This window comes from Trichoplusia ni, chromosome 18 (genome assembly GCF_003590095.1).
Source record: "Trichoplusia ni isolate ovarian cell line Hi5 chromosome 18, tn1, whole genome shotgun sequence".
NCBI classification, from domain to species: Eukaryota; Metazoa; Arthropoda; class Insecta; order Lepidoptera; family Noctuidae; genus Trichoplusia; species Trichoplusia ni.
This window is the reverse complement of record NC_039495.1, coordinates 8,269,584-8,372,200: the sequence shown is the minus strand read 5'-3', so window position 1 is coordinate 8,372,200 and position 102,617 is coordinate 8,269,584. Positions and strand designations below refer to the sequence as shown.

The window sequence follows — 102,617 nt, the reverse complement described above, 5'->3', positions numbered from 1 at the left end:
GTGTGTATTATTTAAATTACGATCCTAGTAGCTCGATAGGTTATTTTACCGCCCGGGAGAATGGCAACATGCTAATGTGTTATGGCGAAGCACGTGGCAATGCAAGTCTCGCGATGAAGATTTACTGGACGCGGTACTTTTTGCCCCGGGTTCAGCAGCAGATTTTTCGCCGCGCCAAAATTTGTGTGCACGTAGATGGCGGACATTTCGAAATTTTGAACCTTATCTGGTTAGAAGTGAGCGAGATTAAGGTAAGAGTAGGTTTGATTTAATAATACACAAGACACAGATTGAAGTCAGAATAATGTAAATTGATTGGTATTTTTTTGTGATTGTTTTTCGTTACATCACAACATTTTTATAAAATGCGCGCGCGTTTCGAATGTTTCGATCGTGTCGCCGAGTGTCGCCCTTCTACTACATTACAGTTCGTGTAAGTACGTACGCTGAGCGTAAGGATCGCGCGGTAACCAATTCATTGCGTGCTCAAAAATGACTAAATCTATAAATATTAATCTCCGACGGTAGCGACTTCTTTAATATTAATTAACACGTTATTTTAAAGTCATTATGCGACTTTGGTGGTACGGTGTTCCTTACACCCTGTATTAGATAGTGCTTAGTAGATAGCAAGTTTTGTCTAACATTCAAGTATGTTTACATTATTAGACTGGGATTATGGACTATTATAAGTATTATATTAACATTTTTATATAGTGTACTTAGTTTTCTTTTCAGCCTTTTCCACTTTACTAAAACATTTAGTTGTGCGACTATTTTTCAATGCTAATAATCATTCTTCCGCGTTGTTTTTTAGCAAATAATAAGTTCATTTAACATTTAAGTATTGATTTTAATATGAAACATGTATGCCACGCCGGTGCCTCCACCTTAGTTAGCTGCCAAATGCTGTTATCCCATTTATATTTTCAATAAATCATTGGATCGTATTTTTGGGTTTAATTTACTAAATATTTTATTGGTTTTACTCCTGCAACATTCACGATGATGCCGAATCGAACTAAGAGCACATGTTCGATTTTGATATACTTTGTCCGTTTTAAGTTGGACTTTTTGATAGGTCTCAAATTTATATGCCGTAATGGGTATATTTTACTAAAACAGTGATATCTAAGACCAGTACAGTCTCTATGCCAATCACATATAATTGTGTAGATCATCTCTTGATTTAACTCAAAGCAGGCTAATTCCGTGTCGTTTAATTACAAACACCAACTAATGCATGATTACACTTTTAAATAGTCTTAATTACTAAAACTAGAGAGTTGGTCATTAAGTTGTAGAAAGCTAGTGACGTGTGTTACGTTATAGTGTAGTGCAACGAACGGTCCCGGGGGTGTCAAGCGATGCCATGAGAAACTTGTCTCGAAGGACCTAACAGGTTGTAGAGATAGCAGGGAAAATAACATATACCTTATTGTATGTCAAACAAGTTCAGTGCGATGCAGAAGATTACCTGCGGGTAGATGTCGGCTTTAAAAAATCAGATCTTGTGCAAGTCGTACTCACGACATGCAGGGTTCCGTACAAAGTGACTGAAGGTAACAAATCAAAAATAATAATGGTGACCATTAATTTGTAGGTACTCAGCTTCAAAGGTTGTATTCTCCAACATACTATGACTGTGTGTCGTGAAAAAAACATCGATCTATTCATGAGATGCAGCCTGGTGACTGATGGGCAGACAACAGAGCCTTAGTAATTCCCTTTGGGTAAGGATCCCCAAAATAAAACAATTTAACTTTTCTGCCTGAGTTTATAAGTTTTTATAAGGACTCATGACGTAGAATTCATTATATCTCATAACACTAGCACTTTGATCAACTAAATTAGAAAGTAAGTCAATAATTCTAGCATTTGTTAAATGTATAGTTACTTCTACATATTCAGAGTGTACTTATATGGCAAGTATCGATTTTATTTCTATAAAATTGCCGACTTAAATCAATTAATCGTTTGGTAGGGCGGTGGAAGTAATTACGTGTAAATATACCCTCCTCGTTCCTAACTACTAAGTTCCTAATCAGATGGTTTCTAAACTATCGAGATATTACAATTTATTACATGGTATGATGGTAGACAGCTTATTTTTTTTATATTGTGCCTTATGGTCCGGAATTTTCTTTACCTACTTATCGTAGGCAACTTTAAGTACGTTTTCGCAATTTCTTTTTTTATGATGTTTTGCTTTTTGTTCTCTTTCGTACTGTATATATAACAACTTACCAAAAATAGTATCTAATTGCGAAAATATGCCTTAACTATATAAATTAAATTATCTTTATCTACCTATATGAAATCTTCATTTACTTAAGTAGTCCGTCATACAGAGAGCAAACAGCCTTAAAACTGATTGATATTCCAGTATTCAGTCACATCATTTGTAAGTCTAATAAATTCTACTCAAATTTGATTAACTTTCTTATTTCTATTTATCACCAGTTAAATAAAGAACTGACTTAATCCAGCTTAGCTCATAATATCTAAAACCTTTTACGGGTCCGTAACCTAAGGGTAAAAACGGAACCCTACATATAACTGAACTATCACTAGGCTGGAGAGAGGCTATATCATGAATAGTGATAGCTAGACAGTTAAAATTTTCGCAGATTATGAATTTCGGTTGCCGCAGTAACAAAAAAATCGCGGTCACCCAACGATTCAATTGTCATTCACTGATTTCCCGCCAAATATTCTCATATTTATCGGAACCTTCAATATCGCGAGTCCGACTCGCACTTGAATGATTTTTAGTTTTTTTTAGAAGTAAAAGTATAGACAAACTTGACTTTAATTCCATAAATATGGGTAGACGTGTCCAAAATGGTAAACTAAGTGGTCCCGAGTATAGTTCTGAGCAAACACGATTGTTTCCTTGAATGTTGACACTGGAACGATCAACATGCATCATTTCATCAATACTTACCTAGAACACATAGTAGACAAAAACAGAAGGGAAATTCGTAAAAAACATTTAATCGTTATGGTAATAATGAAACCTCACGTGACTGTTAGCTAAAGGTCGTCTGTGTATAGCTTATTTCAATTTACTGAAGGACTTTTGCTATAAAGTATCTCTGTAAACGCACCGTAGCCAGGCTCATATTCAGCTCAATGGCGAACCATTAGTGACTTTGAGAGAGACTTCGGAATTTCAGAGACTGGTCGTTTTGTAAGAGTTATATTATCTGGTATTAAACCTTCTGTGATCCATCCTACCGTTGTGGATGCCGCTGTTTTCATTAGACGTTCGCGGTACTGAAAACCGTGTAAGCATATCGTAACTACCTACCAGCGGTTCCCCTCAAACGTTTTCTTTGACACACTAACGGGTACCTAGCGACGGAGTTAAATAAACCTAGTTTAATTTAAAAATATTGTACAGACTTAGCCCAGATTAAAATGGTTTGGAACGCAGATTCTAATTAGTGGCTCTACATTATCTGTCCCTTCTGATTAGATTATTGTACTGTAAATACCTACCCTACCTACCTACCCAAACTATAATCGATTGCAAACATTTGGTGGACTAAAAAAACACCTCAGCGTTGTCCCTAAAATGCCACTTTTGTCGAAAATTGAAAGTGGTCAAGGATATTTTGCTAACAAAAAAAAATAACTTGAAATAAATTGTTGGTAAGACTACGGCATTTGGGTTTGATTTCCTTGAAAACACATTAAATGATTTAAAAACGATTATGACTTTTAGAAAAACACAATAAGTATTTTACTGTTGTTTAAGTTGCCAATTAATTCAGTACCTAGGAACTAAAGCCTAGAGCTGGAACTTTACAAGACGTAGATGTACTTACTTTATCACAAATAAGTTGTACTGCCAAGTTAAAAATGCAAAAATAATGATGTAAGTACCTAGGCTTCAACAACTGTACCTAACAGTCTAAAACCAACCAATAGGCGGGCTAAAATCGCGGTCGTTTGAGAAAGTTATGTTTTTTTTAACCGACGCGCGGCAGTCTCCGTTCCGCAGCTACGCAGCGCGCATGCGCGTCGACTATCAAACCACAATACCGGTTCCGTAATTATTAACCTAGTACTAAAATTCTTTTGAAGAAAGTCTGTGTTTAGTGATTTATGTTAATGTAACACTGAGGGATATTGGAAAAATATAACAATGAACGTAAGTTGATTATTTTATTTTTTTACTTTCAGATTTTCACTATTGTTAATTCGGAATGTTTTATCTGGCTGTTATTGTTATACCTTTGCTTGAATGAGTTTAATTTTCATCAAATCTTTGTGTTATAGTTATTTTGTATAATCTGCATTTTAAAATTAATTTTAGAAATATTTTGGGATGTTATTGCCGGTATTTAATGTCTTAAAGTCAATGCATACAAAAACTAGTTTATCGACGAGCTACCTATTATCTTGGTCAATAAAAAGAAAAAGAAGTGCATTGAGGCCGTTGTCCTTTGGAACCGTTTACTCTGAACGAACTCTACAAAATGTTTTAACGAATAAATAGATAATTTTGTTACCTACGTTTCGAATCGTGACTTATTTGAAAAAAGTTAAGCATTGAAAGATTTCCTGAGCTAAAGTGCTTTTAACATAGTACTTCATACATAATTAAAAAAATATTTCCCGCTTTTAATGGTTAGGTAGTTTTTCCAGTTAAAATCAGTTAAATTAATGACAGACATAAAACAGTTTATTATAATAGTTTATTTACTATTGTAAGGTTTATTATACGACTTCAACAATAAACGTGTTTAGCAAAAAACAAGTGAAAGTATCGTTGGAAAATCATAAACAACTTTTACCTACTTTTATTTTTATTCAACAGTCTTGAATTAAACAAGTTCTTGAATAAGCAAATAAGTTTCAAACATATTATGATAATTTCAGAGATCAATTAAAACTCTATAAAATTAAATTATCGACCATTACCTAACCATAATTGTTATCCAATGGGATCGTCTAACTAAAGCAATTGGCTTCCTGTTGATAAGGCTGCGTAAAACATACCTAAACTTTATTATATTATTTATTGCCCTTGTGAATTATTCCGCAACTCTAATTGTGCGATACGCGCCAGCTTCTAAATCACTATGCATTGTACTCTAACGTTTTAATCAAATCAATCAATCAATCAATCAGCCAATCATAGTCCACTGCTGGACATAGGCCTCTCCCAATTTACGCCACAACACCCGGTCCTCCGCCTTCCGCATCCAGTCCCCTCCAACGTTTTAATACTATACAAAAAATATTCATTCTTGAAATATCTTAATAAAAGGCCAGGAAAAATTACAACTCTTGATAGTACACCATATGCATACATAAAGCCACGAAAACCGCCTGTTTAGACCACATTATAACGATCTAAATTATCATTTAAAATTCTACAAGTTGTATAGTTCCTAATACCGATATTAATATCTATTTTGTCCAAAGTATGCTTATACAACCAGTTCTGCGCTATTCATGTCAGGTGCCCGGTACACTAAGGCTATTCAGCTCATAAGTGATAAAAAACTAGATCATCTCAGTTTAAGATGAGTTTTTGTTGTCAGGGTGTTTCATGAGAGGCAGCGTATATGAGGTACAGACTTACTGACATATCTTATTAATGTGAACAGCTAATTCGAGTTGTTGAACTTGAAAAATCTAAAAGAAATGTTTTTATGAAACAATATTCTAATCGAATCTAATCTATTATTTTAACCATCCTGCTTTACGTATTGGGCCGTTCGCACCTGCTACATGAAAACATGACATAATGCCACATAAAACTTAATTTGGTCTCAATTGTTATGTAGGTAAACTGTAAAAGGAGCGTAATTAAACCACACCTTAATTGATTTCATCGGTAACACTTAAAAAAAGCAACCGAACTTTTTCGTTACGTTATTGACTTTCACATGTCATAAACTGGCTTTATCAGCTGTTGTGTTTCGGCCATTTTGTTTTACTGCCCATCAATCAATGCTATTGTAGAATACTCGCAAATCATACAATGTTTTTGAACGATTATCATTTTATGTGGCTTTGCAAGGGATTCTATTTCAATGAAGCACCAGGATTCTTGTCAATCTTTATTTTAATTATAACTTAATAAACAACAAAAAATAATCCTTACTTATATGACATGTAGGTATTCTTTCTTGGGATCCAAACTAATTTTGCGTGTGATCTGCCTGAATGAAAGTGGCAAGTCTTAACAAAATAATTGTTTCAGCAGTTTAGGTGCTATAAGAGACAAAGCTTGCGTTTTTAATATCATGTAACGCCGCTTTTGAAAAAAGGAGAGTAGGCTGTTCGTGTTATACTGAGTTCATAATATGTGCTCTATCGACACATATTCAGGAAATTGATAAAACTTGTAGCTAATCTGTTTATCATCACGTAAAACTTAACAAAAGTAAATATGTACGTAGTATTGTAATATAATATCTAGATCTAATTGACTGACACGTTTAGAACGTGTCAGTAAAAATCTGACGCTTAAAGTCGGTAAACTTAACATTAAAACAACAGGAAAAACACACACGGAACTATTTTTAATACGGATTTTTGCCAAAAAACATTGGTCTAAATATCTACGAATAGACGAACTCGCGTGACCTGTCTAGTTTTTTTTAGAAAAATATTGACATTTGAATAGAACATTTCAAGTCAATGATGAATCATTGATTTGAAGAGCCTTGAGCTTTTCAACCATTTCCGGAAATGTATTCGTTAAGATACTTAAGCTAGTCCACTTCATATCCTCGTCACAACCTCTTGAAACCAGGATTAAAATCAAAATCAATCAAATTTTTATTTTATACACTTATATAGGTATTTTTCCCGGTACTTTTAAAACTATACAGTAATGACTCTTGGTCCACAGTTTGAAAATGTTATTCCTAAGGAAAAGATCAGTTCTTTTACGGTATACTCTATGATGATAACAAATAATTAATAAGTAAATAGTATTGTTACCTTCACATAGTTGCCATTATAAAGAAAGCATATCTAATAGATACTAATAAATAAATTTATTTATAAGAAAGTAATGGCAAAAGTGCGTCAAATGATTCTGCATTAAAAGACACACTTAGCAATACTTTTTCTTTACCTTTGCCCTATAAGTTTATTAACATTATTTCACCAATTAAATTGTAAACTTTTGTGTCAACGAAAGTCTCCATAATAATGGACTTACGCTTAAAACTTTCTGCAAAACCAGTCAGGTTAGTAATAACGTTAAAATTAACAGAGAAACCGTTATGTTGGACCATTAACAGTTGAAAACTTGCAATTATGAACAGCATTAAAAGCTTGTTAACATTAAAACTGCGTGCAAATTGAACTTGACAAATTAAATGCGTAGTAAATAGTTGTATTTATATTAAAAGAGAAGGAAACGCATTTAAAACAATATTAATAAAGATAAGAGTTTTTTGTATCTTTATAGTACTTTTTGGACCTTCGGTAGGTATCAGAGTTTAACCCTTAGTTTTCGGTCCTGGATAAAAACCTCCTTGGAATATTGTCAGGTGAGCTTATTTCAGACGACTTTCCCATTAACCGTTTCTTAGCAACTGATGTTGAACTCTGTAACATGCAAGTAAAATCGAAAAAACATTTGTAGGGTTCGACTCCACGGATTTTTTAACTCGGCAGTCCAACGGTCCGACCACTAGCCTATCAATGCTAAAAACAGGAAGATTTACTTATGTTTCAACAAAAGAGTATTTAATAAAACGCCGTAAACCACCTGTCTATCCATCTGTGTGCATCAGTTACGCTGGTCGGGCTGAGCCGTGAAAGCTAATAAAAACAATTACCATTGAAGGATTAATTACAGGCCTTTCATAGAAGTGGCACAATTACATGTGTAACAAACAAACGTAACATTTTGTAACACACACAAAAACTGGGATTAACTCATTGTAGGTACTTCCTCGTACAAACAACCCCACAGCTTTGGGCAACGATAACTCCTTATTTCGATCACGATAAAGTCGGATTTCGTGTTTAATTGAGAATTTGGATTCGTGGTCGACTGTATTACAACAAGTAAGCCTTATTTCTAAAGCTGTAGAGTCGAGTTTCGTATCTCTCTATCTTTGACTTTACACCTTATACCCTAAATCGATGAGTTATACAATACAGATGTAATAGGATAAAAACTCAGTACTTTGGGAAGTGAATGCTTACGCGATAGACTGTGAACCGAACGATTATACCGTAATGTTAAACGATTATCGATTACCATCAAGTTTTTATCGATTTATTACGCGCTTTAGTATTGAGACATTAGCGTAGTTATCGATATGGGTATATACTGAAGCACTAGTATCGATAAATAAAGTTTATGCCCCTATTAGCGACGTGATGTTATAGCCTTCGAGTAGATGCAGAAGTAAATATATCTGCTATCCAAAACCTTGTTATACATATAGAGGATTAGTATATGTATAATATTACACGTACTTATTTTATCACTAACTTATATTTTCCCCGCACAGAAACAATTATGATGATTCAGAAAGTTGCAATCTCGTATGACGTCACTTATCAGTACACTGTTAGACCTGTTAGTGTTTACCGACAAGTGACGTTATAAGCTCCCACTTCCATACTTTTCACCATCTAGAGTACTACAACCAGCATCTCGTCACAATAGTCAGTCTTAGCTTCGTCCCCGTGGGTAGAAGATATAAGTTATGATTTATACCTGCCCGGTTTTTTTTCATATTTTCCATTGTATCTTAGCTCCTATTAGTCGCAGCGTGATGGTTTATAGCCTAAAGCCTTCCTCGACGAATGGTCTATTCAACACTAAAATATTTTTTCAATATGGACCAGTAGTTTCTGAGATTAGCGCGTTCAAACAAACAAACAAACTCTTCAGCTTTATATATTAGTATAGATAACAGCTGTCCTAAAATTTCAGCTACCGAAAAAGATTTAATATATTCTTGCGAAAGTGTTTACTTGTACAAATAATACAGTGTGTTGCTATGTCAAGAGCACGTACGGCCTAAATGGAACTCTGTATTATACAGCCTTACAAATAGTTTTAAATAGCCTTGTCACAAGTCGAAGTTTCTGTAGGGACATTCAATGCATCAATGATTTTATCGATTTTATACTCGATAAACGTCAACTGTCAATACAATGTTATTGCAGATTTTAGTTTTCAATTTGTTTTGTAGCATTTGATATGAAATATGTCCCTTTAAAATACTTTAAACGTCCCATTTCTGGCGTGTGACCTTTTTTTAAGAATGAACCAGCATTTATCATCACTTTTGATTGCTAACCAGTTCGATATTGAAGATTCCTTTTCGATTCCTACTCAATACTTTATTTACTATCATAATAAGTTTCTAAATAATACTCTTGCAACTATGAAGAAATGTACCTATTGTTTGCCATCTTGCTTCCGCAACTACAATAGACTTAGCTACTCTATTAGGGTCCCGAATTATTTGTATCCCCTCTGACCCTGATAAGATGTAGAATTTAGTTCTGGTTCTAATATTTCTATAAGCTAAGCACGCCTCAGTACAATCTTCAGCTTGTGTTAAGCTATCGTCGTAAACTTCTTACATGATAATAGACCACAAGGCTGAATCGATCGTGACCCGCTTACTTCACAGATTTCTTTGTAGTGGTCTGTGACGTCACTTTGCACGAATATCCTCATGTCACGATTAGAATACCAAGTTATATTATGATACTAAGAGACAATTTAATTGGGAAGTTTTGGATCGAACTTCCTAAAAATTTAAACAAGACTGTTTTTATTGAATGATGAGACTACATTGTAATAAAAAAATTATTTTATAATTATTCTTCGACCAATAAACTCTATATATATAGAACTATATCTCTATAACAACAGATATCGCTTTTAGCGATAAGACCGCCATTGTACCCTAACACTGTATGTATTAAGAATCACTGCTGTAATTCCATGGTGTACAATAAAGAATATTCTAATCTAATCTAACTCTATACTTAATCACATTCTTTGACTTAAATATGTATTAGTCATCGAAATTTCAAGTAGGTATTTATTAAATATTTTCCAGATCAAAACTTTTCAAAGTTGATCTAAAGTCTAATTTTGTCCAGTTAGTATGTTGATAATATTATATGAAGGGAATACTACAATCAACTTAAGATACATAATTATTATTAATTTATATCTATATCATATTATATCTTAATGAACAATAGTTCATTCTTAAAATTACCTAACATTCTCAGCCCACGGTAGATGAAACAGACATAATGCCATATTTACATTAATAAAGAGAAAATGGTCGTTTGATACAATGACATTCCTAATGTATTATATTTTCTCTTTATTTTTATAATTTCCCGCTGTAAATTTATAAATAGAATAGCTTCGAGTTGTTTTTGTTTTTAAATCTAATGTCATCATAGACGACATGTTTTGTGACCATAGAGGTCAATAGAAAGTTTTGTTATAAAACCTTTTTTGTCTTAGCGCCATTCAAACGAAACTGGGTTATTAATCGTTTTACCCAAATAAGGTTCAAGATAAAAAAAAATTGCCCACAGGGTCCGTTAAATTACACTACTGTACCTACTATGAATTTATTTAGCTTATCTTCTAAATAAATTCATAGTATAAACATAAAGATATCTTTAAATAATCTGCAAAGATGCCTTCCTGTCAAGTAGGCAGAAAGGTACTTAGGAACAATTGATTTTTACATCCTTAGCCTGACGAGTAAATAGTTCTTAAATACCTGGTACCAGTCCCATAAAACCGAACACAACTTCAAATTGTCTGAGAAGAAACACTCGTACCAGCTACGAACATTACAATTAGCGCGTGCAAAGGTCGCTCACTCCTTCATCGCTTCCGAATCCAAACGTGATCCGCATCCGACATCCGATTTCTATTGTTAAATGAACGAACCATTGTTTATTTCAAGTCTTAAACAATATTGATGGCTAAAGTATGGCTTAAAACAATTAAAACAAGGCTACAAAGTACACCTATAGGAAGTTTATGAAATATTTAAATGAAATATGGAATTAAATGGAAGTTTAATTAATTATTAAATTTCACATTCCTTTTTGTGCGGAATTCGGAAGGTTTTTGTGGTTTTTAAGTAATAATTTTAACAAAACATTGTTTCTTTTTAAAGATGGAATGCAAAACATTTTAATATGGCAATATGCATTAAAACAATATGAGTTTACATTCAAGAACAAAATCTATATTTTTTACGAAATATTCAGTGTTGCCATCATTATCTCCGAAAAGTTATTCGTGGGAAAAATCGCCAGGAATGAATTAATCTAGATTTTAATCTTTCTGGTCTAAAAACTAGTGTGAAATACAAACATTGCGTAACTCTTCTCATACATTGTTACGCCCTAATAATCAATCTGATAATTACTAAATTGTTTGTCACCAAAATAGCTATTATACTGTTCGTTTATTTTACTCACTCAAAATCACTACTCGCTGTTCAATAGATAAATGCTTTTTAAGTACATTGCAATAGTAAAAGGTATAAAAAGTAGAGATTTAATTTGAGTCTTATATGTAGAGTCTCGTACTCTACATATAAGAATTAAATTAAATCTCAAAAACAAAAAGCAAAGCTTCGCAATTTTCACATATTTTCTTATTTTTTGTACCTACTCCTGCCTCTCATATATTTTATGATTGCAGAAACTGTTTACTATAATACATACTTTAAAATATTTCCGATTACAGTGTGACATCTGTTATTATATGACGAAATTCTTCCTTTCCTTGTTTCCACATTACAGTGAGAGTGTACACACAAGGAAATCGCGAATATCGTATTAGTCTGCAATGCCGTGACTGGCAGTCAACGATAGTCACCGATTAATTGTGCAACCGATGTAGGTCTAATATTAACCAGTATAGGACCTATAATCGATTGCATAAAGTGAATGTGCAACATTGTCAAACCTTTCAACCGTGTAGTTGACAGTTAGCCGTTTCTCTTTTCAAATGACGGACAAAGGACTTTTGGGCTGCACCTGTGCCTTGTTTTAAAAATAGTATCAGTTTTTGTCTATGAAGGCGGCCATTTTGGTTGGACGGAGATTTACTTGAATAGATTCGAACGAAAGTTAGAGAAAAAAAAACAATTAAACATAAAAAGTACTGAAACAAGAACGCACCATTTCATTTACGCAATTTCTTGAGATAAAGAAAAGACTAGCTTATCGTTCTACATAAAAGAGAAAATTGTTTTCAGTCATCCATCAGTCAACCATTGAAACGCGGTCTTTGGTGTGCTGTGTCCAAGATAAGTATTTAGCACGTCAAAGTAGATCACTAATTGTGGATATCTCTGCCATTTTTGTATGAAGTCCAATACAAACACTCGATAAAAACTAAACTTCCCAACTTACTCCATTACTTCTATTTACACATCCTAGTAATCTGAGGGAATCTAATTATTACATAAATAAAGTCATTGCAGAACACAAGTCATAACATTCTGTTAAAGATTTCGCAATAACTTCTAAACTATTCAAGATATAAACTGGTCTGATATTACTTAACCAAAACAGATTTATGTAGCAATATGAATCGGACCCGTTCCTCGGTCCACGGAAGCCAATGAAGGCAAACTAGTGAAGGGCCAAACGCCTAGTGTTACCAACGCTCAAATACTATTTATTTAGTACCTACCTGCATATTTTATTAGCTAATAAATAATGCCAGCTTTTATGTCCTACTGGGTAAACATATAATATTATCACGGATTAAATTGATGTAGATTCATCACCACGATTGCTTGAAACGGTTTTGAGGTAGATTCAGTTGGCCCAGTGGACTGTGGAGTCTAAATAATTCGATAGATAGTACGTATAACTTTGAAAAAGTCACACTAAATAATTGAATCGGAACCTGCAACCTCGTAAATAAATCTGATAATTGTACCACAAGGCCATCACGAGGTTTGACGCAATAGACAGCGTGCAAATTCGAGCAACAACTTTTAAATAATCATTTAATGTCTGTTTAAAAAAAATCCAAAGAAAGAAGTTAATTAAACAAATACTCTTTCTAGCTCATAACGAAACACCTTTCATATTTCTCATAATTCTAGACCATCATCTCAGGAAGTTGAATAATCTGTGCAAACAATAACATATCTTAAATTACGCCTGAGTTTTTTTCCCACATTTTATACGTAATTTCCGTAAGACAATTGGGGTGAACTGTAAGAATTTTACTTTCTATTATTAGGGCTATCTAATCTCCATCGTGCTGTGTGAATTACGTCTTCACCTGTAGGAGTGTGAACCGAAGAATAAGACAGCGCACATCAGAGCTTAGACCATCATTTTGCTTTCTCAAGCGCTACATTCTTACAGTAAGCGGTAACTGTACGGTGTCGTATTTCTTACTTTTAGAAATAACTGGCAGTATACCGGAACTTTCATAGAGACCTGGTGCTCTATTTTGCCTGAGCCTTCCGACCCCTAACCTCCTTGAACCGCTGTCGTGTTTTTTAACGACTCCCTCACACATTTTAACCCTTATTTCGCAGAGGTTTCATTAACATTCAACTCCCACACAAGCGCCGATCAAATGCGTCCTATGCGTCGATCAAAGTCGCGTCACATCGCATACATTGGGTTTATCTAGGCCGTCCGTGCATTTCCACAAGTTCCAGTTTCATAATCGATAATTAAGGCGGGAGTGCATAAAAATTGAAGGCCTTCAAGTATGTTATAATTATTATCTCAATCATAAACCTTAACAGTCGCATTAGTATCGGGTACTTTTGAGTACATTTAGAAACTCCATGTGTATTCATTAATCCCATTCATTTCTGAATACTTAGGTCATTGTTTCTATCGAAATGAAAGATTGAATTGTTGAATTCTACATAAGTCGAAGAAACATTGACATTTCTTCATGAATCTCTTTCTCAAGGAACTAAAAATAGTTGGTAGTTGATCAACATTGCTTGCAGTTTCAGTTACATGTTTCAACAAATTCAAGCAATTATTCCAGTCACAAAAAACAGCTGTAAATTGTCAACTCAATTAAAGAATTCTAAGCAAGTGTTTTTGTCAAGTAAAAATCTAACAACATTACTCATTAATTACCTGTCACTTGTCAACTAACACGTGAACTAAAACAAAAGTGACAGTTACATGTTTAAATCAATTTAATATAAGTGACAAATTGGTTTTACCAAAATTAATGGATTTTCTTGCCGGTTCTTTTCATTGGGAAGGAATTTTTTAACCGTGTATCTAGAGTTATTGTTGTAACGTTCTAAAATTGCCTGTACAACAGCCTACTTAAAATAAAACCTTTAGATTTGATTGTTTGTGGCTTCGTAATGTGGCTTAGATGGTGGGCCACCATTATTCTCACAATAAGATGTCTAATTACTGCACATTAAGATTAAAAAATGAATAACAATATTGCTTCGAAGCGTATTACAAGTTTTACCACCTCTTAAAGTGTGCAAAAATTACAGTTGATTAAAAAGAGTCCCACTTTAAATAAAAGACCCTTCTCTCTAAACCTGTTGAAAGAGTTAGCTTTGTTTACACTGTAGGTACCGTAGCAAAATTACTGTTATTGTAATGAATAAATAATGGAGCTTTGCAATGTCAACATAGATTGAACCTTAGTACTTATGTCAAGCCATTCTCCTTAAAAGGTCAGAGACAACGCCCTTGCGAACTGTGTCGCCATTCACAAGAAAGTATTAACTGAACTCGGAAATGTTAGTACCACTTGTTCAAATAAATGCATAAACAATATGAAGAAAAAAAACTGCAGTCCCCTTCTACTACGAAGACTTACGTACTAAATTAACCTCAAAAAGCAGTGCCCAATATTGCAAACCAATCGAAAAGAAAAGTACCAAATTTGACATAAATACATAAAATATACATTCTATTTAAGATAGATGCCTGTCATTTTACATAGCCACTAATTATCAGTTGTCTACCAAGCACCTACATTTCTAACATCGTGAGGCAATGGTATTGCGAAGAGAAATCCTAAGTACTAGGTTTCTCATAAAACCTGCCAAGACACATCTAAAACATTCAAGACTTAGACGCTAATAGGCTGTAATCATTTAGAAATTAAATGAGGGTCGTTTATTCTCTAATAAATATCTTTAAATTAAACCGTTTTTTTTATTTCAAATTTTAAAAGTATATTACAAATAAATAAAATAATTTTAACAATATTAAGACACTTAATCGGACACTAGAAAATATGAATTCTATTTTTAAAAGTTAAAAAACAAAACTTTCACTCTCGAAAATTACTTTCGATTTGATTTCGTTGTCAAGAATATAAAAAAAAAAACAACTTTTGGTCACGACTGTCGAGCGCATTCGATTTTGTTTTGAAATCAGATTTTTGGTGCTTTGCTTCCAAATACAATAAAACAAAATGGCAGCCATGTTTTTGACCTCTAGAAGTTACAAAAACTAAATCTGAGGAAAGTAAAGAAAGTTGTAAACAATTTAATGAGGTTGGTTTATGTCATTATAAAACTAACCGGTATTTTTATAATCCACAGTTATTAGCATATTTGACATTTTGTAGGAGGCACTGTAGTTGTCAACAATCTGCTTACTATATTTTTTTTAAACTCAAAAGTCTAGCACTGATTTGCGATGTGACAGTTGGTACCGAAGAATAATAATAGCTCGTACAGATTCCTACTTATTTATTATAGTAGCTTTATTTAGGTAGATATAAGGTGTCGGTTCACGCACACCTATATTTAAAGGTATCGCTCGACTTATTTTGGACCGAATCAGAGTCCTTACAATTTAATGAGCTGACGCGAATCATGAGTCGAAGTACCTTATTTGTTTTAGTTGAATAAAAAAGCAAAGTGAGTAGGTATAAGAATATAATTAGTGTAACACCAGACGGATTAAATAACCTCGTCATTTGAGCATTGAAATGTATTTCCATTTATTATACGCATTACACAGAGCTGGAATCAATATATAAATATTCAGGAACGGCTATGAGACGAACACCCTTTAAGAATCATCCTGTAAGTTGTATACAGCCATAAGGAACCCGAGTTTTTTTTTTAATGTATCGTGTCATTCGGTAAAATTGTTTTTCGAACCTGCCAAAGATATTATTAAATATTTAAAAACAAACCTTTCTAAAAAAAAAATACAATGTATTCATTTTTTATTTTTATCAGCATATCTAATAAATTAAATCCGATTGATTAGTCAACTCATTACTTAGTTTACATTTTACCTATTTGGAAAAATATAACTCAAAGATTACTTATTATTAGACTAAAGAAGTGCGTATTACAAAAGCAATAAGTATTTAATTTTTCCGTGCCTTGAAGTACCGTGGAGGTAGTAATTACATAATTAAAACAACGATTGATTTAACAATTTATTCAGCCGCAGGAAGTCGAAATTCAAGTGCGTGGTGAACAGCGAAGCGCAATTTATCATGTTCAATGCATGTAACCTCTTTTATAACTTAAAAGTAACAATGTATCATTTTTTCCACATTCGAATAGGGATGATCCCTATTCGAATGTGGAAAATGTACTGAACTGGGTATAAAAAGAAAAAATCTCATTAGTCCCTCAGTTAGATAATTGAAAAGTATGAGACACGTATTTTTTCCGTTTTCAGAAAAACTAGAATTGACAAAGATTAACTGCTTTAAAGTTTAGGAGAGGGGGCTTGTGACTTAACGATAGAGTATAATTTATACTCAATCGTGACGTCACGCGTAAGTTTCATTCACTGTAATTTGGTAAATTTATGTTTGCGGGACAAATAAAAAAATACGTATCCATTATTATACAAAATACTACAAGACGGACACTGCAAAAAAAAATTGTCGTCATCCCTATTATGGACTACCAATTTATACAACGGTGGGCTTATTTTATTGGGAACCGCGTAAAATAAGGTTTTTTAAAACCGTCCCCAATTCAACCAAAATATTTTTCGTTTTAAAAATAACCGGCCTTTACGTATACAATTTCGTTATCTAAATCATTAACCTCCTTAGCAAACGGTTTTAATTAGTTGACAGATAAGAATCCTGTGATTTACTTTTGTCCTTTGCATAGTTTAACTAAAAATTACTTAGCAGTAAGGACTGCGTTCGTGCCGAAAAATTTTAGGAATAGTTGGAACAACTATCGGATGTTGTGGCTTAACGAGGATACCGCTTAACTTTAATAAGCAAATGCCATTTTTTTTTTGGTTAAGTTAGTCCTCACCTCATGGACAACCTCCTTTGCTAAAGCGCCTAGACAAGAAGAACCTGTTAAAAAATTCAACTGCATAGCTGCTGTATTGGATGGAAGGAAAGAGAGCGACGTCTTAGTAATCTGGTCCCGTTTTTACCCTTTGGGTACGGAACCCTAAAACAGTGTGGTATAGGCCACGTAGTAGCAGTCTTTCAGCTAATTTATTTAAATACAACTTTCATCGGATCAGTTTTACGTCACGGACGAAAATTTCCTCAAACGATTAATGCTAGTGTTTATAGCCATAAACTTTCACTTAGTTGTCAGATAGCATTCTTATGGCTCGTAGGACCCGTTACACAAGTACCCTTTACTTTCGCTCCTATTTTGTTTAATTCAATAATTAACACTCTGAGTGAACGACACGATGTTGTGTCACTTAAGGGAAGGGACTGTTGCCTATATTCTTATCGATGAAATATCGATTTCGCATTTCTTTACGTTTTTTTTTGCCAAATTGTACACTGTATTTTGCCGAAATTTATGTTTTTTTTCTTAATTCAATTAAAACTATTTTTTTGATGTTACTCATTTTTAATTAAAATCACCTCTTTATTCAACAGCATTATGATAGCTTGAATAACTTATCTATTGTTAATTGTTTATCGTAACAACTGACAATTCCTAAGTTTCAGTAGCAGAATGTATAATGATAACAGATTAGCATTAAATTGTTCGAATAAATAGTGTCAGTAGGAAATCAGGAAGGATAGCACAGAACACGCATGTCACATTATGCCGGCGACAACAAAATTGTTAACAATTTTGTATAAATACATGAAATACTTGATACTTCAAGTGTAACGAATGAAAATATGGTAAGACATAACGTATAAAGACTTTGCAAACTGTATTACTGAAATAAATATAAGCATCAACATGTAACAGCTGTATCTTACTAATATATTATTATAAATGTGAAATTTGTTTGCTACTCTTTCACGTAAACTACTTGACGGATTTAGACGAAGTTTAAAACTCAGATAATTTATAACCTGGATTAACACCTAGGAGTTTTTCAGTTTTCGTTCCCGTGGGGACAGTTATACATTCGTATATACTGGAATAATGACTTGGTAATTTTTTAAATGTTTATTAATCTTTACATACCATTTGACAGTCATATATGTAGCATAATACTTAAGGGTTACTTTTTGTATGTGAAAGTAAAACAATGTTATCGATTTCGTTGACTATTAAAGGCGTTACGCCTTTTTCCTGAGTATCCGAATACTGGCGAATACCGACAACCTTTGTTTCCAACAACGCGTCTCTACGAAAAAATTCGTAGAGACGCCATTTAAATAAAAATATTTAAATGGCGGTTATTATTTACAAACATAATAGTCGATTACGAATAATTTAAGAAGACAGACCCTAAGTGGTACATGTTACTAAATACAGAGAAAGTGTCATCACGTATTAACATTGTCAATTGTGTGACACACGATTTGATTAGAGCTTAAGAGAGAATGGGTGACGCAAAAACGCGTGCCTTAAAAGCTATTAGCACAAGTACATTGTGATGAGACTTAAAATCGACTATTTCGACATTATCCTGTGCTAAATAGTATGCAATCTTGTCTAATGGTTTCGGCGAGACTCTTAATAGTTCTAAGAGTAACTAGTTCATTTAAAAGAACCTTAATACCGTAAATGAACTGCAATTCCAAGATAATTGGAACCTTATATTAAAAATAAATTCTATTGCTGAGTGCCGTTTTTATTTCGTCATTTAGTGCACTCGCACACGGGAAGAAACAATTTTTATATCTAATTAAGTAGCACAAGTTTTATCAACTTTAGCAGCTTAGCAAATCTTATAAATTCAAAATCAAAACTTTTTATTTCAGTTTTCAGGCACTAAACGTTACAATAATGACTCTAGTCTCACTAATTCTGCGGTTCTAAAACATCATTCCTATGTAAAAGACCAGCAGGAAACTCAACAGACGTTGAAATCAAACTTTTATATCGTGCGTTTATTTATATTATTGTAAATAGCTTCCAACAGGTAAAGAGATAAAGCATTATGAGCTACATTACAGTAATGTCTTCCTATTCTACATACACACAACTCTCCATATTTACATTATTGCTAACCACCATCATTGAGGCAAATCTCTCATACTCAGCCAAATGGCCTTCCCTATTACATGCCGGTTAAACATAATGGCGAATATCGCTTAATAACATAACAATAGACCGAAAGTTCCGTTGCGCATCTCCCAAGGCAGTTTCACTTTCATTTGCGATTCTTTTCACGAAATCGAAAAACGCTCGCGTGCATACTAATCGACTACCGATGGCGATCGTTGAGTCCAGCGGTAGACTGTACAGCACTATTTCCCAGCGGCCATTAAGTTCCTTGTTTCGAAATTTGAAAATGTTTCGAGAGTGTTCGAACTCACGAATTGGTGACATTTTTTTATTTTTTTTTATGATTAAAGCAACAATTTAAGCATGGCAAGTAATGCACGTTAGCGTATTTGGTTTTGGCAAAGATTACACCAACGAAGTTAATGATATCACGACTTGGTTGATTACGAAAGTAGTCATATTTTTATTCTTAAATTGAATAATGCTATAATCCGTCCTGTTATGCTAAAGCATGACTTACTATAATTTTAGGCAATGTCCATTTCTCTTCACAACACGTATTTCTACAATTACTCATATGTTTTATTGCTAATGAATCACGCGCACAATAATTCACACGAAAGTACCGACACATCTATTGTTACCAAATTAAATATTGTCTGTCTCCTTGACTCACGGTTTAACTTGCACCTCACGTTCACGACCTGTCGTTGCTAAACAAACAATTGACTGTGGCAACACTGGAAAATTGGTTCGGTTAGTTTCGGCAATATTCATTAATTATTCCCGCCATTCGTTGTAATTTTTGAGGTTAAGAATTAAGAACAGTATGCATGCAACAGTTTCAGGTCCGAGAAAAAAGGAACCCTATTGCCAAGGCACCGTTGTCTGTCTGTGATCAGGTGGATTGTCATGAATCGTGATAGCTAGACAGGTGAACAAACTATACAAGAAATGGGTGTTGAGCAACGGTTTGTAAGGTCATAATCTTGATAAGTGACCAATTTTTATTTATTATATATGAGCGAAACCTTCTACGCTGCGAGTTTGACTAACGCTAAAACCTTTTAAAACAGTACCTACTAACATCAATAATTATAATGTAACAACCATGGTTATTTGCTTAACTCTCGCTTTAGCGTCGTTTGCTCTCTTATCAACAACACTTTGTTCTATTTTGAAATGCATTTGTAATTTTAAGCATTATTCTTGCATGTTGATGGAGTAAATTCGTATGCATGTAATGCATTTGATTCTTGTTTGTTTAGGTTAATGAGGAGATATAGGGCATAGGAAATTTATTTAAAATAGTTAAATGGATTATCATTACCGATTACCGATATGGTATGGAACTATCAGTGATCCAGTCCAACTCGTCATCATCATCATCATCATCAGCCATCAGCCCATATTCGTCCACTGCTGGACAAAGGCCTCCCCAATCGCACGCCATCGAGATCTATCTTGGGCTAGTCGCATCCAGTTTTTTTTTGTGTCGGGGGATCCTCATGGACACCCGCTCTCTCGGGAGAGGACGGGTAGTGTCAGACTCTACACTAAACCTAACCGCCTTGTGACATCTGCCGCGTTTGGCACCGACACGTGAAGTTGCATTGCATTTCTACTTACTGACCATCTTGCGCAGATCATCACTGTACCGTGCTGCGTCTAACTCAACTCGTATTCGCAACAAATCGCTCTAGATTATTCATAGCATAACGAAAGAACGTGAACGTTATTCACAATTCTTTGGTTGCTTTGACCATTAAATTATGTAACCAGTAAATAAACAAATCAGCGGGCGTATCAGCTCTATACAATATAACAACCATTGCAGGTACGAATTGAAATCAAATGTGTAATAACAAATTTAATCATGTTTTGCAACGTCAATAAACCATAATTCAGTATTCGGAATCCATTTCAATCGCTTATTGTTCCCTTTAACTCGACTCGTTGAATGCGATGTCACCTGATTTACAAAATGGCGGTCAACGCTGTAAGGGTCGTTGCGCACGCGCTACCGGTCACAACCTTAAAACTCTGCCGCACATTTGCTGTATTTTTATCCATTTTAATGAGAGAAGTTCAATATTACGGATAGTCCACGCAGTACCTAGTATGCAAGAGCTGTCTGCAAAAAGAAGAATCAGCTACAGAATTGTTCCTGGAACCGGGAAGGAATTTTCGGCAAACTGGATTCTCTTTAAGAAGTCTGCGATCATCACAGCAGATTTGGGATATCTGGGCTGACCGCCTCATAAAATCACCCTATACGCAATTTGAAAATTCGGAGCCTAAGTGCAGAATAGGGAGCTCATCACTAAATATCAGGGAGAACCGAGCAGCGTCGTTTTATCAGCTCCTGCTGTGCGGGAGAGCCCATTCAGATTACATGAAAGCTACAATAAATATTCCGGAGGCCGTGTTTTGTATTTGTGACCGGTGCACGGTGCAGCGGTGGCTTATGTGTGGCGACCCTAAAGAGGACGCATTACATTCATTAATTCAGGACCGCATACAGTTTCATAAAGTAGGTTTATGTAACGCATTGTGACATATTAGGCAATAGCTGTGTGCTGTAAAATAATTGATCCTGATATGGAATAATCAACCTTATGTACCTCAATTTGTTCAATGTTACAATTTTAATGGAAAGCTTCAATGTTACTGTAGCTTTCCTTATAATGTATGGACTTAAACAAAAGATAACAGCGACTCCTTAGTTTCGACATTTTTCTCAGGGTCAGATAGGAAATGTCGGCTTAAAACGTTCTCAAAAGTAGACATGTAAAAATGATGAGGAAGGCTGAGATATCCCTTGTTTACCGTCTTTGCTTTCCAGTGATTTAGATTTATTATTCCTATTTACAGTCCCTGTGGCCTGTATGAAACCCCGTTTACGTTAATATTTCCCACAAAAGTATAAAAAATACTTTCATTTTATGAGTTTACATAAAGCATTATTCTAGTAATACTTTAACACACAAACTATTATTTCTTAAACCTGTGAAAATCAGCGATCGTTTAACAACAAACCTGCGTTCTCAACATCCTTGAAAAGTCTACAAAAACTACAAAGTAATCATGGCTATTTATAAAATCACACATGATAGAAACTTGGGTGATAAAACATGCGATTGTAGACAATACTGAGTCTCAAGTTCCCACAAAAATTTCGATACAATAGTCTGTATTAAAACACGGGAGATCAGCGATTATGGACCACAGACAGTCCCAAGCCGTGTAATAATTGTGTAAATATTTTTAGTTGTTTTATTGAGAGCGAAGGAGGTTATGCAATTGATTCGAGTTGGCTGTTACAAAGTTGTACCAAGCATCTTGTTGTTTACTATTGATTTATTCCTTGAGGTTTAATCCTTGAGGTACCTACCAACCTTAAACTAAAAGTCTTTCTTATACAACTAATTCTGATTTAGATCTATAAACCAGGTCTCAAATAAGTTCTCTAAACCCATTTGAAATGGGAGCGGCAGAACCATTAATCATTATATCCTTTTGGGTAAAACTTGAGACTACTGTCTCTCTCTCTGTCACCAGGCAGTATCTCATGAACCGTGATAACTAGACAGCTGTAATTTTTACAGGTGGTGTATTTTTGTTACTACTGTAAAAAAAACTAGATTATGCTTAAAAGAAAGGTCGAGATTAAGTGAGTAAGTGACTAATTCAGTTTGTAAATTAGTTTTCCTTTGTCCTCTTTTTACGGAACCCTTCACGGCGCAAATCTGGTTCGAACTTTTAATCACCAACGACAACTTCAAAAAATTCACACCGTACTGATTGTATTTCATCAAAATATGTGACAACAACAGCAAATTACTTCACACCAGCTACAGAACTTACATAACCGCATTCATCTTTAATCTTAAAGCTAAGACAAGAAGCAATTAATACTTTCTCAAGTAAGTACTTAGACGTTGCGTCACCAATAATAATGGCGGCAAAACATTGCTCTACTAAATCACGTGTTTTTAGGTCACGGTTTAAACTGACTATGGGAAGATTCTGACAAAGGCCTATAAAAAGAAACAATGTATTATCTGCATACTTAATGAGTCGTGATAGATTTGCTGTGAGTACCTTTGAGATGAGAACACGTTCTTTTAGACATAAATTTCGATGGAACAGAGTGCTGAGGTAAGCGGTTTTTTTAGTAATTAAAGTACGATTGGGTTCTGTACAAGATGATTTTGATAATTACTAGAGCGAAAGCTCAATATACATGAATCATTTCATCTTCGTCTAATTTTATAAGGCTTTTATTAAATCCCTTGCATGTGTCTTGTCCCTTATGTCTTATACTTCTGACTTTTATAATTTCTAACGCGTTAACTTGAGGGAAAAGGGAGGAGTCTTTGAAAGTTATTTTACAGATTAAGGAAATTCTTCAGTAATTTAACCTATGATTACTTTTATTAAAAGTTTGGCTTGTGGAATTTACAACCAACGTTAATAGAAGTCTTTGAAGCAAGAACATAATTTTGGAGCCGTCTGTAGATTGATGCATTTCAATGACTACTGAGTTATGACGTAGGTATGAGCCAGTATTAGAAGCGGTTTTGTTAATGGCTGGTACAGATACTTGACTAATATACTGATATTGACCCCAATGTGTGTATAACAATATTTATGAGGGCATTAGGTTATTTTTAGATAATTAATTGGATGACCTAGTGGTTTACATTATACACGGACTCATTCACAGTTCCCACCAGAAACCAGCTTCCCCTTGATACATCCTTCATATTCTGCCTTTCCGCGGTACGGACTCATAAAGGAAAATAAAAATGGAACTATATGGTTTGAAGCTGAAGGGAACAATTATGCACATAGATTTTAAATGCTTTCTGCATTTCAATACGATCTTTAATAACTAGACCTACACTTACACACTTTCTTATAACGACCAAAAGATAAGAGAAAAACAAATCCACGAAAAAGGCGTCAATTTAAATCAAGATCCAAAACACGCACAAAATAAAACTCGTGAATTTAAAAAAGTAGGAAAGATGTTCTATGCAAATGATCTACCGGTATTGTACGATCGAACTTGCGATTTGTAATCCGGTATTCGCACGAATCCTGTGTTTTCATTACATTACTATTCAACTGATTCAATGTCACGAGTTCACGACCGTAGGCACTGTCGTAGCCAAAAGTCTTAAGAAAAATGGTGATCAAAATTACTAATCGAAAAAAAAAGTAGATAGAATGTTTAAAGTAGTTTAAACGTGTTTAAGTTCTGCTTAAGTCAGGCTAGTGGTAAGACTACAGAAATGTCGAGTCTAAGGCACATACCGACTTCTAGTTGGTACATTGTGTGCGTTTCGAAAATAAATTGCACAGCTTCTTCATCATGTGGCTAGTTTGTTATGGAGATAGCTGGTATTTTTGATTAACATATACACCGTGATTTTTTAGTCGTCTTACAAAAGCAGTTCAGTTCATGTATCCAATAACTAGAACACGTTCATGATAAAAAAAATAGGTATTTATGAGATTTGAATGAATTTAAAATGCAATTTTTATTCAATATTATGATGCAATTCGTATTTTTTTTAAAACACAGAGCCTGTTGCGGGCGCGGTCCAAGCTTTGTAACAATGGTGAGGGGGCGGGCGGCGGCGTTTTTATCATTTTTAAGAGTATATTTCAGATTTCTCTTGTTTATTTTTTCTTCGTACTCATTATCTAAGTTGATGATAAAAAAAAAATCGCGCCTACGGGTATTTTACCTCGGATACATGAACTGGGCTGGTTTTGTAAGACGACTAAAAAATCACTGTGTATATAAGCTACTTTTTATCCGACTGTGTTATAGGAGGGTAATGTATTTGCAGCTATAACTGACATCACAGCGAGTGAAGCACAGACCATGAGCTAATGGACCATAAATTAACTAAATAATAAAAAAGAAAACAGATAACTCAAGTTTAGGTCCTAGGATTTAGTCAACCATTTTGTTTCTCACTGTACTACGTAATGAAAGATGCAATCTCATTAGGAATGTGTTTGATAGAGTGTTGATGTAATTCATATTTAATTATAGCTAGTGATGCCATTGCCCGGTATCGACATCGGAAACCGAATAAGGATTAGTCTAGACTATGTTCCAAGTTTTTAAAGGCTTCTAATTAAGAAAGTTTCATGATGACTTATGAATTTACTTATATACTTTATTGCTGTAATTTATCAAAATATATTTAAGAAAAAATAATTCACAATTATGTACAACATTTTAAATATTCAACCTGAACCCACATTCTTAATTTTCAACCACAGGACCAAGTCCCAAAAATCTATATGTCGCATGTAATTCAAATCGATTACGAACTGAAGTAAACGTAACTCAGAGATATCTAATAAAAGTGTCTTTACAACCTCATTACAATATGATTCACATCACTATCGTACGGTTAGGTGCATGTTTACTGTTTATTTATATCATAATTCATAAGCTATTAAAATGTCGTTAACCCAGCCCGAGATTTGCACTGTAAACGGTTTTAAAATAAGAACATTGACCATGATTTATTCAAGTAGGCCATCTTTGTTTTGTTTCGTTTTAATTTAATTTAGGTGTTTTTTAATACTTGGTTTTGGATTCATTTAAATTGATTATGACATTGTGTTCGATATCGAATCGCGAATTATTTTCCTTAGATGGGTAAAGTATCTATTATCTGTACATAATTTTATTTTTTGTCATTTGGTATGAATAAAACATTGAAGCAGTGTTAATTATACATATTGATACATGTATTCCACTTTTTTCTTAAATTATGACAGTCTGCAACGTAGCCGCTTAGTTCCGTTAGGTACTTATTCACAGATGCTTTAAGCTTCCGTCGCAATAATTAAATACAATTGCATGCACATTTTCATACAATAGGCCGATGTTAGATAATAACCATTAAGTACATAGTTAATACAGCGATTACTCTGTGAATAATTGTATAATTAAAACGTTTATTGGGATAAAACACACCATCCATGTTCAATAACTGAATTAACCTCATTTTTAAGCAGCTTTAAAGGAAAGCGAATTGTACAATAGCTCGTAATTAAGTACGGATATTAATAATAGTGGATGCCGGAACTAATCTAGTTTATTCATAAATCACAATATAAATCGTTATTTGGGTACCTGTATAAGTGCCTTATTGCATAAACTTTTTTTTCCGGCTGTTTGCGATTTGTTATTGCCAATGTTATAAGCTGGGAAAAAGTTTGAAAATAAATGCAGTATTTAAATTTAAAATTAGAAAATAGAACAATGTTTGTAGACAATATTCCTAAGTATTGTCTATAAATGTAATATTGTACTAAAAATAATTTCTGTCGTGACTTCGTGAGTAGGTATTAATGTCACAAAAATGCTTTTGACATTCAGTTTTATGTAAGGAATGCAAGAAATGAAAACACGCGTCAAAAATATCAAGCTTAAATTAACATGCATTCATTTATTAACTTCACCATTAGAACAGAAGTCCAGTAAGTTAAAATACAATTCGCTCCGTTAACTTTCTTACAAATAGGTTGCTACCAACTGCCAACCTATTTTTTAGATAAAAAAAAACATCCAAAAATTAATCATCCAATTTGATCGCCAGCGACCGTAAACAAAACAGATTATGGATAGCGAAAGTAATCCATTATTTAGGTAAATGATCTATATCGTGACGTAAATTTGTGTAATAAATAAATAGCGTAAATAATGGCGACCGAGACGATGTCTTAAGCATTTTAAGTTGGTTTCCGTCGTCTGTGGTTTTCCGCGTCAATTTTCTCGCGGATTTTCAAAGTTGTCTATGATACTAACTAGGTCTTTGCTTTTTAATCGAAATTTTATAAAAAAACATTTAACAACTTGATAACTAATTGTTTAGTTGTTAAACAACATTTTGAGCTTAAAACTGCCTTTGCCCAAGAATGCCCAAGATTATATTAGGTTCGGATTCTAGTGTTATCGGATTTAATTGATACCCCCTTTAACATGGAGACACTACAATCGACCGCGCAACCCATTTCACTATTCTTAGATACTAGCCCAGTAGCTCATTATAAGACTTTCATAAAATTGATGATTTAAATCTATCAAACCGGATGGCTACTTGCCGACGATTCTTCATCACTTCATTCATTATAATTATTTAATTAAACACCCATTATGTCTTAAACCGAACGGCTTATAAAATATTTGACGTAAGATTTGAAGTAAGATTAAAAAAAAACCACTGCATTCCAGGCAAAGGTATGAAATTGTCGGTTCAATTACTTTTACTGCATTATTACACAAAGACCATGCAAACAGCGATCATTAGCTTGATAAGTGCAACTCTACACGAGTTCTTACGACAGAGAAATTTAAATACAGGTATTGTTCACTTAAATATTGTATTATTAATCATTATTATGGTTCAATTAGCGATAATATCGTAAAGTTTTTATCATTGGCAAAAATCACTGAAAATAGTTTCTAATATAACTATAATTTAGAAGAGATAATTCGTCATGCCCAAACTAATTGAAGTTTGGTCTTCACAATAATGTTTTTCTTTTTTTAACCTAGGAATAACGGAACTAGGGCCCCACTGCCCGTCTGTAGTTTATCCGTCTGAATCTCATAAACCATGATACCTAGTCAAACCGTTAAAATTTGAATGTATAATCATAAAATATCCAGTTTACCTAAGAAATTGTTGGTTTATTTTTAATTTGATTTTCTTTAACCTCTTTCTCTTTGTACCGAACACAGTGTCACTAGTACATCTGACCTTTTTTGTTTGAGAGTTGAACTATATTTAGTGCTTGCTTCAAAAAATGTACGTGATTGTGTGTGATCTGCAACTGTGATGACATATCACGACTCAGGGCCATAGTTCAGCCGTGACAGAAAATATTCATTTAACAATCCACACATATAAACGTGATAATCTGGTAACATTGTTTGATAAAGTCGTCCGCATGAAGCGGTAAATGCTGACAACAGCGAAACTTTCACGAAGTGTTAGCACGGATGATTTTCTACGAGTTTATGTCAACGACCACTTACAAGATGATGTTATTATTTTGTAATGGCGGACCCGCACTCACTTTTTAGGTTGGTAAAGAATTTTACTTAAGTTTAAGATTAAAACATGCACAAAATAATAGCTCGCTTTCAGTAAGTTAATTTTCAAAACTAGTGCAATAAGTTCGGAGACCCAAACCTTAGAGAGTATGTAATTATTATACCAGCCCATATTCCATAGCTGGGAATAGGCCTCTTCTCATATAAGGAAGGCTTGAGCATTGATCACCAGCTGCGGCTTTAAAATACCATTATTTGAAATTTCCAACGATTCTTTATTTCACACTTTTGTCAGTGGTGTCGAAGGATTTTTGAGAACGTCCAAATAAACTTAAAAAAATGCTCAAAAGTTTTTTGCCGCTTTTGGGATCGTCTGCACCTCGTACATACAAATTTGATGCATAGCATAGATCCGCAAAGCCATCACCATAACCTCAGAAACTACCGCCTTTTGATAGCTGTAAAGCTAAAAGCCCTTCTGCTAGATGTTAGAAATGTTTTAAAACATCAACTACACGTCAAACTACTTATTTCTCAGTAACTACTCACTACTCAGTAACGTGTAGTTACGACTTTTCTTTTAGACCGCTCTTACACCGTCTATTGTTATAATTGGCTCATTTCTACTTGCAGTTGCAATGCATGTTCTAAAAATAAACCTAGTTTAACCGCTTGTGGCGTAACGTAACGGAATATTTAATTCGAAATAGCATTTTTTTATGTCCTTACTCTGAAAGAAACAAAGAGATCTTTATGTGAAGTTTTGATTATGGTATCAAACGATATTAAGCTCTCCGTAATTTAAGATTTCAGGATTATAATGTTCACATTGTCGCCAGAAAGCTTTTTTATTGGTGCCATATTGTTTACAGTTTGCAAACGAGAGACGTAGCTCTGTGGAATGCTTTTTTTAAAGGCACATCCTCACAAAAAGGCATTAATTAAGAATATTGTAATTACCACGCAGGTTTTTATCTATAATAGAGTTACTGCTGTAATCAAAGGCAGTTACTACAATAAACACATTACGAAAGTCTTTCATTATCTCCCAGGCTGTCAAATTATACAAGTCACATGTAAAGAAAAATAACCGATTTCATTTTCGATACTTGGGCGTCAAATGTGAACAATACAAATGCTCTGTATACACTCATTAGGAAACACATTTTAACAAGAAAGTGCGATATCGCTAACTGTTTGCAATCAGTTTCGTTGGAAAATGCCGCAACACATTAGCAAAAGTTGCGATTAGGTATTATGTGTAAAACTGTTTTTACTGTATGTCGTAAAAGTACTGCACGCACTAAGCAACGTGAAAGACGTAAATTGTGAAACATACCTTTATACATCGCCCTAATATGAGTATTTTCCGTTTCAGATCATCTGGTGCTTCACAGTACTAGCGATCACTTGGCGCACAGCGAGCGGTCACGGGAGACTCATCGAGCCTCCATCGCGCGCCTCCGCCTGGCGCTACGGCTTCGACACGCCCCACAACTACAACGACCATGAGCTCTACTGCGGGGGCTTCTCCAGGCAGTGGAACAAGAATGACGGCAAGTGCGGCGTCTGCGGCGACGCCTGGGACGCCCCCACCCCCAGGGCCCACGAGCTCGGAGGCCGCTTCGGCAAAGGCGTCATCGTCCGGAAATACGCGCCAAAGGACAGCATCGTCATCAAAGTAGAGCTCACCGCAAACCACAACGGATTCTTCGAGTTCAGAGTCTGCGAGGAACCAAAATCAACTACCCAAGACTGCTTAGATAAATACGTTCTGAAATTAGATGGAAGAGACGGAACCAAATTCTATCCGAAAGATGGCAATAAGATCTACGAAATGAAGTACAAGCTGCCCGAGGGCTTGGAATGCTCCCATTGTGTGATGCAATGGAGATACATCGCTGGAAACAACTGGGGTTCGTGTGGAAATGGAACGGAGGCCGTGGGCTGTGGGCCGCAGGAGGAATTCAGAGCATGCGCAGACATAGCCATAGGAGAGCGCTTCGCCACCACCACCAGGCGCCCCAGACCGCCATACGTGCCGCCCAGCAGGAGGCCCACTGTGCCGACCCCGGAGGAGTCTACTGGAAGCTCATGGTACGGCTTCGTGGTCGCTATCGTCACGTTGCTCGTTGCCGTTGGCGTTCTAGCAGCAATATACCTGTATTACTACAGAGGAGGCATGAGGATCAAGAACCTTCTGAAGTCGAAGGTCCCCCCACCTGCGCCCGTACCCCCACCAAGACACAAGAGGGCGTCCCTCTCAAGAGAACAGCCGCCAGAACTGACGACGCCTAAAGTGGGATGGAACGTAGACGGGCGTCCGTCAGAGTCAGGCTTTGAAACTGTAGATTTAAGGGCTAAGTGATAGACGTAAAGAGGCTATAGAATGTAAGCTGGAAACCTAAGCTGCCTTTACCTAGTGATATGAAGTCTTTTGACTGATTTACGTAGAAAACAATGTCGACGCTCAGTCGAATGTTAGGTAATTATCGTACTGCTTATTTAGGTTATTATTAATTTTGTAAAATAAAGTTATTTATGTTAAATTAAATGTTACGATTGATGTTTTGATTTTATTTACCCTTAAAACGAAAACAATATCATAAAGCTACAATCTTCTTATAAACGTTCCTTAAGGGAGTTGAATAAATAAAAAAAAAAAGGAAGAATCATGCAAGTCAGGCCGTAAGGGTTCGATCCCCGAATAACTAGACAAAGATAGAAAATAGTAGGTGACCTACTGATACCTCGATCTTCTGTAATAGGTACTAGTGGAGTCATTTTTATGTATTGTAGACTGAACATTAAATGCTGACTAATGTTATTCGGAATGGTCAATGAGTCATGATGATCATCAAATATTATTAGGAACTCATTGAAGAATTTATAAAGGTCACGAGTGCAATACGGTGGTTGGAATTTATTTTTATTACTTAAAGTGACCTTATAAACAGAAAGTTGTGCTACAAAAACAAATAATATATTATAAAACAAACAACACGTAGACTAAAATCTACTTCGATAGATCACTCTACTGTTCTAAATTCCTATTTAAGGGGTATTGCAAGTGTAGATCAAGATAAAGAATTAGATTAGATACCATTTAATGGTAGAAAATAAGTCCAGAGCACATTCAGCAAAATCACAAAACAAATAAAATGTTTGTTCTATTGTTTTTGGTAAGTATTTTATCGAGATGGCAACGTTTTCCTAACGTCACTGTCAAATGACAGCGACCACAGACAAAAATCGCAAAACAAACGTGCTGTGAAAAAGCCAAAAAAGTACCGAAAGGCAATTTATTTTGCGAAAAGACTTTTTAAATGAAAAATGGCGGTGCGGCCACAGCACATGCACGACGGCGGTATTGTGGAGCGTCGGCTGAGACCGATTTACGGTAATAAGTCCACTTGACCAAGAGTTTTACATTTTCTACAACCTCTACCAATAAAGAGTTGATTTTCAGTGAAGTTATGTCGTTTTGTGAATTTTTCAGACTGGTTAGACAATGGGAATAATAAGAAGGCACTGCAGGAGGCAGAGAAAGTGCTCAAGAAGAGTCCTTCGCTGCAAGCTGCTCGAGCTTTGAAAGCTTTAGCACTTTTTAGGTTAGGAAAGGGAACTGAGGCCCATCAGGTGCTGGACGCCTTGGCTGAGGAGAAGCCGAGCGATGACAACACGCTGCAGGCGATGACGATATCCTACAGAGAATCTCAGCAGTGTAAGTACACACTCCAAACATTTAAGTGGCATAATCACTCAAAGAAATATAAGTAACTAAAATAATCTATTACAAGTACATGACTAGGAATGTTCCCGAATACATATTGACGTAGTTCAAAAATATTTTAACAATTCTGTATGTTACCACAGTTAACTTTAATACTTGTATGCAATATGCTTAATTCTGTTTAAAGTGTTCTTCTTAATAAAATAATATCTCAAAAATTGTTATGCCCTTAAAAAAATCAATACTGTAAGTTTGTTTCATGTAAAGTTTTTGTTTCAACTACAACCAGATAGAGACTATTATGTAACTTTCTGGGGTAAGAAGTACTGATACAAAAAGCAAGGAAATAACTTATTGACATAAAAAAGGAAAATACATCTAAAAACATTAGCTAGTTTGTCTACTGCTAGCCTAATAATAAATAGCTTTAAAAATTAACTATTTTTTTCCCAAGCCAACCAGTTTTGGTTTTTATTTTCATTATTTTGCAAATTTAATATTTCATAATGTTATCAAAAATGGACTGAAGCAGATTTTTATTTTGAAAAGTAAAGATACAAAAAGGTTTTGATTGGTTTCCAAATCACTGACATTCATTGTTTATTTATCAACTTAAAACTATCACTATCATAACAGTTTTAATATAAGAAAAGCATAATAAAAACATAAAATGGAACATAAATAAAATAAATACAAACTCACACCTATACAAACCATGTACAATCCATTTGATAATATAATCTATAAAATCTAATCTATTCATAAATTCTTCTACAGTACACAAAGTATGTGCCCTCTACGAAAATGCAGTGAAATCAGAACCAGCAAGTGAAGAGCTGCATTCTCACCTCTTCATGTCCTATGTGAGGGTCGGAGACTACCGGGCACAGCAGCGGGCGGCCATGGCTCTGTTCAAGTTTGCACCCAAGAACCCTTACTACTTCTGGGCTGTTATGAGTATTATTTTGCAGGTATTGTTTATATATTTTTTTGTATATAATTGATACTGATACGTGCATTTGTAAATAATGTAAAGAGTATATGAATGAATAAGTCTAATCTGTTACAAAAAATCTAATTGACAGTCCATACTAGTCTATGAGAATTTATGTAACAAAATTATCGATTTAGACTTTTACTAAAGTTAGGGTTATTAATATGTAAGTTTTGTTAAAAGCAAATAAGTAACTTAACATAGGTTTAGGCATTGTAGCTTGCCAAAAAACTTACACCATAATCAAACTACTTTACTTGTCTAAAACATCAGGGTCAGTTCAATTATGATATTTTTTGTGTAGATCATTTACAGTGTCTTTCCTCACTACCAAGTCGTTATAACCAGTGAGTCATTCATTTCACATGCATAAATCTGCATAGCTTACAATAAGTTTTTGCAAGTTAACAGTTCTATTTATATTCATGGTCAAAACAAGTAACTGTTATCAGTCTAGTGTAACTCAATACATAAATAGATTCGCTTAGTAACACGGTGCTTATTAGAAACCTGCCAATGCATGATCAACATAAGTTTATTCAGTGCTTAGATACACATTATTGTTATAAAGATATGGAATTAATTACATGCATTTGAAGTGACTATAAAATGTCACATATATAGTCTTGTGACTGCATGGATAGCCAATCTTTGTGCGCGACGTATCACGGGTTCGATTCCCGCGTAGGACAAGTATTTGTGTGATCCACAAATGCTTGTCCCGAGCCTCGAACCTCCCGCGACTCAAGAGTTAGATTCCTTAGAGCGGAAAGTCCATTCACGAAGCAAACCCAGTACACACTGCGAAGTTTTGTCCGTCGTATTATTGAAAAGTCTTATTTTAGTATGATTGGTATTCGACAGGCCAAAACATCGGAAGACAACACGAAACGGGGCATCCTTCTATCACTAGCCCAAAGAATGGTAGACAACTTCATTAGCGAAAACAAAATGGAGGCCGAACAGGAAGCACGTCTTTACATCATGATTCTAGAGCTTCAAGAGAAATGGGAGGACATCCTAAAGTTCATTGAAGGCCCGTTATACTCCCAACTGGTACCAGGATCGACAGCCCAGGCAAGCATACCGTACCTGAAGAAGCTGGGCCAATGGAAACGGCTCAACTTGGTCTGCAAAGAGCTCCTATGGGACAACCAAGACCGCTGGGACTACTACGTCCCATACTTCGACTCTGTCTTTCAATTGATGAAGGATAACGACGATTCATCCGAAAACTCTGTTGACAATACAGCTGAGAAATGTCATGAGTTCATTTGTCAGTTGGTTGAGAGTATGACGTCAGGTAGAACTTTGAGGGGTCCGTATTTAGCTAGGCTAGAGTTGTGGAAACGTCTGTCTGTTGATGGAGACCCGACGTCCATATTGGGCAGCGGGCTGGCCCTCTGCGTGCAGTATTTGCGGGTGTTTGCCAATAAGCCCTGTGCGGTACCGGACTTGAGGCCCTATTTGGGTATGATACCTCAGAAGGAGAGAGAGGAGAACTGCCGAGATTTCTTGACGTGCCTCGGTTTCGATGAAAAGAGTGAACCGGATTTGGTAAGTGTTATCCATCCTCTTTTTTTTTATTGTTTGTAATATAATAAGAAATATTTTTTTAACAGTGTAATTCTCTCTTTGTTCTGCCGCATTTAATCAGTTTCATTTATTTATTTATTTATTATTTATTTATTCTTAGGAAAGCTTACAGACTAATGACAATTATAATAACTCACTATATTTCTATTTTGCTAACAACAAGCTTCCGCCAATAAAAGACATAATATAGTACTTATAACTATCGTAGACCACACATAACAACAGTTTTGAAAAATAAAATTAAAAAAAAAAAAGAGCGTAAACATTAACAATTAAGTGAAACAAATTTTATGTAAAAATTAAAGTATATATAATATGTAGGTATAGTTTTAGATAACGAATTATAGTATATTAAAGATCAAAATTTAGAGACGCGAGTCAATCTTTAAAAAAAAAAGTTATTCGCTAACAAACGTTTCACTGTGAGAGCTTTTGTGCAAAAGAGATCTACATCCAAGTCTTCTGGCATATTATTGAATGCATGTGCTGCACGCAAGAGAAAGCTATTTCTTCTATAGTTGGTAGAAACAGAAGCAATCTGCATAAGTGGCCTACGCCTGAGCCCTAGAAGGTTAGTACGCAAGTATAACTTGGATAATAGTTCAGGACAATCGATCGACCCATTGGCTATATTAATGAAAAATGAAATGTCGTTAATATCACGCCTGTAGTGTAACGGTAGAAAGTGATATCTTTTGCAACGGTGGTTGTAATCATCGGAATATTGCCGTGCCTTGTAATCCAAGTATCTAAGGAATTTCTTCTGTACAGCTTCAATACGAGACTTATATATTTCGTACTGAGGGTCCAGACTTGTGACGCGTATTCCAAGTGACTACGCACGAAAGCGCAATAAAGAATTTTTGTAGTTTTTAAGGAACGGAAATCCGCTGAAACTCTTATAACAAATCCTAACGCCTTGGATGCTCGATTAATAATGTAATCAATGTGTTGATCAAACAAAAGCTTACAGTCCATTTTTACCCCTAGATCTTTAATTGTAGTGACTTTTTTGAGTATTTCATCATTTAATTTATATTCAAAGTTAATAGTAGTTTTTTGTCGGGAGTACGTGATTTGGAGACATTTGGCAACATTTAGCTGGAGTTTGTTAAGTACACAATATTCTTCGAACCTCGTTAAATCGTTTTGAAGTAGCTTAGCATCTGATATATTTTTAATAACCTTGTGTATCTTCATATCATCTGCGTAAAGTAGGATGTAACTATGTTCGAAACAGTCTTTTATGTCAGAGATAAACAATGTAAATAACAGAGGTCCTAAGATTGAGCCTTGAGGTACACCAGAAGGAACATAACTCCAGCCCGATACGTACCCTTTCAATACTACCGCCTGTGTGCGATTCTCAATATATGACGAAAACCATCGGTAAAGGTCTCCATGAATACCTATCGACAATAATTTATCCAGAAGCACTGAATGATTTATTCGGTCAAAACATTTAGAATAATCTGTATATATAACATCCACTTGCGCACCATGGTCCATGCCTTCAGATACAAATTCATGGGAGAGTATGAGATTCGAAGTTGTAGAACGGTTTCTTAAGAAACCATGTTGTTCTTCACCGAAATTACATATCACTGCTTCATAAACTTGTTTATATATTATTCTTTCCAGAATTTTAGAAAATAGACATATTTTAGAAATAGGGCGGAAATCCTCTACATTTGAACGATCCCCCTTTTTAAATACAGGAGTAATAAATGCAGACTTCCATATCCTTGGCACAGTCCCCTCAGTAATTGATCTCTTAAATAAGATACAAACGGGATCTAGCAGGCCAGCGGCACATTTTACTATAAAAATGGGTGGTATTGAATCAGGACCACCAGCCTTGCTCAAATCCAGAGATTTCATTAACTTTAACACTTCGTCTTGACTAATTTCAATACTGCTTATGTTGGTTACGGAATTATTATTTCCTATGGAAGGTAATACGACAGCGTCAGGGTTTTGGAAAGTGGAATGAAAATAATTTGAGAATAAATTACTTATCTCTTCACCTGTTTCAGCGATCATGCCACGATAATGCATTACATTAGGGAATGTATTAATAGTCCTTTTGCTTTTCACGTATGACCAAAATGATCTTGGATTGTTCATAATAGCAGATTCTACTTTAGCCATATACGTATTGAAGCAGTTTTTCTCTACTTCAGTAGCTCTGGTCCGTAGCAAAGAAAAAGAATGATAGTCGGATAAGTTATGATAAGTTTTATATTTAATTTTCAAGTGTGATAGATATTACACCACTTAAGATTGTGTAGCAATAGTGATTCTACCTCACCCAAATCGTTCAAAAAGTGAACGTTATTTACCGCAAAAAGAGAAATGTGACTTATCATGTTAACCCATTCCAAAGTCTGCTTACAGTGTTATAAAAAAAAAAACTACGAAAGCCCATAATATAAAATTATTTTATCATAACAGGCGGATGACATTCAGCGCCACATCTCGTGTCTCTCCATCTGGCGGATGGTAGCAGCTCCCCTGCCGGCAGACGGAGCCCTGGCCCTCGCCGCGACCCTCAAGGGCCACTATCTCCGTTGTCTACACCGAGGTCTCGTCACCTCCAACATTACAGAGTTCTGCGCTGTGGATTCCTACGGGATATTGGCGGCGCATCATTATTTTTATGCTGGTAATTTCCTTATTTGATTATGTTAAACGTAAATAGTTAAACCCTGATGTATTGTAAATTCTGCTTGTATGTGTGAAATTAACATCTTTCTTAAACATATCATAGAGCTAATTAAAAATTAAAACAAGTGGTCTCGGACAGGTCTTGTGTGAAAAGAACAACTTTTTAAAGGAAATCAATAGGCTAATAAAAATAAAGCAGTCGTAGTTTATCTCGAATCTAGCTCCCACTTGACCGGTTTTTTTTCAATTTCGATTTTGACGACAATAGTGTACCCAAAATGGTATTCCAAATATGAATGAGCTTAGCCCAAGTGAGTTCAACAAAAAAAACTAAAACTTCAATAGTTTACCTAATGCCCAATGTGGTATGTCAAATACGAATGGCCGAAATAAGTTCAACAGAATACTAAAACTACAGCTATTTCCTTCCATCATAGGCATGCTGCAACAGAGTTCAGCGCCTGCGGTGGAAGCCCTGTGCCTGCTGGAGCTGGTTCTGCATCACTCGCCGGCTAACTTCCACGCCAAGCTGCTGCTAGTCAAACTATATCATGTACTAGGTAAGAACTGAATTCACTTGTGTTTTAAAGTTGTAATTTTGGGAAAGAAAATAGACTTTGTGATAACATTTCAGATAAAAAACACATCAAAAAAGGGGAAAAGGATGAGAATAATCAGATACTTACAGATTTTTAGTTAGTGTTTTTGGCTGATCATAATAAACGAGTGCTTTGGACTACTATAGAAATAGATGAGATCGACCTTATCAACGATATACATCTTATCAGAAAGAAGAACAAGCATCATTTGCTCTTTCAATAGGGATGAAAACAATTTCTTCTTTCAGTTTCCTCGTTGTTTTTAATGCATAATAATGGATACGTATTTTTTCTTTAACCCGCAAACATAAGGACTACATAGATTTTTACTTTTTATACCCAATCGTCTACCCTTTTTATGATGTTTAGTAAATCTTGTTTCTTGACGGTTTCCCAGGCAACGCCCTCGCTGCTGACAGTATATACCAGCGCTTGGAGGTGAAGCACATTCAGCTGGTGTCTATCGGTTGGCTGCACTGCGCGAGGCTGGCCCCCGCCTGTGCGGCCAGCCGCGCGCTGCAGCTGCTGGCCGACACTAGAGCCTTCTTGAAACATCACGGGAAAGATGTGAGTATATTGTATCACTGTTTGATGTATACAGGTGTTACGTAGTTTTGTTAAAGTGTAAAATAAGTACTGTCCTAAAAAAAAAGTAACATACAGAAGCGTCTTTTATAATGAGGTTGTAATTACGAACGAATTTTACGCAAATTCAGATCTTAATATAATCTTAATAAAGCTTTAAATTTCAATAAAGCTACAGTTACAATGCGATGTGTGGTTAGATTCAATATGCTTTTTTGAAACTTTCTTTGTGCACCTTGATTCTTCGTATATCCATGCCATTAATTAGTGATGTACATTTGTCCAGAGCGTGGAACACTTAACGTACGCGTACAAGTACGGTACGTTCGAGAAGCTGGTGGAGCTGGGCGCGTGGGGGGCGCGGCTGGAGGCCTGCGGCTGGGGGGCGGCGGCCGCCCGCGACCAGGCCCTGCTGCACCAGCTGGCCGGCCCGCCCGCCCTGCTGCACCAGCCCAGCAGGCTGCCCGCACAGCCCGCGTACGTAATCTTACAGGTTTTATTGCATTAACTAGTCGGGGCCTCCGCTTTATCCTTGACACATAAAAAAGACTGAAACATCTGTGTCGTTTACCTCGATTTGAGTTGTCAAGATCCTCAATAAGACTTGAATTAATATGGTTTAATGTATTTTAACTTCAAAATCCATTAATAATAATAATCCATTTCAAAATTCAAAACCCATTAACAAATATGATAAATTATTTTCAATCTCCACAGTGACAACCGCGACCTCAACGTGATAGTAAACTTCGAGCCGCCACAGTTTCAAGACGAGCAATTAAAATCACGTACTTTTGACCAAGAGGTCTCGTACCTAAGACTCAAAGACGCTTTAGTGTCTGCCATCGCGTTGTGTATAGAGCTGGCGGACAGTAGGCCGGTGGAGGAGAAGAAACAGCACTATGAGCAGCTGAACGCTTGTGTGGACGCGTTCAGCGCGGCCATGGACAAGTGCCGGCAGATGTACGCGGAGAAAGAGAGGATTAGCATATCTGCGCCGTTCCCTTCAAGGATTATTGGTGAGTGTTGTAGAAAATTTAGATTCCCATGATTTGATGTTTGAAATGGAGTTATTTGTCAGATGCTTTGGAAAAAAATATATTCTAGTCTCAAGAAATCGTTAAGAAAATGGTACTGGAATTTTACGTGATACAAACTTAAAACTTGCAAAAATTTGCCTATGCACATTTCTCATTCTGTACATCATAAAATTGATCTAGGTGATTTAAGTTTGCATCATAAAACTTTTCTACGCCTTTTCTTCGGATGGGAAATCATCAAATGACTCCTACCGCTTTTTGTTGAGCGGAAGGGAGTGTGAGACCTCCAACTAATTGAAACCCACCCACGTTCCTTCCATGGACCTTTACTCTTTCAGGCAATCCGGCTACGCCTTTTTTACTCTCATAGTTCGCACATCTTGAGGTGATATAATTTTCATATCAATTCTAATTTCCTCTTCCAGCCTTCGTGAACTCACCCGTCCCTTACCGGGAGTTGTACGGCACAGCTCTCCGGTTGGTGGGCGAGCTGGCGGCAGGCCACACGCGCGCCGCGCAGGACCTCAGTACTGCGGCCGCGAGGATGTTGCCTCGAGCTCTGATAGAGCTGAGCGCGGAGCTGGCCGTGAAGGGAGACCCCGTATGGTGCATGAGGGACAGGCTTGAGACGCTGTCTAATTATTTAGAGGTAGGTTTTGAAGACTTAAGATAAAGTATGCACTTGTCAAATTGTTCTGGTCGTATGCCTATGACTATTGATCAATGTTGAATAAGTACTTAGGCAGTGAACTACCTCAAACTGCTGCTGATTTATATGTGTATGTTTCATTTACAACCACTGTGGTCAGACTAGTCTCAATTTTTACTTTTAGTTGGAAGCAGTTTTCGCTCTCAATGTATCCAAAGGCTTGATCTATTTATTTGTGACACTACTAATTCCTTCTACAGTTTGTCGGCATCATAACGTTCCTCCTCGGCGTATGCAACGAGTTATTCGCGCCGACGAACACAAAAAAATCCAAGAAAAAAACAAACCAATCGCCTGACGAACTCAAGACATCCGAGCTGTTGAACAAACTGAACGAGACCGTTCAGGACTCCATCAGCTTCCTGGAGAACATCCTGGACGGCTGGCCGCAGTACGAGCTCCCCAACGACCTAGAACAAACCCTCGCCAACCTCTCCATAGACAACAAATACCAAAGCCCAGTAGAAAGTAAACTCAAAAACGGACGCGATGACATGATAAACGACGTTAGAAATATATTAAAAAGAAAGTCTAAATACCTGAAGAGTCTGCTACAATGATGCCTTCTGCGTGCCGCTTGTACGAAATAATTAAGTTATGTTTTTATAATAAATATACATATCTTGTAAATACTTTTGTCTTTGCTGTTCGCGATTGTTGTTGAGGTCGGCCGAACTGATGTGGTGTCAGGCGAGTGTCTTGTTATATTCGCGTGTCGTTTGACCATAATGTTGTAAACACACTTCCGGACCCGTCTTGTCAACTGCGACCTGGTGGTGGTGCTAAAGCGAACAGAACAAATCTTTGAAAAAAAAACATATTCCCGTTGCGCACTCATCAGTGTTAACGTTTGTTGACACAACCCAATTGATATTTAGCTCGGTAGTCATATTATATTTGGACGTCCGTCTGATGATCTCCGCGTCTAAGTCCGTGTTTCACTTGCGCCCAGACTCACGCATGAATCACAATCAAAATAAAAGATTTTATTTCAGGCCGTTTTCTAGGCCTTTTCAAAACGTTACAATATTGGCTCTAGATGCACGATTTGTAGCTGACAGCCGCGTCCGATAGTGTGTTCACAACTAAAGAAGCCGCGGCTTCATGTTTTTATTGATATTGTTGTTACTGTCAATAAATAAAATAAAGACGTCCCTGTTTTAACAAAGATATAATAGAACAACTAGAGGACTATAGGATTACAGAATTTTGCCTTATTATGGATGTTAAGACATACGAAATAGCATAATGTTGTAAAGACAATAGTCATTTAGTAATAATTTTAGTTCATAACCAACCAGCTTGAAGCTAACCCTTTTTGATGGTATACCTGACCTTAGGGGCATTTCACACTAGCGTATTTTGCGTAGCTTTGCGTATAGAACGTTAGTGTGAAAAGCAAATCTCTAGACAAATGACAATAGACTCGTTAAGATGTATAGAAATGGAAAATCTAACAGCCTAAACGAGACCTCAAAATGTCTCTGTCTTCGATGCCGGCAAGTGCAACGATAAAGACGGCATGACAGAGTGGTCCTCAACAGGCGCAAGTTACTTGACTAATCTGAGATATATGTTTATTTCTAATATTTGATTTCTAATGTCATTTGTCTCGCGGTTCTGCCTACAAATCTTGAATTCTTCGCACTTCCATTTTCATTGAGTATGTATTACACTAGTCTTCCTATATCTTCGAAACGCTAATAATAAAAATAGTATAAAGCAACCTACTCTGTAAGTTTTATTTCAATACATTATTTTGTTTATGTGTATTGGATGTGTGGTTATTGAGAAATGAGTGTATAGATTTAATTACATACTAAATACTCGGGAGCCGCAGAAATTATATATTTTTGAAGTATTTGTCTTCACTTGCCGATTTGTAAATGTAAAACAAATATTTATAGATTTGAAGAATATATTTTTTAAATCATAATAAACGTACCTCCTCAATAGTTATAAAGTAAAATGACTTTAATCGTTTGTTTTAAATAATAACATAATTATAATGATTTTACCTATAATTTTAGATCTTACAAGTTTCGATTTCCTAATTTATTTACCTTGCTCAACACTAAATGTAGTCTTTAAACTTGAAACAGGCTCAGTAGAACAAATTCTTGTACTTATAACAGAAGTAGAATTTCTATAAAATATAAATAACAATGTGATAAATATAATTGATTTGCATACAAAATTAACAACTGGTGCTCAATTTTCATGCGAAAATAGTGTTGTTTTAAGGTATTATTTAATGACTGTCTTCTGCCTAACAAATAGTATGTAATTAGTTTATATGGCGTATAGTTTGTACCTAAGAGTGAATATTACGATTTTGTATTTAATTATAATTTATACAGCCACTTCATGTTTTATTTCATCTTATCATTTCGAGTACACTTTAGGTTGATTTCACAACATGAGTGCCTGCATAAGCCGATCGCACCTTGTTGAATTGGACTCGCTTAAACACTTTTTCATTAGGTATTTCACGGCCAGATTAAGCCCGTTAGCGTAAATCGTACCTATTCCAAATAAACTCCAGTTCATGAGTCTCCTAGTACGGCGGACCCGTTGTGAAACCAGCCTTATACTTTATTCAATGAACGCATTTAATTTTATCATCTTCATTTCAGAAGTTTGTTCTTTTTGTCATGAATGTGAGAGACACCTGCACTCTGCTTTTGAAACCTTTACAAAATTACACGAAAATAGACTTTATGAAATAAATATTAAAAAGAATGAATATTTTGTTTGTTAGTTCAACTTTACCTGATATTTGTTGACTACCCTTTTCACGTGAAACTCCATTCAAAGGAATTAAAAAATATATTTGTACCCGTAGTGCCAGAATCCTATGAAGAATACTCAGAGCTGACATCAGTTAACTCGTGACCACGGCTTCTGTACGTCGAAAAACTAGGTGCTTCTACCTTTTCCGCGTCCGTAGTGTAGTGTTCTGTATACTGTACGTTTAAATTTCCTTGGGTTTAAATATGAAAACTGTCATGTGATCGAAACCGGGCAAGTGAAATGTCCGGAGCAGTGTGTCGTTTTGTGTTCTTCGTGTTATGGTTGTGGAAATTCAACATAGTTATCCGGTAAGTATTTTTTTTTTGTCAGTTAAACTTGACGACCTCATATTATATTTTGTGGTATACATAAACTCTCATTCAACGTCCCGAGTTGTGCGTCGCCTTAGTATTCCTTGATTTTATTGTAGATCCAGACTTACAAAAGTTAAATAAAAGACACATGTATTTTATATTAAATATTTATTTACATTTCGAATATTGCAGCGATATGAAACTCTCAGATGCTGTACAAAAATACTCGCGCCACACAAATAACTAACAGTCTGAAACGGAATGTGGAGGTTGGAACAGTCGCGAACAAACGTGAAACAATCATAGCATTGTGTTGTGCAAACCATATGCGTTCGTATGAACATTACATAAGTAGAAAAGAGACAGATATATTCTGCCAACACGACACATATATTTGTATTGTCTTACAATGTACATTTATTATATTTTGACGGTAAGAAGAAAACTGATTTCGAGCCTTAACTGCAAGCTAATGACCGTACAAATAGAGAAATTGTCAGTGAATATGTCTGTTTTGCATACGAAATATCATTCCAAGTTTATTTAAAAGTAGAAGATACTGGGCCTACATGATAAGTAGGTACAGGAAGAATATAATTACAGAATGAAAAGTAGGTACAAGTTATAATATTTTGCATGCAAGACATGAAGCATATTTGACTAATCTTTGTGGCGTGTACAATACAAAATAAATAATAGGTAAATTAAGCATACGCAATAAGCAATAACTTTACATGTATCTGTCTTCCAATTTTCTGTACAATCTAAATAACTCTAAATGTTCACAAAACTAGCGATAACAACAAATAAAATAATAATAATTACGATCTACGCAAATAACGGCGAATAAAACATTTTTTTATTGACAAAATAAACAAAAACGTCACACACACAACACGCAAGTCACTTTACTTTCGATATATTAGCATTACAGTGTAAATACTTTGAAGAAAATTATAGGATATTTCTTGATAATTCTTATTGGTAGGCAAATCCAAGGAATGATTTACTGCTTGTAAAAAAGAGGAATATTTTTTTTTTAGCAGTATCGGTAATTTAAAAAATTTAAAGATAGAGAAACGCAAGTTTCCTTTTCGTTCATGAAAGTTTTACGCTGTTCATGAATAACACAAGACTTCCATATTGCAGCTCTCAGCAGCTATCTCCTATATTTATAGTCCACCTTACTCCGAAGATTCAAGTCATAATACTAAACAATACTTGTAATAGACACGACTTAGTAACCAATTATTAAATTATACACCTGAGGTCTAAGTTCTAGGATCTACCAGATGTAGAGTCAATCCCCACCCCTTATTCCACCGAGTCGTAGATTCAAATAAATTTGGAATACCACCATAGGGAGCTACAATCTCATAAATTTATTACTATCACTTGATATTATAACTGTATTATAAACAATTCTACATATTTTCACAGTTGAACCAAACCAAGCGACATTTTGACAACGTTAATAGTTGATAAAAAAAAACGCTTGAATGCATGAAAATGACAGATGGTCACGTGACTTAACAAACCGAACTGTAATTTTCATACATTAATATGCTGAAGGAACAGGTTTCAAAGTGACAAAAGTACTAGTTTACCTGTACAATATTCCTCTAAACCTCAGTAATGACTAATCAGTTACTAAGCCGTCATAATATAAATTAAAAACGATTGGAAATAAAACATTATGCACCATATGACGCACGCGCGCAACCTTACAGCTAAGTCATAGCCTAGATTCGATATTTGTTAACTTATTTATAAATTACAGTGGTAACAGGCAGTTTAGTTCAAATTACCAGCCTCAGGTTAACAAGTGACATAACTCCACAATATATCTATGTTACGAGGCTTCTCGTAGCTTGCCGGAGGCCTCTTTACGGGAAATGCATTATTTTTTAGCCTATTTGTAAGGAAACTTTAATGTCGCAAGTCTGACTTCCACTTGACCGGGTTTTTGGATCAAGCGAGAGAATCGTCATGGTCATCTACCCCCTAGGAGTAGGAAGTGGGGAGTTTCGAGACTTACTGGCTAAGCCACCGGCAGCGTCTCCTGCGTTTGTTCAATGCGTGGCAATGCATAGAAATTCAACACGTATACCTTGTAGGACGACTAAATCCGCTTCTTGAAATAAGAGTTCGTTGTAAAAGCGGGATAGAGTACTACGCGGCGTAGTACTGGCGTCTCGCTTCCACAAGTGCACCAGTGTGTGATAGAGAAATGTCACTTGTTTACTGAGGCTATATCTTCATAAGTAGGTACAGATAGTATTATAAATTAAATATACCGAGGTTCAGTAAAATTTGTTGAAATAATTTCATATTTTCCAGTCGTATTAAATTTGGTTTTGTGCAAATCAGCACTAGCATTAAAACAGTTTGAATTTTAAAGTATAATCTCTTCACTAGAATTTGTAACTGATAGTCTGATATTATTTTAACAAAATTCACCAATAAACTTTCATTTATGTGTAAGAACCATCTAAAAAATAATTTCTGAATAGATTTTTTTATAATGTTTTAATCTGAGAGTGAAACAGAATGAATAGTAAAATATGCTGAGCTTTATAAATATAAGTATATCGTAGGATATAAAATGTTACAAAATACAGATCTCTTACTATAGCCATTGTACCGGAGAGGGGAAGACTAATGGGAATGTAGGGGGTGATCGATACAGAAAGGTCGCAACAACTTTAATGCTTGAAAACATAATAGGGCTTTAAATTGAGAGGTTTAAAGTTCATTTTTGTAGAGTTGAAATAGTAGTACAAATTGATGGTGTTTTAAGGTTTATTTTACAACATTTTTATTATTTTGATGTCACTTCATTTTTTTTTTAATTTATGATTGATTCACGCGACCTCTATTGTATCAATTTCTAATATTTTAGATAGGTTTTGGCTTCTAGTAGACTAAGACTGGTACAGAGGCACGGTGCGATACTAACGCCATCTATACATGATTTCAGTCACTTAGGATCCCAGTCCTGCCATTTAGCCTGAAGGATAAATCTACTAAAAAGAACATTATAATACATTATAATGACTATAGAAACATCCTTTAAACAATCTTCTGAAGAAAATATTTTAATCTGTGGAATGGAAAATTGACTATTGCATTTCAGAGTCCAATTTAAAGAAATTAAATTGTACTTTAAGAACAATTTGTTTGTTTTCTAGATTTTATTAATTAGATATGTAATTGTAATAATTACGAATCCTATCACAATGTATTATGAATTATTTTTTGTATTATTTTTACAATTTATTTATATTATACAGTCTCCTCTTACACTAATTTACAATACAACTAATTTGCATCTAGGGTCGAAAAGAATTTTATATCAATTAGAATGAAATTAGTTAAGAAAAACAAATGCCAACTGTATATGAATTAATTTACGCCAAACTTAAAAGTAAAGACTCGTTTCAACAGAATTAGACTAGAGACAATAAAATCATCGAAAAAATCCATCGAAAATTGCCCATTTCTCAGTCTTGGCAAAACACATATCTTCGAAAAACTATTGAAATAGTCACACCCCAGATGCGAACAAAAGCTAATAGAAATCAATAAATAAGTGATAAGTTTGAATATATAAACTATGACTACCACGCGAAGACCCTTTGCCCCTGGTCATTGAGGCAGATACAAATACTGTGTGTGAAAACTAACTATTAGGATATACCATAAGGGACTCTAAGGCTATACGAAGTCGGGAAAACGCTTACAATCGAATAGATAAAAGGTGTTTGTGAATATTGAAAACAGCGCCATCTATTGACAACTAAAGACTTCACACAAAGGAGATAGTGTTATAAAATAGGTTTGATAAGTAGAATTCGAGAACGAAATTAATTATATATTTTTATAAAGTACTATAAATGTACGAAATAGGAAAGTAAAGTATATTTAATTTATTTGGCTAAGTGAACATGCTCAGGAAAATATAAGCAATAAGTTATAAATCTTAATCATAACTTCACAATAAACAAGATTTAAACAAAGATACTACAGAAGTCCTAATATTATAATCGATTATCAAATCGATAATCGGATAGAATCAAGAAATTAAAACATCTGTAGGCACTTATATACAAGAAAATATATCGAAAAAGGAATCGTTTATTATACAACTTACACGACAGCTACCGTTTAAACTAAAGTATATAAAATTGATACTTGGTACTGAATTTACAAAATCCATTTTGGATTCAACTGTACTTACGTACAGTCAGATGGAACAATTATTATTCCAAAACTCCAAAGTTGTATTAAAAAGAAAATAACACACCGTGATTGGTCGATAACGAATTGGTAGGCGTGGCAATGACCCATACACCTACACCAACGAATCAGCGATCGTCATCTTATCACAAAATCTGTTCCACCATACTCTTACCAAAACGATACTTAATTAAATTCAGTACCAACATCACTATCAACATATACAGCCTTATTGCAACCTCGTCAGTAACCTAAATCAGCAATCCTTTTAAAAAAATCGTCGTTCATTTCCACCAACACCGTATTATGACGTCACTTTTCACTGTTTCGTTCGAATCGATTGTTTTTTCTCGATTATTATCGATTTCGTCACTTATCGAGTCTTATTTCGAGAATTGCTGCACAATATTGCTTGTCCGACGAGTTTTGCTTATAATAAAGGTACACTACACACTCAGTCGCGATTGGTCGTGCGTCGTTCGAACGCTCACTAGATCACAGCACTAGTACTCGTACGTACCTACTGTCTTAGTTGCACTCACTTTACAGAGTATTGAACAGATCCCTGGCGTTATTCTTTGAATAACGCTTGTAGGAACAGTCGCTGAATCAGCTGCCACTGGAATATTGAAACAGTTTATTTAGGAACACAGTGGCTTGGTTAAGATTTGGATTAAGCTTTATAAAGTGTGTGAGGTAATAATACTGGCAACAAATTAATGACAAATCAAGAAACAAAAAAAATGAGATATTTAACCACAATTTCAACAAGCATTCAGAACTATCATCTGTTATGTTTGGTGAAATGCCTCTATTTACCAAAAAGGTTATTTCTAAGCAGCATTGCAAATCAAATCAAAAGCATTTATTGGTTAACAGCCGCATTAGTAACCAAATATTTTCCTTACACCGTAGTTTATATATAAAAGTTATGTAGGTACCTTCTGTTGGCCAACCCTCGCCGCCTGGCGGTCTGGCGCTGGTGCTCGAACTCGAAGTCCTCCTCGGTGAGGTTGAGCCTGGTCATGTGGTACACCAGGTAGTCCTCGGCCAGCACGCCGGCCGGCGGGTGGCGCAGCGTCTCCAGCGTCTCGCACAGACCGCACGCGCGCTTGCGGACCTTGGCGGGGCCCAGCGCGCCCGCTAGGATTACTAGGGATGCTTTGAAGAGGACCTGCAATCATAATGGGCGATTTAAGATTAATAGTTTTTCATAGACCAGGTAAATATTGTCATGAACCAAACATTTTCATGAGAGAAATAAACAGCGTGTTCTTCATTCTAAAAAATCTTTTTACAACATCTCGATGCTATGTAGCGATGGTTGTTTCTAATTTTACCTAGGCGGTATAGCGCCTACTGTCATAAAGGAAAGACACAGCTTCCAATTTCTTCGACTTTAGAAATGGCAGAAGCAGTTTGTGTTTACCTTGACCCCCTCGCAGAGGAAGCAGTCCCAGACCCGCAGCAGGCTGTCCCAGGGCAGGGTGCGTGTGAGCGCGCACAGGAACCACTCGGTCGCGTACAGTACGGGCTCCACCTTGTGCTTCACCAGGTGCCGGTGGACGGCGGGCGCCGTGCGGCGGAGGAGAGCGTGCAGGATGTCGCCGTCGCGTTGGAGAACCTGGAGATAACATGGTGGTGGTGAGTATTATAAATAAAGGCATATGCACTAACATGTCATCACCAGACTGGTCTACCACGAAGGTAGGGAAGATTTTACTGCAATTGCGTTAGTATATGCTGTATAAGAGAATACTACAGGAAGTGGTGTGACATTTCTTCTTCCAGATACATAACAGTGTTACTTTAAGAGGGGAGCCTTTAGATCACTGTCATTGCACAAATTGTCATATTTCGTCGACTAAGTACCGTCCACTTTTAATGTTGGATGAGTTTAAGGAAGAAATTCATGCCGTACCATGTCAAAAGCCCTTAGAAGAGGAAGAATTCACGCTTAGTACGCTATCAGTTTCTGCAAGCACATGGCAACTTCTTAAATGACTTTCGCCTTGGACACGAAAAGATCCTAACCTCAAGTCCAGGGTTATAGTATCCACTGAGGTACTTGTCGCTGATGCTAACGAGGCACCAGAAGGCCTGCACGGCGGGCATATGCATCAAAAGGAAGGCGGCCACCGGCGCCTGCGCCTGGAAGTAGCCCACTTTCGGGTTCAGCACCGAGTACGCCTTCAGCACTGAGAACAGCTCCTGTTGTCTGGAAAAGAAGAAGAAATTGTTAATCATATAATTTGAAACCAGAATACATAATAACTTTTGACAGCAGTAATAGAGAACAGCAAGGTATTTTTGGATTATTTCGCAGTCATGTTGTATTTCATGTCATTAAAGTTGTGACAGACTATTATTAATAATTGACAGCATTTTGATTTCGGGATCCCTATATCGAAGCATTCCCACAATTTAAGCATTAACTTTCTGCTTAGTCTGTTAACGAGTTCTTAAAGTCGAAAATGGCAAAGCTCAGAATTAGTCGTCCTAAACATTTGAAGTGATTTATAATAATTACCCAGTTTTATAAGGATGGTAGCAAGGTTGAGTGGTTAGATTTCGCCGGATGCACTAAGCATCGTCAGTCAGGGAGACTTTCTAACCACTAATGTTATTTCAATTATGTCGGTCTTGGGTTAAACAACAAAATATGGTTAAAGTACACAAATAATGCAGTAGATGGTAAGCATGTCAACTGGGAAGTATTAGACGAATAGTCTTTTTCACCAGAAAGTATAAGGACGACAAATTTTCTAAAAATGGATGACAAAGAAATCTTTTTGATAAAAATATTTTTGATTAAAGGCAAGAAACGTAGATAATTTAATCAAATATGGTCCAAAAGTTTCAGACTGAGGATAAGGCTAACGATCTAAAATCTGCAGACAAAAACCTCCAAGACACCTCACCAAACCTGCGATCGCCTAAAAGACCTCCAACCCTCCTCCAATTATAAGCACATAAATTCTAGTGAAATATCAAAGGTAATTGACAAAACTAAAAAATAACGAATTATATTTGTCCTCATTATGTTTCAGTGTATCCGTAATAAGGATTCCAAAATGGCTCTCAATAAATATGTTACCAAATTCATCGAAAATACCTAGACACTGGTTACGTATATAGAACGTCATTCGAATGACGTCACTACAAAGATATGGGCTAGTTACTCATAACATAGCTGTGGACAGTCCCCAACCGCAGGAGCGAACAATGTGATAATGATTATTAAAATACAACATTATTAGTAGCTTCAGTGTAAAATACCCGGAGGATTTCGGAAAGTTTGAATTTTAATTATTATGATTAATGATATTACGAAAACAGTAATTATTTTATGAATAGGTCATTCACATGTGCTACTTGCAAAGTTGGTTATGGCCAAGATGCATGCTATTCACAAAACTGGTTATGGTCAAGATATTAACAATTACAGTGAAGAATGGAACACCATCAATTTAAAAAAAAACTTGTCTGTAAAATTAATTAAACGAAACCGCTTATATGGTAAACCATCAACCAGTTAGAGTTAGGAGTTAGAGTTAAAGAAATATATAACCCATCTTTCGAAGTATCGCAATTATGATTAAGATCGGATCTGTGTCATGCAGAATGAAAGCAAAAACAATATGTGTTTCAACCCGCTATTATTACAGATATTTGATAATCCTATCACAATATTATTGTTTACTGAAGAATGGGCAGGCATCCAATTCGATAATGACTCGATGCAGTTGGCAACTAAATGAAATAAGAGAAATTGTAAACACGATTCACGTCATGTTAAATTAATTATAACCAGTGTCATAGAAACAAATTGTATGTGATTATTTAACGCGAGCAATAATTAAATATTGATGTGATATATTCTCATAGGTTGTCAGCTTTCGATTTCAAACGGAAGGAAAAATATTTACTTTTTCAATATAGTTATGAGTCAGGGACTGAGTGATGACCTTAATAGATCATTGACAAAGGTTTTATTATTAAAGAAAGAGTAAATGTTTTTGTCATCATTGCGCTCTTCAGCAATATGAACGTCATAGAATCGACTAGGAGAATCCGGAAAGTGATAAATACCATGAAAGCAGTGAGAGGGATTTTGTGGCATTCTGAAGTAAGACTACCCGAAACAATTGTCGAAAACTACTCGGATATGAAGCAAAAATTAGAAAGGAAAAAAAAACAGCGTTAGAACGGACAAAATACAGAACGTTAAACCAGAAAGTGTTGAGTACAACTTTTGTGAGACGATGTTACGATGATGCCAAAATACTGAAAGAAAGGACTGACAGATTAGGCCTTGTCCTTTGATGTTATAACTACACATTTACGAGAAAGAATAACCAATGAATATGTTTAATACTGTATACTTTATTTGAACTCCTCAATGTTTAAATGTCTTATAAATATGGAACCTGTTGGTATCGTTATCAATAAGAAAGAAATCTCTCCCGTCACTTACCCGAGTCCTTCCTCCCGGATAAACATCTCGTGGTAGGGGAACTGTCGGTGCAGGTCCTTCCTGATGTCCTCCATGCACTTGGGGTCGCCCGGCGCCTGCAGCAGCTCCTCGTACTCGTTGGGGTGCTTCTCTAGTAACAGCTGGCCCCCGCATAAGTATAGCCAGGCTTTAGGCCGGACAGATGCGGGTATACCTGGATAAAAAATGTTTTGATATATATAGGCTATTCGACTTTTTGCGTTAGCACGTTGCAGTTTACTGGTAGACATAGGGCCATATTTGGCTACCCTGTGCCTAATGGTTAGAAAGACTCCTGTAAGGCGAAATCTGTAGCATTTTACAGTGACTATATGGCAAAAGTCGCTGCTAACGTAAGGATGGTGGCCGCGATAGAAAAGAGAAGGTTTAGTTTATGTAGGTATACTCCGAATATTAGATGATTCCGATTATATTTAGCAGTGAACTAGTGATGTTTTTTTTTTCTTTTGGTTCTGCTTCGCCCATAATTCGATTCTGAAAGTACTACCAAAATACCATTGAAAATTCCGATTCAATAACCCAATCAAACCGATGAGTTAGACCTTATATTCGAGACAGACCATATTTATCGAGTTGACAAACATAAAGCACGTAGCGGCAAGGGTAACAACCTCACTCGATTTATCCAGAACCGTGATCTCTGACCTAACACGGAGCTGTTCGTGAACTACGTGACTCCCAATTGGATCGATTCCAAACTGATGGATTTGACACGTCAAGATCGAACTTGTCTTAGTACTTGACCATGATTTGTTTATTTATTTGGAGAGCTGACTATTTTCTCTCGAGGTTTTTTTTTTGTTTTAACTATATTTTCCCGCAGTAAGGAATTTAATCATTGTGTTGCGGGTTTTCACATACATTCAAGTCACATGCACCACTCACAACAAACATTTGTGAATTACACAAACGATTATCCTACGCGGGATCGACCCCGTCATGTCGCGTACCGTGGTGTCCTCAACCACTCAGCTATTCGTTCAGCTAAATGTGATCAGCTAGTCCTTAAATGTGATCATATATATCCTAATTCTTCTAAACTCAATCCCTTACTTTTCTTTCGGCAAACATAATCTGAATATACACCTATTACATTGTCTTCATGCTTACAATCATCAACATTCGATTAACCTTGTAGAGTGACAATACACGTTTCATTTGCTATTTCATTTCCTTCTTCAATTTTTATGGAACCGAGTACTAGGTGACCACGGAAAACCTTTTTAATGTAATTAATTTTTAAGTTTAATAATGTTTTCTACCTTTCCGACACCTCTCCCTGACTTTCTTGTAGTTCTTGTTCATGAAGGCCTCCCAGTTGTTCAGCATTCGCAGCCATTTTTGTTCTCGCTTCAGTATTGTGCTCGGCGAAACAGTCCTTTTTCTGTAACAACATAAAGGTGGTATTAATAAAATACATATAAAACAAATAATTTATGTCGTAGTTTTGTAAAAGTTTAATGCATTTCTTTTAATAGATCTGCAATGCAGATGCAACAAGGTGCAATATTATTTTAACAAAGTAAAGGACACTGTTTTTGAGCCTTAGGCTCATTCTTACTTATAGAAGATTATACTGTAGTCTGTTCTATTTAAGACCGCTATTATTAATTTTAAATTATCTACGTAAAATCAATTAAACCCTTCGGTCTAATGGGTTATTGGGATAGTCCTAAGACCTAGGTATAAGTAACGAAGTTATTTATACAATGTATATACTTTGACATTTCGAGGTATTTTATGGACCCACCTAAACCGGTCTTGTATGTCCATATTTGAACAATATTATTCTTTATAAAAATATCTGGAATTTTCTAATCGTATATCGCATGATATTAATAGAAATGATAATAAACCTATGAATACTGCGACCGGAAACTCTTAGTTATAAAATTATCAATATATTAAGGAATAACATGTAGTAATAAATGACACAACATCCTGTTTCAATAACAGTAAATAAATAAATATGTTTGTATCATCTTATAGTTGAAAATAACGAGGACTGCGGTTGTCGCGTAAAATTCTAAAGTTTTTTTAATCGATATGAAAAATGGATCTATTAAGAGACCCAAGATTTTGGCAAAATCCAACAGAAATCAAGGAAGATACATATATAGGGGCATACAATTTAAGTTCAATATTAGTTGAGTAGCTAAGCCAACAAGAGTAACCAAAATCATCGCAATTCGAATAATAAAGCTTAGGTTAGTTTGCTTAGCCTTTAGAAGCCGGGACTAAGGTAAAAACAAAATTATCGGTGTTAACTTAAAAAAAAAGTATAGTAGTAAAATCATACTTAAAACAATAAACTATTATACGATTCGTGCTATAGTATAGGTATCGTATCTTATAACTAAAGACAGTAAAAAGTAATTACACACTGATATATAGAATATATCCTGAAACTGCTTCCCCGTGAATGAGACCCATTTCTTACGAATACAACAATGCTTATACACATAAGTTATGTATGTGATATAATTTACAATTGTTCGAACTGTTACTTAATAAAGTCGTAACTTGGAACATTGAACAATAAGTTCAATGTTCCTACTCTGAAGTCTGAAATCAAGTTGTCGTTGTGGAAGGGAGATGCCGCTATACAAGGCGTATAGTGACGTCCTATTCACAACTGCTATAAGGACTGTTTTTTGGACAAATGACCGTGCCCATCAGACAAACATTTGTCCTGAATCGACGAAATTTGTTAAAAGGAGAGGTTATAGAAAAAATAGGGTTATTCCTCCTTTTGAGGACATGGGTAATACAAGCAAAAATTATCCTCAATAATAATATCATCAAACTGTTTTATGCATTAGGAGGTTGGCAGTAGTGGCTTTGTACTGTTACGTACAAAACAATAGGTCCCATGAGGACTATTCATTGGCAACTAATTGACCGCATATTTAGGTTCCATTCCTTCATTTCTAGACTTTAATTTACATAGAGCTATTTTCCTTTCAACATTTTAGTAAGAAACCTGGATTCTATCCATTCATCCTATCGAGGCTCACTGCTTGACATAGGCTTCCCCTAAGTTGGACCACCACACATAACCTGGATTGCTAACCAAGAATTAATTTATCACGTCAAAAGTATCTGTTCTTTAAGACAGACTTTTAAAGCATGAGCTCGACTTATCCCAAAAAGTAAAAAAAAACCCGTTCTCTATAAAAATATGAGTTTTAACTTGGTTTCAACTCATCCAGAAACCGAAGCAAAGTTCCATATGTAACGATAGTCCGCTAACCACGCTGACCCGTTATGCTATGATAAATGCTATATTTATACTATGATAGAACAACCTCGCAATTATTAGTTATGATTTGAATGCTTTGGTCTAGTGCTAATTATAAACATGAGGAATTATGTCAATTACAAGTCTATCTTTATATGAATAATGTGGAATGTTAATGTAGCCGGTTCGAAACTTTGTAGGTATAAGGGGCAAATGAGACTGGATGGGTAGGAAATAGACGGATTTTTGATAACTTATTACTACCTTTCCTCTTGTCTGTAGTAATTATTTTTATATAAAACAGCTTTCTCAACAACAGGATGGATCGTCGAGTCGAATGGGTCACCATGGCACGGTTGTTGAGTCTGGGTGTCTTGTGAGTTGTGCGTGTGATTCATATGTTTGTGGAACCCCCACGATACAAGTATGTAATCGCTAGCAGGGAGTGTTGATTTGTCAAAAAAAAAAATAAGTTATGCAGGCGTCTCCCGAATAGAATGAAAAATAAAATGTTTTTATTACATCATATCAAAGATACATACGATAATTCTTAAACAGTACAAATATTATTTAATTCTATCTACAAATATTCGCAAAGTATTTTCAGTTTTAACAGATATCAACCATTTTGAAAACAGCTGAAACGCCCGAGCTTGATAGCAAAGGGGCCTGAAACAGATACTTCCATTTACATTTTTATAAAACAAACAACTAACGGCAATTTAATTTACATTGAAATTAAAAAGCGTCACGGTATCTTTACTGCTTTTTTATCAACAGACAGATGTTAACACGCCATATCAACTGGGTCGCTAGCATACACACGTAAAAACATACGCAAATTAGCTTAATGAATTGGTCACCGTCAAAGAAAATTTTACATCAAATAACATAATGTCCCAACGGAAGGTAACATGCTGATGTGGTAAATTCAGACAGCAAACAAAATGACGCGTCATGCAGCAAGAGACGTTAACAAATTAATCTGACTATGAGAACTTAGTTTCGGCGGATCGCAATTCGCGGGGCTATGATTCATAGTAATTAATTTACCTTCTTTTAATTTTCTTAGGTTTACGAGATTTGTTCATGTAACGATAAACCTAAAGTAATATTCTTATTAATTCAGGATGAACGATGTAACCTATTTTTTTAACAATTTGATGATATTTACATATACTTTGCCGCATAAACCTCGACCCGAATGAACTAGCATCAAATTCACAATAGAGGCTCGTGAGAAAATATTAAGACAATCACAGTAGGTACGAGCGGTAAACATTTCCAATAGCTTGACCGAATAACCTTTATACATACACCAAATAAATTTAAACAAACAATTATCATCAGCATCAGCCTTAAATAACCCTCTGCTAGGCATCACCATAGGCCGGTCTTTCTTCATGCCATTCTTCTGTCTTTCACCCTTCGCATTCATCCTATTCCTGCATATACTTTATAAGATCTACCCGTGGTCATATCTAATTAAGTGTCAGGCATAGCAGCATTTAAGTTGCGTTACCCTTTAAGAAATAAACAATTTTTTACTTAATTTAAGGTTGATTTAAGTAGTAAATCGAGGTATCGCGGATAAGGAACTTATGGAAGGATTTGGGAGTGGCCTTAGTCCAACAGAAAAAACTAGGAAAAGAAATAGTCTAAAACGAATTTTCGGAGACGGTTCATAACATTCTCAGCCTGCAATTAATCAATAAAGCATTGAACTGGTCACAGAACCCATTCAGAACTTTGATCAGCAAATGCAAATTACGAACGACTGTAAATTAAAACAAATATATTAAATTGATAAAAATAATAACAGTAATAAATCAGAATCTCATACAGTATTAGTGATTAATGTTATTAGTCAGTCAGAAATCTAATGCGACTGATGTCTGTCGAGATGATTGTGACTAATATCTTGTTATGAACCGCCATCATAATTCAGTATTGAAGCTAACGTATCGTATTCATTTATAATTTATTCAAAAGAGAATGTTAATCCCTTTCATCTTTTTATATTTTTGAAATATAAAATTGAGCTGAAAAATATCCATGTCGAATAATTTTTAGCCAGCATTTCCAAAAAAATAAGTACCTAACACAATTATGGAAAAAAAATGAGAACTACTTTTTATCGCGTAGTTCACATTCACGTTAAAATATCGGGAAAAAATCTGATTATTTTCATTTATCGGTGATATCGGAGAAATCAATACTGTAGTTTTGCTTCCAAGAGTAACAAACATCGTAAAATAATTAAACTAATCTCAAAAACTTATAAAACACCAGTCAAGAATGTTAGTACCAATAAAAACAGTTCTTTTATAACCGATGTAAATATTATAAAGCATGACAAATCGGATTGTAGGTACGTTCCAGAAAATCGATTGAAACCAAAAAATAGCGCATTGTTCGTGATAAAAAACTTATCATAGTATCAAAAGCGAACGGTTTGATAAACGGATAACGTAACTAGGTCTTTTAGCGGCGTCGTTCAAACTTGTTCACAGGTTTATAAAACTGGTATATATTCCAGGTGGCAAAAAGTGTTGGTTTCCGGGGGAGGACTGTGGAGTTATCATCAAAAGAGCCTTTATTTGATAAGTATAAGTACTGAGATATTTATATACATTTCTACTAAGGAAGTGGTGAAGTTTGGATAGTTAAGATGGCTGCCTACTTCGTCTATTGTAAAGTGCTTAAGAGTGCAAGTAGCCCAAATTCAATTTAAGAATTTTGTTTTGAAAACATTAATCCTTACTTCGATACAAAGAAAACACTAACATGCCTTTGAAGTCAACTTTTTGCTAATCAACCCAAAAACGAAAAATTTCCTACAATTTCTAAATCATTAATGTAATCTAACTGTAATCTTAGTACTTATGCGTTGATTTTGTTGTTAATGATCGCTTTCTCTTATCGCTAAAGTGATTACATCTATTTGCTCTATGCTGCAATTTTAAATAAAAAATTGCATGGCAGACACTTATATTGTGCCCGAGCCGCCACGGGCCCTCTGAATTCGTCTAAACATATTGTATGCCTTGAAAATGGTTAAGCAAATCTTTCTTCAAAATACAAAAACCTCTAAAAACCTGAATGGACTAGCAAGACTTTTAAATATAATTCTGATGTCCTACAACTATGCAGTATAATATATATATAAAACCTACCAATACCATCCAAAAACCAAGAACAATATCATACATCATCATTAAAATTTAACAGGTTACCAGCTTTTTTTTGCGGAGAGATCCTCCTTCGAGCTCTCTATAGACTGATATATATTATTTCAAGAACTACTACTTATACATATAACTTTAAGAACAGACTAAACAAACAGCCTTATCATTATGTTACGGCTTAATTTATGAGACGTTTTTACTAACACCATGTAGTAATACTGGGCTTGCAAAGGCCTAATTAAACGCTTGCCTTGCTGGCTGAGGTCGGTAAACTAAATGGTATTTGACCTCTCAATTGCTTGTGAAATTGCATTCGTTTAGCTGTAGCATAACCAAGTCTCGTAGTGATGATTAAATCGTTCACGGTCAGGGAAACTGAAGCGGAACGCGAAAGGGTTATTAAAAATGTGGTAGTTATCTGGCTATCTGAGTATGATATCGACCTTAGTTGGTTGAAGTTGTTTGTTGGGATACTGATGGTTGTATTGTGTATAAATCTAATCGCAGAAGAATATTAAAACCTTGTTCGTAATGTTAATAAACTGCTGATTTCATTTTTTAAATAAACCAAATCCCTTGCAAATGAGATAAGTTCAGTGAGATAAATTATGGACAGAATTTTCCCCATCTGCAAGCATTTTCAGTTTCGATCACATCATTTATTCAATCCATCTTGAAAGCTAGGTATAAAATTTTCAGGTCGCTTCCAGCATTGAAGGTCTAGACATTTTACGACACGTAAAGGGCAGAACGCCCTACGGTTCAATAAACAATATACGTTTTCTTAGTACCGTCTGATATGAGCATCAATACCCAATGCCTTTATCACAGAAAAAAGCATGATGTCATATCGTTACGCGATACGTGCAATGCGCGAACTGGGGATTGTTAAACGATGACTAACGAACACTAAAAACAAATTATTTGCACTAAGAAACTCAAATACAGAAAATTCTATAGAGATTGATAATTTACGGTTTTAGGAAGTAGGTATTTATGACTTTGATTGATGGTTCCTTTATAATTTTTCATAAATATGAGGTCAATATTTGTTATAATATATTCACGTGACTTAGAAAAGTCTTACTACGATATTTGCATCTTTTTTTTTAAAGACGTGTTAAGGTAGCTTTTCAATCGTTCAATTTTTGTCTCTTTCGTTTAGAAAAGGGAATGGTCCATCGAAGCCAAATCTGATCCAAAAAATAATTTTAAACAATGACATGAAAAGGAGTCAAGTAAAATATAACTCCTAGTCGATTGTTTTGTTGGTCGACACAAGAATAGCGGCGGCATGATTCAGTTATGCAGTGTAATCGAAGGCCGGAACGCGGTTACGACACACTGGTGTTTCAAGCTCAATCAACTCGGCGGACGGAGTAACACGTTAACAGACATTACGTATAGAATGCGGTTTCTTTTGCAAAATGGTTACAATTGTTGTTCATCTTCTTTGTTTTGGTCAATTTTGTTCGGGACTTCCTTTGCTACTTAAAACTATTTGTTGCTTGGTTTTCTCACTTGAGTTAATTATAATAGGAGGGTTATTTGAAATAAACAATTAATTACAGTAATCAGGAAAGTAGTAATTAACACCACAACAATTATAACAGTTATGACATGTTTAATTATGTTTTCTGTTTTGATATTTTCATATAATAAAGTTGCCTTGTAGCATTCAACTCAATTGACATCCTATCTCTGTATTTATTTTCACTCCAGGATGGTAAAATTTCAACTTCAAAATGCTCAGGGTTTCATCTCAACTGGACAATCTTGCTACTTTTTAAAAATATTTAAGGCTTAGTTTCTCATAAGCTGATCAATTTAATCCATTGTTAAACCTGCAGGTCACGTCTGCGATTGGTTCATCACCCACAACCAAATCTCAGGCTTAACGAGTTTTGAAAAGCGATCAACTAATATTTATGACAGCCGGTTTCCCGAACGCTGATCGAACAAATGTTGATGAGCGTTTAAGAAACCAGCTATAACTAAGACTATTGGAATAATGATACCAATACCGTAATACATGATTGTAAAACCATATAAAATGAGGAAACAAGTCCACATGGTGTATGTAACATTCTGGGGAAATTACTCCCCGTATCGTGCCGTAATCAGCGTAATGGGGTTCATTACTCTTATTGTTTTATGGAGCCTGTGGTACCTACAGACAGTTCGTATTGTTTTGCCTCATTTCATTAATGCATTTTGAAACCACACAATTTCCAGAGTACTATGCGGAGTGGTCTGCATGTTAAGCTATCGGACTTAAGAAAAACACGAATTGTTTTTATTGAAACATCATTTGGTAACTAATGGCATCTATAAAAAGAAGTCTTCTCCAATTCTTGTGGACAAGGCAGCATCGGCATTAATTCCCATGGTATTTCGAGTAAACTTATTGCCATAAATACGATATCTTCCATTTAATGCCTCACCAAATTAATTATTCCTGACTTCCAGTTCAAGATATAACTATGAAATTTCGTCGAATTCAATCAATGGATGGGTTTTGGAGAGGAATTCATTGGAAAACCGATTCTTTTAAATCCTTCTTTTCTAAATACGAGTGATGTGACTATTTTCGGCAAACTGTTCAACCGTTAAATGAATTTTTCGTAGAACCGACCGTTGATGAAGGATTAATTCGGTAAACCATACATCCGGGGAAGGGGACTTCGTTTTAAACTGAATATAACTCGATTAGTGACGAAAACATTTATTATTTACTTCCTATTTGGACCGGTTATCTTTGTCACTTTGTTTGTTACGACGCCCAAGGATGTTTTAGGTCGAAAAGGCATATTAATATCATATTGATGAATAATAAGATACAGATACAACTGCTTTGATATACACCGCAGTACCGAACAGTAGATCTGAATAGGTGATTTATTAAAAAATGCGAGTATTTTAAGTAGAATCAGTTAATTGCGAGGACAGAGGGGTACAAATACAAAATACATTCATCATATAAAGTAATAAAAATCGGTTAGGCAAAAAATTACTTTTGAGAGGTGCTCCTAGTTAGTAGTGCTTCAGTAATAGGGTTCTGTTCTACCCCTTGAGTACGGAACCCTAACATTTCGTATTTCTGGTGAGCTCATAAAACGCTCAGTGACATACAGTCTACATTAATAATGCGTGTAAACGTTGTAGGTAATATATCTAGACACGCACGCAATATGAATGACATTCGCAACACATTCCCATTTGGATTTGCATTTTCTTCATCAATATTCACAGTACAAACAAAAGAGGATTAATGTCTATGATATTTGACTTCGAGGCAGTTTAAGTAGTAGGAGCAGTCGTAATAAAATACTCAGGAGTTCTGTAGACGTTGTACAGTACTGGACAGTTGGTAATAACATGAAAAAGGTTTTAATTATCCCCATACTAGGATAAGATAATAAAAATCATTTTCCTCTTTCCAAAATTTTGCGTGCCCGACAAGGTCCATATAGTATTTTTAGCTTGTTTTTTACCATCCTTGTATTTAACATAGTATTATGGAATGCAATAAGTATTCCATAATACTAATACTACTAATAAATGGAGTGGAGGATCAAAAAGCATGCAGCCCAAATATACTATCTATTATTCTCTTAAAATTAGCTCAGAAACCCGAATATATCCTATATATACCACACTTCACAACTAAAATGCATGCATAAGGGATCATATTTGAATGTTCAGCTCAGTTATACCGCAGAACCTAACCAGAACAACAGGGCAATCAATTTAGTAGCTATTTTACATATGAAGCGAGCAAATATTCAGGTGTCTCGTAATCAAACAGCTGGTGTAATGAGGTTCATTACACCAGCTATTTGGCTGCTACGGTCCCCGACCACGTAGGTCGATCTGATTGTATGCGTCCGTGTTATAAAAGCTTTTATAGCTATGATATGTACGTGAAAAAAAAGATGTCGGGTACAATAAGAAATATTTTTGCAGAGGAATATTGTTCCTGTGAACATATTCGTAGTAGATGGTACAGAATTTTTAATGGTTCTTTTTTTCCCTGTCATTATGAATACAAGAACCTTCTGACGTAATGACTGATTTCGCTTGGATTATCCCAAATCCCACTGGAAAAAGTTTAATAAGGGGTTACAAAGGCCTGAAAAAGCATGGGATACTATAGTTCTGCAGGACCTTAGTCAAAATAAAGGCACGAATAAATTTAAAATTCTCTAAAGAAAAATTACGACATTCGCATCATATTTGTCAATTCAAGTCCATCATTTTATTTGCACTAACGACCGCCAGCACAGCCTATTCACAAATAGTAAAACTACGTTATTTTCACATGACGTTCAAATTCAATGTCACGTGATTCACGTAACATTTGCGGCCACAGCACCCGGCCTCGCTGGATCAAATCTGATTGTGAACATCCGCCGCACACTTCAATTTTATTTATAACAACGTCTGGATTTTGGCGTTCAATGCTTCGGTAACATGGCTAGGTTTGGTTGTGAAATTCAATTGGAGACCAAGGTTTTGCTTTTTCCCTTAAAACTTCGATTTCGCCCATAGATATAAAGGTAAAAATACAAAATAATGCATTCGTACCTTTAGCATGATTATAACCCATTCTGACGCGAGTTTATCGTCAGCAAATAAAATCTTTTAGATAACATTACTTTACGTGCTAACTGTTCTTGTAATTCTAAGTCAAGATTCTTAGCTTCCGTTAGTCACGTTTTCAGATTATGGCGGACTTTGAATAGAAGTTTATTTACGTATATATGATAATTTTTATTATATTATGTTAGCAGGTACAAAATAATAAGATTTATATTTAAGTACTTTTATGATAAAAAGAATCACTTCATGTACGTTTACAAATAGAAGTACATAATAGGAGTGAAGGTAGATGCCAAATAACATTTAAGTTCTCAATAAGGCTTCTGCATGCTGGACATGTGTCCCCGCAACTTTAAAAAGGACCGAGTTAATCCCGGAAATGAAAAAAAATAAAATTATACCCATAAGAAAATCATAAAACAGAAAAGATCTAATAGAAATAAACCAATACAGAAATATGACTAGCTAAGAAACGTAGTATACTTATAGATCATAATATTGAGGAACTATACACTACTAATACAAAAATCAATCATGGCAACTCCAAGTTCCGAAGACAACATAGTAACAATATCCACATTCCCTATACCACAACAGCGGCTAATTAATTTCAAATTGGTAAATCAATTACCAGCATTCCTCATGATTAGGGACTTAAATAATTAAGAGTTGCTAAACAGACACTGCTTTAATTAAAACTTCACATGTCAGTGTTAGATTCTCATGGCCGAAATGTAGACAATACTGAGATTATTTACTTGTGTAGACTAAGTATGTTTATTTCGAGAACATTCTAGAATCTGACGTAGAAATAACTGAAAATGAAAAACAAACAAGTGATGAAGATAATGGCAATGCAGTTTACTGATGTCAGCAATTGAAAAATGCTTTTTAATAGACAATAGAATTCAGTATTGTTAAAAGGCAGTTTGACGAATATTTTTAAGTTAAAGATTTTAAAGAGACTCCTGCATGCCGTATAAATCTTGGTGCAACAACAGTCACAAACTAATCTTAAGGAAGAGTACTGCAGTGTGGTATAGGTCACCACGCCAAAGTTACGATGCGCGACGTGTCGCGGGTGATGAGCCAGCGAAGGACAAGCGATCCACAAATTCTTGTTTTGATAGTTTGGGTGTACTGCGCATGTGACTTGAATGTTCGTGAAAAGCCCCGCGACGCATCTACTGTGAACTTAGTGCAAAAGACGATTTGTCAAAAAACGCGTATAAAACATACCCATATGTTGTTTTATATTTTTTCACATCTAGGATATGCCATTGTGATAACGAAAGATGGACAGGTATTTCCAGTGGCGAAAAAACAATTACTATAACGTTTTGTTTTCAAAATGATAACGTCTTGAAAAGACAAACAATAATAGAAAGGGGAAGGCGCTATTGACGAAACGCATACATCGGCGTGGATTCTTTTGTCTACCTCCTTCATCTTGCCGCTCACATACATCAGGCACTGACTAGCACGTAGCAAATGCAGAGGACCTACAAAACATACATGAGATTAGAATGAAAACAATAAAAAACATCAAGTCTTTCTTCCATTAATTTTCGACGAAGTGAGGCGCCTTTTTCGTCGATACGTAGCGTTTGAAAAATATAGCTTGTCTACAAGCCCAGGTATCAAATTTAGACTCACCTCTTTTAAGTCTAAGTGTATTGTATAATATTATTCATTACATTGTGTTAATCGGTAAGTAAAAGTATTACAAGCGTCCCAGTCCATTAGCCACAATCAGTTTACGTCAGAATCGAGTTTTTTGGTAAAACACTGAATATTACATAAGCGTTTTAAAATCATCGGAATAATTACGTGATCCGACTAAAGACCGAGTTTGAATTTCATTCTTGATTATTTGCCTCATACTTGTTAATATTTGATGATTTCATGAGTATTTAACAAATATAGCCTGCGTATCTCCCGATTGTGAGAGAAAAGATGGACAAAATAATGTAAATTTTGCTTTCTTGTAAAGAGTTCCTTATCTCAGTAAATGTTTATCTTGATAAAGCCCGCGTGAGAGAGTTGTTAGTCTGTGTTTTTAATCTAAATATGTTGTTATATTTATTCAATCTTTCAAACAATCTGATCTTATCAAAGCAGACAACACAGAAGAAAGTGTAAAACTGAATATAAAGAAAAACATTCAATTTACGTAACAACTACTTACTCTCATTGTCACAACTAATGACTGTACTGACTAACATAAAAAACCTCAACGTTTCGTTGCTACACCACAAAAAGGTTTAAAACTTAAGTAACCGAGAAAACAGGTGCCATGCAATCATGTAATGTCTTGTTTCAACGCTGAATATGTAAGATATTCTATGGCTATACGAGATATAACTCATAAAAAAAACGTGAAGAAATCTGTTTAATGAGAAATTCCAACGCATACAGCCTCCATATCGACTCGTAAATTATTTTCAAGTTGCTAGGCCTAGATATTACTGGGTGAGAGATTTCCTTGATATACTTTTTTCTTTGACCATTGCCTATTTCGATTATATCGCGAACAAGTAGCATTATGTGAGTGCACGTAGTCGGCTTCTTCTGTTTTTGTTTTGAAGCTAGTATTATTGCCTTACCAGTATAGATACCATTGTTTAACCAACAAATGACTCTCTGGTAACTTTTATTATGAGCATCCCAAAATCTACAATCGGTGACACTTTCTGGAGAAACCCAAAAAACTCATTACTCACTATTTGGGGATTCGATTCACATTAATTTCACAGTTATCTAAAATGGAATGCAAATTATACTAAGTATCGTTAATCTGGTATATTAGGGAAAACCTATGACTGAGCCATGAATTCTAATACACAATATTTTAAAACAGTTACTTAAATCAGAAATCTAAACCACGAAAGTCGTGGCCATAAATCTCAAAACTGAAAAAGTAATAAAAGAAGAAAGATAGAATAAAATGAAAGTTTGGAAGAGAATGGTGCAACGCTTATGCCAACATCCAGATCTTACATAGGCTATAGGTAAAAAAACGGCCAAATGCGAATCAGAGTTTTAGTATTCGTTGTTGTGGCGACAGCAAAAATACAACAACTGCGAAAAGTCAACAGTCTAGAAAAAGCATGTCTAGCTATCATGGTTAGCCAAGCTAGTGACGGACTAATGACGGAGAAATGGGGATCTATTTTGCCCTTTTGGCTTAAACCATAAAAAAACACAACACTTCCCGTTCTGTTATTTTTCCCTATAACCAGTCCTTATGTATATTTTCTGCATCGTGACTATTCATACACACACATGCATACATGTTTCTACAAACCGTATGTAACTGTGATAAGTATTACATAAGGAATGTTATAGAGATTACGATGTCAAGGGATTCTGTCGTCATGCTTGCATTAAACGTAGGCGAGTTGTAATGAATCAGTCATTATAAAATCAATTAACATGGCCAAATATGTACACAGGGTAATATAACGAGGTAGGCAAGTACACCATGGAAAATCATTGAAACTCCTAACTAAGAGCCAGTAAGACGAATGGCAACTCTACCCAGAATATATACCGCTGATAGGATCGCTCAAATTGTCAATTGTTTAGGCCTTTAGATCTGCAGCGATTATTAAATGAGTGAGTTAACAAAATCCGGAAATTAAACTAATGTTTGTTTCAGAAAACCTTTTCGCTTCTTACACTTGTATGTGTGTCCCCTAAAACTATCGGTATCAAAGTGTGAAAAGCATAAAAAAGATATCTTGTTTACGAGAACGTTCGGTTGTAAACTATTTTTAAGCAGTCTCTATCATGGTTTATTGCATATTTATATTTCAGATCCCATTTAATAGTTTTATTACAGTCCAAACTCTTAACATAGGTACTACAGGGTAGACTTATTTATCCATTATCTGATAATATGGTAGTCATTTTCCCAGTTCCTAAAACAAATCTGAACTTATTTTAAGAATAATCATTTGTGTAATCATTGATATAACATTAAGCTTGTGAAGACGGGAGAATCTCCGGATCTTAGCATACCATTTCGAAAATAATTTCAATAATATAAAGTCCCATTATGATGGACCATAACGCGAAATATCCTACGAATTAGGCACATGTCACCAGTGTAATATAACTTGTAAGAGAACTGGGTATATATTTAGCCTACACGTACTATTTCAAATAAAGCAGTGACATCACTCTTTCAGACATAAGGAAGGCGTGTAACCTTAGAGACGGTTGCCATGATGTGTACAAGTTGATGATTAGTTATCATTGTCTTTTTGAAAGACGTTGAATATTCCTTGTCTAGTGCAATTTGGGTATAGTAAGACTAACTTATTTTTTTTACACCTTCTAAATTTAAGAATCTAAAATCGCTTATCCGAAGTGAGTTAGTGAGATGATCAATGCTCAAACCTTCTTAATTACGAAACCAGCTTATGCTCTCTCTTTTAATTTGCAACATAGTCGAATATTAGCATTATGGGAAAGAGGGCTTTAGCGTGACGTAAATAATTAATACCTATACTAGATCCGTGGATTTAAACATTGAAATGCGAATTGGTCTGAAAACTGTCAAAAAACAACCACCATTCTTGTTTTTTTTTTAATTTGATGGTACTATAGGCGGACGTTGGCTGTATTTTTTTTATTTGGCAAAGGAAATATCTGTTTTCCGCGGTAACGTCATGAATATAGTGTCTTTTGCCATGTTTATTCAGGTGGCTTTATTATGAGTTATTGGAAGGTGAATATCGTTATTGAGTCATAATATTTTCTGTTTCCAGCTATTTTAAAAAGTAAATTGCTATAAATCGTCTTTATAACTTCAGTTTTTGCTGAATATTTTTGCATTAGATATTTGGAAGTTACAAAAACTTCGCATTTCATTTAATAGTACAAAAAGTTACGACGAGCTACTGAATTTAATTTTTTACACAGTCAAGATTACCATGTGTTTCTCTGCTATCAAGGTGCAATTTGCAACGATGTGTTCAAAGAACGTCTTTTCTTATTCTGGTATGTTTTCAGACCTTACTTATAATCATTGCCACACGAGATATTACACGTAGCCTTCAAAGATACAATTACAGTTGTAAGTGCTATAATCATAGTTTAAGGGCACCAATTAACGTGAAATAGACCATCAGATACAGACAAGCTGACAATAGCAGGTAGAAATGACCTCAAGAAACACAAAAATGTGTGAACTTAAATAAATGCAAAATTACTGGAAACAGCGTTCTGGAAACGAATCAGACCGTGTTGATTGATAAGAAGGAAAATAATTATTATTGTTAATCAAGATAACACTAAATCAGATGTTCCAAAAATGTTCAGAAATTTGCAAGTCGTACGGATTGTTTGTATAGCTGTCAATTTATCAAGGATTTTGTGCAACAGATTTCCAAACAATAGAACTAGAAAGCAGATCAGGACAAAGATATCAGACAAATCTGGATACAATAGTTACTGTAAAGCATGATGTCAACTTAAAAAATCTAAAACCACTCCCGAAGTGACGTCTTCTCAAGTCCCATTATTCCCATTCAACAAAACTGACCGCACACTCTTATTCCAAAGCGGTAAGATTCATTATCGCAGATCATAGACTCACGGCCTCAGTATAAATATGATTCATACTTTTATTCAATTAGTTCCCTATTACACCTTCGAGAAACGCGATCCAGCAATAACCCTTAGTTCCGGCTGAGCCAAGGTCAATAAAACCGAATATTTTTCAATAAATGATCCTTCAACGTGAATTGTTATTACAGCACCAATTTAATAATAAATAATAAATTATTTTATTAAAATAATATCGATAACCTCTGCGCTATCATCTCATCCATGAGGATAGTTACTATAGCAGAACAAAAATATATGGAGTCGTCTTAGGGAACAATATTTTAACACACGAGATACTTATTTTTCTTCAGAAGACCGAATCCTCGGAAATACTTATTAGATTTCTTTCCGTTTAACTAAATCTATATCTATACTAACATATAAAGCTGAAGAGTTTGTTTGTTTGAACGCGCTATACTCAGGAACTACTGGTTCGAATAGAAAAAATATTTTTGTGTTGAATATAACATCACGCTGCAACTAATGGGACCGAAGATACAATGGAAAAAACGGGGAAAAATCTAACCACGTGGACGAAGTCGCGGGCAACAGGTAGGTTACGTAACTTCATAATTATTCCAATAAAACTTCACAGATATAGCGTCTATGCCCCTTTTGTCGTGCTGTACCCTGCACTTTCAACCTAGTTACTGATAATAATTTCTAATTCCATCGGCTATGACCTCCGTGTCACATTCCACGTTAACCTACTTCGAAAAGTTTTCAACTTTCAAGGAACGATAAGAGGGTTGATATTTATTACCATGCATGTTGATTGTCGGGCAACTCAGCTATACTCACACCCATACCAAAACTATTATACCTACTTACAATGATTATTTGCCATAAATGCTAGTAAAACTTATGAAAATGTCTGGCTTTTTCTTCAAGGAAAGGGAGACAGACTTTGTAACACACTTTTGAAAATACGTAAATTATTTAAAAAGCGACATTTAATAATAATTTTATTAAGGTTCTTAAGTAAGTCATAAACAAAAAATTAAAGACAAACGAGAATCTCCACAGTTGCGTAAAACTTAAAAATTAGCGTGATCACATAAACTTGGTAGTATTTATCAAGTTATTTATCATTCGGCCACAGTGAGACGCGGTAAGTGCCGACAATAACTCATTAAGTAAATAATATTATAGTTTATATATTTATTTATATTTGGCCGTCGATTTGTATCAATAATCCTTGATTGACATTTACTATACACGTGCTTACCTTATCTGCGTATCTATTTAATACTGGTGTGCGTTTTATTTTGACATCTAGCGGAAAATTCTTATATATATTTCAAATTTCATAAATTTCATTAAAAGTAACGTCCGGTAACAGTTGGTAAAAAGTATAAGCACTAAATACCACACAAGGCCAAGCTAATTAGGGAGGAAACATTTTAAACATATTTGATTAAAACTGCGATTGCGTGAGCGAATGTTACTTAAGTCATTATTTCCACTTAATGAACTATTGATTTATTATTCCAGGACCAAAATGAAAGTTTTGTTAATACTGTCTGGCCTCATCTCGATCAGAGCCGGGGTAATAAAAGAAGAGCAAAATGATTGTCCCGGTGTCAAAATCAATGGAGTGTATTATGAACCGGAAACACTGCGACGAGAATTGGACAGACCGTACATCTTAGCAGTAGACTACAGCACCAACAACCTGTACTTCAGTTACAATATCAAATCAGATACTGATGACTTCAGATCCGCAAGACTCAACATAAATACTAAGGAGTTTAACAACATAGAAGGCGTCGTCAATGGGTTTGCTCAGACTGTGGACCAGAAAACACACGACATCTACATAGGTGGAAGTGACGGCATATACAAATACGACTACGGTAACAACCAAGCAGAAATATTCGGAGCACCTGGTGAAAACATATGGAATTTATATTTCAAAGACGTGTTGTACTATTCAACGTTCCCCAACCAATTCTTATATACACTAGAAGATGGAGAATCGAAAAGGTTCCCGGATTTGGAAGACACGAAAGTTGATCATTTCGTTATTGACAATGAAAACGATATGTTCTACACAAATACTACTGGATTATACTCTCAAAAGAAGGGAACGAAAGACGCTGTTCTGTATGCAAACACTGCTGAATTAAAGAGTATGAGGAGTCTAACGACAGATTTAAATGGACAAGTCTTCGCTTGTCTCGAAGACGGTATCTACGCTGTGAAGAAATCAAGTAAATCTTTGGAGAAGGTTGTTAGTATTAACGACGGATTCGGGCTGGCTTTCGACAACGATAACAACATCGTATATTCTGATGCTACCAGTCTTGTAAGATTCAAAATTAACAGACATAAAAAATGTTAATCACGTCTCAAATTAAATATTTTTCTAACTGACGTTGTTTGTATGCTTTCACTTGTACAATACCTATTTTGTAGCAGACGAGTCAGAATAAATATTTAAAGAAGTGACTATCTAGAGCACATTCTACACCAGATACTTTGATAATAGCGTTTCAGCACGCATAAAACGAGTACAATAGTAGTATTTCAAAATGTCAAGAATTTTTACGAGTCGATTGGGGAATTGTTTGTAGATGAATTATTGAGTCGGAATCTAAGTCCCGCACTGAACAATATCGCGGTATGTGATACTACATCCACGAGACAGGAAAAGCCTTGGTGGGGTAATATCTTATTTTTGTTCAATCTTGATTCTATGTCTTTTTAAGTCGGATAAGCTAGGAACTTTGAACCCGGATTGCGAAGTTTTAAAATCGTTATTGTTTTATTGAACGGTAGTGGCGCCCTGTGGTTTTACGTAATTCCCGTTTCCGTGGGAATACACAGATAAAAGACTATGTAACTTGCTGATAATGTAAGTTTCCATTTGAGAAGGAATCTCTAGAATCAAACCAATTCGAGAGTTCCGTGGTTCAGATGTGAAAGATTAGCCAAATAACTCAAGATCCCATTAATAATATTTTGAATTGGTGTAGGGCTTCCCAAGATTTCTTGACAACGAAACATAAAACGTTAGCAGTTCAAAATAAAGTCTATTATTATGAAATTCATTTCTATTTATAAACAAAAACATTGTTCGCTGATGCTGTTCAGTCGTGCTTGGTTAATAGCATGATTTGATGACCTTAATCACGTAGCTAGTGTGATAGTATTCTGTCACCGTACAAAACTGCACTTTCAAATGAACATCGACGTTTCACCACTTTCATCGGTTCTTTGAGTAGTTGACGGCGTAAATGATAGCAAAGTGCAATTAAATGATGCAGAATTATAAATAGATTTACCTACATTTGAACCAAATTAGCAACTAGAAATGGTTTCCTTTTCGGCACTTATAGTACCTATACTATTGATGGTGAATTTTGTATAGCTTTGAGATTAGTAAAGTAGTTGCAGAAGTTATAACTATTTAAGGTTGATCGAGCATGGGTGAGACTGACCAATAGACAGGTCTCTGTAAAGTAATAGTATGACAACTTTTGACACCAAATATTCATGTGTAGTTTACTTAATTAACTTTAAAAACTTATGAAAATTGAAGATGTCTGCGTAGTTACCATCGGTTTTCGTTAGTACGAACTTTGAACGAAATTTATTTGTCCGCTCGTTTTGTTTACTAAACATGGTGTGAAAATGGATTGTTTGTTTGTCAAATTAGTGAATGATAAAAGCGTATTTTATGCATGGAAATCATTCTGACTAATCACGGTTACGAGATTTTTTTGTGATTGTTCATCATCTCATTTATCTCCCACTAAATACGAGGGATAGTACTATAACACATTATACTTATGTTTAATATTACTATATATGTTTCAAAGCGAGAAACGCGGTTCTTACTCTTATATCCACCATTAAATGATCGGACATGTTCCACTGTCCCCACATATTTTAAAATTAAATGTAAATATCATTATGACAATTCCCAGTTTACAAAAAGTAATATTCTTAGATGAAGCGATAAGTCAACACATCACCAGCGCGTGCCAGCGATTACCTACGTGCACGATAACAAATTATACTGCATTCGGAACTGCCAGCAAACGTGAGATAGCTATCGCGGAACAATAGTTTCGAATTAGAACACTTTTTTCGCTAATTAAATTTATAGTTCACAGGTTTGTTTGAGGAACAAAAACTAGACAGGTTACAAGCAGCTACATGTTACAACATACCAACACAATATCGGGGAAGTTGAGAAATATTCACTTCCTTTCGTTTTCAACGTATTATTTGTGTGGGCACACGCGACGAGACCGTAAACGTATTTATTATTTACTTTTTTAATTTATTGTTTTGGCCTTCTTGGTCATAGTCAGTTGAAGATAGTCTAGTATAATTTATTATGCTACAGAAGTAATTTTTATATTTTGGTAAACAAGTAGGTAGGTATTTAACTAAACTCTACCTCAGTATTGTACAACCTAAAGATTTTCTTCCCATTAACTTTATCAACATTCTTCAACAGGTATACTTAGACAGACATCCAAATTCGCCAGACTGCTAGTCCCATTTGAAGTTGAAACCTAACACTTGGCTAACAACATGCAGTCTAAAATCATACCAAAGTATGTACCAACTTTTTACTTAGAAAACCGGTCACGTAAGGGAGGGACTCAGGACAATGAAGGTTTAATCCTACAAATATTATAGACGCGAATGTTTGTAAACATATGGATGTCTGTTTCTCTTTCCTGCAAAAACCATTAAATAGACTTAGACGAAACTTGGTACACAGATAGTTTATAACTCATAGGATAGTTTTTATACCGATTTTACTTTCGATTTGTAGTGAGGGGGAAGCAGATTGTAAAAAATAAATTGATGACTGTAACAGCTCTAAACTTCAATAATTATGAAACCCTTAAAATGTTTAACACTCACTCTTATAATATCTAGAGTAATATATTATTAGATGGAGACAACAAAACTAAAAATAGTCACTAGACTTCTAATTACTTACTAAGAACATTAATACCCACAAAGAATATTAAATTAAACAAAGTCAAACTTAATGATCTTATTATTCTTGTAGACATTAATTAAAATGCTTTATGCCTACTTTTTTATAACTACTTACTGTAATTAAGTAGTGTAAAATTTAATTAAATCAAATTGTTTTCACCATCTTACAACATTTGTATGCTTGGAACCTTGGAGATCAGACAAGAATACATCAGTAATTTTATCATTGTGTACTTTTTCAAAGTTGAAATAAAACAAAAATGAAATATTGTTCTTTCGTGTAATATAAGGTTTTATTTGGTCAAACTTTGTTTATCAAGGCTTCTATAATTGTAAATGCATACAAGATTCTTCTAAGATTTATTAAAGTAATGGTATCTGTAACAATTTGGATGTGAACTTTGTCTTCAGGACTTCCTGAAGGTCTGTTGAACTACCAGTCTTAACACCTAAGTACTAGCGGCTACAATCACACCAGACCACCAGGGAACACCAGGTTACTTGGTTATATTGGTGACGGTGAGTTATTAATTCTGCAAATAGGATAAATTATATCACTTTTAGATTTCAAGAGATTATTAATTATGCTGGAGTCAACATTACTTAGCTGTCTAACCTAAGAAAGAAACATTTAAACACACTCAAGGGTTTGCAGCGACTTGTTAATATATTTGCTGTTTATGCTTAAAAAAAACCAACTGAACGCAACAACCAAAAGCTGCAAATATTTTGTCAGTCAAACTGGGAAGAATGCCTACATAAAACTAATTCAAAATGTACATAATATGTTTCTCGTAGAACACTAATTATACAAAATTCGAATGCCTTTTAAGAATTTGTTTATAAAATGCAAAGTTTAGCATTAAATGCTGAAACAATAACAACTTTGATAAGTCACACAGATATAACAAATCAGGTTTATGCATATCCTTAATGACTCACATATTTTGTGGCAGTTATTTAATAGCGGGGCGTTAGCTATTAGTGGGCTTTTGCAGACATGTTATATGATTGTTTAAATGACAATGAACAGCTGGGTTTTACATACAGATAGGTAAGTATTTATGTAAGTACTAACAAATTGGAATGTAAATACTTAATGAGTTATTATATGTTTTTTATTCAATTAAAAAAGAACAATAGGTTTTAAATATATTCATTATGTTGAAGTGAAAGCCAAAATATGGTTTCATGAAATTAAAAGATAAATTAATATGAGTTGCACAGATTTCTCCATTTCAATATTTCAATAGCATTTTGAAGTTTTGAGTACAGTTTACAATATTTAAAATAAAAACAAGAAATTTTAAATCATTTTGCACTCAGATTGTGATATTCAAAGAGAACATATTGTTTTGGCAGTGTCTATGTTTGTGTTCTGAAAACATTGTAAACAATGTTTTTGGCCCAAATAAGCGACCGATAAACAGATAAAGCGTGATCGAATTTATTGCTATAAGAATTATTTATATTTATAAACAATAAAATGGTTTAGTATACATAATAAGGAGTTTTGTTATGTTGTGGGCTGTATGGTTTACTTACGGTTCTGGACTGTATTGAGCCCCGCCGAAAAAGCCGTGCCTGTCAGGCTGCGTGGTCACCGACGAGCATATCGATGTGGTATCCCCCTGCTCGCTCCTATCACCGCCACCACCACTCTTCACACTCTTCTGCAGCGACATTTTAATAACAATCCACAATTACCCTAATTTCTAGCAACTACCATCACTTGTACCGAACAACCACCACAGCCGACTTCGGAGTGGGCGTACAAATTAATTACAAAACATGTAACTGTCCCGCACGCTCACGCCCGTCGACAATCACAAAACTTCACTAAACAATTAGCACAGAGAAACGGCTACTGCGCACATACTCCGGCGACCGCCACATACCCGAAGACAGTAGATATGGTAACAAAACGTGCTTAGAATAAATACAAACTAATACTTTTTCTTATCAAAACTCAACGTGTGGGTGGGCGAATGAAGTGAATACAATATGTACGTCATTTTTAGTGATGCGATGTGCAATGTTTGCATTACCACAAACAATCAATTATCTCCAATTTATCGGTTTTTATTAAAATTACTTAATAATATTTATGAAAGTCTATACTACAAATAATTACAAAATGGCAAACTAAAATTTTTAATATGTAAAGATTGGGGTCCGAAAGGAATAAATATTATTTATCATGTGCTTGAACAGTCGTCTTGATTTATTTATATATCCAAATAACTTAGGTGTGGCAAATAAATTATATTTTACGATACTATACAATAGTTTCGTAAACTATAAAACACAACTTTTAAAAATGAAAAATAAAAACCGAAAAGTTCTATATCTCGGATCTACAGAGACGGGCAAGAACTCTGTCAGTGTGACATTGACACTATTGACAGTAATGAAATCATATTCTGTCGGGGTTAGGTTATAAAACAACAAATCAATCAGAAATAAATATTACTGAGGAAAACGAAAACTATGAATAATCTAAGAAAGTTACTGATAACTCCAAGTTTTACGAGACTTAGTTCTTCAGCACCACCTGAATTCGTTAACAGAAACCCGCGGAACTTGGAAAGGATACGAATTGCCCGCAAACCTGATGGCTACCACTTGGAAGCTCCTGGCAGAAAGTTCTGGCATAAGTTAGTATTCAAATCAAATTAACATAATCAATAAATTAAAACTGACCCGAATCCATTTACTTACATAGAGTGTACCTAGAGGACTTTTTAAAGAAAAATCTTTTTTTTTTCTTTCCAGGTTGACTTTAACAGCCAGTAATCGTACAGTTACAGCTCAAGTAGTACATTATATGAATGGTGCTGTAATTGAAGCTAAAACTTCAGAGTGGGCCCTCCGTAAACAACTATATAGTATCAACGACACCTGTGCTTACATAAACTTGGGAAAAGTTTTTGCCCAAAGATGTCTTGAAAGTGGGATAACTGAAATGTATTGTGACCTAAAGCCTGTTAAAGATGGGAAAGTAGATAGGTTTTTGAAAGAAGTTACAAATGGAGGAGTTAAGCTAGAAGAACCAGATGTTTATAAAAAACCACACCCATGGGACTTGCTACGGCCAGAGAAACCATGGGTTGTAGCTGAAGAAGAATAGTTTGTAGATACTAGTTTCTGAAGTCAGTAGTCAAGTTAAAATATTTAAGTAAATAAAAATATAGGGTATTACTCATTGGTTTTTTTTCTTTAAATTGGCCTTTCTGAAAATGATAGCTGAAACTGGTCTAACCGGACCCTTTACAATAAAGACATTAGCAGCAGGTGCGCAATCCAAACAGCTATAAGTGCTATGTCACCATTCATTTATTTTGACTACAACAGCAAAATAACATATTATTACCATATATCCTCCTCTCTCCTACTTTTGCTGTGCCCAACAGGGTCCATAATGAGCTGCGAACCTAGTTATAATTTACCACCTATGTAACATTATAGTATGCAATAAAGATTTGATTTGATTTGACCATTACAATAGTTCCATGACACAGATTCATCACTGCAACAAAAGATTTATTCAAGAAATAACTAAAGTTTCAGGTGCGGCTTCATGCAGTCGCATGACGCTCGTTTGCAGCGAACAGGAGTGAGCGTTGACAAAAGTGTGGTGCTGCAACGGTTTCTAAATTAATTCCTGTAAATAATAAAGTCAAACAAGGTGAGGCTCCTATTTCTTGCACTTGTTTCACTGCTAAGGGGTACAAACGATGTTAGACGATCAGCAACACAGGGTCGCGACGTGAAAGATTTGCCGCTGCAAATTAGTTATATATTTGTCTATTATAAGCGACTGCATGTAGCAGAAGCTTTGTAAGTCGCGGGAAATTTGAAATTAGGTCACGTGACCATCGAGCGATTCCATGAGGCCGCACCTTTACGGAAAAGAGTTTTATTTATACAACGACAGAGGCCATAAACAAAAAGCCGCGTGCATAATATTTTAAACGACGATTTCCTTCTAGGTACAAATATGTATTGTGATGAGTATCTATTTGACAAAATAATGATTTAATGCCATATTCAAATGTCATTAAAACCAAGACAATATACTGTCCTGACGATATCTTTTTTATTAATAACCGCAATTGTATTAGTTAAAATGTTTTGGTAAAAGTTTTCATGTACAAAATAACCAGATGAATTTAAATAATTTGAGGGAAACCACGGAAAACTAAAATACAAAAATGATGACCCAATTATAGAGAGAACATTAAAAATGTGAGTATGATAAAGAAAAACTAAAAATGTGAGAAGTAGGTACAGTTATTATATTTTACTATTATTATAGGAATCCAGAAGAAAGAAGAGTCCCCAGGATGCCTGAAATAATGCAATTATTGCTTATTACACAAATGCCTGATTAAAAGCATACATTCCTGGTAACAAGCTCTTCCTATCTTTATGAATTCAGTATTGCCAAAAAATATCAACATAAAGTTACTGTAAATTATTTACATGTGGTCCAAATAAAGAATTTCTCATAAAGTTTCATATTTATTTCTACTGCAAATTTTGTTGCTGTTAATAAGTTATTTTTGGTGTAAGGGAATATTCATGTTATGAAAAGTAGCTTAGGCCTATATCGTAAAATGTTGATATTATTTAATTATTTAGCCTTATAAGAGTTTAAAATTTAATGAACAACGTGTCCCAGGTCATCTTTACTATAATTCGTAACAAGTTTGGAATACTAAATGTAGTAAATTACACACAGCAAGTAATTCCGTTGTTTCTAAACGCAGTATCTTCTTTCACTTGTGCGAAAAATAAAGCATTTGCTGGCGAAATAACTTTTTATTTTGATGGCGTCAATCATAATTGTGGTTATAAATACAAAGATATAAAAAAATATGTGAGATATTTTACGACTATAAAATTAACTATTACATAAAATTATAGTCAAAAAATCTAAAATTGTTTTAAAAGAAGGTCAACGTGAGCTTGTAGGAAAATGGCGGAAAGAATAATGGCGTCTATTTCTTTTGACAGCGAAATGAGAACTCTATGTGTATCTCTTTCTAACTCGTGGAACTTCTCATAAACCACTGGGCACGCGTAGTGATCAATATGTCCACGTGATCTGTCGTCAGTCGCGACTCGCGTAATTGCAAATGCAAAATGTACAGGAAAGAAACGTTTGTGTTACAATGAAATCGTAAATATTTTGTTATTTTAAGTTGTAGTGTATTAGTTTTAAAATGCCTGCGTCTATTGGTGTCAATTTACGTGTAACTGGCCACTGCAGCCAAGGCGGGAGAAAGTATATGGAAGACTTGTTTTCCGTTGCTTATCAACAAACTGAAGACGAGAGGGATTTGGAGTATGCTTTCTTCGGGATATATGATGGACATGGCGGGAGCGAAGCCGCAGCATTTGCTAAAGAGCATTTGATGGACTCAATAGTGAAGCAGAGACAGTTCTGGTCGGACAATGATGAGGATGTACTCAAAGCAATCAGAAATGGTTACATGTTGACCCACTTGAACATGTGGAAAGAGTTAGGTAAACACCGAATTTCAAGTTTTTATCCTCGTCAGTTAATGGTTGTGATGTATTAACTTAAATTCTTCTTTGTTAGGTCCAAGGAGAGTTCTAAGTGACTGTACGAAATGTTTTGCTTGACCTTGTTGAAGTTATTCATATTTTTTTTCTTGAGTGGTTTGACATTGAGTTTACAGAAGTTTTTCGAATGGTCATTATCGTCGCTAGCAGAGCTGTTACTTTGTTGGTTGTGTTAAGTATAAAAAAGTACCTATACCTATGCAAAATTTTGGGTATCCCACTCACTTTGCCAAGTGAAAGCAGTTTTACCAGTTTGTGTTTTTATATTGGCTCAAGTTTCCAATTACGAAAAGTTATGTATAAGGTCATTACATAGTAAATATAACAAGCCACATAGTACCAATGCAGGAACCCGATAAAGAAATATGATCTGATGAATTTGCTGATAATATTATTCTCTGTATTAGTCACACAAGGTGTCTAATTTATTACAAACTTTACCTAAAAAGTCTTGGAAACTTTCACAGGGATGTAACAAGTAAAAAAAACTGACCAATATGATTTGTCTCACAATATAACTGCGTCTAGTCAGTAGCACAAAGCTCCAAATACCTAAAATCTAAAATATTGTGTAGGTCATGTTATATCATTCTAAGATGTATCATTCTCTACTAATACTTGTAAGTTTCAGGAAATATAAATACAAAGGAAAGTTATATAGTTCCGGTCTGTGTAGTGCATCAGATCACGGACTGGGTGGCTATTTTAATTAAAAACTTTAGTCAAACTAGCTTTTAGATGTCATAGAGAACATTGCTCGTTATTTTTGTTTATAGAGATATTCTTATTAGTGTTCAATTCTTATATGTTTGCATCACCTGCTTACTATGCGAAAAATATATATTTGATCTTCTTCTCCAGTTTTTCTTTTTGATCATAGCATTTATATAGTTTAGAGATTTTATAGAATTATAAAAGGAAATCTTAATATTATATTTTAACCAAACAAAGCAAGGTTCCATGCAATTCTAATGTACATTAAAATGTCTGATGCTGACACGTTTTTTTATACTTAGTCTCAAACAATAACACTCCCAGACTAAAACAAAGGAACAATTAAATATTTAAATAAAAAATATATTTACAATCCGCTATTAACCTACTTATCCCAATTTAGTGCTATAATGATGCTAACATCATATTATTATGTAAATTATGTCCTTTTGTAACTTTGAGAAGGAAATAATAAAAAAACTATCAACTTGCTGCCCAAAAGTTACTAAAATAATAAGTTTTTTTTGTATTGCAAGTGCAATTACTACCTGAATTACTTACATTACTCAGTTTATCGTATTTAATCTTTTATATGCCTGTATGCTTCAGTGGTTTCTAAAAATGTAGCCGACAAATTGACAAGAGTTACTCTTGTGTTCATAAAAATAATTTGAAGTATAACAAGTAGCTAAGTGTGTACTTGACCATAAAATTAATCTTTAAATAATTTTTATTATGACAACAATTCTGTACAATTGCAATATTATCATTTCCATTGGACTTATGTTAATAATCATTATACTATTATGTGACTAAATAAATTGTTGTTATATTACAGAAAAATGGCCAAAAACCGTTACTGGGTTACCAAGCACGGCGGGTACAACCGCAAGCATAGCTTTTATACGCCGTGGAAAAATATATATTGGTCATGTCGGAGACTCGGCAATTGTACTCGGTTACCAAAAAGATGGTAAGTCTGTCTTGGATATATCAACCATAAAAAATAATATACTCCAATATTGTTTCGCATCTAAATATTGTTTTATTGAAAGACTAGATTTTCAGTTTATGACATAAATATCTGCTTAAAATTAAATTTGTAGAGAAGTTGTTAGGAACTTTTAATCATACTTGTTTTGCCCAGAAATCCACCTCTTGTGATATAGATGTCATGTTATAAATTTAAAATATTTTTTCCTTTTTAAAGATTGTGAGGAGTGGGCTGCAAAACCATTAACATCAGACCACAAACCAGAATCCACAACTGAAATTGAGCGCATACAGAGATGTGGAGGAAAAGTTATCTCCAAAGCTGGTGTCCCTCGCGTTGTGTGGAACAGACCTCGCCTAGGACACAAGGGACCAATCAAGAAGAACACGCCAATGGATGAGATACCATTTTTAGCAGTAGCAAGGTCGCTTGGCGACCTGTGGAGTTATAATCCACAAAATGATGAGTTTATAGTAAGCCCCGACCCTGATGTCGGCGTGTTGACTATCGACCCGTCTAAGTTTCGGTGAGTAGATCATAAATATTACGATCTAGAAAGTCAAGTAATAAAACAAATAAATACGTAAATTTTATGATTTTTTTTAATATTCTCAATAAATTCTTACAGGTGCCTGATATTCGGAACCGATGGTTTATGGAATATGATCTCCCCGGAAGGGGCTGTCAGTCTAGTGCAGGCGACGGAGCGGCACAACGAAGCCGCGCTTGTCGGAGGCAGCGGGAATCAGCCCCGAGATTGGTTGAACCCGTCCAAAAGTCTAGTGGATCATGCGTTAGAAAGGTAGGTGAAGCTCATTTACGTTTCTAAGAATTTTAAACTGATGTAATAAATGCAAACATGCAACTCATAATATATGATGAATGTGTTTCCAGGTGGTCAAATACGAGAATGCGAGCCGACAACACGTCGGTGGTGACGCTGATGCTGGACCCGCCGGGCCCGCCGCGCGCCACGGTGCTGCGCTCCCGCAGCGGCGCGGGCCGGCCGCAGCCCGCCGCGCCGCCCGCGCCCGCCGCGCCGCACGAGCCGCGCCCCGACGCCGAGCCCGACGCGCGCCCCGTGCCGCAGAACGGCCTCACCATCATGACGCGCTACTCCGACGCCGAGCGCGCGCCCGCGCCGCCGCCCGCGCCCCCCGCGCCTCTGCCGCCCTGCGCCACGCTGGACGCGCGCCTGCCCGCGCCGCCCGACACGCCGCGCGACCCGCCCGACCCTGAGGACGCCGACGCCATCCTCAACTACGGCAACCCTGCAGAGTCTTACTTCATGGCGCGACTCCTCAATAGGACGCGCGTCATCAACACCTTATCCGCGGTTCACGAGGAGATTGCTGGCGCCCCTGAGCAACGGGAACCTTCAGAGCCTCGCGAGACGGAACCCGTGCCGGCTACTGTTGTACCAGACGTCGACGCGGAAACTGACGCGTCTACTGCTGCTCGTCCTCCACTGCCACCCCGAACTTCAACCGCCGAGCCCGTCGTACCAGTTACTGAACCCGCGCAATCTGACGACGACGTCGGTATCCAGATCAATGAAGTGTCCTCTAGTTCCCCAACCGAGGGGCCGCCGAGGCCACGTGGCCGCAGGCCTCGCACCGACCTCAGACGCGATCCGCCGCCAGCCGCACCGGACCGTGTGCTACGCTCGCACCATGACGCCGAGCCGCCGCAGCGCCCACAGACGCGTCAGTCCGCCACGCGGGCTCGCCCTGCCGCTCCCGCCCCCACACCAGCTCTCGACCGTGTCGTCATCCTTACGAGGCGAGCACCGGCGGCGCCTCCCGCGCCTCCGCCGCCACCCCGCAGCGAGCGACCCGCACCCACCGATGCGAAGCCTGCCGGGCGACGCGTCGCTCCTGCACCTGCCACGACCGAACCAGTTAACGTCGAAGAAGACGCGAAGCGGAGCGGTACCCGCGCAACGCGCTCTCAGGGTGCTCAGGGGGTAACGCCACTAGCTCAGAAGATAACTCGCAGCATAGGAATGTACGCGCGCGAGCTGCGCGGTGCTGCGGCGGCGGCGGCGGCCGCGGCGGGCGCCCGGGCGGGAAACTCGGCGCGCGCCCCGGGCCCGGCGCGGCGGGCCACGGCGGCGCGCCGCCCGCCCCCCGACCGCTCGAAGGAGAACCTCGGCGCCGCGAGGGGCCGCGCCCGCGCCCGCGCCGCGCCCGCCGCCTCGCCGCCGCAGCCCTCGCCGCGCCCGCGCACGCGCCGCGCGGATAGCGCGCACGACGAGGTGCACTCCACCACGGGCGAGCCGCGCGCGCCGCCGCCGCCCGACGCCTGCGCCGGCGCGCCCGCGCCCGCCCGCCCGCGCGCGCTGCGCTCCCGCAACGACGCGGCCTCGCCGCCGCGCGCGCGCGACCAGCCCGCCTGCAAGCGCGCGCGCTGCGGGGACGACGGCGGCGGCGCCAGCAAGGCGGCCCGCCTGGCGCCGGAGCGCTGCGCGCGGGCGCTGGGCAAGCGCGCGACGGGTCCGTGGGCGCCGGCGCTGGCGCTGCGCAACCGCCTGCGCCGGCGCCTCGCCAAGTAGCGCCCGCGCCGCGCTCCGCATCCAAAGATGACTGCGTCGTATACGGTTGATTTTCTGTTGTTGTTTTTTTATTTTTATCGGCGTCTCGTCTCGGCCGGCGGCTAGGCAGTAGGTAGTTCCGGCGCGACTGTCCGAGGACCGCTCGGGGCGGCCGCGGCCGCCGCCCGCCGCGGTCGCCGTCGACGTTAAACAATAGTACAAAGGTATATTCTATATTTAACGTGTAAGTTTACCGCGTGGACCAGGAGAATTTTACTAGCCCTAGTAGATATTTATTTTCTCTATATTTATAGCTTCTATCGTAATATGCATTTAACCGTAGGCGAAATGTGAATCTGATTTTGATTGTTGAGACGTTGAGTCAGAGGCTACGTAGTAACGTTCAGATAGATGACCTGCCTTATAAAGCGAGAGTACAACATGTTAATGTTTTTATAGATATTTTATAACAGGGACACGTTTTGGAAATCAAGTTTTATTCCACAAGCCTTCACCAAGGGAGCCATGATATCGTAACGATTTAAGTTGTAAGCATGTGGCACTTTAGCTTTAGACTGCAGTATTTGCTCTATAGTGATTACTGTTTTATCCACAAGATTTTAGAGACATGTAAATTTTGACAACTTGTTAACATACTGATAGTATTCATATATATTATATTAAATCTTTATTATATTACCTAATCGGAACTATACCAAGAGTGCTTTCTCGAAATATAAAGTTAATTAAGAGTGCTAATTCCTAAATATTATGAAAAATGTACAGACAAATTTTTGTACAGTTAACACCAAAATTATTTGTTTAGATCGTGCTAATATGTATTTTATATAAATGTAGCTAGATATTGGAGAAGTTATTCTTTTAGGAAAAGAATTGTTTTATGTACTTCCTAATGAAGCTTTATTGATTTTAGGACTTCATACTGAATGTTGTTACATTGTGCCGAAATAGTTAATTGTGACAGGGCTCGCCCGAGCGCAGGTAACTCTGTTTACTTGAGGAACATATCTATTAGCATAAACATAGTTATACAATACACAAAAGTGAAACTCAACATATTTTTCAGTTAAGGATAAGTTTTTGGTGCATGAACCATTGTTAGTTAATCCATTCATCGATCTCCTTGTAGTTATCCATTTGTTAATATATCTTACTCTATCCACCTCCACTTTAAATTTATTAACTATCGAAATAATGTGATTATGAGACCATTGATTTATTTAAAAACCAAAAAGGTTTTGCATGAATGCAACTTTGTTGACACTGTGAAATGTTATAAAATGTTTTTTTTTTTAACAGCAACAAAAGATGATTTGAATAGATGTACCTAAGAATGGACTGAAGATGTAATGTTAAGTTAAAGAGTCCAAGTTATGTACATATTAATATAATAAAAGAAAAGTATGTAATAATAATGTGCCTCATTTGTTACCGACTTAACAAATACATAGGTAAAAGTGTTCTTTCATATATTGAGATATGTATTTTTATTGAAAATAAAATTTATGCATTGTAATTTAGCTGTAAAAGAGGATTTAATATAATTTGTTAAGCTAATTGTGTAAAGATTTTAAATATTGGCAGTCTGTCACTTATATCGTAAAATCAAGGAAATGTATAGTTTAGTTGTCATGTTTTGTTTGAGTACGGACTGTAAGGGACAGAGTGTCAACATTAATGACACGGATTTGTGAGTGTTGTAACACGGAGGGTAACGTTGCCTTGGCAGAGCCCGTAGCCACGCTATGGCGAATAAATCGATAACAATATAGATTGAGATGCTAAAAACAAATTTTATTACTATACATAATTGAGAGTAAAAGGATTATTGTAGATTTTATTTTTTGATTTAAATAAAGTTTGTATGAAATAGAAGTTGCATTTTTTATTTATTTGTCCACATACGACCTCGTGATGAAGGCAAAACACCTTATACTTGGTTGATTATAAATTCCAGAAAAAAATGAACTCTTTAAGTTGGTGTAAAATCAAGACGGCTGGTATCGAGGAAGGGTGCCGCTAACGCTACGAATGATATCAACTGATAACATTTTCGTTAATTTTGTTTACTACCCAAATTCAATATTATGCTAAAAATAATTAAAAGATATATGAATACAAAGGGAAACATTTATATTAAGCAGTACAATAGGCTCCAGATTTCTCTTTCATTCTTATTTTTTTTTTCTGCCTCGTATGTAATATATCGTAAATTATTAAACTTCATCAATTTTTAATGGCCATTCAATAAGGGTAGCATGAGTAGGTATTCTTAAACTCAACCGGCAAATATCAAAATAATGATAGCTGTGCGTTCGAAATAACTGTTTCATACCCCAGGTAGTTTTTACGCGGCGGCCGATGAATGCGGAAGCTATCGGTGCAGATGCACGTCCCCTAACATGAATGGCCACCAACCCGCCCTATTTTTATTCACACCGTTGTCAAACAGCGCGGTCCCGCTCACCCTACTATTTCAACTCGGCTAGGTTATAGTTTGGGCGCGCGCTCTAGCGTCCTGCTGTGCTCCCTACTCGCCGGCCGTCGTCAGTTACGCGACGAACGTAATAAGTGTCGCATCTGTTTATTTACCGCAATCCGGTTAAAATGTGACTTTCCGCTTCAGATCGAAGGAAAACATTGCCGCAATATTATTTCGGAGTGGCGCTTAACGTAGCATTTTTGTGTATGTTTTATTTGTGTGTAAAAACGTAGAAATGACGTGAAAAAACGCGGGAATCTGTATCCTATCGGCAGTGCAATGCGTTTAGTTTATCGATCGTGTTGTTGTGTTCGCTACTGCATTGGTGCATTCGAAATAAACTTAAATGTAGTTGTTTACGTCTGTCCCAGCTTTCTCGTATGTTACTTTGTAAATACGCAGAAGCGGTGCTATTATTAGCACAGGGGTTATTAGTTATCGATCGGAGATGACATTATAAACACTTGGTGGGATCAGGGTCACCAAGGGTTGACAATACAAATGTCGCCGGTTTTCGAAATTTCGATCACGTTCTCAACCGGATCCGAATAAATAATCATTGTTAATAGTATAAAAAATAGCGAACTCGCATTCCTTATGTTACCTAACAAGCTCTACTAGTTTTTTTATGATGTATCTACTGGAGCATATTTCGGCAAATCGTTATTTGCTGATTTAATGATCGTATTTTGTTGGAACTCTGGTCCTTAAATATGAGCTTTGTAATATATTATAGTCGAGAGAACTTACTGCTTTACTTAAAACTTATCAGAATGTAAACTTAAGCGAACCAAATAGATATTTCGGTATCATACTGCTTCATTGTTTTTATGAATCCTAAACCAATTTCAACAAAAAAAAATATCGAAGGGATTCAGAATTATGAAGATATACCGAATACGGATAATATCTGAATAACTCTACCCCCATTCCCTTGTAATTTATATTCGTCGCCAGGCTCTCTTCCTAGGTATTCTAAGATTACACAGGCATACAATCCAGCAGGAACTGTCACACAATGCATCAGTCATGTTACTTCACGGTCTAGATAGCTCGAGTGACGCAAACGAAACCCTATACACTCTGAACATTGTCTACAAGAAACCAAAGCTTAAACTAGTTTAAAAAACGGACTATTTTAAAGTATCTATACCTAGACATTGCCTCCATTATGGTTTTGTGGAGAACTACATATTGTAATTGTATATTTAAAATAAATAATAATAGGTACTATGAATTTTCTTAGTCATAACTAATATTACATATAGATAATTACTTGCATAATTAGGTCGCGTTTGATAATCAATATCGTGTAGCTATTTATTGCAAATTATGTTGTTGCATGTCTAATTAAATTATTATAACATTTATGGGTGCCGTTATTCGATGCTAGTGTTGATCAATCTAAAAAAATATATTAAGTAATAGCGTGCCTTCGCCTACACAGAGTAAAAATAACTCCTGTAAAATTTCCAGTACTTATTTAAATCTCAAAAAAGAGTTTAGGATATAACCAACCCATTTTTGCCCGAATTGCAAAACGTTTTTAGTCGCTTCACGTAAAGCTAATAAAAATGCCAGCATTAGATAATACCTACATTAGGAAACACAAAACAGAGTGGTGTTCATGTAGGTCCGTATTTCATAGATATTATCCCGCATTTAAAAAGAAAGATTTGAACAATTTCCACTGTTCATAGCTCTGTGCCGCACATTAATTTGTTTTGTTTTATATTTGCTGACGGGACTTTCCCATTACATACATATTTATATAAGTTTACCGATTTTGTTGTTGCTCTGTTTACCATGGCACGTCGGCTACAGCCAAATGAGTTTTAACAGATGCATATTTTAGGGGGCTTTTAGATAATTAGCCGTCATATCAAGTGTATTAGGCATTTTTTCAAGTTTCCATAATGAAAACCCCGAGCTACTCAACTTCTTTATCAAATGTAGAGTCATGGCTATTCGTAAAACATTTACGTTGAACAGAAAAAGCTATTAAAAAAAACTAAGATCCAAATTATAAGTAACGTTTTTCATTATTACAATTATTTATTTTTGGGTCCTACTTTCATTGACTGATTGAGGAAAATGCTTTACAGGCAACGCGGTATACTAAACAAGCGTTTACCTGTAATTTAATTTGTGAAAGTGATAACCTTCAAGTTTACTTAAATATTCGTTAAACTTTTCCTTATATCTATATCTTCCCTATATCTTCTTTTTAATAAGGAAATCAGGAAAGCGAGCATCGTTATATAGCTGTAGCGTATTTATGATATTAAACGCCTACATACCTACATTTCGCGCATCAAATCGCAAAAAGGCAATTTCATGCTGCGTGTTGTCTCGTGGTGTGGTTTCAGGCTACAACGGTATTCCCTACAAGTAGGTAGGTAGGTACTACGTAGGTAACTACCCCATGATTTCATAGCCACCCCTCTAGCTATCGATCGGGAGGCGGTGGGGGTTGCCGGTTGGGTTAGGTCATGAGACTGCAGAAAGCGCGACACGTCTTCCAGACTTTGTTTTCTTGTATTTGATACCTAAAATATTTAGCCAGAGCTGGTTAAAAAGTGGTATAACATTTTACCTTTTTGTCTGAAGATGTTACGTTTTTCAAGATCGTTATAAAAGACTGTTTCCTGTATCAATCCTATTTTGTTTATATTATGATTGTCAAGAATTATGAATTTTTCATCATCTTATAGTATTGCAAAACCCCCTTTCCTCTGCTCTATATACTTACTCATCAAATCCTATATTGATCAAAATATACCCAAATAAAAAAAAACAATCAAACGGCATGTCCTTTATATATTAGCTGTGTTTTGTTGGGCCTTGAGCTAATTACATAGAGAGCGTTCATTTGCATCCTAATGTCAGACTAGTCTGGCAATTCAATAGCGAATAGGCGCCGACCACGAATGGTAGGGGCATTTATTGACAAAAACAGCAACTACATACCTACAACAAATCGAGCATGACCCCACGGGAACATAAAACATCGGGATAAAAACTATCCTTTGTGTTAATCCAGGTTATAAACTACCTGTGTATCAAATTGCGTGTATATCAATTCAGTGGTTTTTGCGTGAAAACGTAACAAACATTCATCCATAAAAAGAAACAAAATTCATAAACCATTTTTGGACCACTGTGAGGCAAAGGCCTCTTTCTTTATTCCAATCTGATTGAACCGCAAAAAAAATTGCCGGCTCAGTTTGACGGTCACGTATAACTAATTACAATTATCCAAACTAACATGATAACGCACATTTAATAATATTATGTTAACATTCATCTATGAAACCTTATTCCGACGATACGGGAACTATCGTGCAGTTTATAATACATTGCTGAGTTACACAGCCTTTGTATGTAATCTGACACATCATAGCTGGCAATGTATAGTTAGTTACTTGATTACTCTCGCTACGTCTAAATCAGCTTTTGCTTGCTTCCGGTTTTGACAGTTCATTGGGTCGGTATTGAACATGTTGTAAGGGATATTGAAACGACTACTGAATACCAATGTAATGTAAGTAAGGTATCGGGTTTGATCGGGCAGTATATTGTATGTTTTGTGAATGGTTCTCGATTGAATTGATAGAATCTACTTGGTCTCTTGGCCTTTTTGTCGTCTTATGTTAGAGCTTTGTAAATGCTACACATACAAATAAAATGTCTGAAATGTCTGAGAATTTCTATCCATGGTTACATATCAGACATGCTTTATTCAAAAGCCGAAGTTAGAATACTTTAATTTTGTCTGAAAAAGTTTTATCTCCGTATCAAAAACATTTTGCTAATCTCAAAAGCTGTCTTCGCGAGATCTAGCATAGTATAACATTTATTGGGACCTGACAGTTATAAACTACCGTCAAGTAAGAAAACGAACACTTACCAATCACTCTTTAACAGTTTCATTTACTTTTATTTCGTTAACATTAAAGGAACAATCTAACATTTTAACTCCACTTATATAAAAACGCGCGAAAGTCGGCCATTACAAATAGTTATTGTTTTTGTCCAATACAGCTGTGACTTTACTAGATTTCTTTCGGCGACGCTTATTATGCTATGGCAACCATAATTTTACTGGAAAGTGGACTTTTAGATCTAACGGGCGAAAGCTTACGAGAGCCAGACGTATGGAGCTATGGTGACTATGTTGGCTGCTGTGGTGGTCACTTTGAAACTGATTAGAATAATAATTATTTATTAATTTTATAATAATGTAACTTTATGGCATTGCACTTCATAAATGTGCAAATACTTTTAAGGAACACATGAGTGGCTTACAAATTCTCGAAAGTGTTTTCACAAAGTTTATGCAAAACTCAAATCACATACAGTTTAGACATTGCTATGTCCAAAAATTTACGGACGGACAGCTGATTCAGATACAACATTCCGCATACTTCATGAAGCGATAAGGTTACATTTATGAATTGATATAAAATAAAATCATACTAACGTTGTAAAATAAGTATAAAATGCATAATATCATAATTACAGAATTATCCTCTACTTACCATACCGTGTGGTTTTCCTATAAATAGAAAACATGGCAGTTTACCCGCCACGGTGTTTAGTGCAGCCAGCGATTCAAAGATAGATACACCATAGTGGGCACATTATACCTCTGGTGTCTGAACACGTACATAAATGCAATTACACGTAATTAAATGAAAGTAAGGAGTTTACATTACTTTTACTAACCATTTGTAGTGCGGATAGTACTGGCTGTATGTGAAGACATAAGTGCTTTTGTAAAAAAAGTATTTTCATTTCCGCGCGCAATTTCTGTTCCGTGTTTGAAATCAGTTTTACTTGATGCTTCATTGTTTTTGAAGCGAGGAGTCAAAACAAATTTCATTAAAATCTAAATTATACTTAATTAATAGATACAGTGTATCTTCAGCGTAAAGTACAGGATTGTTTGTATAAACTTTTGTGAGCAGAAAAGTGATCGCCAGTGACAGTTCCAAAGATTTCTCTGTGATAAAAAAGGGATAAATTAAATGTGTAACTTTGACATTTTTAAGTGTTCGCGCCAAAGGATTTTTATAATCATGGGTAAGTTGTGGCATTTTTTTGTTTACTTATTTACACTTTTTATTACTAAGCCTTAAGTAACCAGTTTCCTGTTTCTACGCCGATTTATTTACTAACACCAGAATAACAGTTTTAATTGATTACTACTAGATCTTATTGAATTACGTATGGCACGGCCAGCCGTCACTTCATATTTCTAAATGAAAGTAGGACTAACTTACATTAGAGCTTAGAAAAAATGCAATATTTAGTTTTACAACTATTCATCTCCAGATAATTTTGCAAATAACTTCGTACGAACTTCGACGTAAGCCGCATTTTTTGTTTATTGAAATATAAAATAGCGTTAACTATTTTAAGACAAAATACATCTATATTTTGTCTTAAAATCTATCTATTTTAGGAACTGTAACATCTATTAAGTAGGTATCTAATTTCTTCAGCAAAACCTCAAAGCAGGCGACTCCATCAAACGGTGTTTTAAAGCGCTGCTTCACTTAAAACATGTATGTGAGAGGTACTTAGAACTGTAACCATAGCCAATGCGTATTTCCTTGGTAAGTTGCGAAGCCATACTTTATGGTATGTGTGCAAATCTATGTTGCTACAGTTACAATGTATTGTGCGGAATTGCATAAACGGCACTCGACAAAAAATCCAAAACAATTTAGCAAGCTAAAATAGATGAGTAGCTATTAACTGTGTTAAATATCTAATTTATTTGGTAAAACTTCAAAAGAGGCCACTCAGCAAGTCATCGACTACCTCATTTGTGTCCCTTCGTTAAATGACAAAAGACATTCCCTTTTCTCAATTTGTCCGTAGTTCCATACAAACAGTTTCACGTTTTAATTCACAACTGCGCTTGATTGCGTTGCACATTGTAACGATTGCGACAACAAGGTGCAATGAAGCGTAAACTGCGCCGAAATGAACAACAATAGTTATGGGATCACAGAAATCAAGCATTTAGCAATTCATGTTTACGGAACTCTTTCGTACATCACTGAATTCGTTTCCGTGGGGTTTCCGGTCAAAATCCATAAAATCATCCTCTGTTCTACTCGTAGGATAAGAGTGAAGTACCAGTTTTCTATACAAGCCATCAGTTTATTTCTCTTTTAATAGAAGAAAAGCTTAAACAGTGAGGACTACAATCAACTTAATAATCTTGTTTCAATCAAATCATATTGATAGTTTTTAAACTGCCATCGTTCAACCCACAATGAACCCGCATTCAAATCAAAGCTGTCCCCTATAGTTTTATAGTAACTGGCTATGCTACTTGTCTTTAGTCCCATCATAAATAAAATAATAAATAAATGCGGACAACATCACATACATTGTTCTGAACCCAAAGTAAGTTGCTAAAGCACTTGTGTTATGGAATCCAGATACAACGAAGGTACCACAAACACCCAACCCGTGACAATGTAGAAATGTGAATTTTTAAATTGACCCGACCGGGGATCGAACCCGGGACCTCAGAGCTAGCGACACCTTGAAACCGGTGCGTACGCCACTCGACCACGGAGGTCGTCGATGTGTGCTAATGCTATCAGACAAAGTTGCCATATAATACATTTGCCAGGGCATACGGCACTAAACGGACGTCACCACTTCCGTGCAAAACCGTCGCAATTTTTTGTAAATTTACGACCTTCCGTCGGTAGTAGAGAATGAATTAATATAATGACGGTGGCTCAAGGACATGCAGTTGAGTCACGTGGATTGTCTGCAATCACAATTCACAGTAACTGTTGTGCTTATGCTAAAGTAGGCGCGGTATTCTGATGGGTAGGCCTTGTGTTGCATAATGTGGATTTTATCATTGTCCTATCGTTCTAATGAGTGATTTTACAATTCAAACAGATGCATCCTATAATAAAACGCAGTTTGTAATCGTTCAAAAATTATACGATTTGCCGCAAAAGTGCTCAGCGCAGTGGGTTTTGTCGAGGATATTAGTAATGTTTGACTAAGAAGAAGAAAAACGTTCCTAATTTCATTGAAAGTTTAGTACAAGCAGGGTTTACCATTTTAATTCCAATATTTTAAATCTTAGTAAAAGAACCAACTACCCACAATATTTGGCTATAAAGAGGCCTAATACTACAGAACACTAAACATTCTTACACTATGTAGTACATTGGTTTCCGATAACATTAGGCCAGTGAATACAAGCCACCAGAATACCCCAGCTGACTGGTGCGAAGCCCACGTGCCTGTCTGACCCGAATGTACCGCCGACGCACCGCCTCACACCTTTACGACATTCCCCGCCGCGCCGTACCCTAGCCGTACTTTATTTGCTTTGGAAATACATATACAGAATATAGAAAACCTTTTAATAGGATCTGAAGAACTCCGAATTCTTCCTGCATTTTCTTTAGAATTCTAGATCACCTTCGACTTAAAAACCGACAGCCCAAAATAAGGATGGAAATACACTGTTAACAGTTAGGATGTCCTGATTTTTCTTTGGACTACGTTTTTTTGATATGACAAAGTGTAAGCATACAATCCTTAAAAATAATTCGAAATAGAAGGGAAAATGAAGTTATGAACAATCCAAGCTGCTGGCTATTCTGCATTGTCTACTACGATTTTGTAAATACTTTAGAGGAAAATACAGTAGTTGGTTTGCAAACAATGTCTTCTATGCTAAGCTCGCAAACAAACATTTGAATGTTTGCGCATGTTATGTAACAACAGTTGTAGAGCTATTTCAAAATAATTATCACTTGAATTGGACCAAAAAAACAAAACTCAGAATTACATACATTTTGTGAGGTACGACGATAAGTGTTGTAATGAGAATTAATAATTAAATATTAATAACTATGTAATACGATTCGCATTAAGTCACCATTTTCCAAGTATTTTATGATTTATTAGTCCACTCTTAGTGCCAGCCGTGACCCTAGATAATCTAAATCTAAATGGACGACTTATGTCATCAAGAATGAATAAATATCACCAGATGTAAATGTAACTTGTCAAACTTTTTATTATTTTCATATTAAAATGCAGTTTTTTACTCATCTCCCACGTGTCTACACATTTGAATTTATTTAATATTTTCAAGTACAGTTGGGTAGACAAGATATTTTAGAACAACATTATGTAGACGTAGATTGTCGGAAAGGGTTACCGCGGTTCTGGTTCATAAAGGCCAAAGTAACGGATAAAGGGGGTTTTAGTCAGTTAAAGTCTGACAGTCTCTTCCGCTAAACTCAAAGTGGTAGGAGTCATTTGATGGTTTTCCATTTGGAAAAAATACTTCAACGAATTACGCTAATCTTTTAACGAATATCACTGCACAAAATGAACAAAATTTTAAAATTTTAGAAAACCATTACGTGCTTGACTGTACCAAACGTCTACAGCATGTCAAATTAGCACAAGCCTATGGAAACGTTGTGGGTTGGGCTTTTTGCTATTTGTGAATTTATGAATGAATAGTACGATATAATGAATGCATATGATGCCTAGCCTTTGAATCTTGAAGTCTATGTTTAGTAGCCATTTATGTTATTAAGTAAAGTGCGAATATAGCAGTATCGGTGACATATCGTTCCTAAAAAGAAACTAGTTTTTTATTTTTGGTATGTTATGAGCTTTTCCGAGCTACGATTTTAGGGAGAACTACACCAAGATCTAGACGATCCTTCACTAGTTGGAGAGGCACCGATAGATGAAGAAGTTCGACTTTACGAAAATTTCAAAACGTTTCGCAGATTGGAAAGTATTTCTTATAATTATCTAGTTTTATTCTCGCTCTTGTTTAACTTTGGTAAAATGCTCATTTTTTTTAATCCTAGTATAATGCAAGCTATTTCAATCGTATTTTCTGCTTCTACGTGCATAACAGATCTCAATAATCTGTCCTTCCTATTTGCCATGCTCGTTCATTAGTCAAGTTTTTGTAAGCTTATTCTTCTAATATCGCACTAATAGCGGGCTACCTTGAACTTGTTTTATAATGATATTGTTATTTAGCTGTCACCGGCCAGTAGGGTGACCATACCCTCGATAGTCCTTCATAGAAGCTATTTATTATGATTTATGGCGTGCAAAGGTTCAAGTTCAAATTTTATGGCCTTTAAATGCTTTAGATGGTACTAGCAGTTGCCCGCGACTTCGTCCGCGTGGTTAGAAGATATAATTTATACCTGCCTTCTATCTATCTATCTGCCTTCTCATCTATCTTGTAGGATTCAGTCAGCGTTTGCAATGTAAGCGCAAAAAATGTGTTTTTTTACGACCTCACATTAGAAATCTCAAAAATTGTAGCCTATGTGTTATTCTGATGTATAAGCTATATTGTGGTAAAGTAAAATCCATTCAGTAGTTTTTACGTGAAAGAGTAACAAACATCCATACATCCATACTTACAAACTTTCGCCTTTATAATAGTAGTAGGATTAAATATGCTGCCGGCTATATGCTGTTTCACTACACATCACATTAGAAATCTCAAAAATTGTAGCCTATGTGTTATTCTGATGTATAAGCTATATTGTGGTAAAGTAAAATCCATTCAGTAGTTTTTACGTGAAAGAGTAACAAACATCCATACATCCATACTTACAAACTTTCGCCTTTATAATAGTAGTAGGATTAAATATGCTGCCGGCTATATGCTGTTTCACTACACATCATTTAAGTAGGAAAAGGTGAAGTTTTTGAGATTTTACGAAACTTGTTGATTTTTTAAACAGTGAAGTTCTAATTATACTTTACTTGTCTACAATTTCTTGGAGTATGTTTGCTTAGGCAACGAAAACAAATGGTATTTATAAACCACATTGTGCGTTCAATCTTCCGTTGTATTAAATCCTTTTAAGATTAGTATGCATCTTTTTCCTTGCTTTAAAAATACTTTTATTAAATCTCCCCTCTCTTCATTTATTAAGAAAATAAACAACGTATGGTTACCATATCGCCTAACGTCCCACGCGGTATGAATTACACCAGTCGTTATTATTCAGCTAATGTTATGATTAATTGATTCGCTCCATCATTACGATATGTTTGTTCATGTCACGCACGGACAACACGAAACAACTTTTACTGTTCCAGTAATATGGTGCAAAATGCAAAAATTAGGCTATCAGGTGTAATAAGTATACCAGCTGTATTTGTATTACGTGAACAATTTTCTGCACGACTGTTTGTTTTTTATAATTTTTATGGAATTATTATGAAATTCTACTCAATTTGATGACTGTAATCGTTTTTCATTAAAAATGCTGTCGCTTACTAAGGTTTGCAAGATCAGAGGAGTTCTACAGGGAACCATTCGGAGACCGATAATTTAGTTTAAGGCTTTTGATCGTAGTTGTACTCTTTGTGAAAAAATAAATGTATCTATCCATATTCTTGAGACAGCATGCATCGTCAATGATTAGGTCAATGCAGATCATTTCGCGTGTATCTAAATAGTTATTCTGCATCTATTTGTGGCAGAAAACAGTTTTTATTGTCCAGTTAACAGTCTGGTCACACGACATCACGAGTCCAGCTGTACCTAGGTGTTATAGCGGATCATTACAGTTGTTGGCAATACCGACTAGTTAGTTAAATTAGTTGTGCTCTAGTGAATGGTTAAATCCAGTATTATACGGTAGTAAGTTATCACAGGTTATGCGTGTAACCCTGCATTTGTGACTGGTTTTAATTATTAGAGGAGTTGTCATTGTTTGTCATTATACTATTACTGCCTAGTTTGATTATAAGGATGTATTCTATTTGTAATCAAACATGCTTCGAAAAGAAATTGCTTTTTTTCCAATTTCCTTCATGTGGATTAAATTCCATTGGCGCCGATATCCAAAAGAAATACAATTTAATGAATTTAATTTATTTAAAATTATGTATACCAGTAAGATATAATTAGATTGCAACTAAAGTAAAGGTGCTCTAACACTTATTATTAAGCTCCGAAGCTAATTTATAAATGACACTGACCGAGATACTCAAAATTTGGTAACACACGTGTGATTTTTCGTGTCTGTGTTGGCGCCTTTTCGCCCACGCTGCTCCTTTAATGACATTAATAAATAATTAGTTTATTTTTATCCTCATTCTATATTTAGAGCGTAATTATACGATATTGAACTCGAAATAAACATCTGCTGTAAAAAAAAAGCCGCATACATTGATGCGATTCTGCATCCTTATGCCCAAGTCTGATTACACTGATAGAGTTATAAAAGTTTTCCAAAGCTGTAAAAACGTCAATTTGTTGTGTTCGAAAACGCAATGAAGTGTCGTAATAAGCATTAGTCACTCTCAAGAGTTTCACAACGCCGTTTAATTAAAAAGTAATAAATTTAGCGACAGACGACGGCATTAATCACTTAATTTACGATGGCGAGTCAACTATCACGAAATTATTATATCCTGCATTTGGTTCGAGTGTTTCACGTAACACAGGATGTGCAGTTGTGTAACTTCTTTAATTTAACGAATATTATTAAAGTCTCGTTAAGGTGACAGCCGCCTGAAGGTTTACAGACCGGCTTGCTAAACACAAGGCTGCGAATTGCCGGCTTAATGTCTCGCTTATAACAAAGAGAAACTTTAAGTTTTGTTTTATTAACGATTTTCTGATCATTTATAAAAGAAATGCGTCTAAGTCTGTGTGATTTTAACATGCTTTGCAGTTTGAGCAATGGAGCTCCGATTTTCTCATAGCTAAGTTATGTCGTTCAACCGTTAATGATGACCAATTTACTTCGACTATTGAAGCCTGAATGAAGCTACAAATTATATGAATAACAGCATCTGAATAGGTCGAAAATGTGAAAGGGCCATACATTTGCGGGGTTCGTAGCAGTCTCGATTCAACCTGATGGCCACAGCTGACAATGCGATTGCCGAGTATTGCCGAGGTGCGTTCGTGGGCGAGTTGCGACATTCACACATTGTTATCCTGATAGTTCGGTCTTCGGTACCTCGCTAACATTGCGCAAATAAACACTATTGATGAATATGTGGGTTGGATTTTCGTATACATCTCTTATCGCATTGCGAACGAAATTGTTCTGCTTTAATATTGTTGTGAAATTGGATCTTGAATGAGTATAGTTTCGAAAGTAGTACTTTGTTAAGATGCGGCCCTATTTAAGAAAATCATCTTGAAAATAAACATGGTGAACGGTTCATTCATCATTTGGGTATTATTTCTTAAAGAAAAGCTTTATGTTAATTTTATGTGATTTACGTAACAGAATTTAAAGAATTTCGCTATAGTCTGAGTCAAAATCCTAAAACCAAGTCAATAAGTTTGTATGTAAAAATACTTTAGTTTCACATTTCCAATGGAACAATTGATTTATGCCCACTCAACCTTACACAGAAATAAATAATCAGGGAGTACAAAACTTAACCGCAGAACAACAACAGAAAACGAACAAAATACACAAGAAAAATACCGCGAATTCAGTGTTATCATGACACCCACTCCTCCACTCAATCGGGCTCCGTCATTCATTTAGCGAGTAGCCCGGTGGAATGGCAAACGTGAATACGGCCGATTAGACGAATAAAATCACGTGACAACTAAATTCTACACTTTGTTTACCCTGCGAAAAAAATCCCATCTTATCACTCCACAATAAAGCATTAAATTTTAGTCTGTGTGCATCGTCGATCAAAGACACACGTGTGTTTCGTTTAGACGCGTTTTATGTGAATCCGATAACGGTTTGCGGTTAACATTTAATTGTTCGCTTAATCTGTAAAATCATTTAATGTGAGTTGTGATTTGTGTTGTGTTGTATGGATTGAAGTGCCATTAACGGCACTAACAGGTTTGTCATCTTATCTTATTTATAGCGAAATAAAATTAATTATCCAACAATCACATAGAATGCCAATTAAATATAGATAATCAAATTTGTATTCGAAAAAAGTTAATTGGTATTTTTAGAAATAATTTAACCCCAAAAACCTCGTCTAGAAAGTCGAAATATTTGCCATATTCTTCATTATTCTGTCATCTGTAAATGAACATAATTGATTTATATCTCCATTTTTTGTTGTTTATTTAATAACTTATTAATATCTTGACACATTAGGTTTATACTATATAAGGTGGGCCAATTAATCAAATGCCACGATTTAAGATGCTCATACGAAATCCGGTTTACTCCATAAACGATTTTATAAAGTCATTAAAATATTTGAAAGTAATTAAAAAAGTGGGACGAATTCTACAGATTTGAGATTCAAATTAAGTAGGCAAATTAATTTTAAGCATTTGAAAGGATTCATACACAGAAATGTATCTAATCAGATCTGTTATATAATGTATTTGCTGCTAAATAAGCATATTTTCGACGTTATAAAGTTAGCCAACTTCGGATATTCTCGCGACCAAAGCTGCAACCAAATCCTAGTTCAGCCAAGATCATCGTGCTTAGCAAATGGATTGGTCACGGCACATCTTCGCCGTAAACAATTGCTGCTGAGCCTAATAGGTGTACCGCAATACCGCTATCAAGAATCATAAGCTTAAGATTTTTGCGCTCACTTGATTGGAAACGTATGAAGTCATAGGTTTTCCACAATCTTTTTGTGAGTTTTTAATTTAACACCAACGCAGCTGAAATTCGTGGTAATGTTTTAACCGCAGTAGGATGGAGCTAATTTAGATTTTTTGAAGTTAGGGATACCTATTGTTTATGAGTAATAATCGATAACTAATGGAGAACAATAACAATGACAAAAAAGAATACCCAATAAAAGATTCGTTATGTTGTCATAACGGCTATTGTCGATAAGAAAAGTACAACACAGTTTTCTTAGTCGTGACGGAAAGTACGTCAAAAATGCAATCATTTGACTGGATAAACTTCAAGATACTCGTATTATATAAACCGCTATCAATAAACCTTAATTGTGTTTTTGCTGGTCGTTCAATTATTCGCAGTTCATCGACCTATCACCCTACAGTTGATCCGTGATTCAATCACAGGTAGATTTGGCTCTCATTGCCTGACATCACAGTCCATACCATACAAATATTCTTTAAATAAATATTTATATAACACGTCGCACCATGTTTAGCTAAGTCACCAACTCACTGATCGTGTGCTACAGTAGCGATAACTCAATTAGTGCGGTTCTCGCCTCAACCTTATATTATTTAATAGTAATTGAAAAAGTATGTCAGACGGTGCAGTTCAAAGGGACAACCATTCGCTTTAACTTGACTAGAGGTTTATTGCGTTTACCGTAATGTGTTATTGAAATAAGTAACATTTTTTGTCGCTGCTTTAATGTTTTGCCAGCGAAAACATTCATTTTGCGTTTTCTAAAAAGCATATTTAGAAATCAAATTCTTGGCAATTAAGTACGAAACATGGGGATAGAAAACTCACTATAGGTTTTTTCATAAAAACGTTTCTTGTCACTTACGAAGGTAATCTAGAGGCATTCACTACCAGACTTAGGTACATCAAGAATAGTACAGTCATATATGTTACCACATAATGTTCCCATTTGGAGTTAGTCTGAGCGGTCCAGCGTGGATAAACATAGATTTACATGTAACTAGTTCTAATTGTAGCCTGTATAAAGTTTACTGACTCTGTTTGAAGGTAAATAGACATGTAGTCATGTACCGTCATGTGCGTCTCACAATATCATTCGAGGTAACTTGATAACGATTGATAAGCGTTCAAGTTGACGATGAAACATTTTTACACGATGTTCTTTTTATTATTTTGATTTCAATATTTTCGGTAAATATTTCTTAAGTATTCCCTCTCTGAGCAGGATGCTCAAGAATAAAGTTTTTGCAGAATTCAATACTGTACCGAAAATTGCGAGTAGGGAAGCAGTGTGAAAAAACTAATCTCGTTAAGAATTTGCTTACGAAATCACTGATAACACTTGCCAAATACATGTGCGATAAACTATACATTGCCCATTACCTGAATAAAGGCTTGCGAATGAATTAATTATAACATATCTGCGCATAGTGTTCTTGTACTTCCGTACATCCACAAAAATATGGAGGGTATTGAGTTGAGCTATGTTGAAAGTATCCAATTTAAAACCAAATATTGTAGAGATACCAAAGGTTCTTTCTGTACGAGACCTTTGAGACTCTATCTTAGTTGAAAACATTGCTTTATCAACATCAAGTACTTAAAATAGCTACTGTTTGTATATTTGTTTCACATGAGTTAGACATCCAAAAACGTTAGCACCGTCTACAGTTATTATAAATTTGGTTTAATGTAATTCTCAGACGCAATATATATGACAGTGATATCTCTGACTAACCATTCAGTGATAATAACCGCGATTGCTGGTTTGATGTGAAACACAGAACAGTTATATTTGTTTTACAATTGTAAGGATGCGACATTGCGACAAGATAGCATACTCTAGCGTCATTCTGATAAATGGCAATGCTAAAGACTGGCTTGCATCGCTCTATCTTCCTAATTTAAGGACAATCTATGACGGAAATTGAAATATAGAATAGTAGAAGACAAGTTAAAAAATAAGTATTTCAAATATTTGTAGCGTTATGATTATCAACTCAAATACGCGGGGAGCACATGGCGTAAAATAGCAAAGGATAGAGAGGTCTGGAAGAGAAAGGGGTAGGCGTTTCCCCCGTAGGGACTATAACAACTTATATAAAAAAAGTTTTTCTTAAGCTCTTTGCAAATTGTTAACTGTCGTATAAACAATAATAATTGTAAATCGTAAAAGACCATACCAAAGCTAAATTAAATCATACTCCTAACAACATTATGACGAAGCGAACCACAGACCGTTATCAATAAATAACAACAATTTTGACAGCAAAGGACATTGTGTCCTTAATATTTAGATAGTTAACCATCATAACAGATACAATTCACTGGATGGAGTTATAGATCCGAATGATATTATCTTTTAATGTGTTTGTCAATCGTGCGCGAGCGCAACCAGCGCAGCCAGCATTGTCGATCAATGGATTAGACCAGTTCGCCAGGTGGCGGCATTGGCATTTACATTGTTAAATCTTGTATCAGTAAATTGTTGGTTTTAGGGATTATGTCTACGGTTATTAGGACATTCAACTTGAGATAAAACCCGATTCTGTAGGTTTACAATTTGCCGTATTGGTTGTTAGTATTGGCTTAACCCTTCCTGGGTTACAATTATTACAATTTCTTTCAATTTGCACAATTGAAAGTTAAAAAAAACGTTTATTAATTTTGAAAACATAAAAGAAAAAAAAACTAATCACACTTACGTACCGAACCAGACGATTTACACATACATACATGAATTAACTAAAAAT

The 102,617-nt window shown here is 35.7% G+C and overlaps 6 protein-coding genes and 1 long non-coding RNA gene across 8 annotated transcripts; 6 read left to right on the top strand and 1 right to left on the bottom strand.

Moving 5' to 3' along the window:
* The first annotated feature begins 3,749 nt into the window (after positions 1–3,749).
* LOC113502881 lies at positions 3,750–31,066 on the top strand. The gene is made up of 2 exons (XM_026884620.1): positions 3,750–4,159; positions 29,879–31,066. Exons 1-2 carry the CDS (start codon positions 4,154–4,156, stop codon positions 30,866–30,868), a joined length of 996 nt encoding a protein of 331 aa, XP_026740421.1. The 5' UTR covers positions 3,750–4,153; the 3' UTR covers positions 30,869–31,066.
* Positions 31,067–31,712: 646 nt separating this feature from the next.
* On the top strand, positions 31,713–42,786 carry LOC113502879 (phagocyte signaling-impaired protein). Its single transcript, XM_026884618.1, has 11 exons — positions 31,713–31,900; positions 32,000–32,224; positions 33,011–33,204; positions 34,092–34,784; positions 37,278–37,488; positions 37,928–38,050; positions 38,487–38,656; positions 38,961–39,151; positions 39,392–39,693; positions 40,140–40,363; positions 40,624–42,786. The coding sequence occupies exons 1-11, from the start codon at positions 31,834–31,836 to the stop codon at positions 40,981–40,983; spliced, it is 2,760 nt and encodes a 919-aa protein (XP_026740419.1). The 5' UTR covers positions 31,713–31,833; the 3' UTR covers positions 40,984–42,786.
* Positions 42,787–43,681: 895 nt separating this feature from the next.
* Positions 43,682–76,003, bottom strand: LOC113502880 (TBC1 domain family member whacked). Its single transcript, XM_026884619.1, has 7 exons — positions 75,446–76,003; positions 53,548–53,669; positions 52,247–52,439; positions 49,804–49,987; positions 49,199–49,393; positions 48,711–48,943; positions 43,682–48,388 (listed from the first exon to the last, which is right to left on the bottom strand). The coding sequence occupies exons 1-7, from the start codon at positions 75,583–75,585 to the stop codon at positions 48,379–48,381; spliced, it is 1,077 nt and encodes a 358-aa protein (XP_026740420.1). The 5' UTR covers positions 75,586–76,003; the 3' UTR covers positions 43,682–48,378.
* Positions 69,460–71,308, top strand: LOC113502882 (ommochrome-binding protein-like). 2 transcript variants are annotated; one of them, XM_026884622.1, is made up of 2 exons: positions 69,460–70,043; positions 70,427–71,308. In XM_026884622.1, exon 2 carries the CDS (start codon positions 70,434–70,436, stop codon positions 71,274–71,276), a length of 843 nt encoding a protein of 280 aa, XP_026740423.1. In that variant the 5' UTR covers positions 69,460–70,043; positions 70,427–70,433; the 3' UTR covers positions 71,277–71,308. The 2 variants fall into 2 exon arrangements, with proteins under 2 accessions (XP_026740423.1, XP_026740422.1); XM_026884621.1 differs by having other exon boundaries at positions 69,460–70,068.
* Positions 76,004–76,300: 297 nt separating the features above from the next.
* Positions 76,301–77,105, top strand: LOC113503024 (39S ribosomal protein L18, mitochondrial). Its single transcript, XM_026884808.1, has 2 exons — positions 76,301–76,557; positions 76,676–77,105. Exons 1-2 carry the CDS (start codon positions 76,391–76,393, stop codon positions 77,028–77,030), a joined length of 522 nt encoding a protein of 173 aa, XP_026740609.1. The 5' UTR covers positions 76,301–76,390; the 3' UTR covers positions 77,031–77,105.
* Positions 77,106–77,348: 243 nt separating this feature from the next.
* Positions 77,349–78,415, top strand: LOC113502902. Its single transcript, XR_003401390.1, has 2 exons — positions 77,349–78,148; positions 78,219–78,415. It is a non-coding gene; the product is annotated as an uncharacterized LOC113502902 (long non-coding RNA).
* A 9-nt stretch (positions 78,416–78,424) lies between these two features.
* On the top strand, positions 78,425–83,754 carry LOC113503152. The gene is made up of 5 exons (XM_026884971.1): positions 78,425–79,432; positions 81,045–81,179; positions 81,417–81,726; positions 81,829–82,002; positions 82,095–83,754. Exons 1-5 carry the CDS (start codon positions 79,129–79,131, stop codon positions 83,752–83,754), a joined length of 2,583 nt encoding a protein of 860 aa, XP_026740772.1. The 5' UTR covers positions 78,425–79,128.
* The last annotated feature ends 18,863 nt before the right edge of the window (positions 83,755–102,617 follow it).

Bases quoted from the DNA above. Each gene is read 5' to 3' on its own strand.
- LOC113502882 (XM_026884622.1), top strand. From the start codon at position 70,434: ATGAAAGTTTTGTTAATACTGTCTGGCCTCATCTCGATCAGAGCCGGG.
- LOC113502879 (XM_026884618.1), top strand. From the start codon at position 31,834: ATGGCGGTGCGGCCACAGCACATGCACGACGGCGGTATTGTGGAGCGT. The intron at 33,205-34,091 runs GTATTGTTTATA...GGTATTCGACAG, and splicing joins TTATGAGTATTATTTTGCAG to GCCAAAACATCGGAAGACAA. The intron at 38,657-38,960 runs GTGAGTATATTG...ACATTTGTCCAG, and splicing joins TGAAACATCACGGGAAAGAT to AGCGTGGAACACTTAACGTA.
- LOC113503024 (XM_026884808.1), top strand. From the start codon at position 76,391: ATGAATAATCTAAGAAAGTTACTGATAACTCCAAGTTTTACGAGACTT. The intron at 76,558-76,675 runs GTTAGTATTCAA...TTTTCTTTCCAG, and splicing joins GGCAGAAAGTTCTGGCATAA to GTTGACTTTAACAGCCAGTA.
- LOC113503152 (XM_026884971.1), top strand. From the start codon at position 79,129: ATGCCTGCGTCTATTGGTGTCAATTTACGTGTAACTGGCCACTGCAGC. The intron at 81,727-81,828 runs GTGAGTAGATCA...AAATTCTTACAG, and splicing joins ATCGACCCGTCTAAGTTTCG to GTGCCTGATATTCGGAACCG. The intron at 82,003-82,094 runs GTAGGTGAAGCT...ATGTGTTTCCAG, and splicing joins GTGGATCATGCGTTAGAAAG to GTGGTCAAATACGAGAATGC.
- LOC113502880 (XM_026884619.1), bottom strand. From the start codon at position 75,585: ATGTCGCTGCAGAAGAGTGTGAAGAGTGGTGGTGGCGGTGATAGGAGC. The intron at 53,670-75,445 runs GTAAGTAAACCA...ATGTTGTTACAG, and splicing joins GCTCAATACAGTCCAGAACC to AAAAAGGACTGTTTCGCCGA. The intron at 52,440-53,547 runs GTAGAAAACATT...TTTTTTATCCAG, and splicing joins CAGGGAGAGGTGTCGGAAAG to GTATACCCGCATCTGTCCGG.